Source organism: Salvelinus alpinus, chromosome 2, assembly GCF_045679555.1.
Source record: "Salvelinus alpinus chromosome 2, SLU_Salpinus.1, whole genome shotgun sequence".
NCBI lineage: Eukaryota > Metazoa > Chordata > Actinopteri > Salmoniformes > Salmonidae > Salvelinus > Salvelinus alpinus.
In genome coordinates this window covers 103,758,004-103,902,182 of record NC_092087.1, presented here as the reverse complement: position 1 = coordinate 103,902,182, position 144,179 = coordinate 103,758,004, and the positions used below count along the sequence as shown (strand labels likewise).

The window sequence follows — 144,179 nt, the reverse complement described above, 5'->3', positions numbered from 1 at the left end:
GAAAATTCAGGCAGAAACAGAAGCGTGGGTGGCTTGACCGCGTTTTGCGAATGACGGCTCACTTGACCGCAGTATTTAACACGACACATTAGTTCAATAGTTAAACAACTAGAGTTTGTTCCACTGTTTTTAAAATAGTACTTACTGGTGTTAATCAGATCCCCAGTCTTCCCTTCCTCCTCCAACGTGACAGTCATCTCTCCCTCCTCCTTCATTCCAAAAACTGCATCCTCCTCTTTCACTCTTAAAGCTTCTTCCTCTTCTTTCACTGTAACTTCTTCCTCTTTCACGTCTTTCTCCTCTTCTTTCACCGTAACAGCCTCACCCTCTACTTCTTGTTTAACTGTAACAGCCTCCTCTTCCTTCTCCTCTTTCACACGAACTTCTGTCTCTGTCCAGCAGACCTCCTCTTCTTTAGCACGGGGGAAGTAGCGGGAGCTCATGGTCGAGGATGTTAGCAAGCTAGTTAGCATTAGCCGAGGGTTACTTAGCCAGATAGCTAATAACGTAAATAGTCAATTAAATAGAGTAACTAGTAAATACGCATTAAGTGTGTTTAAAAACCGAGGTTAATATGAACAAAAATGGCATAAAGAGCTGCAACGTTGTGGTTTAATTTTGGCTAGAACGCTACCGAGGTGGCTGAAGTGTTGTTGTAGAAAAAACATCCCGTCCACTACATTATACGTCACGCAAGAAGCATCACCTGAAAGACTCACATGGCCTCCTGCTGACTGGAGTGGGTTTCACAATTTCAAAAAATATATTTTACTACATTGTTTATTCTGGCAAACAATGTCATAAAGAAAAATCTATTTCAAAATGTGCACTGTTATGTCTGACTTCTTAGAGCCAATACTTTCCTCTATGCAGACGTATACCTGAATGTGAATATGTACATTATTTTTAAATACTAGAATAGTAATTGTTAAGACAATTCTCTGTTCTTTTCCCATCTAGATCAGATCACATCACAATGTATTTTAACAAAGTCACAACACTTTACAGGCGTCGGACAGATCAAATCAAATCACAATGCATTTAATATTTAAATAAACTGTTTATTTACCTTTCGCAAAGTCACAAAACGCTTTACGGAGAAACAATAAGACAGAAAGCAATAGAAATAAACCCAATCAAAATACAGTGAATACAGAGAAATCAAAAACACAGTGACAGCAGACAGACAGTACATGGACATACTGTACTGAACTATACTGGACTGAACTATACTTTACTGTACTGAACTATACTGAACTATACTCTACTGAACTATACTGTACTCTACTGAACTATACTTTACTCTACTGAACTACACTCTACTGTATTCTACTGTACTGTACTATAGTTTACTTTACTCTACTGAACTATACTTTACTGCACTGAACTACACTTTACTGTACTCTACTGTACTGTACTATAGTTTACTTTACTGAACTATACTTTACTGAACTATACTTTACTGCACTGAACTACACTTTACTGTACTCTACTGTACTGTACTATAGTTTACTTTACTGTACTGAACTATACTGTACTGAACTACACTTTACTGTACTGAACTATACTTTACTCTACTGTACTATAGTTTACTATACTGAACTACACTTTACTGTACTCTACTGTACTGTACTATAGTTTACTTTACTGCACTGAACTACACTTTACTGTACTCTACTGTACTGAACTATAGTTTACTTTACTGTACTGAACTATACTTTACTGCACTGAACTACACTTTACTGTACTTTACTGTACTGAACTATACTTTACTGCACTGAACTACACTTTACTGTACTTTACTGTACTGAACTATACTTTACTGCACTGAACTACACTTTACTGTACTCTACTGTACTGTACTATAGTTTACTTTACTGCACTGAACTACACTTTACTGAACTACACTTTACTGTACTGAACTACACTTTACTGTACTGAACTACACTTTACTGAACTGTACTCTACTGTACTGAACTATAGTTTACTGTACTGAACTATACTGTACTATACTTTATTGTACTGAACTATACTGTACTGAACTATCTGTAACATCTAGTACTCTACTGTACTGAACTCTACTTTAGAGTACAAGCAGGTGGTTTGGTTGTTTAACTATCTGTAACATCTAGTACTATACTGTACTGAACTCTACTTTAGAGTAGAATCAGGTGGTTTGGTTGTTTAGCTATCTGTAACATCTAGTACTATACTGTACTGAACTCTACTTTAGAGTACAAGCAGGTGGTTTGGTTGTTTAGCTATCTGTAACATCTAGTACTATACTGTACTGAACTCTACTTTAGAGTACAAGCAGGTGGTTTGGTTGTTTAGCTATCTGTAACATCTAGCAATCCAAAGATAGCATGTATGAATCTCATCACGGACAACTTTAGCATTTTAACTAATTAGCAACTTTGCAACTACTTAGCATGCTAGCTAACCCTTTCCTCTAACCCTTTAACCTTAACCCCTAAACCTAACCTTAACCCCTAACCCTAACCCCTAGCCTAGCTAATGTTAGCCACAACAAATAGAAATTCGTAACATATCATACGAAATGGATGGACATCCACAAATTAATACCATACGATTGGTAACATATCATACGAAATGGAGTGTCTCGGATTTACACGTAATTTCAATGAAAACTACATAGAACCAAAGTGGAATAGAGGTTGAATTGACGTCTGTGCCCAGTGGGTTGCTAGTTATAGATATCTTTGATAGTCTAGTGTCAGGCTACCTCAGCAAGCCAGCTAGCTACTAGCAAAGTAAATATGACATTAAACGGGACAACCAGCCCAGTGGGTTGCTAGTTATAGATATCTTTGATAGTCTAGTGTCAGGCTACCTCAGCAAGCCAGCTAGCTACTAGGAAAGTAAATATGACATTAAACGAGACAGTGGGTTGCTAGTTATAGATATCTTTGATAGTCTAGTGTCATGCTACCTCAGCAAGCCAGCTAGCTACTAGCAAAGTAAATATGACATTAAACGGGACAACCAGCCCAGTGGGTTGCTAGTTATAGATATCTTTGATAGTCTAGTGTCAGGCTACCTCAGCAAGCCAGCTAGCTACTAGCAAAGTAAATATGCCATTAAACGGGACAACCAGCCCAGTGGGTTGCTAGTTATAGATATCTTTGATAGTCTAGTGTCAGGCTACCTCAGCAAGCCAGCTAGCTACTAGCAAAGTAAATATGACATTAAACGGGACAACCAGCCCAGTGGGTTGCTAGTTATAGATATCTTTGATAGTCTAGTGTCAGGCTACCTCAGCAAGCCAGCTAGCTACTAGCAAAGTAAATATGACATTAAACGGGACAACCAGCCATATCCGAGAGACGTGTGTTTAAAACACAGCGGCAAATATACACAGGAAGCGCTGTAGCCATTTCCTGCAGTCAATTACCAAAAGCGCCCTCTTTGGCCTCACGATTTCATTGTAATTATGAAATTGGCCTCATCTTTGGCCTCATGATTTCATTACAATTTCATTGTAAATAAAGCCTCATTCAAACATCCCGACAAGAAATCTGGTGTTTCTATGTCAAACAGTTTTGTTATATTTCTTCTGTGATGTATATAAAGTGTAACAAACAAACCCAAAACGTGTCTTCTTTTGTTGTTGTTGCCCATAAACCATGTATGTGAGATGTATACTTTTCTTTAAAAGTATATTTGTTTGAGACTACCAAGAATCACTCTGTGTGACCCTGATTTAGCCCCCTTTGCAGTAAAAGGTTAAGACCTTCAATGTTACGGCTTTGTTGGTTACCAAGGTAACTGACTAGCTGTTGTTGAAGAAGCGTCCCGTCCACTAGATTATACGTCACACTGGCCACACCATTTACTACCGACTGAAGTTGGTAATGCACTGAACTAGGAAACTCAAACATTTCTGACTTGCTGATTAGTTGAACGCAAGTTTCCTAGTTTCCTGACTAGCACGTAAACGTGGTAAAAATCTTTATTTTTTTATTTATTTTCAGACAAAACTTTTATTTTTCATGTATTTTTATTTAAAAAACTATATGGATACGTACAAAAGAGAATCATGTGTTGATCAGAACAGATAGGAAATCAATCAAACAGATCATCAATCAATATGCAGCTGGATCTATACTGCTCCTACATGGTAACAATACAATGTATATAATGAACAGACTAGGTCTATACTGCTCCTACATGATATAACAATACAATGAATATAATGAGCAGACTAGGTCTATACTGCTCCAACATGGTGTAACAATACATCATGTAGATGTATATAATGAACAGACTAGGTCTATACTGCTCCTACATGGTGTAACAATACATCATGTAGATGTATATAATGAACAGACTAGGTCTATACTGCTCCTTCATGGTGTAACAATACATCATGTAGATGTATATAATGAACAGACTAGGTCATTTCTGCTCCTACATGGTGTAACAATACATCATGTAGATGTATATAATGAACAGACTAGGTCTATACTGCTCCTACATGGTGTAACAATACATCATGTAGATGTATATAATGAACAGACTAGGTCTATACTGCTTCTACATGGTGTAACAATACATCATGTAGATGTATATAATGAACAGACTAGGTCTATACTGCTTCTACATGGTGTAACAATACATCATGTAGATGTATATAATGAACAGACTAGGTCTATACTGCTCCTACATGATGTAACAATACAATGTATATAATGAACAGACTAGGTCTATACTGCTCCTACATGATGTAACAATACAATGAATATAATGAACAGACTAGGTCTATACTGCTCCTACATGGTGTAACAATACAATGTATATAATGAACAGACTAGGTCTATACTGCTCCTACGTGGTGTAACAATACATCATGTAGATGTATATAATGAACAGACTAGGTCATTACTGCTCCTACATGGTGTAACAATACATCATGTAGATGTATATAATGAACAGACTAGGTCTATACTGCTCCTACATGATGTAACAATACAATGTATATAATGAACAGACTAGGTCTATACTGCTCCTACATGATGTAACAATACAATGTATATAATGAACAGACTAGGTCTATACTGCTCCTACATGATGTAACAATACAATGTATATAATGAACAGACTAGGTCTATACTGCTCCTACATGTTTGCCACAGATTGCGTGCAAGGATTCGACATCATCACAGCCAGCTACATCATTCCATACATCAGAGGACTGACTAAACATCTCACCAGGTAGAATGGAAAGCTTGTCAAAAACCTGAAAGAAGCAGTTGGCAAGCGCCTGACTGTTTCTGAGCAGAAGCAGCCATAGCAGACGGGACACCAATGTAAAGTATGGGCTGTATATTGTGATTAAACAGTGAAATAAGACCTGGACATGTGAAGTTGTTTGTTACTTTTTTTTAAACTACTAAGTACATTCACAAACTATTTTAAATACATCCAAATAATTCTAATATTTATTATACTGTCTTTCAAATTCTTAATATGATATGTAGTTGAAGAATGCCAATTCTTAATATATGTAGTTGAAGAATGCCAATACTTAATATATGTAGTTGAAGAATGCCAATTCTTAATATGATATGTAGTTGAAGAATGCCAATACTTAATATGATATGTAGTTGAAGAATGCCAATTCTTAATATGATATGTAGTTGAAGAATGCCAATTCTTAATATGATATGTAGTTGAAGAATGCCAATACTTAATATGATATGTAGTTGAAGAATGCCAATTCTTAATATGATATGTAGTTGAAGAATGCCAATTCTTAATATGATATGTAGTTGAAGAATGCCAATACTTAATATGATATGTAGTTGAAGAATGCCAATACTTAATATGATATGTAGTTGAAGAATGCCAATACTTAATATATGTAGTTGAAGAATGCCAATACTTAATATATGTAGTTGAAGAATGCCAATACTTAATATGATATGTAGTTGAAGAATGCCAATACTTAATATGATATGTAGTTGAAGAATGCCAATACTTAATATATGTAGTTGAAGAATGCCAATACTTAATATGATATGTAGTTGAAGAATGCCAATTCTTAATATGATATGTAGTTGAAGAATGCCAATACTTAATATGATATGTAGTTGAAGAATGCCAATACTTAATATGATATGTAGTTGAAGAATGCCAATACTTAATATGATATGTAGTTGAAGAATGCCAATACTTAATATGATATGTAGTTGAAGAATGCCAATACTTAATATATGTAGTTGAAGAATGCCAATTCTTAATATGATATGTAGTTGAAGAATGCCAATACTTAATATGATATGTAGTTGAAGAATGCCAATACTTAATATGATATGTAGTTGAAGAATGCCAATTCTTAATATGATATGTAGTTGAAGAATGCCAATACTTAATATATGTAGTTGAAGAATGCCAATTCTTAATATGATATGTAGTTGAAGAATGCCAATACTTAATATATGTAGTTGAAGAATGCCAATTCTTAATATGATATGTAGTTGAAGAATGCCAATACTTAATATGATATGTAGTTGAAGAATGCCAATACTTAATATATGTAGTTGAAGAATGCCAATTCTTAATATGATATGTAGTTGAAGAATGCCAATACTTTCCAAATGGTATTTTCAAATACATTCCAATATTCAAATGGTTGTTTTTTCATATCTAGGTAATGTAAATACTGGTTTTGAAATGAATGAAGCCCTGCTCCTATGGCGTCTTCTACCGTGTGTGTCTCTCATTTTCTTTCAGGCCCCTTAACTGAAGAAAACCCTTTCTAAACTGGGAGCAAAGGTGAGGCTTCTCTCATGTGTGTGTCCTCTCGTGTGTTTTTAGGTGCACTAACTGAACAAAACCCTTTCCACACTGGGAACAAAGGTGAGGCTTCTCTCCTGAGTGTGTCATTTTATGCGTTTTTAAGTTCCCTAACTGGGTAAAACTTTTTCCGTATTTGAGAGCATTGGAAAGGCTCTTCTCTCTTGTGTGTGTCATCTCATGTGTTTTCAGGCTCACTACCCAGTTAAACCCCTTTCCACACAGAGCACTGGAATGGTTGTTCTCGTGTGTATTCTCTTATGCTCTTTCAGATGCCATGAGTGAATAAATCCCTTTCCACACTGAGAGCATTGGAAAGGCCTCTCTACTAAGTGTGTCCTTTCATGTGATTTCAGGTCCCCTGATGAGAAAAATTTCTTTTCACACTGGGAGCATTGATACGGCTTCTCTCCAGTGTGTGTTCTTTCATGCACTTTTAGATGCCCTGACTGTCCAAAACCCTTTCCACACTGGGAACAGTGATGAGGCTTCTCCCCTGTATGTGTTCTTTCATGATCTTTCAGCTTCCCTCTCTGGGTAAAACTCTTTCCACACTGGGAGCATTGGAATGGCTTCTCCCCTGTGTGTAATCTTTCATGCTCTTTCAGATGCGATGACTGGATAAATCCCTTTCCACACTGAGAGCATTGGAAAGGCCTCTCTACTAAGTGTGTTTTCTCATGTGATTTCAGGTACCCTGATGATAAAAATATATTTTCACACTGGGAGCATTGATACGGTTTCTCTCCAGTGTGTGTTCTTTCATGCACTTTTAGATGCCTTGACTGTCCAAAACCCTTTCCACACTGAGAGCAGTGATGAGGCTTCTCCCCTGTATGTGTTCTTTCATGATAGTTCAGCTTCCCTCTCTGGGTAAAACTCTTTCCACACTGGGAGCATTGGAATGGCTTCTCTCCTGTGTGTATTCTTTCATGCTCTTTCAGATGCGATGACTGGCTAAATCTCTTTCCACACTGAGAGCATTGGTAAGGCCTCTCTACTAAGTGTGTTCTCTCATGTGATTTCAGGTCCCCTGATGAGAAAAATTTCTTTCCACACTGGGAGCATTGATACGGCTTCTCTCCAGTGTGTGTTCTTTCATGCACTTTTAGAGAACCTGACTGTCCAAAACCCTTTCCACACTGAGAGCATTGGTAAGGCTTCTCTCCTGTGTGTATTCTTTCATGTTGTTTCAGGTGCCCTAATCGGATAAATCTCTTTCCACACTGGGAACACTGGTGGGGTCTTGCTGGTTTGGATGTCACTGGGTCTGATTCCCCTGTAGGACTCTTCCTAGTGTCAGAGTGAGAGTCTGGCCTCTCTCCTGTCAAAGACAAAACATAGTATTTTGTTAAAACAGAGACCTGAATGAAACCTACACATGATAAAAAAAAATATTCTTATGGAGGTTTAATCAAGTCTAGAACCCTCATTATAAAATGGGTAGTTTGGATCCTGAATGCTGATTGGTTGATACCCATTTGCAATAATCCACTGGTAATACCTGTTAACAGTTCCATTTGAATGATCCCAAAAGATCCACTGTCCCACAGCCCAGCCAGGCCATTTATAAACTAATCTCCACTGGCTCAGCCAGGCCATTTATAAACTAATCTCCACTGGCCCAGCCAGGCCATTTATAAACTAATCTCCACTGTCCCACAGCCCAGCCAGGCCATTTATAAACTAATCTCCACTGTCCCACAGCCCAGCCAGGCCATTTATAAACTAATCTCCACTGTCCCACAGCCCAGCCAGGCAATTTATAAACTAATCTGCACTGTCCCACAGCCCTGCCAGGCCAGTACAGAGGGACATCATTAACCCATGGCTTCTAGCCTAACATTTGGTTTGGAACAGAGGGACATCATTAACCCATGGCTACTAGTCTAACATTTGGTTTGGAACAGAGGGACATCACTAACCCATGGCTTCTAGCCTAACATTTGGTTTGGAACAGAGGGACATCACTAACCCATGGCTTCTAGCCTAACATTTGGTTTGGAACAGAGGGACATCATTAACCCATGGCTACTAGCCTAACATTATTATCAGCACACTATAAAGGACTGTTTCAACCCTGTGGATTATTAAGGACTGTTTCAACCCTGTGGATTATTATCAACACACTATAAAGGACTGTTTCAACCCTGTGGATTATTATCAACACACTATAAAGGACTGTTTCAACCCTGTGGATTATTATCAACACATTATAAAGGACTGTTTCAACCCTGTGGATTATTATCAACACACTATAAAGGACTGTTTCAACCCTGTGGATTATTATCAACAACACTATAAAGGACTGTTTCAACCCTGTGGATTATCATCAACACACTATAAAGGACTGTTTCAACCCTGTGGATTATCATCAACACACTATAAAGGACTGTTTCAACCCTGTGGATTATTATCAACACACTATAAAGGACTGTTTCAACCCTGTGGATTATTATCAACACACTATAAAGGACTGTTTCAACCCTGTGGATTATTATCAACGCACTATAAAGGACTGTTTCAACCCTGTGGATTATTATCAACACACTATAAAGGACTGTTTCAACCCTGTGGATTATCAACACACTATAAAGGACTGTTTCAACCCTGTGGATTATTATCAACACACTGTAAAGGACTGTTTCAACCCTGTGGATTATTATCAACACACTATAAAGGACTGTTTCAACCCTGTGGATTATTATCAACACACTATAAAGGACTGTTTCAACCCTGTGGATTATTATCAACACACTATAAAGGACTGTTTCAACCCTGTGGATTATCATCAACACACTATAAAGGACTGTTTCAACCCTGTGGATTATTATCAACACACTATTAAGGACTGTTTCAACCCTGTGGATTATTATCAACAACACACTATAAAGGACTGTTTCAACCCTGTGGATTATTATCAACACACTATAAAGGACTGTTTCAACCCTGTGGATTATCAACACACTATAAAGGACTGTTTCAACCCTGTGGATTATTATCAACACACTGTAAAGGACTGTTTCAACCCTGTGGATTATTATCAACACACTATAAAGGACTGTTTCAACCCTGTGGATTATTATCAACACACTATAAAGGACTGTTTCAACCCTGTGGATTATTATCAACACACTATAAAGGACTGTTTCAACCCTGTGGATTATCATCAACACACTATAAAGGACTGTTTCAACCCTGTGGATTATTATCAACACACTATTAAGGACTGTTTCAACCCTGTGGATTATTATCAACAACACACTATAAAGGACTGTTTCAACCCTGTGGATTATCATCAACACACTATTAAAGACTGTTTCAACCCTGTGGATTATAAAGGACTGTTTCAACCCTGTGGATTATTATCAACACACTATAAAGGACTGTTTCAACCCTGTGGATTATCATCAACACACTATTAAGGACTGTTTCAACCCTGTGGATTATTAAGGACTGTTTCAACCCTGTGGATTATTATCAACACACTATAAAGGACTGTTTCAACCCTGTGGATTATCATCAACACACTATAAAGGACTGTTTCAACCCTGTGGATTATTATCAACACACTATAAAGGACTGTTTCAACCCTGTGGATTATTATCAACACACTATAAAGAACTGTTTCAACTCTGTGGATTATTATCAACAACACACTATTAAGGACTGTGTCACGTTCCTGACCTGTTTTCTGTTGTTTTTGTCTTTGTTTAGTTACACACTATTAACTTCTTGGGATAGGGGGCAGCATTGGGAAGTTTAAACTGCCTGTTTCTCACGCCCAGAAGCTAGATTATGCATATAATTAGTAGATTTGGATAGAAAACATAGAGTTTCCAAAACTGTTAAAATAATATCTGTGAGTATAACAGAACACATATGGCAGGCAAAAACCTGAGAAAAATCCAACCAGGAAGTGGGAAATCTGAGGTTCGTAGTTTTTTTTAAAGTGATTGCCTAACCAATATCCTGTGTCTATGGGGTCAGATTGCACTTCCTAAGGCTTCCACTAGATGTCATCAGTCTTTAGAAAGTTGTTTCAGGCTTCTATTGTGAGAGAGGATAAGAGAGACTAAGAGGGAAGAGAGAGGGGAGAGAATAAGACCACTCAAAGCAGGTGGCTAAAGCCTTTAGTTGTTTATCGCGCGCGGCCATGAGCTCCGTTCCCTTTCCTTTCTAATGACAACAGAATTGTCTGGTTGTAATATTATTGAAGATTTATGATAAAAACATCCTAAAGATTGATTATATACATCGTTTGACATGTTTCTACGAACTGTAATTGAACTCTGGACTTTGTGCTCGCGCTTTGTGCATTTGGATTACTGGACTACACGCACGAACAAAAAGGAGGTATTTGGACATAAAGATGAACTTTATCGAACAAAACTAACATTTATTGTCTAACATGGAGTTCTGGGAGTGCCATCAGATGAAGATAATCAAAGGTAATTGATTAATTTTAACGCTATTTCTGACTTTTGTGACACCTCTCCTTGGTTGGAAAATGGTTGTATGGTTTTCTGTGGCTAGGCGCTGTCCTAACATAATCGCATGGTGTGCTTTCGCCGTAAAGCCTTTTTTTTTTAATCGGTCACAGTGGCTGGATTAACAAGAAGTGTATCTTTAATCCTATGTATAACACTTGTATCTTTCATCAATGTTTATGATGAGTATTTCTGTAATTTGATGTGACTCTCTGCATTTTCACCGGATGTTTTGTTTTGAGACAATGCATTTCTGAACATAAAGCGCCAATTTCAAATGAGGTTTTTGGACATAAAGATGAACTTTATCGAACAAAACACACATTTATTGTCTAACATGGAGTTCTGGGAGTGCCATTCGGTGAAGATCATCAAAGGTTAGTGATTAATTTTAACGCTATTTCTGACTTTTTTGACACCTCTCCTACTTTGGAAAATGGCTGTATGTTTTTCTATGGCTAGGCGCTGATCTAACATAATCGCATGGTGTGCTTTCGCCGTAAAGCGTTTTTGAAATCGGACACTGTGGCTGGATTTACAACAAGTGTATCTTTAAAATGGTGTAAAATACATGTATGTTTGAGGAATTTTAATTATGGGATTTCTGTTGTTTTGAAATTGGCGCCCTGCAGTTTCACTGGCTGTTGAAGAGGTGGGACGCTACCGTCTCACGTACCCTAGAGAGGTTAAACATAAAATAAGTAAATAAGTAATTTTAAGTGTTAGTCCAAAACTTGATTTTACGCCGAAGACACAAAGCACATCAGTAACATCTCCCCGTTGTTGAAAGGGTTCGACACATGCTGTTTAAATGGACCAATTTCTTATTTAGACGTTCACAGGTTTTCAACATTTTGACTATCGCCGATGTCATATTTTGTGTAAAGTAAAAAATAAGGTGAAATATTTTGGGTAGATGTTCCTAAAACTGATAGTAACTACAATAAACAAAAATATAAATGCAACATGTAAAGTGTTGGATGTTTCATGAGCTGAAAAAAAAGATGGCAGAATTTTTAACATCCCAGTTAGTGAACATTTATTCTTTGCCAAGATAATCCATCCACCTCACAGGTGTGGCATATCAAGAAGCTGATTGAACAGCTTGATTATTACACAGGTGCACCTTGTGCTGGGGATAATAAAAGGCCACTCTAAAATGTGCAGTTGTGTCACACAACAATGCCACAGATGTCTCAGAGGGAGCGTGCAATTGGCATGCTGACTGCAGGAATGTCCACCGGAGCTGTTGCCATGGAATTGAATGTACAACACTAGTCAAAAGTTTGGACTCACCTAGTAAAGGGTTATTCTTTATTTTTACTATTTTCTGCATTGTAGAATAGTGAAGACATCAAAACTATTAAATAACACATTAAATCATGTAGTAACCACAAGTGTTAAAACCTCTTTGGGCTAGGTTGCGGTATTTTGACGTCCGGATGAAAAGCGTTCCCAAAGTAAACCGCCTGCTACTCAGGCCCAGAAGCTAGGATATGCATATAATTGGTAGATTTGGATAGAAAACACTCTAAAGTTTCCAAAACCGTTAGATTAATGTCTGTGAGTATAACAGAACTGAAATGGCAGGCGAAACCCCGAGGACAAACCACCCCCCCCCAAAAAAAAAAAAATCAGCATAACACTGATTTCAATGGCTGGCACTTTTATTATAGGGCGAAATCCTCCCTGATTGCAGTTCCTTGGGCTTCCACTAGATGTCAACAGTCTTTAGAAAGAGTTTCAGGCTGTTTTTTTGGAAAATGAGGGAGAAGTTGTAGTTTTTCTAAGTGGCTCCCATATTGGCTCTAGTGTTTCCAAGCGTATGGCCGAGAGAACGCGTTATTTTTGTTTGTCTCCGGTAAAGACAATAACTGTTCTTTGTCTTAAATTTGATCTAATATTTACGTATCAGGGTACCTAAAGTTTAATTATAAACGTTGTTTGACTTGTTTGGATAAGTTTATTAGTAACGTTTGGGGTTCATTCATTTGTATGCATTTTGATGAAGGGAAATCGGTGGATTATTGACTGAAAGGTGCCAGCTAAACTGAGTTTTTATGGATATAAAGAAGGACTTTATCGAACAAAAGGACAATTTGTAATATAACTAGGACCTTTTGGAGAGCCAACAGAAGAAGATCTTCAAAGGTAAGGCATATATTATATCGCTATTTCTGACTATCGTGTCGCAACTGCCTGGTTGAAATCTGGGTTTCATGTTTTTGTATGCGGGGCACTATCCTCAGATAATCGCATGGTTTGCTTTCGCCGTAAAGCCTTTTTGTAAGCTGACACCGGGGCTGGATTAACAAGAAGTTAAGCTTTATTTTGATGTATTACACTTGTATTTATATGACTTAAATATTTATATTTCTGTTGTTTGAATTCCATGTGTTTTTTAATAGTTTTGATGTCTTCACTATTATTCTACAATAGAAAATCATCAAAATAAAGAAAAACCCTTGAATGAGTAGGTGTTCTAAAGCTTTTGACCTGTAGTGTAGAATAATATTATATATATTAATATTAATGAAGCAATACATACAAATTTGTGTCTTGAGTTTTGTTTGCCTGTTCTACAGTCTGGTAAAGATAGGGGGGTTGACTGGGACAGACAATGTAACATCCATAACGTTTTAAGGAAAGGTTTTTGTAAAACATTCAACTTACATCGGATCATCTTGAAACTGTCTCTCTAAATCTAACTTTCATCAAGGTTTTAGATGGTCTATTGGTTTCTCTCTTTTCATTGGCAGAATCCTTTTTCAGTGTTATGATATTCATAACATCCATATCCACCAGTCCATCTTCCTGTCAACTAACAGAACTCTGCTGGTTGTCCTGGTAACAGATACCAGTCTATCTTCATATCAACTAATAGAACTCTGCTGGTTGTCCTGGTAACAGATACCAGTCTATCTTCCTGTCAACTAACAGAACTCTGCTGGTTGTCCTGGTAACAGATACCAGTGGGCAGATCTATTTATTTGTTCAAACTAAACTACAGCACTTACTTTGATGTGTCAAATCTGATCCTTTCTTCTCTTCTCCTCCTCTCACAGTTCCACTCAGCCCCGTTGTTTTCCTGCAGTCCACCAGCAGCACAGACAACCTCTTCATACCCAGCAGTAAGGTGCTACCGGGAGAGGCACGACACGGGGACTCCGGGAGGGAGGAAGGGCTAGCGTTGTCCTGGTAACGATAAAGAGGGGACACAGACACATATCATTATGGATGCTGATGTCACTGTTGTCATGAAGTGCTTTACAGAAACCCAGCCCAGACCCAGATAGAGCAGGCTGTATGCTAGACCAGACCAAGCTGTACCATCTGGTGTTCTGATCTGGAAAGACTCTTCTCTTCCTTGTCAGCATCAGGATGTTGTTGAGGCTCCCCAGAGGATCCACCATAGTCGTGTCTCTCTCCTGTGTGAACAATCATAGGGTCTTACAAGAGGCATTAATATCTCTAAACAGAGCCTAAAATTTAACGAGAAGATTAACGAGAAGTGTATCTTTAAAATGGTGGATAATACTTGTATGTTTGAGGAATTTTAATAATGAGATTTCTGTTGTTTGAATTTGGCGCCCTGCAATTTCACTGGCTGTTAGCGAGGTGGGACGCTAGCGTCCAGAACGATCCCAGAGAGGTTAATGACAGTTTCAACCCTGTGGATTATTATCAACACACTATAAAGGACTGTTTCAACCCTGTGGATTATTATCAACAACACACTATAAAGGACTGTTTCAACCCTGTGGATTATTATCAACACACTATAAAGGACTGTTTCAACCCTGTGGATTATTATCAACACACTATAAAGGACTGTTTCAACCCTGTGGATTATTATCAACACACTATAAAGGACTGTTTCAACCCTGTGGATTATTATCAACACACTATAAAGGACTGTTTCAACCCTGTGGATTATCAACACACTATAAAGGACTGTTTCAACCCTGTGGATTATTATCAACACACTATAAAGGACTGTTTCAACCCTGTGGATTATTATCAACACACTATAAATGACTGTTTCAACCCTGTGGATTATTATCAACACACTATAAAGGACTGTTTCAACCCTGTGGATTATTATCAACACACTATAAATGACTGTTTCAACCCTGTGGATTATTAAGGACTGTTTCAACCCTGTGGATTATAAAGGACTGTTTCAACCCTGTGGATTATTAAGGACTGTTTCAACCCTGTGGATTATTATCAACACACTATAAAGGACTGTTTCAACCCTGTGGATTATTATCAACACACTATAAAGGACTGTTTCAACCCTGTGGATTATTATCAACGCACTATAAAGGACTGTTTCAACCCTGTGGATTATTATCAACACACTATAAAGGACTGTTTCAACCCTGTGGATTATTATCAACACACTATTAAGGACTGTTTCAACCCTGTGGATTATTATCAACACACTATAAAGGACTGTTTCAACCCTGTGGATTATTATCAACACACTATAAAGGACTGGCTCCCGGCGCTCCTCTTCACGTCATGTTAAAGAACAGTCTTCAGTTGTTCACAATAATCCACAGGGTTGAGCTCCTTGTTGTTTCAATTCAGTCTGTAAACGCCATGGAGATTTCAATCGGATCGGCCTGTCTTACCTTATAGGCCTAACTCAAATACTACGGACCTAATAATCGGATCGGCCTGTTCTTACCTTATAGGCCTAACTCAAATACTACGGCCCTAAGGCCTTTTCTCCAATCTGGGCGTTTCCTTCTCTCTCTATAGCGATGCTGTTTTTCAATGTTAACGTTTTGTTGATGGCCCTCAGGCTTTGTAGCTTTAACAATTCCTACAATACAGAATAAATTATTCAAGTGTAGAACTTCAGTACAATGCCCCTTAAAAAACACGTTTTTTTAACAACTGCAGAGTTTGTGCTGCTGTTTTTAAGACAGTACTCACTGGTGTTAATCAGATCTCCAGTCTCCTCCTCTTCACCCTCCTCCCCCTCTTTCACCGTGACAGTCATATCTTCCTTTTCTTCCTCCTCTTTCACTCTAAAAACATCCTCTTCCTCCTTCACTAACACAGCTTCTTCCTCCCCTTTCACTGTGACAGTCATCTCCCCCTCCTCTTCCTCCTTCACTAACACAGCTTCTTCCTCCCCTTTCCCTGTGACAGTCATCTCCCCCTCTTCCTCCTTCACTAACACAGCTTCTTCCTCCCCCACTAACACAGCTTCTTCCTCCCCTTTCCCTGTGACAGTCATCTCCCCCTCCTCTTCCTCCTTCACTAACACAGCTTCTTCCTCCCCCACTAACACAGCTTCTTCCTCCCCTTTCACTGTGACAGTCATCTCCCCCTCTTCTTCCTCCTTCACTAACACAGCTTCTTCCTCCCCTTTCCCTGTGACAGTTATCTCCCCCTCCTCTTCATCCTTCACTAACACAGCTTCTTCCTCCCCTTTCACTGTGACAGTCATCTCCCCCTCCTCTTCCTCCTTCACTAACACAGCTTCTTCCTCCACTTTCCATGTGACAGTCATCTCCCCCTCCTCTTCCTCCTTCACTAACACAGCTTCTAACTCCCCTTTCCCTGTGACGGTCATCTCCGGATCCTCGCGTTTCACGGTGATATCATCCTCCTCTTCCTCTTTCACGACAATGTTCAGCCCCAGAGCTTCTTTTTCCGACCAGCAGACCTCTTCTTTAATAGGGGTCGAGTAGCTTATTGAGCTCATGGTGGTGGATGTTAGTTGGCTAGCTAGTTAATTAGCATTAGCGACTAGCGTCGTGCTAGGCTATCTTAACAGGTTAGCTGACTAACAACATATATATGACATTTAATAACTAGTAAGCAGACAGACTGTGTGCTTAAAACCCTGCGGTTAATATACACAAAATTGCGAAAAAAGCTCCGACGTTTTGGTTTGCATGTTTGCTAGCAAGCTAACTGTTCACCAGGCCGTCTTGCTGTTGAAAAAGCTTCCCGCTCCGTCCACTAGATTATACGTCACGCAAGAAAAATTACTTGAAAGACTCACATCGCCATCTGCTGACTGGAGTGGGTAACGCAACTTTAATATTCACTCCACCGTGTTTATTCTGCCAAACAATGTCATAACAAAATAACCAGATATTTGTTTCCTTACTTCTTACCGCTTTTGAGAGGCCTTTTGCCTCTTACCAGGCCGTCATTATAAACAACAATTTGTTCTTATTTGACCTGCCTTGTACATACATATATATTTTTTTAAATTAAAGTAACAGCTAATACTCTCTCCTCTACGCAGATTCTGTCCGTACAACCAGGGTTATAAAGTGCAAAGCAATATTTTTGCCGCAACACAATTCTCAAAACTGATCCAAACAAGACAGGCTGGAAGAAAAAAAAATCGCCTGGATAATAATGGTTGAAATGATTAGGCTTCTTCAAGCTATCCTAGTTTAGCCTGGTCGGGATAATCCTACATCCTCTTCGCTCAAGCCGAAACATAGCATTAGTAATTCTCTTCTAATTTCCCATCTATTATGTTCAGTTGGTCCTCGATTCCGTTGACAGCGGCAATATGGAACACTGCGGTTTGTTCGTGTCTGCTTCCTGGTCACATGACCACCATGCATGGAGAGAGAGCGAGCGCAGATCAATATATTTCCTGCTGGATGAAGCCTCAGGCATCTTCTTAAATAAAAAATATGTTTTTACTCTATAACCCAATGCAATTACTTCCTGTCCTTAGCCTTAGGGTTCCACAAAAACAGGAAGTTACCTTTCACAGTATACAGGTGAGTTAAGTGGAAGCCGCTTTTACTCCTCAGAATAATCAGTTATAAACAGTTATAACTTCTACTGACACGCCACTGTTCAGACTGGTAGTTTGGGTATCAACAGAGGCCTCGGACTTGGTCAGGTGTTCATCTGTCTGGAGCTGCTGAAGTGACTACTTCCTGTGATCAGGTGTTCATCTGTCCGGAGCTGCTGAAGTGACTACTTCCTGTGATCAGGTGTTCATCTGTCTGGAGCTACTGAAGTGACTACTTCCTGTGATCAGGCGTTCATCTGTCTGAAGCTACTGAAGTGACTACTTCCTGTGATCAGGTGTTCATCTGTCTGGAGCTGCTGAAGTGACTACTTCCTGTGATCAGGTGTTCATCTGTCTGAAGCTACTGAAGTGACTACTTCCTGTGATCAGGTGTTCATCTGTCTGAAGCTACTGCAGTGACTACTTCCTGTGGACACAGCCACTGTATAAAGGGCAGCTTGGAGGTTTCCTAGAGATCACCAGAGTTTCTGTCTGCTGTGTTAGATGGATGGACATGAAGGCCATGATACAGTCTCAACAGAATCGACTGAGAAACAGGTAAGGCTGAGAACTCCATTGACAGCTGTCCGTTTTATATTATTATCACATTTATATTTCAACATTATTTTTCTACATGTCTTTACCGTCATATTGTCAATATGTCTCATATCAAATGGAAGTGGTTTTTTTTATGTTTAAGGTAACTGGAAGAGTTAGAAAAATCAGCCAATGGCCAGAAATGTCAAACTACACAAACAATCTAGGATGACAGAAAAGGGAACAATCAAACATGATCACTTGTCTTAAAGGGATAGTTTTTCACTTGTCTTAAAGGGATAGTTTTATGGTTTTATCTTTTCATCCAAACCAAGTTTTACTAAACTGGTTGTTTAGCAACATCTCTAATCTCCTGGCTCAAAGCTTTATTTACTAAGCTGGTTGTTTAACGACATCTCTAATCTCCTGGCTCAAAGCTTTATTTACTAAACTGGTTGTTCAGCAACATCTCTAATCTCCTGGCTCAAAGCTTTATTTACTAAACTGGTTGTTTAGCAACATCTCTAATCTCCTGGCTCAAAGCTTTATTTACTAAGCTGGTTGCTTAGCAACATCTCTAATCTCCTGGCTCAAAGCTTTATTTACTAACCTGGTTGTTTAGCAACATCTCTAATCTCCTGGCTCAAAGCTTTATTTACTAAGCTGGTTGCTTAGTAACATCTCTAATCTCCTGGCTCAAAGCTTTATTTACTAAACTGGTTGCTTAGCAACATCTCTAATCTCCTGGCTCTCAGCTTTATTTACTAAACTGGTTGCTTAGCAACATCTCTAATCTCCTGGCTCAAAGCTTTATTTACTAAACTGGTTGCTTAGCAACATCTCTAATCTCCTGGCTCTTTGTTGCAATATAGTGGAGATGGATGGAACCAGTTAAAGATGCATTTACAATGAGGAAGGAGCGAGAAGGGCAGACCTCTTGTCCCATACTTTAAAACATTCAATTAACCTTCTTCTCACACACACGTGGTTATATCAAAGCTTTATTGTGATTGGCTAGGCTGTCTCATTGTTACCAGAATGATTGTCTCACTGTTCATAAACCACTTCAATTAAACTACTCAAGTCTGCAACCCAGAATGTGTAAGAATCTGGTTGAATGAAACAGACGGAGGCCCAGCTATGATAGTCAAAATGTTTATTCACGGGAGCGCTAGTCCGTTGTACAAAACCTTTCATTTTATACTGGCTCCTTACGCACTTACATTCACACACAAACAGTAGGTATCGTACGCACACACTGTATCACTAACCAGCAGACAAAGATTAGGGAGATTGTGGGAAGCACTCCCTGCCCTCCCTCAAGATTAGGGAGGACGTGAGAAGCACTCCCTGCCCTCCCTCAAGGTTATGGAGGATGTGAGAAGTACTCCCTGTCCTCTCCCAAATCTCTCAGAGGCCCCTAGCAAGGTCGGCACCAAATTTTGCTCAGACAGTCTGTGTTTAAGATACTGTAAAGATATAATGTACAGATATATTGTTTTACCCTAATTCTGACTAAAACTACACACATTAATAATAATTGTATGATTCTAATCAATTTCATACAATTATATGGTTTCAGGGTGGAATATCCTAATCATTACTTTAAACATATAAATTCCATTAACACTCATACACATGGCTATATCAAAGGCTATATCAAAGTCTCATTGACAGGTAAAATATGAACTGCAGTAAACAGACAAGAGAAGGAAAGAAGAAGAGAACATCTATTCTGATGGCAGCCAAGTTGGATGGTAGACAGGGTTGATGATGGTGAGTTGGATGGTAGACAGGGTTGACCATGGTGATGGTGAGTTGGATGGTAGACAGGGTTGACCATGGTGATGGTGAGTTGGATGGTAGACAGGGTTGATCATGGTGAGTTGGATGGTAGACAGGGTTGATCATGGTGAGTTGGATGGTAGACAGGGTTGATTATGGTGAGTTGGATGGTAGACAGGGTTGATCATGGTGAGTTGGATGGTAGACAGGGTTGATCATGGTGATGGTGAGTTGGATGGTAGACAGGGTTGACCATGGTGATGGTGAGTTGGATGGTAGACAGAGTTGACCATGGTGATGGTGAGTTGGATGGTAGACAGGGTTGATCATGGTGAGTTGGATGGTGGACAGGGTTGATCGTGGTGATGGTGAGTTGGATGGTGGACAGGGTTGAACATTTTAAAACGGACCCTTGCGTTATCCCTAAGGACAAACTTGCCTGAAACTTGCAGAGAGAGGGGGAGGAGCTACCTCCCTGCTTTCTTTGAGCTGACCAATCCACTGTTAACTTGTCATGGATCATTTTAATGACCGGTATACGCCTACACCATTCTGTTGTTGGGGTACGCCCACACCATTCTGTTGTTGGGGTACGCCCACACCATTCTGTTGTTGGGGTACGCCCACACCATTCTGTTGTTGGGGTACGCCCACACCATTCAAACACAGGCTATTTCACTCATATTGTAATGAATAGAAACGTGGAATTAAATGGACAGTTAAAGTTCCCTTGTTCCACCAATCATGGCCACATTAAGAAAGCTCACCCTGCACGGCTTCTCTCCGATAGTCTACCATTAACTGGAAAGGTTACCCACCATTGTGGTGTTTTCTCTTGTGTGCAGACAGGGTTCCTGACTGACTGAACTTCTTCCCACACTGATCACAGCCAAAAGGCTTCTCTCCAGTGTGTGTTCTCTTGTGTCCAGCCAGGCTTCCTGACTGAGCGAACCTCTTCCCACACTGATCACAGCCAAAAGGCTTCTCTCCAGTGTGTGTTCGCATGTGCACTTTTAAATCCCCTGAAGTAGTACAACGCAGCCCACAGTCTGAGCAGTGGTAAGGCTTTTCGCCAGTGTGTATTCGCTGGTGTAAAATCAACTGCCCAGACTGATTGAATCTTTTCCCACAGTCAGAGCAGTGGAATGGTTTCTCTCCTGTGTGTGTTCTCCGGTGTATTTTAAGTCCACCTGAAGAGGCTAAGCTCATTCCGCAGTCAGAGCAGTGGTAAGGTTTCTCCCCTGTGTGTGTTCTCTGGTGTGTTTTTAAACTGCCTGACTCAGGAAAGCTTTTCCCACAGTCGGCACAATGGTAAGGCTTCTCTCCGGTGTGTGTTCTCTGGTGTACTTTTAAATGGTCTGACTTGCCAAAGCTTCTCCCACAGTCAGTACAATGGTAAGGCCTCTCTCCCGTGTGGGTTCGAAGGTGTGACGCCAGACTTCCTGATGTAACACAACTTTTGCCACATACATCACAGTTATAAGGCTTCTCTCCTGTGTGTACTCTCTGATGTACCTTCAGGTGACTTGAATTTATAAAGCCTATTCCACAGTCTGAGCAGCGGTATGGTTTCTCTCCAGAGTGTATTCTCATGTGTACAGTCAAGTGTGCTGACTGAGCGAATCTCTTCCCACACTGATCACAGCTAAAAGGCTTCTCGCCTGTGTGTGTTCGTTGGTGCACTATCAGTCCGTCTGATCTAGCAAAACTCTTACTACAGCTGAAGCAGTAGTAAGGTTTCTCACCTGTGTGTGTTCGCTGGTGCAGCTCTAAATCCCTTGATGTTGAAAAGTTACTTCCACAATCTGAACAGTGGTGAAGCTTCTGGCCCAGGTGTCTGCGCTGGTGTGTTCTCAGGTTGCTTGCCTGAGTAAAACTCTTCCCGCAGTCCGAACAGTGGTAAGGTTTCTCTCCAGTGTGTGTTCTACGGTGTTGTATCAGGGAGTTCGAGCTAGGAAATCTCTTCCCACATTGATCACAGCTGTAAGGTTTCTCTCCTGTGTGTATGCGCCGGTGCTGTATCAGATTTCTTGAATGAGCAAAACTCTTCCCACAGTCAGAGCAGTGGTAAGGCTTCTCTCCGGTGTGTGTTCTCTGGTGCACCTTATTACCCTGTGATGATGAAAAGCTCTTCTCACAGACTAAGCAGTGGTAAGGCTTCTCTTGTGTGTGTGTCCGCCGATGAATTTTCAGGTTGCCTAATTGAACAAAACTCTTCCCACAGTCTGTGCAGTGAAACGGTTTTGCTCCTGTGTGTATTTGTTGGTGACTTGTCAGGGATCCCGACTTAGTAAATCTCCTCCCACATTGATCACAGCTAAAAGGTTTCTCTCCTTTGTGGGTCAGCTGGTGTTTTGTTAGGTTTCCTAGTTGCAAATTACTTATCCCGCAGTCTGAAGAGCTATAAGTTCTCTCCCCAGTATGAATTCTCTGGTGTGTTTCAAGTTTTGCTGAAGAGGTGAAACTCTTTCCACAGTCAGAGCAGCGGTGGGGTTTCTTCCCTGCAAGTCTCTGCTGGTGTTTGAGGTGTTCTGATCTGGAGAGACTGTTCTCTGCCTCGTCAGCGTCACGTTGGTTAGCCTCCCCAGATATACCTCTTCTACTGAGAGAGCGACGGCTACGGCTGCGCCCTGTGAAACAACGACAGACAGTTAAGGGTTCCTTCTTCATATCGAAGACAGACCAAGGCCCAGCTTTTCAAACTCATGTGATCGGATTTTTAGAATTTCGGATCGTTTAAAAATCGTCAATGTAAACCAATGGGGTAGGAGTGCTTCTAAATTTTAAGAAGGTTAGTGATCGTATTGAATGGTAATTAAGAACATCGAAGGGAGTGTCCCAAAATAAATGGTTTATATTCTTATACATACCACTCAGCCCCGTTGTTTTCCTGCAGTCCACCAGCAGCACAGACAACCTCTTCATACCCTGCAGTAAGGCGCTACCGGGAGAGCGTTGTCCTGGTAACCATAAAGAGGGGACACAGACACATATCATTATGGATGCTGATGTCACTGCTGTCATGACGGGTAAAACACAATGATGATCTGATCTCATGTTAGAACACTGAAGGGTAAAACACAATGATCTGATCTGAGATCTGAGTCTAGATTACATTGGTTGCGGCGCCAAAGTATTTATACAATAACACATTTATTGCATATATACTTTCCTAATAAAAGTGCTTTTATAATAATACTTGATTAGTACAAACACTTATTACAGATACATGGCTTTTTAATTTAACTAAAAAGGTAAACATTTTCTGCTTTCATTCTGTTTTTACATGTCCAATGGTTAACTCCATGTTGACCCAGCTCTGTACACTCCCATGGATTCTGCTTTTACATGTCCAATGGTTAACTCCATGTTGACCCAGCTCTGTACACTCCCATGGATTCTGCTTTTACATGTCCAATGGTTTACTCCATGTTGACCCAGCTCTGTACACTCCCATGGATTCTGTTTTTACATGTTCAATGGTTAACTCTATGTTGATCCAGCTCTGTTCATTCACCAGAGCTCAGCCTTTATTCTGCGTATATAGGTCTATTAAAACTTCTTATGGCTGCAATCCCGTTAACGGGATCGATATGACAACAGCCAGTGAAAATGCAGGGCGCCAAATTAAAACAGAAATCTCATAATTAAAATTCCTCAAACATACATGTATCTTATACAATTTTAAATGTAATCTTGTTGTTAATCCCATCAAAGTGTCCGATTTCAAATAGGCTTTTCAGCGAAAGCACCACAAACGATTATGTTAGATCACCGCAAATCACAGACAAACACAGTCATTTTTCCAGCCAAAGACCAGTCACAAAAAGCAGAAATAGAGATAAAATGAATCACTAACCTTTGATGGTCATCAGATGACACTCATAGGACTTCATGTTACACAATACATATGTTTTGTTCGATTAAGTTCATATTTATATCCAAAAACCTCAGTTTACATTGGCGCCATGTTCAGAAATGCCTCCAAAATATCCGGAGAAAATGCAGAGAGCCACGTCAAATAACAGAAATACTCATCATAAACTTTGATGAAAGATACATGTTTTACATAGAATTAAAGATACTTGTTCTTAATGCAACCGCTGTGTCAGATTTCAAAAAGCTTTACGGCAAAACACAATATTCAATCATCTGAAAACAGCATTCAGCCACAAAAGCAAGCCATACTGTTACCCGCCATATTGTGCAGTCAACAAAACTCATAAAAAGCATTATAAATCTTCACTTACCTTTGCTGATCTTCGTCGGAATGCACTCCCAGGACTCCCATAAGAAATGTTTGTTTTGTTCAGTAATGTCCATCATTTATGTCCAAATAGCTATTTTTGTTAGGGTGTTTGGTAAACAAATCCAACGTCAGGAAGCGCGTTCACTAAAAGCTGACGAAATGTCCAAAAGTTCCATAACAGTCAGTAGAAACATGTCAAACGATGTTTTGAATCAATCTTTAGAATGTTGTTAACATAAATCTTGAATAACGTTCCAACAGGAGAATTACATTGACATCAGATAAGCGATGGAACATAGCTCCTTCTCATGTGAACGCGGATGGTTAGAGCATGGTCAGGTCATGACAGACCTGACTAATTCCCCTCTCATTCGGGCCCCCCTTCACAGTAGAGGCATCAGACAAGGTTCTACAGACTGTTGACATCTAGTGGAAGCCGTAGGAAGTGCAAACTCATCCATATCTCGCTGTGAATTCAATAGGATATTGGTTGAATATCGACCAGCCTCAGAATTCCCACTTCCTGTTTGGATTTTTTCTCTGGTTTTTGCCTGCCATAGGAGTTCTGTTATACTCACAGATATCATTCAAACAGTTTTAGAAACTTCAGGGTGTTTCCTATCCAATATGAATAATAATATGCATATATTAGCAACTGGATTTGAGGAGCAGGCAGTTTACTATGGGCACCTCTGTGCACCTTTCATCCAAGCTACTCAATACTGCCCCTGCAGCCATAAGAAGTTAATTAACCCTATGTTGATTCTGCTCACTACTTCTGGGAGAACAGTCTAGATACTGGAAAATCCCCATATTACTGGAAATTCTCCAAAACTGTTACCCTAGGTCAGGGATGCCAGAGACCAATTATAATATGCTTTACCCAGACCATGTGCTGTTCCCCTAGTTCAGGGATGCCAGAGACCAATTATAATATGATTTACCCAGACCACGTGCTGTTACCCTAGGTCAGGGATGCCAGAGACCAATTATAATATGCTACAGTAGGCGTCTGCAACAAGTACCAAAATAAAATAGATTTTAAGCAAATGTCTGGTTCCAACAACTTGAGCAATCTGTTATAAAAACCCATTTGTCAGTCATGAATATAAGGAATCCATAATGTGTTTGTTTACATTGATAATCATGCGTAAAACGAATCATCATTTTTATAAAAACATCACGACTAGTCATGTGATTATAAACCAATGAATCCATCGATGGTGTAGTCTAGACTTTGCTTCTCTCGCTCCGGGGTAAAGCCTCCCCTCACTAGTGTGAAGGGTGGTTTTGTTCTCTTTTTAACAAAAATATATGCCTTATAGAAATAAGACATGTTAATCACAAAACATAGCGTGACTGCAGAAAAGCTGTTGTTAATCTAGGGTGTCGACTGTGCAGAAGGTTGAGACAAAATGGAAAAATGCTGAATAACAAGAAAACAGGAACTGAGCAGTGTAGCCACCGACAACTCAGCTCAAACTTCACAACAAACACTTCTGGATATCTGGATCCTGTGTGCTGTGAGGCTGGGACCAGCCTGGGCACCACCGATAGGCTAGCAAGTTTAAACCACGCTAAGCCTCTACTGTGATAGGCCAGCTCAGAAGTTGGAACTACATCTGTCACAGTATAAAAGAAGATGTCTGTACTATTTCAGTCAGTTCTCTGCTTTACCCTGCGTGGTGATACAGTGAACCCGTATATACGAAAATTGCATTTACCATTTATCGCTTATGTTAAATAAAAACACTTAAAAGTATATTCGGTGACTCAATCACATTTTATCCTGATACCAGATTCGATTGACGCAACCCTTTACCTACAGATCTAGGATCAGCATGCGCTCTCCCAATCCTAACTTTAACTATTAGGGTGAAAAATGCAAAAACTTCACCCTACACCTACTTCCTCAGACATCAAGAACTAGGTTGACTTCAAGTTAAACTTTGTTTGGTGGCCAGTACATTCTGTTCTTTCCGAAAGAATAAAACAAAGTATGGCAGCCTTTACATTGTGGGCTCAAAGGAAGGCTACAAGTAACCAGCTAAACTACACAAATAATTTCCCAAAAGTCAAGGACCGTTAAAACAGGTAAAAGCAGGAAGTAGACTACTTTGACAGGATATAACAGAGTACTGGGGGGGGGGGGGGGGTTGATAGGATATAACAGAGTGCTGTGGGGGGGGGTTGATAGGATATAACAGAGTACTGGGGGGGGTTGATAGGATATAACAGAGTGCTGTGGGGGGGGGGGGGTGATAGGATATAACAGAGTACTGGGGGGGGGGGGTTGATAGGATATAACAGAGTACTGGGGGGGGGTTGATAGGATATAACAGAGTACTGGGGGGGGGGGGGTTGATAGGATATAACAGAGTGCTGTGGGGGGGGGGGGTTGATAGGATATAACAGAGTGCTGTGGGGGGGGGGGGGGTTGATAGGATATAACAGAGTGCTGTGGGGGGGGGGGGGGGTTGATAGGATATAACAGAGTGCTGTGGGGGGGGGGGGGTTGATAGGATATAACAGAGTGCTGTGGGGGGGGGGGGTTGATAGGATATAACAGAGTGCTGTGGGGGGGGGGGGGGGGGGTTGATAGGATATAACAGAGTGCTGTGGGGGGGGGGGGGGGGTTGATAGGATATAACAGAGTGCTGTGGGGGGGGGGGGTTGATAGGATATAACAGAGTGCTGTGGGGGGGGGGGGGGGGTTGATAGGATATAACAGAGTGCTGTGGGGGGGGGGGGGGTTGATAGGATATAACAGAGTGCTGTGGGGGGGGGGGGTTGATAGGATATAACAGAGTGCTGTGGGGGGGGGGGGGTTGATAGGATATAACAGAGTGCTGTGGGGGGGGGGGGTTGATAGGATATAACAGAGTGCTGTGGGGGGGGGGGTGATAGGATATAACAGAGTGCTGTGGGGGGGGGGTTGATAGGATATAACAGAGTGCTGTGGGGGGGGGGGGGGTTGATAGGATATAACAGAGTGCTGTGGGGGGGGGGGGGTTGATAGGATATAACAGGGTGCTGTGTGGGGGGGGGTTGATAGGATATAACAGAGTGCTGTGGGGGGGGGTTGATAGGATATAACAGAGTGCTGTGGGGGGGGGGGTTGATAGGATATAACAGAGTGCTGTGGGGGGGGGGGGTTGATAGGATATAAGAGTGCTGTGGGGGGGGGGGTTGATAGGATATAACAGAGTGCTGTGGGGGGGGGGGGGGTTGATAGGATATAACAGAGTGTTGTGGGGGGGTTGATAGGATATAACAGAGTGCTGTGGGGGGGGGGGGGGTTGATAGGATATAAGAGAGTGCTGTGGGGGGGGGGGGGTTGATAGGATATAACAGAGTGCTGTGGGGGGGGGGGGGTTGATAGGATATAACAGAGTGTTGTGGGGGGGTTGATAGGATATAACAGAGTGTTGTGGGGGGGTTGATAGGATATAACAGAGTGCTGTGGGGGGGGGGGGGTTGATAGGATATAACAGAGTGTTGTGGGGGGGTTGATAGGATATAACAGAGTGCTGGGGGGGGGGGGTTGATAGGATATAACAGAGTGCTGTTGGGGGGGGGGGGTTGATAGGATATAACAGAGTGCTGTGGGGGGGGGGGTTGATAGGATATAACAGAGTGCTGTGGGGGGGGGGGGGGGGTGATAGGATATAACAGAGTGCTGTGGGGGGGGGGGTTGATAGGATATAACAGAGTGCTGTGGGGGGGGGTTGATAGGATATAACAGAGTGCTGTGGGGGGGGTTGATAGGATATAACAGAGTGCTGTGGGGGGGGGGGGGGTTGATAGGATATAACAGAGTGCTGTGGGGGGGGGGTTGATAGGATATAACAGGGTGCTGTGGGGGGGGGGGGGTTGATAGGATATAACAGAGTGCTGTGGGGGGGGGGGTTGATAGGATATAACAGAGTGCTGTGGGGGGGGGGTTGATAGGATATAACAGAGTGCTGTGGGGGGGGGGGTTGATAGGATATAACAGAGTGCTGTGGGGGGGGGGGGGTTGATAGGATATAACAGGGTGCTGTGGGGGGGGGGGTTGATAGGATATAACAGAGTGCTATGGGGTTGATAGGATATAACAGAGTGCTGTGGGGGGGGGGGGGGGTGATAGGATATAACAGAGTGCTGTGGGGGGGTTAATAGGATATAACAGGGTGCTGTGGGGGGGGGGTTGATAGGATATAACAGAGTGCTGTGGGGGGGGTTAATAGGATATAACAGGGTGCTGTGGGGGGGGGGGTTGATAGGATATAACAGAGTGCTGTGGGGGGGGGGGGGGTTGATAGGATATAACAGAGTGCTGTGGGGGGGGGGGGTGATAGGATATAACAGAGTGCTGTGGGGGGGGGTTGATAGGATATAACAGGGTGCTGTGGGGGGGGGGGTTGATAGGATATAACAGAGTGCTGTGGGGGGGGGGGGTTGATAGGATATAACAGAGTGCTGTGGGGGGGGGGGGGTTGATAGGATATAACAGAGTGCTGTGGGGGGGGGGGGGGGTTGATAGGATATATCAGAGTGCTGTGGGGGGGGGGGTTGATAGGATATAACAGAGTGCTGTGGGGGGGGGGTTGATAGGATATAACAGAGTGCTGTGGGGGGGGGGGGGGTTGATAGGATATAACAGAGTACTGGGGGGGGGGGGGTTGATAGGATATAACAGAGCGCTGTGGGGGGGGGGGGGGTGATAGGATATAACAGAGTGCTGTGGGGGGGGGGGGGTTGATAGGATATAACAGAGTGCTGTGGGGGGGGGTTGATAGGATATAACAGAGTGCTGTGGGGGGGGGGTTGATAGGATATAACAGAGTGCTGTGGGGGGGGGGGGGTTGATAGGATATAACAGAGTGCTGTGGGGGGGGGGGTTGATAGGATATAACAGAGTGCTGTGGGGGGGGGGGGTTGATAGGATATAACAGAGTGCTGTGGGGGGGGGGGGTTGATAGGGTATAACAGAGTGCTGTGGGGGGGGGGGGGTGATAGGATATAACAGAGTGCTGTGGGGGGGGGGGGTTGATAGGATATAACAGAGTGCTGTGGGGGGGGGGGGTTGATAGGATATAACAGAGTGCTGTGGGGGGGGGGGGTTGATAGGATATAACAGAGTGCTGTGGGTGGGGGGGTTGATAGGATATAACAGAGTGTTGTGGGTGGGGGGGGTTGATAGGATATAACAGAGTGTTGTGGGTGGGGGGGGTTGATAGGATATAACAGAGTGCTGTGGGGGGGGGTTGATAGGATATAACAGAGTGCTGTGGGGGGGGGGGGGTTGATAGGATATAACAGAGTGTTGTGGGTGGGGGGGGGTTGATAGGATATAACAGAGTGCTGTGGGGGGGGGGGGGGGTTGATAGGATATAACAGAGTGCTGTGGGGGGGGGGGTTGATAGGATATAACAGAGTGCTGTGGGGGGGGTTGATAGGATATAACAGAGTGTTGTGGGGGGGGTTGATAGGATATAACAGAGTGCTGTGGGGGGGGGGGGGTTGATAGGATATAACAGAGTGCTGTGGGGGGGGTTGATAGGATATAACAGAGTGCTGTGGGGGGGGGGTTGATAGGATATAACAGAGTGCTGTGGGGGGGGGTTGATAGGATATAACAGAGTGCTGTGGGGGGGGGTTGATAGGATATAACAGAGTGCTGTGGGGGGGGGGGGTTGATAGGATATAACAGAGTGTTGTGGGGGGGGGGGGTTGATAGGATATAACAGAGTGCTGTGGGGGGGGGGGTTGATAGGATATAACAGAGTGCTGTGGGGGGGGGGGGTTGATAGGATATAACAGAGTGCTGTGGGGGGGGGGGGTTGATAGGATATAACAGAGTGCTGTGGGGGGGGTTGATAGGATATAACAGAGTGCTGTGGGGGGGGGGGTTGATAGGATATAACAGAGTGCTGTGGGGGGGGGGTTGATAGGATATAACAGAGTGCTGTGGGGGGGGGGGGTTGATAGAATATAACAGAGTGCTGTGGGGGGGGTTGATAGGATATAACAGGGTGCTGTGGGGGGGGGGGTTGATAGGATATAACAGAGTGCTGTGGGGGGGGGGGTTGATAGGATATAACAGAGTGCTGTGGGGGGGGGGGGGTTGATAGGATATAACAGAGTGCTGTGGGGGGGGGGGGGGTTGATAGGATATATCAGAGTGCTGTGGGGGGGGGGGTTGATAGGATATAACAGAGTGCTGTGGGGGGGGGTTGATAGGATATAACAGAGTGCTGTGGGGGGGGGGGGGTTGATAGGATATAACAGAGTACTGGGGGGGGGGGGGTTGATAGGATATAACAGAGCGCTGTGGGGGGGGGGGGGGTGATAGGATATAACAGAGTGCTGTGGGGGGGGGGGGGTTGATAGGATATAACAGAGTGCTGTGGGGGGGGGTTGATAGGATATAACAGAGTGCTGTGGGGGGGGGGTTGATAGGATATAACAGAGTGCTGTGGGGGGGGGGGGTTGATAGGATATAACAGAGTGCTGTGGGGGGGGGGTTGATAGGATATAACAGAGTGCTGTGGGGGGGGGGGGGTTGATAGGGTATAACAGAGTGCTGTGGGGGGGGGGGGGTGATAGGATATAACAGAGTGCTGTGGGGGGGGGGGGTTGATAGGATATAACAGAGTGCTGTGGGGGGGGGGGGGTTGATAGGATATAACAGAGTGCTGTGGGTGGGGGGGTTGATAGGATATAACAGAGTGTTGTGGGTGGGGGGGGTTGATAGGATATAACAGAGTGTTGTGGGTGGGGGGGGTTGATAGGATATAACAGAGTGCTGTGGGGGGGGGGGTTGATAGGATATAACAGAGTGCTGTGGGGGGGGGGGGGGTTGATAGGATATAACAGAGTGTTGTGGGTGGGGGGGGGTTGATAGGATATAACAGAGTGCTGTGGGGGGGGGGGGGGGTTGATAGGATATAACAGAGTGCTGTGGGGGGGGGGGTTGATAGGATATAACAGAGTGCTGTGGGGGGGGTTGATAGGATATAACAGAGTGTTGTGGGGGGGGTTGATAGGATATAACAGAGTGCTGTGGGGGGGGGGGGTTGATAGGATATAACAGAGTGCTGTGGGGGGGGTTGATAGGATATAACAGAGTGCTGTGGGGGGGGGGTTGATAGGATATAACAGAGTGCTGTGGGGGGGGGTTGATAGGATATAACAGAGTGCTGTGGGGGGGGGTTGATAGGATATAACAGAGTGCTGTGGGGGGGGGTTGATAGGATATAACAGAGTGCTGTGGGGGGGGGGGGGTTGATAGGATATAACAGAGTGTTGTGGGGGGGGGGGTTGATAGGATATAACAGAGTGCTGTGGGGGGGGGGGTTGATAGGATATAACAGAGTGCTGTGGGGGGGGGGGTTGATAGGATATAACAGAGTGCTGTGGGGGGGGGGGTTGATAGGATATAACAGAGTGCTGTGGGGGGGGTTGATAGGATATAACAGAGTGCTGTGGGGGGGGGGGTTGATAGGATATAACAGAGTGCTGTGGGGGGGGGGTTGATAGGATATAACAGAGTGCTGTGGGGGGGGGGGGTTGATAGAATATAACAGAGTGCTGTGGGGGGGGTTGATAGGATAACAGAGTGATGGGGGGGGGGGTATACTCCTTATGTCCTATTGAAAATATATTTAAGTGGTTTAGATGGTACAATGATTCTCTACACTATGCGTGCTTCTTTTGTCACACACTGAAATGAGGTAAACTATTTTTTTTTTAAACTGCAACGAGGAAATGGCGGAGCGATTTATGCATATGGCCACTAACTTTCAGCATGCGACTTCACAGTGAAATGGTTGCTAACAAACCTTCCCAACGAGTTTTAAAATAATAAATACATTATTTTCATGTACAAAAACAGCACAAAGGTCAATAGCATTTCGCTACACCCGCAATAATAGTTTATGTTACCCATAGCATTTGTTTTGACCGTTAAACGGGTGTGGTGTAAAAGCAGGAAGTTGGCTACAAAGACCCCTCGTCTTAAATGTTTACTTGTATAAAAACTCACCTGATTCATTGTAGATTCTTCCGTTATTGTCGATTGCAGAGTTCAGGCGAAGTTAACCAGATGGGAATGTTTATGTCTAGTCTACTGATATTGTAGATTAGGGAGGTAGATATCCGAGACGTTATATTTCAACATGTGGCTCTCTGCCCAAAATCACAAGACAAAAGAGCCGAGGCTCCGCCTTCACTTCCGGTGTTGTGCAGAAAAGCCCCGCCTACTCAATTCTTCATTGCTGCAACTTGCTTGCTAGTTGAGGTTTCTGCTCTTCACTCCGTTGTCAGTTCAGCCTCCATTTCACTGATCTTAGTAGCATAAAGTATTTGATATGTTTGTTCTTCAAGGCAGCTGTCGGTGATCACGATAGGCTGCGTTTCATTTGATTTCTTTTGGCGGTTTGTTCGCTGGGGAGGCACTAGTAATGTCTGCAGTTTTCGGTTTGGCTATTTGTTTCAAGTTTATTAGTCTATTAATGCATCTCTTCGCCACAATCCGTCATCTCTCCCATGTCTTATTCGACTAGTAGTTGTTCTGAAATGTTTATTGCTTGGCTACATTTGACTCCCTCCTCTGTTTAATATAACACACATATATTAATTATTAATTTCGGTTGCCTATCCTGACGTGAAGTTTGTTCTATAGAAAGTATTTGACTCTTGTGACAAAATTAAGGAAATTAGAAGGGGGCATTTTCTTACCTGCCGAAATTCATGTATTTTAGTGGCCATCTCGTCAGAATTTGGATCAAAGATAAACATTTATATGGGTCTTTCAAGTTTTTTTTATATACAATTATATTAAATTAGAGATTGAACATACCATGTCAGGAATTGTGAAAAACTGAGTTTAATGTATTTGGCTAAGGTGTATGTAAACTTCTGTGTTCCATACTCTCCCAGCTGTGCGTAAAACCAGTCTATTAATGTAAAATAATACTGTCAGTATGCCCTCAAAACATTAACTTACTAGGGATTGTTTCATTATTTAGTTATCATTTCATTGTCATAATTTATCTGTAGCTACGGTGCCTTCAGTATGTATTCATACCCCTTGACTTATTCCACATGTTGTTGTGATACAGGCCTGAATTCAGAATGTATTCATACCCCTTGACTTATTCCACATGTTGTTGTGATACAGGCCTGAATTCAGTATGTATTCATACCCCTTGACTTATTCCACATGTTGTTGTGATACAGGCCTGAATTCAGTATGTATTCATACCCCTTGACTTATTCCACATGTTGTTGTGATACAGGCCTGAATTCAGAATGTATTCATACCCCTTGACTTATTCCACATGTTGTTGTGATACAGGCCTGAATTCAGTATGTATTCATACCCCTTGACTTATTCCACATGTTGTTGTGATACAGGCCTGAATTCAGAATGTATTCATACCCCTTGACTTATTCCACATGTTGTTGTGATACAGGCCTGAATTCAGAATGTATTCATACCCCTTGACTTATTCCACATGTTGTTGTGATACAGGCCTGAATTCAGAATGTATTCATACCCCTTGACTTATTCCACATGTTGTTGTGATACATGAGGTAGTCATTTAAAAAATCATGTTAAACACTATCATTGCACACAGAGTGAGTCCATGCAACTCACTATGTGACTTGTTAAAAAGCAAATTTTTACTCCTGAACTTATGTAGGACATAACAAAGGGGTTGAATACTAATTGACTGAAGACAGTTCAGCTTTTCATTTTTCATTAATTTGTTTTAAAAAACTTAGAAAACATGATTCCACTTTGACATTTTGTGGTATTGTGTGTATGCGGTGGTGTAATGTACTTAAGTAAAAATTAAGTAGTTGTTTGGGGATATCTGTACTTTACTATTTATATTTTTGCCAACTTTTAATTTTACTTCACTACATTCCTAAAGACAACAATGTACTTTTTACTCCATACATTTTCCCTGACACCCAAAAGTACTCGTTACATTTTGACAGGAAAATTGTCCAATTCACACACTTATCAAGAGAACATCCCTGGTGATCCGTACTGCCTCTGCTCTGGCGAACTCACTGAATTAACACAAATGCTTCACTTGTAAATTATGTCTGAGTGTTGGAGTGTGCCCCTGGCTAACCGTCAATAAAAAAAAGAACATTGTGCCGTCTGGTTTGCTTACTATATTAATTTGAAATGGTTTACACTTTTACTTCTGATACTTAAGTACATTTGAGCAATTCCATTTACTTTTGATACTTAAGTACATTTAAACCCAAATACTTTTAGACTTTTACTCAAGTAGTATATTACTGGGTGTCTTTCACTTTTACTTGAGTCATTTTCTATTAAGGTATCTTTACTTTTACTCAAGTATGACATTTGAGTACTTTTTCCACCACTGTGTGTACGCCAGTGACAAAAAAATCTAAATGTAATCAATTTGAATTTCAGTTATTTTTTTACCTTTATATAACTAGTCAAGCCAAATTCTTATTTACAACAAACCCTTGCCAAACCAGGACGACGCTGGATCAATTGTGCGCCACTCTATGGGAATCGCACTGAGATGCATTGTGACGCTCGGGAGCCAAAATATCTGGCAGCGGCGGGATTCGAACCCGCGCCTCCGAAGAGACTGGAGCCTTAATCCAGCGCCTTAGACCGCTCGGCCACGCTACCGTTAAATACCATTAGGTTGAAGATAATCTATATCCATGAAAACCGGATGTTTCCGTTTTTTTACCAACACCATAGAGGGTGATATTGTATCAGTAAGAAGTGTGGTAAAAAACGTACTGAAATGATTTGTTATGATATTGTTTGACAGAATCCTCTTTGCGTTACCCAATGCAGCCAGCAGATGGCGATGTGAGGAGGTCTGCTGTACGGAGCAAGAAGCTCTGGGGCTGAACATTGTCGTAAAAGAGGAGGTTATTTACAGTGAAAGGAGAGGAAGAAGCTTTCCGAATGAAAAAGGAGGAAGAGGAGGCTATCACATTGAAATAAGAGGAGGATGTTATAGTGAAAGAAGAGAATGAAACTTTAGGAGTGAAAGAGGAAGAGGGGATACAGGCTGTCACAGTGGAAGAGGAGGTAGAAGCTTTCAGAATGAAAAAGGAGGAAGAGGCGGCTGTTTCAGTGAAACACAAACCTTTTTGGGAGGAAGACGAGGCTGTCTCAATAAAATAAAAGGTAGAAGACGTTCTGGGAGTGAAAGAGGAGGAGACAGAATATCTGATTAACACCAGTGAGTACTTTCTAAAAACAACTCTGCAGTTGTTGAACTAATGTGTGGTTTTAAAGGGGCATTCTACTGAAGTTCTACACTTGAATATGTTGTTCAGTACTGGAGGAAATGTTAAAGGGGCAATCTGTAATTGGTACATGCATTTTTTTACTTTTAAATGATTGATACTTTATTATCCATTTACATCTAAATGAATTTAGTTTAGTCAGCGGGTGAACATCTTTCCACACTGGGTGCTGTCTCCCAAGCTGGGCTCACTTTCTCAGAGGAAGAGAACATTTATAATTTTTCTGGATAGGCCAGAAAATGTGACACGTTACTCCCTATGTAAACGTGGGGTGTGAAACCTGCCAGTTGAAGTCAGCTCCGCTGAGAGAGTGGAAACAGAGAGCAGAGAAATGGGGCTTTCTGCCAAAATAAGGTACGGGAACTTATGAAATTCACCCAGCGCTTTGTACACCACAAATGTCACCCGGAACCAGTCCACAACTTCACGTTTAAAAGCAGAGGAGAAGTCCAAGAAACTGATGGCACATAAGAGTTGTAACCATTGATTCTTGAAGAATATAACTTCTAAATGCCCAACGACCTTAGTTCAACGGTCATACCCCATCTGAACCCAATATATACTGAGTGTACAAAACATTATGAACACCTGCTCAACTTTCATTTCCCATCAGAACCCAACAGCCTGTTTAACTCCACTACTATGTAGTGGGATAGAGGAGTTAGTGAGCTCACTTTGGTCCATTCTGAATTCGACTCACTGAATTCAACTCAGGATAAATGTTGAAGGTTATTTGTCACATGCGCCAAATACAACAGATGTAGACCTTACCATGAAATGCTTACTTACAAGCCCTTAACCAACAATGCAATTCAAGAAATGGAGTTAAGAAAATATTTACAAAATAAACTAAAGTAAAAAATAAAACACAAAAGTTACACAATAAAATAAAAACAAGGCTATATACAGGGGGTACTGGTACCGAGTCAATGTGCAGGGTACAGGTTAGTCAGTAATTTGTACATGGAGGTGTATTTTAGTCAATGCCACTCCGACATTGCTCATCCCAATATTTATATATTTCTTAATTCCCTTCTTTTACTTTTAGATTTGTGTGTATTGTTGTGAATTGTTAGACACTACTGCACTGTTGGAGCTAGGAACACAAGCATTTTCTCTACACCGGCAATAACATCTGCTAAATACGTGTACGTGACCAATAACATTTGAAGGAGTGCAATGTTCGAAGTGCAAAGTTTGTGTACATGCGCACTTCACAGAGGAGGCGTTCCCTAACGGAAAATATGCAAATGCACCAAATGGGATCTCGCTAACTCCTGCTTGACTTTGTCCACCTCCTTTTTTTGTTCTGCCCAATATGCTTCATTTACTCCCACTGTAAACGACACCGATTAGCTATTTTGGGTTGGTTCTATATACAGTATCTTTGGTTATACCATAGATACAGTACTAGCCAGATGAGAGCTAACGCTGGCTAGCTAGCTAACCAACCAACTAGCTCGCTAATCAACTAGCTAGCTAACCAACCAACTAGCTAGCTAATCAACTAGCTAACCAACCAACTAGCTAGCTAATCAACTAGCTAGCTAACCAACTAGCTAGCTAATCAACTAGCTAGCTAACCAACCAACTAGCTCGCTAATCAACTAGCTAGCTAACCAACCAACTAGCTCGCTAATCAACTAGCTAGCTAACCAACCAACTAGCTAGCTAATCAACTAGCTAGCTAACCAACCAACTAGCTAGCTAATCAACTAGCTAGCTAACCAACTAGCTCGCTAACCAACTAACCAACCAACTAGCTAGCTAATCAACTAGCTAGCTAACCAACTAGCTAGCTAATCAACTAGCTAGCTAACCAACTAGCTCGCTAACCAACTAGCTAGCTAATCAACTAGCTAGCTAACCAACCAACTAGCTCGCTAATCAACTAGCTAGCTAACCAACCAACTAGCTCGCTAATCAACTAGCTAGCTAACCAACCAACTAGCTAGCTAATCAACTAGCTAGCTAACCAACTAGCTAGCTAACCAACCAACTAGCTAGCTAATCAACTAGCTAGCTAACCAACCAACTAGCTAGCTAATCAACTAGCTAGCTAACCAACCAACTAGCTAGCTAATCAACTAGCTAGCTAACCAACTAGCTAGCTATATTTAGCCAAGGAAGTTAAAAAAAAAATGATAAGGCTGAAGTCATCTGTGTAAACAAACAAATAAAGTTAATCACAAATAAGATAGCGTACGTCATTGCCTGTTATATCCAGTTAGCTAGCCAACTAGCTAGCTAGCCAGTAACAACTGAATGTTGACAATATCCTTGGCTATGTTCTGTTATAATCTCCACCCGGCACAGCCAGAAGAGGACTGGCCACCCCTCATAGCCTGGTTCCTCTAGGATTCTTCATAGGTTCTGGCCTTTCTAGGGAGTTTTTCGTAGCCACCGTGCTTCTACACCTGCATTGCTTGCTGTTTGGGGTTTTAGGTTGGGTTTCTGTAAGCACTTTGTGACATCGGCTGATGTAAGAAGGGCTTTATAAATAAATTTGATTGATTCATTTCCCACATTCTTCCACAAAGCACAGCAAATAAGATAGCGAACGTCATTGCCTGTTACATGCGAAGTCCTCCTGAGGATCTGCCTTTTTACTGAAGTTGCTGGGAAATGACCGACAACATAGCTCTTAGCTCCCTCTCTACTGGACAACTTTTATTTGTATTGCTTTTAAATCTTTTTAATAAAAAAAATAAATCTTATTAACACTTTGTTCTAGCTAGCTATTTGTGTAGGTAGCTATCAAGTAAACACAATGGTTATCTATCCAACTAGCCAGTAACAACTCAATGTTGACAATAACTTATATCCCACCATTCTTCCACAAAGCACAGCTAGCTCGCTAAGTAAAGTTCATAGTCAACACCAAACTTTGGGAAACTGACACACTGTTCGTGTATAATACCTGCAACGGGAATTGTATAAAAATAACCTTAGATATTAATTTAGAATCCTTTAAATTAGATCTACAAGGACATCTTTATTGATATTCCAGTATTTTCATTTAGAGATTCCGGTCAACTCTTTGACCTTTCCTTTCATGGGTCCTACCAATTATTTTGGGATTATTCACCATGGCAACCACTTGTTAATATAACAAAAACGAAACTTATTTCTCAGTTCGGTTGGCTTTTGTGGAGATCAGATTGTTTTCATTTGCAGGGATATTTGTGGGTTTTTGACCAAATACTGGCCTTCTGTGTCTGTCATCACTCTTTGACCAGAGTGCAGTCTGGTATCCCAGACCCCATTTAAGACATGGCTTATCTAATGTTAGCTACTCCATACAGTCAAACGGGCTCCTCTTATGAAAAAGCACTATAGCATTCCTATAAGATTCCTATAAAAAAACAACGTTTTTTATAAAAAAATATATTTTTTATTTTTATTTAACCTTTATTTAACCAGGTGGCCAGTTGAGAACAAGTTCTCATCTACAACTGTGACCTGGCCAAGATAAAGCAAAGCAGTGCGACATAAACAACACAGAGTTACACATGGAATAAACAAACGTACAGTCAATAACACAATATAAGAAAAAAAATAAAGTCTATATACAGTGTGTGCAAATGGCGTGAGGAGGTAAGGCAATAAATAGGCCATAGTAGCGAAGTAATTACAATTTAGCAAATTAACACTGGAGTGATAGATGAGCAGATGGTGATGTGCAAGTAGAAATACTGGTGTGCAAAAGATCAGAAAAGTAAATAAAAACAATATGGGGATGAGGTAGGTAGATTGGGTGGGCTATTCACAGATGGACTGTGTACAGCTGCAACGATTGGTTAGCTGCTCAGATAGCTGATGTTTAAAGTTAATAAGGGAAATATAAGCCTCCAGCTTCAGCGATTATTGCAATTCTTTCCAGTCATTTATTTACTGATAAGAATACAGTGATTGACAGAGTCGAAAGCCTTGGCCTGTTCGATGAAGACGGCTGCACAGTACTGTCTTTTATCGATGGCGGTTATGGTATTGTTTAGTACCTTGAGCGTGGCTGAGGTGCACCCGTGACCAGCTTGGAAACCAGATTGCACAGCGGAGAAGGTACGGTGGGATTCGAAATGGTCAGTGATCTGTGTATTAATTAACTTGGCTTTCGAAGACTTTAGAAAGGCAGGGCAGGATGGATATAGGTCTATAACAGTTTGGATCTAGAGTGTCTCCCCCTTTGAAGAGGGGGATGAACGGGGCAGCTTTCCAATCTTTAGGGATCTCGGCCGATACGAAAGAGAGGTTGAACAGACTGGTAATAGGGGTTGCAACAATGGCGGCGGATCATTTTAGAAAGAGAGGGTCCAGATTGTCTAGCCCTGCTGATGTGTACGGGTCCAGGTTTTGCAGCTCTTTCAGAACATCTGCTATCTGGATTTGGGTGAAGGAGAAGCTGGGGAGGCTTGGGCAAGTAGCTGCGGGGGGTGCGGAGCTGTTGGCCGGGGTTGGGGTAGCCAGGTGGAAAGCATGGCCAGCCGTAGAGAAATGCTTATTGAAATGATCGATTATCATGGATTTATCGGTGGTGACAGTGTTTCCTACCCTCAGTGCAGTGGGCAGTTCTCCATGGACTTTACAGTGTCCCAGAACTTTTTGGAGTTTGTGCTACAGGATGCAAATTTCTGTTTGAAAAAGCTAGCCTTTGCTTTCCTGACTGACTGCGTGTATTGGTTCCTGACTTCCCTGAAAAGTTGCATATCGCTGGGACTATTCAATGCTAGTTCAGTCAGGATGTTTTTGTGCTGGTCGAGGGCAGTCAGGTCTGGAGTGAACCAACGTCTATATCTGTTCTTAGTTCTAAATTTTTTGAATGGGGTATGCTTATTTAAGATGGCGAGGAAAGCATGTTTATAGAATAACCAGGCCTCCTCTACTGATGGAATGGGGTCAATATCCTTCCAGGATACCCGGGCCAGGTCGATTAGGAAGGCCTGCTCGCTGAAGTGTTTTAAGGAGCGTTTGACAGTGATGAGGGGTGGTCGTTTGACCGCAGAACCATTACTGACACAGGCAATGAGGCAGTGATCGCTGATATCCTGGTTGAAGACAGCAGAGGTGTATTTAGAGGACAGGTTGGTCAGGATGATATCTATGAGGGTGCCCATGTTTACAGATTTGGGCTTGTACCTGGTAGGTTCCTTGATAATTTGTGTGAGATTGAGAGCATCTAGCTTAGATTGTAGGACTGCCGGGGTGTTAAGCATATCCCAGTTCAGGTCACCTAACAGAACGAACTCTGAAGATAGACAGGGGATAATCAATTCACATATGGTGTCCAAGGCACAGCTGGGAGCTGAGGGGGGTCTATAACAGGCGGCAACAGTGAGAGACTTATTTCTGGAGATTCATTTTTTAAATTAGAAGCTCGAACTGTTTGGGCATAGACCTGGAAAGTATGACAGCACTCTGCAGACTAACTCCACCCCCTTTGGCAGTTCTATCTTGATGGAAAATGTTGTAGCTGGGTATGGAAATCTCAGCCACCCTCGAAGCATCGTGCCACAAAAGCCACGGCCCTTGCAGAGCAAGGGGAACAACTATTTCAAGGTCTCAGAGCGAGTGACGTCACCAATTGAAAAGCTATCAGTGAGCACCACCGCTAACTAGCCATTTCACATCGGTTACACACGCGACGTGTCCGGTCTGGTCATTTAGTTTGCTAGCCGGGAGATGCGCCTGGCTTGCGGCTAACTGGTGCTAGCTTCGGGGCAGGGGCGTTAGCCACTATAGCCAATCGGTAGCAGCTAGCTAGCAGCGATGATCCGATGCAAAGGTCCAGAGCTTACGGTAAGGATCCGGTGGAGTAGTGGATTCTAGCCGTGTTGGGGTAGAGTCCGGGAGGCAATGACTGAGTAGCCGGGTGATCACAGAGTCGGGCCGGGAGGTGGGCCTGGCACAGGGCTAGCTTCGGGGCTGGGTCACTCGGTGGCAGCTAGCTAGCTGTGATGATCAGGAGTAATGGTCCAGGGTTTACGGCAGGAATACGGCGTTGTAGTGGAGAAAACAGTCCGATACTGGCAGGCTGGCAAGTATTATCCAGGCAAAAAAAAGGGTTGTTGTCTGTGCAGAAGGTAAAGACCGCTAGCAGTGGTTAACAATGACTAAATAGCTAGTAACTAATTAGCTGGTTAGCTTCTGATGGCTAGGTTCTGATGGGGGTTCTAGCTATAAGGTCTAAAAAAATAGTGAATCCGTATCACATTGGGTGAGGCGGGTTACCGGAAGGTATATTTACGGAAGGTATATTAAATTTAAAAATGGAAAACAGATTGAAAATACATTTAAATATATACAAAAAAGACAAAATACAAAAGTAAACGAGAGGACGACAAACCACGTCGGCACTGCTACGCCATCTTGGAATTACAAGAATTGTTATTAATGAAAATAAAATGCACATTAGAACATTTTAAAACAAAAGTAGCCATTTTTTTGTATTTTTGTATGATTTCATTCACACAATTTGATTTCATGTGGCATAAACAAAAACACAAATTCTCAGTCAAAAAACAAGAGACAGAACAGAGCTTCGTTATTCTCTCGTGTGCAACGACGAACCTTGGCAAGACCCCTGTCATTCTCTGCAAACATCAAAGCAGTGACTCAATTCTGCAGGCTCATGCTCATGCAACATCCGTAGATTACAAACCGACCTCACACAGGAATCAGTGCAGGTCCTAATCCAGGCACTTGTCTCTCTGTTGACTGGGCTCCCATGCAACTTATCCAGAAGGCCGCAGCCCGCCAGGTGTTCAACCTCCCCAAGTTCTCCCATATCACCCCGCTCCTCCACACACTCCACTGGCTTCCTGTCAAAGCTCACATCCACTTCAAGACCCTGGTGCATACAAGGGAACTGCCCCTCCCTACCTACAACCCATCCAACCCGAGCACTCCGTTATGCCAACTCTGGTCTCTTGGCCCTCTCGCCAGCTCCCAATCAGCCCAGTCAAAGTTATTCTCTGTCCTGGCACACCAATAACGGAACCCTAATGTCAGGACAGCAGAGTCCCAGCCCATATTCCCCAAAACCACGATGACCCTACCTCTTCAAAGAGTATCTTCAATAAATCTGACCTGAACTTGTCTTTTGCTACTAGCACTGACTTTGCTGAGAACTACTTTATGAAGGGAAAATGTACTTACGATGCCTGTGATATGTGGTTGTCTCACCTAGCTACCTTAAGGTGAATGCACCAATTGTTATTCTCTCTGGATAAGAGTGTGTGAAATGTAATGGGATTTCAGTTCCCTTAATCGGGAAAATGTCTTTCCACAATGAGAGCAGTGGTAGGGCTTCTCTCCTGTGTGTATCCTCTCGTGCTCTTTTAGGTTCCATAACCGGGCAAAACTCTTCCCACACTGGGAACATTGGAAGGGCTTTTCTCCTGTGTGTGTTTTCTCATGCTCTTTGAGATGGCATGACCGGATAAAGCTCTTTCCACACTGAGAGCAGTGGTAAGGCTTATCTCCGGAGTGAATTATCTTATGTAAATTCAGGTTCCCTAACTGGGTAAAACGCTTTCCACATTGGGAGCATTGGAAAGGCCTTTCTCCTCTGTGTGTAGAGTGAATTCTCTCATGTATTTTCACGCCCCATAACTCAGTAAAACTCTTTCCACACTGAGAGCAATGGAAGGTCTTCCTTCCTTCTTTGTGTATTCCTTGATGCCTATTTAGGGTCCTTAACCGGGTAAAACTCTTTCCACACTGGGAACATTGGAAAGGCTTTTCTCCTGTGTGTGTCCTCTCATGTGATTTCAGGTGTGCCAACAGGGTAAAACTATTTCCACACTGGGAGCATTGAAAAGGCTTTTCTCCTGTGTGTGTCCTCTCATGCCTTTTGAGGGCCTGTGATCGTGAAAAACTCATTACACAATAGGAGCATTGGTAGGGCTTCTCTCCAGAGTGAATTCGCTCATGCATTTTCAGGCTGTCTAACCGGCTAAAACTCTTTCCACACTGGGAACATTGGAAAGGCTTTTCTCCTGTGTGTGTCCTCTCATGCTCTTTTAGATTGTGTAACTTGGTAAATCTCCTTCCACAGTGGGAGCAGCAGTGTCGTCCTACTGGTTTGGCCATCTCTAGGTCTGATTCCCCCGAAGGACTCTTCCCTAAGTCTGGTTCCACTGAAGGACTCTTCCCTGGGTCTGGTTCGCCCGAAGGACTCTTCCCTAAGTCTGGTTCCCCCGAAGGACTCTTGTCAGAGTGCGAGTCTGGTCTCTCTCCTGTCAAAGACAGAGTATTGCGTTAAACAGAGAGACCTGAATGAAACTGCTACATGATAAAACAGTTCTCAGAACATTTCCATAATAAAACATTTTTTAAAAACACTTATGAGCAGGCTGAAAGAGACCGTTGCATGGAAGCATTATACATCCTTCTTTGTGTACACTTGGCAGTTGAAAAGGCTTCATGTGTGTTAGTGGAATTAAATAATTCCTCTAATGTACTCATTAATTAAAATCAATCTGTCTATTTATAAGAATTTGTAAGATACTTATTAATATAAAATAGACAGGATACAGTCTTATTAAAATTATATAATAGTATTTATTCTCGGAGAACGCTACCATTTGACCATAAACAACAGTTTATATACAAGATATGACGTCATAGGTTACAGAATAAATCTCCTCGTCCTGACCAATATAAAACAGGTTCAAAAGTTCATTCCAACTTCCCAGCGCACACACATGACACACAATATAATCTATTCTCCTGAAGGCTCAGTATAATTTATTACCACTTTAGCAGACAACTCAAGATAATAGAAGACCTAAAAAGTTACTCACTGCCTTATCTAAACATCTCAGGACTAAGTTGGGTCGGTTCAACCATAGTTTAACGACCCTTTCTGCTTACTTTATAACCCACAGCACAAATCTCTTTTCACTAGGCGTGCAGAGTTCAATTAGTTATAGTTTTATCTAAATCTTGAAATTGTTTTAGTTATTATTAACAAAATTCCTAACAATGTGCTATTCATGTTGATAGAGCGAAGACAAGTGGAGTTACTAGGGTTTAAAACATCAGTCCCAGTTGATAGAGCGAAGACAAGTGGAGTTACTAGGGTTTAAAACATCGGTCCCAGTTGATAGAGCGAAGACAAGTGGAGTTACTAGGGTTTAAAACATCAGTCCCAGTTGATAGAGTGAAGACAAGTGGAGTTACTAGGGTTTAAAACATCAATCCCAGAGTTCTGTGTTTTTTCACTACTTTCATTTAATCGGCATGTCCAGTCCTCACAATTAAAGTATTTTACCATTTTCTTTTCAGGACACATGGAGTCTGTTTGAGCAGACACATGCACATTTGTGGCCTGCTGGAGGTCATTTTGCAGGGCTCTGGCAGTGCTCCTCCTGGTCCACCTTGCACAAAGGCGGAGGTAGCGGTCCTGCTGCTGGGTTGTTGCCCTCCTATGGCCTCCTCCACGTCTCCTGATGTACTGGCCTGTCTCCTGGTAGCGCCTCCATGCTCTGGACACTACGCTGACAGACACAGCAAACCTTCTTGCCACAGCTCGCATTGATGTGCCATCCTGGATGAGCTGCACTACCTGAGCCACTTGTGTGGGTTGTATACTCCGTCTCATGCTACCACTAGAGTGAAAGCACCGCCAGCATTCAAAAGTGACCAAAACATCAGCCAGGAAGCATAGGAACTGAGAACTGGTCTGTGGTCACCACCTGCAGAACCACTCCTTTATTGGGGGTGTCTTGCTAATTGCCTATAATTTCCACCTTTTGTCTATTCCATTTGCACAACAGCATGTGAAATTTATTGTCAATCAGTGTTGCTTCCTAAGTGGACAGTTTGATTTCACAGAAGTGTGATTGACTTGGAGTTACATTGTGTTGTTTAAGTGTTCCCTTTATTTTTTTGAGCAGTGTATATATATATATGATACATATTTTTTTATATATAAAATCAAATATGTAAATACACAGTATCATTCAAGGGCTTTTATTTATAAAATGTTCTACATTGTAGAATAATAGTGAAGACATCAAAACTATGAAATAACACATGGAATCATGTAGTAACCCAAAAAGTATTAAACAAATCAAAATATATTTTAAATTGAGATTCTTCAAAGTAGCCACCCTTTGCCTTGATGAGAGCTTTGCACACTCTTGGCATTCTCTCAACCAGCTTCATGAGGCAGTCACCTGGAATGCATTTCAATTAACTGGTGTGCCTTTTAAAAGTTCATTTGTGGAATTTCTTTCCTTCTTAATGCATTTGAGTCAATCAGTTGTGTTGTGACAAGGTATGGGTGGTACACAGAAGATAGCCCTATTTTGTAAAAGACCAAGTCCATATTATGGCAAGAATAGCTCAAATAAGCAAAGAGAAACGACAGTTCATCATTACTTTAAGACATGAAGGTCAGTCAATGCGGAAAATTTCAAGAACTTCTTCAAGTGCAGTCGCTAAAAATATCAAGCGCTATGATGAAACTGGCTCTCATGAGCACCGCCACAGGAAAGGAAGACCCAGAGTTCAGTCTGCTGCAGGAGATAAGTTAATTAGAGTTACCAGCCTCAGATTGCAGCCCAAATACATGTTTCACAGAGTTCAAGTAACAGACACATCTCAACATCAACTGTTCAGAGGAGACATGCATGAATCACTGCAAATAAACCACTACTAAAGGAAACCAATAATAAGACGAGACTTGCTTGGGCCAAGAAACACGAGCAGTGGAAATCTGTCCTTTGGTCTGATGAGTCCAAATGTAAGATTTTTGGTTGCAACCACCGTGTCTTTGTGAGGCGTAGAATAGGTGAACAGATGAATTCCGCATATGTGGTTCCCACCGTGAAGCATGGAGGTGTGATGGTGTTGGGGTGCTTCGCTGGTGACACTGTGATTTATTTACAATTCAAGGCACACTTAAACAGCATGGCTACCACTGTATTCTGCAGTGACACGCCATCCCATCTGGTTTGTGCTTAGCGGAACTAGATGACCTGGCCTCCACAATCACCCAACCTCGACCCAATTGAGATGGTTTGGACCGCAGAGTGAAGGAAAAGCAGCCAACAAGTGCTCAGTATATGTGGGAACTCCTTCACGACTGTTGGAAAAGCATTCCAGGTGACTACCTCATGAAGCTGGTTGAGAGAATGCAAAACTGTCATCAAGGCAAAGGCTGGCTACTTTGAAGAATCTCAAATATATTTTCATTTGATTAACACTTTTTAGATTACTACATGATTCCATGTGTTATTTCATAGTTTTGATGTCTTTACTATTATTCTACAATGTAGAATAACTAACAGAACTCTGTGTAGTGTGGTGGAAATATACCAGTCTATCTTCCTGTCAACTAACAGAACTCTGCTGGTTGTCCTGGTAACAGATACCAGTGGGCAGATATTTTATTTGTTCAAACTGAACTACAGCACTTACTTTGATGAGTCAAATCTGATCCTTTCTTCTCTTTACTTTTATAAGTTATATTCTCCAAGAATCAATGTCTAGTTATGTGCACATTCTCTTCATAGACTTGTCCTCTGCTTTTAACTGCATGCAGCCTCACCTTGTCTGTGACTTAACCCCCCCCACCTACAGGTGATCCCAGCAGTACCTTGTGGGTGCTGGACTTCCTGTATGTCAAGTTCAACAACACAACATCCCTTCTTCTGTGTCGGGGGCTTCAGGGCCTCTATGATACATGGGACAAAGGCCAAGCGCATCAGAGGACACAGAACCGTTTCCTAGGTTTTGAGCTGCTGACCTCCTGAAGGAGATATAAGGTCCCGCTGTTCAGCAAGGATAGGAGCAGGGCAAGTTTCAGTCTGGCAGCCATTAGGCTGCTGAACAGTAGGACAGATAGAGGCCCGTCAGGCTGCTGAACAGTGGGACAGATAGAGGCCCGTCAGGCTGCTGAACAGTGGTACAGATGGAGGCCCATCAGGCTGCTGAACAGTGGTACAGATGGAGGCCCATCAGGCTGCTGAACAGTGGGACAGATGGAGGCCCATCAGGTTGCTGAACAGTGGTACAGATGGAGGCCCATCAGGTTGCTGAACAGTGGGACAGATAGAGGCCCATCAGGCTGCTGAACAGTGGGACAGAAGCAGGCCCATCAGGCTGCTGAACAGTGGGACAGATGCAGGCCCATCAGGCTGCTGAACAGTGGGACAGATAGAGGCCCATCAGGCTGCTGAACAGTGGGACAGATAGAGGCCCATCAGGCTGCTGAACAGTAGGACAGATAAAGGCCCATCAGGCTGCTGAACAGTAGGACAGAGAGAGGCCCATCAGGCTGCTGAACAGTAGGACAGAGAGAGGCCCATCAGGCTGCTGAACAGTAGGACAGATGCAGGCCCATCAGGCCGCTGAACAGTGGGACAGATAAAGGCCCATCAGGCCGCTGAACAGTAGGACAGATGGAGGCCCATCAGGCTGCTGAACAGTGGGACAGATGCAGGCCCATCAGGCTGCTGAACAGTGGTACAGATGAAGGCCCAATGCACGGTCAGACAGTAGGCCAAAGAGATGTGTGACTTGTGTACTAACTTTCCAGTTTCCCATACTGAATGTTTTCTAGTGTATTGTAAAATTGACAATAAAGTATATAATATCATATCATTAATTTAAAAGTAAAAAATGCATGTACCAATCACAGATAATCCTTCAATATTTCCTCCAGTACTGAACAACATATTCATGTGTAGAACTTCAGTAGAATGTCCCTTTAAAAACCACACATTGGTCCAACAACTGCCTGAGGTTGTGGCCCTGTTTTAAAGACCATACTCACTGGTGTTAATCAGGTCTTCAGTCTCCTCCCCCATTTCTTCCTTTTCTTTCACTCCCAAAATGTCCTCCTTTTTTATTGAGGGAGCCTCCTCTTCCACTCCAAACGGTTCTTTCTCTTCTTTCACTGTAACAGCCTCCTCCTCTTTCACTGTAACTTCCTCCTCTTCCATTTTTAAAGCTTCTACCTCCTCCTCTTCCACTGTGACAGCCTCTACCCCCTCTTCCACTCCAAACGGTTCTTTCTCTTTCTTCACCGTAACATCCTCCTCTTCCACTCCAAACGGTTCTTTCTCTTCTTTCACTGTAACATCCTCCCTTTCCTCCTTTTTAATTCTGAAAGCTTCTACCTCCTCCTCTTCCATTCCAAACGGTTCTTTCTCTTCTTTCACTGTAACATCCTCCTCTTCTTCTTCTTTCACGGCAATGTTCAGCCCCAGAGCTTCTTTCTCTGTCCAGCAGACCTCGTCTTCTTTAGCAGAGGAGGAGTAGTTTAGCGAGCTCATAGTCAGGGATGTTAGCTAGCTAGCATTAGTGACTAGCCTAGTCTAAGCTCAGTACCAATCTTAACAATGTAGTACATTTAACAAGTAAATTACGTTAAAGTTAACTAAGAGACAAGTTGTTTTACAAACACAGATTAATATACAAATTATCAAAGGAGCTTCAATGCATCAGTTTAATGTTGGCTAGTAAGCTACCGAGGTGGCTGAAGTAGTTGCCATTTTGTTTTTAGGAAGAGTCCTGTCTACTAGATTATACGTCACGTAAAAAAAATAAACTGAAAGACTCACATCGCCATCTGCTGACTGGAGTTGGTAAAGCAGTTATTCACGACATTGTTTATTCTGGCAAAAAAAAAAATATATATTTCAAAATGAGCAAGTACATTTCAAATGAGAAAAGACATTTTCTCTAAGCCCTTAGACACTACTTTCCTCATCACAAGATAAGATAATTACTGTTTTCATGCCCATGGGGAAATGTATTGTGTACGCACATATCAAACATACAAAAGGACATCAAGACAACTGCAAACAATAAATATGACAATAAAAGATGAGCTTCTACTTTAGTCAAATTTACTGTAAAAAGCCTTTACATTTCTTACAAAATAATACGTCGTTTTATTGTCAGATTAATCATTTGTTGAATTAGATTAAACAAAGATGTAGGCCTACTCAATAACAAAAATAACTATTTTAGTGGTGACTCACATCTGTAGCCTATAGTACGGTGACTAGTCTAGATAGCTAATTTAGGAACATGTGATATTACTTTTCTTCCCCTTTTTAACATTACAAGTAACAATAGAAATCGACATCTCTGTCTGATTCCATCTCCATCTGTTTCTTTCTTGTAAAGCCTTTCCCATCCTGGATTCTGAGACTCTATGGGAATCTGTGGTAGGGAAGAAAAATTATGACAATTTTGCATTGACACTATACATCACCCCTAGTTATCATCATCATGATTTATATCGTTTAGGCATATAGCTAGTTACCTAGCTAGTGTTTGTGTTATCCAGTTAGCAATAACAGTGCTTGGTAACATTAATACGCTTGCTAGCGTTAACTTACATCGAAAAGGGGCAAACGTTACTCATAGTGTGTTGACCTTTAAGTCTTTACTGAAGACTCATCTCTTCAGTAGGTCCTATGATTGAGTGTAGTCTGGCCCAGGAGTGTGAAGGTGAACGGAAAGGCTCTGGAGCAACGAACTGCCCTTGCTGTCTCTGCCTGGCCGGTTCCCCTCTCCACTGGGATTCTCTGCCTCTAACCCTATTACAGGGGCTGAGTCACTGGCTTACTGGTGCTCTTTCATGCCGTCCCTAGGAGGGGTGCGTCACTTGAGTGGGTTGAGTCACTGACGTGATCTTCCTGTCTGGGTTGGCGCCCCCCCCCCCTTGGGTTGTGACGTGGCGGAGATCTTTGTGGGCTATACTCGGCCTTGTCTCAGGATGGTAAGTTGGTGTTTGAAGATATCCCTCTAGTGGTGTGGGGGCTGTGCTTTGGCAAAGTGGGTGGGGTTATATCCTTCCTGTTTGGCCCTGTCCGGGGTATCATCGGATGGTGCCACAGTGTCTCCTGACCCCTCCTGTCTCAGCCTCCAGTATTTATGCTGTAGTAGTTTATGTGTCGGGGGGCTAGGGTCAGTTTGTTATATCTGGAGTACTTCTCCTGTCTTATCCGGTGTCCTGTGTGAATTTAAGTATGCTCTCTCTAATTCTCTCCTTCTCTCTTTCTTTCTCTCTCTCGGAGGACCTGAGCCCTAGGACCATGCGTCAGGACTACCGGGCATGATGACTCCTTGCTGTCCCCAGTCCACCTGGACTTGCTGCTGTTCCAGTTTCAACTGTTCTGCCTGCGGCTATGGAACCCTGACCTGTCCACCGGACGTGCTACCTGTCCCAGACCTGCTGTAGAGATACTCTTAATGATCGGCTATGAAAAGCCAACTGACATTTACTCCTGATTATTATTTGACCATGCTGGTCATTTATGAACATTTGAACATCTTGGCCATGTTCTGTTATAATCTCCACCCGGCACAGCCAGAAGAGGACTGGCCACCCCTCATAGCCTGGTTCCTCTCTAGGTTTCTTCCTAGGTTTTGGCCTTTCTAGGGAGTTTTTCCTAGCCGCCGTGCTTCTACACCTGCATTGCTTGCCGTTTGGGGTTTTAGGCTGGGTTTCTGTACAGCACTTCGAGATATTAGCTGATGTACGAAGGGCTATATAAAATAAACTTGATTTGATCCTGCCTTGCAGTCCATCATCAATATGAATATGTACATTACGGATAAATACTGTTGGAATAGGGATTGTTGTTTCGTTTCACATGTAGATGTGAACCATATATTCCCTTAAAGCTACACTCTGTAAGATACATAGATGCAACTGAAATGTAAACGATAGATGATGTGTAGAGGAATGAGGTACACTCAGTCACACAGACAAACACATAGAAGACCCAGAGGCAGAGTTTGGAAAGGACCATTTAATCACAGAGAGCGTACAAATTGAAACTGTCATGCTTGCTATTAAAACTGACATACTTAATGGAATAATACTGTGAAAATTATGATCATGCCTTTTTAGTGTCAGAGCCATTTGAAAAGACCGCCTGAAATTTCAGCCTGTTTTGGCAGGATGGCGTTTTGGCGTTCTTCATATCATCAATAGGCAGTAAATTAGTTATCAGATCAATAAGAAAGAGAGTTCAAAAACCTCTCTGCCCGTAACAGCCAGTTCAGTTGTTCCCTCCCCACTCAGTCCTATCAAAACCTCTCTGCCAGTAACAGCTAGTTCAGTTGTTCCCTCCCCACTCAGTCCTATCAAAACCTCTCTGCCAGTAACAGCTAGTTCAGTTGTTCCCTCCCCACTCAGTCCTATCAAAACCTCTCTGCCAGTAACAGCTAGTTCAGTTGTTCCCTCCCCACTCAGTCCTATCAAAATTCTTGCTTGAGAAATTGCTATTTGCTAAGAAGTAATTTTTTGTTTTGACCATTTTAATTGAAAACAATCACAGTAAGGTACCTAATTATTACCCAGAAATGACTTGATATTTTTTTTTTACAACGGCTGCATTTGACGTTTTAAAGTTAGAATTCTTAGTTGAAACAATAACTAAACGGGCTCTCTGCCTCTGTTTTGGTAAAAGGCTGAGGGATGGGCCTGGAGAAATGTAACCACTATCAAATTAATAGACGGAGCTATGGATGCAAGTACTGACCTTCCATAATATGAAAATTATAGTTTTAACTATGTTTTGAGGCTTATACAATGTTTGTTTCAATTTACATTGTTTACATTTACATCGTTTACAAACATTGGAGCAAATCAAGCATGTATTTTGAAATCGGAGTATGACAGTTGAACGAAGCTCTTGAGGCATTTAATAAGTTATATTCATCAAGAATCAATGAGTATATTTATAAGTTTTAAAAAAGTAGGCAGCAACTAAGGATTCTAGCATCGAACCAAGTTGATGTTATGTGACATGAACAAAAACACATTCTCAGTCAAAAACATAAGTCAGAACATAGCTTCTTCATTCTCTCATGTGCTTTCAGGCACCACAACCGGGTAAAACTCTTTCCACACCGAGAACAGTGGTATGGCTTCTCTCCCGTGTGTGTCCTCTCATGCTCCTTTAGGCTCCCTAACTGGGTAAAACTCTTTCCACAATGAGAGCACATTGGTTTTTCACCTGTGTGTATTTTTTCATGCGCTTTCAAATGACACCGTTGGATAAATCTCTTTCCACACTGAGAGCATTTAAAAGGCCTCTCTACAGAGTGTGTTCTCTCATGTTTTGTCAGGTCCCATGGTGATAAAAACACATTTTCACATTGGGAGCATTGATACGGCTTCTCTACAGTGTGTGATCTTTTATGCCTTTTTAAGTTCCCTAAATGGGTAAAACTCTTTCCACACAGGGAGCAATAGTAAGGCTTCACTCCTGTGTGTGTCCTCTCATGCTCTTTCAGTTGCCCTGGCCAGCTAAAATTCTTTCCACACTGGGAACAGAGGTATGGCTTCTCCCCTGTGTGTGTTCTCTTATGTGATTTCAGGGCTCCTGATGAAACATATCTATTTTCACACTGGGAGCAGTGGTAGGGCTTCTCCCCTGTATGTGTCATTTCATGCATTTTCAGTTTCCTTAACTGGATAAAACCTTTTCCACACTGGGAGCAGTAATAACACTTCTCCCCTGTGTGCGTTCTCTTGTGTTCTTTCAGGTGGCTTAACCGGATAAAACTCTTTCCACACTGGGAGCAGTGATGAGGCTTTTCCCCTGTGTGTGTCCTCGCATGTTCTTTTAGGTTCCATAACCTTGTAAAACTCTTTCCACACTGCGAACATTCGTAGGGCTTTTCTCCTGTGTGTGTAGTCTCATGCTTTTTAAGGCTCCCATACTTGGTAAAACTCTTTCCACATTGGGAAGAGTTGCGTCGTCTTGCTGGTTTGGATGTCTCTGGTTCTTCTGAAAGACACTTTTCGCTGTCAGCGTGAGAGTCTTGTCTCTCTCCTGCCAAAGACAAAGAGTATTTAGTTAAATACTAAACTGAAGACCTGAAACAAACCTGAATGATCCCTAGGGTTTAATCCAGACTAGGTCTCTCAAAATCCTGAGTTCAGTTTGTAGAACATTTTAAAACATCCTGGTTGGGTTCTGGAATGCGTGGCTATATTTGAAATGAACGGACATCTTTTCTAATAATTGTCAACACATAGCCCAATGTTAAGGTGTGAGAGGTTCACTGTAGCGTAATCTGTCCGTTCACACTTCACCTGTGAGGAAGGAACATGGCTGCTCTCAACACCAGACAACAGAAGGAGTTGGTCACTACTCTCCAAGAGACTGGGAAGGAACATGGCTGCTCTCACCACCAGACAACAGAAGGAGTTGGCCACTACTCTCCAAGAGACTGGGAAGGAACATGGCTGCTCTCACCACCAGACAACAGAAGGAGTTGGTCACTACTCTCCAAGAGACTGGGAAGGAACATGGCTGCTCTCACCAACAGACAACAGAAGGAGTTGGCCACTACTCTCCAAGAGACTGTGAGGAAGGGACATGGTTGCTCTCACCACCAGACAACAGAAGGAGTTGGCCACTACTCTCCAAGAGACTGGGAAGGAACATGGCTGCTCTCACCACCAGACAACAGAAGGAGTTGGTCACTACTCTCCAAGAGACTGTGAGGAAGGAACATGGCTGCTCTCAACACCAGACAACAGAAGGAGTTGGCCACTACTCTCCAAGAGACTGGGAAGGAACATGGCTGCTCTCACCACCAGACAACAGAAGGAGTTGGTCACTACTCTCCAAGAGACTGTGAGGAAGGAACATGGCTGCTCTCAACACCAGACAACAAAAGGAGTTGGTCACTACTCTCCAAGAGACTGTGAGGAAGGAACATGGCTGCTCTCAACACCAGACAACAGAAGGAGTTGGCCACTACTCTCCAAGAGACTGTGAAGGAACATGGCTGCTCTCACCACCACCAGACAACAGAAGGAGTTGGCCACTACTCTCCAAGAGACTGGGAAGGAGCATCGCTGCTCTCACCACCAGACAACAGAAGGAGTTGGTCACTACTCTCCAAGAGACTGTGAAGGAACATGGCTGCTCAACACCAGACAACAGAAGGAGTTGGTCACTACTCTCCAAGAGACTGGGAGGAAGGAACATGGCTGCTCAACACCAGACAACAGAAGGAGTTGGTCACTACTCTCCAAGAGACTGTGAGGAAGGAACATGGCTGCTCAACACCAGACAACAGAAGGAGTTGGCCACTACTCTCCAAGAGACTGGGAAGGAACATGGCGGCTCTCAACACCAGACAACAGAAGGAGTTGGCCACTACTCTCCAAGAGACTGTGAGGAAGGAACATGGCTGCTCAACACCAGACAACAGAAGGAGTTGGTCACTACTCTCCAAGAGACTGTGGGGAAGGAACATGGCTGCTCTCAACACCAGACAACAGAAGGAGTTGGCTACTACTCTCCAAGAGACTGTGAGGAAGGAACATGGCTGCTCTCAACACCAGACAACAGAAGGAGTTGGCCACTACTATCCAAGAGACTGTGAGGAAGGAACATGGCTGCTATCAACACCAGACGACAGAAGGAGTTGGTCACTACTCTCCAAGAGACTGTGAGGAAGGAACATGGCTGCTCTCAACACCAGACAACAGAAGGAGTTGGCCACTACTCTCCAAGAGACTGGGAAGGAACATGGCTGCTCAACACCAGACAACAGAAGGAGTTGGTCACTACTCTCCAAGAGACTGGGAAGGAACATGGCTGCTCAACACCAGACAACAGAAGGAGTTGACCACTACTCTCCAAGAGACTGTGAGGAAGGAACATGGCGGCTCTCACCACCAGACAACAGAAGGAGTTGGTCACTACTCTCCAAGAGACTGTGAGGAAAGAACATGGCTGCGCTTAACACCAGACAACAGAAGGAGTTGGCCACTACTCTCCAAGAGACTGTGAGGAAGGAACATGGCTGCTCTCAACACCAGACAACAGAAGGAGTTGGTCACTACTCTCCAAGAGACTGTGAGGAAGGAACATGGCTGCTCTCAACACCAGACAACAGAAGGAGTTGGTCACTACTCTCCAAGAGACTGGGAAGGAACATGGCTGCTCTCACCACCAGACAACAGAAGGAGTTGGCCACTACTCTCCAAGAGACTGTGAGGAAGGAACATGGCTGCTCTCACCACCAGACAACAGAAGGAGTTGGCCACTACTCTCCAAGAGACTGGGAAGGAACATGGCTGCTCTCACCACCAGACAACAGAAGGAGTTGGTCACTACTCTCCAAGAGACTGTGAGGAAGGAACATGGCTGCTCTCAACACCAGACAACAGAAGGTGTTGGCCACTACTCTCCAAGAGACTGTGAGGAAGGAACATGGCTGCTCTCAACACCAGACAACAGAAGGAGTTGGCCACTACTCTCCAAGAGACTGGGAAGGAACATGGCTGCTCTCACCACCAGACAACAGAAGGAGTTGGTCACTACTCTCCAAGAGACTGTGAGGAAGGAACATGGCTGCTCTCAACACCAGACAACAAAAGGAGTTGGTCACTACTCTCCAAGAGACTGTGAGGAAGGAACATGGCTGCTCTCAACACCAGACAACAGAAGGAGTTGGCCACTACTCTCCAAGAGACTGTGAAGGAACATGGCTGCTCTCACCACCACCAGACAACAGAAGGAGTTGGCCACTACTCTCCAAGAGACTGGGAAGGAGCATCGCTGCTCTCACCACCAGACAACAGAAGGAGTTGGTCACTACTCTCCAAGAGACTGTGAGGAAGGAACATGGCTGCTCTCACCACCACCAGACAACAGAAGGAGTTGGCCACTACTCTCCAAGAGACTGGGAAGGAGCATCGCTGCTCTCACCACCAGACAACAGAAGGAGTTGGTCACTACTCTCCAAGAGACTGTGAAGGAACATGGCTGCTCAACACCAGACAACAGAAGGAGTTGGTCACTACTCTCCAAGAGACTGGGAGGAAGGAACATGGCTGCTCAACACCAGACAACAGAAGGAGTTGGTCACTACTCTCCAAGAGACTGTGAGGAAGGAACATGGCTGCTCAACACCAGACAACAGAAGGAGTTGGCCACTACTCTCCAAGAGACTGTGAGGAAGGAACATGGCTGCTCAACACCAGACAACAGAAGGAGTTGGTCACTACTCTCCAAGAGACTGGGAAGGAACATGGCTGCTCTCACCACCAGACAACAGAAGGAGTTGGTCACTACTCTCCAAGAGACTGTGAGGAAGGAACATGGCTGCTCTCAACACCAGACAACAGAAGGAGTTGGTCACTACTCTCCAAGAGACTGTGGGGAAGGAACATGGCTGCTCTCAACACCAGACAACAGAAGGAGTTGGCCACTACTCTCCAAGAGACTGTGAGGAAGGAACTTGGCTGCTCTCAACACCAGACAACAGAAGGAGTTGGCCACTACTATCCAAGAGACTGTGAGGAAGGAACATGGCTGCTATCAACACCAGACGACAGAAGGAGTTGGTCACTACTCTCCAAGAGACTGTGAGGAAGGAACATGGCGGCTCTCACCACCAGACAACAGAAGGAGTTGGCCATTACTCTCCAAGAGACTGGGAAGGAACATGGCTGCTCTCAACACCAGACAACAGAAGGAGTTGGTCACTACTCTCCACGAGACTGTGAGGAAGGAACATGGCTGCTCTCAACACCAGACAACAGAAGGAGTTGGCCACTACTCTCCAAGAGACTGGGAAGGAACATGGCTGTTCAACACCAGACAACAGAAGGAGTTGGTCACTACTCTCCAAGAGACTGGGAAGGAACATGGCTGCTCAACACCAGACAACAGAAGGAGTTGACCACTACTCTCCAAGAGACTGTGAGGAAGGAACATGGCGGCTCTCACCACCAGACAACAGAAGGAGTTGGTCACTACTCTCCAAGAGACTGTGAGGAAAGAACATGGCTGCTCTCAACACCAGACAACAGAAGGAGTTGGCCACTACTCTCCAAGAGACGGTGAGGAAGGAACATGGCTGCTCTCACCACCAGACAACATAAGGAGTTGGTCACTACTCTCCAAGAGACTGGGAAGGAACATGGCTGCTCTCACCACCAGACAACAGAAGGAGTTGGCCACTACTCTCCAAGAGACTGGGAAGGAACATGGCTGCTCTCAACACCAGACAACAGAAGGAGTTGGTCACTACTCTCCAAGAGACTGTGAGGAAGGAACATGGCTGCTCTCAACACCAGACAACAGAAGGAGTTGGCCACTACTCTCCAAGAGACTGTGAGGAAGGAACATGGCTGCTCTCAACACCAGACAAAAGAAGGAGTTGGTCACTACTCTCCAAGAGACTGTGAGGAAGGAACATGGCTGCTCTCACCACCAGACAACAGAAGGAGTTGGCCACTACTCTCCAAGAGACTGTGAGGAAGGAACATGGCTGCTCTCAACACCAGACAACAGAAGGAGTTGGTCACTACTCTCCAAGAGACTGTGAGGAAGGAACATGGCTGCTCTCAACACCAGACAACAGAAGGAGTTGGCCACTACTCTCCAAGAGACTGTGAGGAAGGAACATGGATGCTCTCACCACCAGACAACAGAAGGAGTTGGCCACTACTCTCCAAGAGACTGTGAGGAAGGAACATGGCTGCTCTCAACACCAGACAACAGAAGGAGTTGGTCACTACTCTCCAAGAGACTGTGCGTGAGGAAATGACCTCTGCCCTCGACTTGCAATTAAAACCTGATTAATTAATCTCTTGCAGTGCTCCCTTCTAAAGTGGATACCTACTCAACTAAGGTCTCGCAATGAACTCAAAATGGAATTGGTACTCAAGGGTATTGGATAACACGAATAAAGGCAAATCAACTGGATGGGACGGTATTCCTCCTGAGGTCTATTTAAAAAATGTTGGTATCAATTAGGTCCACTGTTGCCCAAAATACAACGTTGACATCAGCAAACCCGCTCGCCCACACTACGACATACACGTGGGTCTGCGGTTGTGAGGCCGGTTGGACATATTGCCAAATTCTCTAAAACGACATTGAGGCGGCTTATGTTAGAGAAATTAACATTAAATTCTCTGACAACAGCTCTGGTGGACATTCCTGCAGTCAGCATGCCAATTGCACACTCCCTAAAAACTTGAGACATCTATAGTATTGTGATGTGTGACAAAACTGCACATTTTAGAGGGGCCTTTTATTGTCCCCAGCACAAGGTGCAGCGGTGTAAATATCATGCTGTTTAATCAGCTTCTTAATATGCCACACCTGTCAGGTGGATGGATTATCTTGGCAAAGGAGAAATTCTCACTAACAGGGATATAAATCAATTTGTGCACAAAATTTAAGATAAATCATATTTTTGTGCGTATGGAACATTTCTGGGAACTTTTATTTCAGCTCATGAAACCAACACTTTACATGTTGCGTTTATATTTTTGATCAGTATAAAAAAAGGCAAGGATGCTGCCCAGTCTCACTATCGCCCCCAAACTTTGATAAACACAGATATTAAACTGTTTTCCAAAATGTTGTCATCTCATCTCGAGACCTACCCAAATTGGTCCATACCAACCAAAGTGGGTTTGTTTAAAAAGCGTTTATCCTCCGTGGATTATTCCATATCTTAGATGCTTCATCAGAAACAACAGCTCCTCTGGCTGTATTTTCTTCTTCATGCATAAAAAAGCTTTTGATAGACTAAAGATATGTCCATTATAGTCTGTCTTGGAACATATGGGAATGGGCTAACATGTAATTAATATGATTAAAATACTATATGACAATCCCTCGGCCATAGTTATAACAGGAAATATCTGCTCTGTTCATTTCAGAATCACTTGAAGCAGCAGACAAGGTGATCTAATTTCGCAATATTTATTCTTATTATCCATGGAACCGCTGGCCCACTCAATTCGTAAATCGAAGGAAATAACACCAATTTCCCTCAAATATACTGATCACTTCATCGCATATTATACGCAGACAATATTTTACTATATCTAGACAATGTATCTCTCAAATCGATCCCAAACGCATTGAAGATCGTAGATAAATTCAGCTTCATCTCAAGTTATAAAATGAATCTAATCGAATCAGCCCTACAGCCTCAAGACCCGGATGAAAGACTCTACTTATGGAATCCCCATCGTTTCATATCAGCCCTACAGCCTCAAGAGACCCTGATGAAAGACTCTACTTATGGAATCCCCACCGTTTCATATCAGCCCTACAGCCTCAAGAGACCCAGATGAAAGACTCTACTTATGAAATCCCCACCGTTTCATATCAGCCCTACAGCCTCAAGAGACCCTGATGAAAGACTCTACTTATGAAATCCCCATCGTTTCCCATTTTAAAGTATATGGGAGTAGATATATTGCCTTCCTGAGATTAAAACCAGATTGACAGAAACTTTTCTTCTCTTCTAGGCAACTAGCATTTCATCCCCCATCCTAGATTGGTTTAGACATGATTATTCTGCCCTTTGGTGATTGAAACATGGTGTCTCCTATTGCCCTGGGGGAGGTGGTCTCCACTGATATACCCCTTAATGTAATATGGTGTCTCCTATTGTCCTGGAAGAGGTGGTCTCCACTGATATATCCCTTAAACAATGTAATATGGTGTCTCCTATTGCCCTGGAAGAGGTGGTCTCCACTGATATATCCCTTAAACAATGTAATATGGTGTCTCCTATTGTCCTGGAAGATGTGGTCTCCACTGATATATCACTTAAACAATGTAACATGGTGTCTCCTATTGCCCTGGGAGAGGTGGTCTCCACTGATATATCCCTTAAACAATGTAATATGGTGTCTCCTATTGTCCTGGAAGAGGTGGTCTCCACTGATATATCCCTTAAACAATGTAATATGGTGTCTCCTATTGCACTGGATGAGGTGGTCTCCACTGATATATCCCTTAAACAATGTAACATGGTGTCTCCTATTGCCCTGGGAGAGGTGGTCTCCACTGATATATCCCTTAAACAATGTAATATGGTGTCTCCTATTGTCCTGGAAGAGGTGGTCTCCACTGATATATCCCTTAAACAATGTAATATGGTGTCTCCTATTGTCCTGGAAGATGTGGTCTCCACTGATATATCACTTAAACAATGTAACATGGTGTCTCCTATTGCCCTGGGAGAGGTGGTCTCCACTGATATATCCCTTAAACAATGTAATATGGTGTCTCCTATTGTCCTGGAAGAGGTGGTCTCCACTGATATATCCCTTAAACAATGTAATATGGTGTCTCCTATTGCACTGGATGAGGTGGTCTCCACTGATATATCCCTTAAACAATGTAACATGGTGTCTCCTATTGCCCTGGGAGAGGTGGTCTCCACTGATATACCCCTTAAACAATGTAATATGGTGTCTCCTATTGTCCTGGAAGAGGTGGTCTCCACTGATATATCCCTTAATGTAATATGGTGTCTCCTATTGCCCTGGGAGAGGTGGTCTCCACTGATATATCCCTTAAACAATGTAATATGGTGTCTCCTATTGCCCTGGGAGAGGTGGTCTCCACTGATATATCCCTTAATGTAATATGGTGTCTCCTATTGTCCTGGAAGAGGTGGTCTCCACTGATATACCCCTTAAACAATGTAATATGGTGACTCCTATTGTCCTGGGAGAGATGGTCTCCACTGATATATCCCTTAAACAATGTAACATGGTGTCTCCTATTGTCCTGGGAGAGGTGGTCTCCACTGATATATCCCTTAAACAATGTAATATGGTGTCTCCTATTGTCCTGGAAGAGGTGGTCTCCACTGATATATCCCTTAAACAATGTAATATGGTGTCTCCTATTACCCTGGATGAGGTGGTCTCCACTGATATATCCCTTAAACAATGTAATATGGTGTCTCCTATTACCCTGGATGAGGTGGTCTCCACTGATATATCCCTTAAACAATGTAAACTACTCGTTGGTCCTATTATTGCTCACACTATTTCTATTTTGACGCAAAATCCAAATGTGGAATCCGTATCCTTACCGATATCATGGACAGTAATGGTTTGAGAACATTCCAAGATCTGAAAGATACACGTTACCAGGCAATTCTTGTTTTCTATATATATATTTACAATTTAGGGCAGAATATGGAGTCCTTTGGGAAACCCAACTACCGAACTATCCAATGATGAGATTTAATAAGTCATTTCGGGAGCCCAGATAATTTATCTCTATAATACATAAACAACTTTTGGAAAGCTCATATTCAGCCATTAAAAAAGTATTGTCCACAGATCTAATTTAATCCGATCAACCCTTTAACTGGAACAGAATATAGAAAAATAGGACCTTAGCATCCCGTAATGCGAACCATTAATTTATACATTTTACATTGGTTCAGAGTGTATCTAACAACAAGGAAACGTTTTACGTTGAAATCGTTCACTGTGCCTCCTAAATCAGGTAAGCACATTCCTTCATATGATGTGAGAGTACCCTGCAGTTAAATGCTTCTGAGGCAAAGTTACAAATGTATTTCAAAGTGCATGAATATAAATATTCAGCGCTTTGCATCTATTATGTTACTTAACGATGATAGCGCCTTGAATCTCTCAATCACTCCGAAACGATTACTGCTGGCAGGCAGGACTGCTGTGAAAAATGTTTAGGTCTCTAAGATGGCGACCACCTCAGTCTCTCCCCATTTAACCAATGGATACAGTTCCTGATTGAAGTTATACCATTAGAAATATCTACAGCGAGAATGAATGGTGCTCCTCAACTGAGGCCTGGACAAATATACTTGACTCTGTAAAGAACAATCTCAGCTAAAGCCCCACACATACAATCCAGTTATTTAGACTTTGGTACTTTCTTTGCTTTCAGGCCCATGGGGAAGGGGTGTTACAGGGGGGGGGGGGGGGCATGGGGAAGGGGTGTTACAGGGGGGGGGCGTGGGGAAGGGGTGTTACAGGGGGGGGCAGGCCCATGGTGAAGGGGTGTTACGGGGGGGGGGGGGGGGCCCATGGTGAAGGGGTGTTACAGGAGGGGCAGGCCCATGGTGAAGGGGTGTTACGGGGGGGGGGGGGGCAGGCCCATGGGGAAGGGGTGTTACAGGGGGGGGGGGGGAAGGCCCATGGTGAAGGGGTGTTACAGGGGGGGGGGGGGTCTCTGGTAGTTTTGGAGGGATGTAAGGGGACTGATAAGCTGGGGGGGCTAGGTGGGGAGGGAAACATGGTTTCTGGCTGTGAAGGGAGGATGTGGGCGGGTGGGTGGGGACTGGGTAACGGGTTGGTTATCTTTTCATGCAACTCTTTGATTGTTTTGTATCTGTAACCCTGTCAGATTTTTTGTTTGTTTGTAACAAAATAAAAGTTTGGTCACAAAAATAAGAAACAGTCATAATAATATTAATAATGTGGAGTTTCAACTCTAATCTTGTTCTCATGGAATGTCATGGTTACAGGCTGAGCAGAGCTCTATAATAATAGATAATGTCATGTTTACAGGCTGAACAGAGCTCTATAATAATAGAGAATGTCATGTTTATAGGCTGAGCAGAGCTCTATAATAATAGATAATGTCATGGTTACAGGCTGAGCAGAGCTCTATAATAATAGATAATGTCATGGTTACAGGCTGAGCAAAGCTCTATAATAATAGATAATGTCATGTCTTTAGGCTGAACAGAGCTCTATAATAATAGATAATGTCATGTCTTTAGGCTGAGCAGAGCTCTATAATACTAGATAATGTCATGTCTTTAGATAATGTCATGTCTTTAGGCTGAACAGAGCTCTATAATAATAGATAATGTCATGTCTTTAGGCTGAACAGAGCTCTATAATAATAAATAATGTCATGTTTTAGTCATGTTTTAGGCTGAGCAGAGCTCTATAATACTAGATAATGTCATGTCTTTAGGCTGAACAGAGCTCTATAATAATAGATAATGTCATGTCTAGGCTGAACAGAGCTCTATAATAATAGATAATGTCATGTCTAGGCTGAACAGAGCTCTATAATAATAGATAATGTCATGTCTTCAGGCTGAGCAGAGCTCTATAATAATAGATAATGTCATGTTTATAGGCTGAGCAGAGCTCTATAATAATAGATAATGTCATGTCTTTAGGCTGAGCTAAGCTCTATAATAATATATAATGTCATGTTTTAGGCTGGACAGAGCTCTATAACAATATATATTGATGACTACAGTATTTCAATCAATGTCATTGGATGCATTCGATCCATTGTTTGTGTTTTGTTAGTGGCCCACTGTTTAATGGCATACACATCTTACATTGTAGCTTTAATAATTCCCACAGTAGAGTACACATTGAAGTATAGAACTTCAGTGGAATGCCCCTTTATAACCACACATTGATTTGTGTTTTTAAGATAGTACTCACGTGTGTTAATCAGATGTCCATTCTCACTGGTGTTAATCAGATGTCTATTCTCACTGGTGTTAATCAGATCTTCATTCTTACTGGTGTTAATCAGATCTTCATTCTTCTCGTCTTCCTCCTCTTTCACTGTGACAGTAATCTCATTCTCCTCCTCTTTCACTTTTTCAACTGCAGCCTCTTCTTTGACTGTAACATCCTCCTCTTTCACTCTGAACGCGTCTTCCTCTTCTTCGACAGTAACATCCACCTCTTCTTCCACTGAAACGTCTTCCTCTTTCACCGTAACAGCCTCACCCTCTACTTCCTTTTTAACTGTGACAGCCTCCTCTTCCTTCTCTTTCACGGGAGCTTCTTTCTCTGTCCAGCAGACCTCCTCTTCTTTAGCAGGTGGGGAGTAGGGTAGTGAACTCATGGTCGGGAACGTTAGACTAGCCTAGTGCAAGGCTAACTAAAACTGCTAGCTAGCTGACAACGTAAATATTAAAGTAAATAGAGTAACTAGTAAATTCGCAGACAGTGTGTTTAAAACACTGAGGTTAATATACACACAAATTGTCTAAATTTTACCTGTTTTATGTTTGCTAGCAAACAACCGAGGTGGTTTAATCAGTAGCCTGTTGTCCTTGTTGAAGAAGTGTCCCGTCCCGTCCCGTCCACTAGATTATACGTCACGCAAGGAGCCGTCACCTGAAAGACTCACATCCCCATCTGTTGACTGGAGTGGGTACCGCAGTTAAGGAAAATATTAACTACATTGTTTATATTGGCTAAAATATATAATGAACTGATATGTTTTCTCTTACTTCTTACAGGTAATACTTTCCTACACACATATATAGAAGCTGAATATAAATACATATAAACTGAATAAAAATATAAACACAACGTGTAAAGTGTTGGTTCCGTGTTTCATGAGCTGAAATAAAAGATATCAGAAATGTTCCATATGCACAAAAAAGCTGATTTATTGCACATTAGTTTCCATCCCTGTTAGTGAGCATTTCTCCTTTGTTAACAAAACGAAGGAGCTGATTGTGGACTTCAGGAGACAGCAGAGGGAGCACCCCCCCATCCACATCAATGGGACCACAGTGGAGAAGGCGGAAAGCTTCAAGTTCCTCGGCGTACACATCACTGACAATCTGAAATGGTGGGGCTGAAAAAGTTTGGCTTGGCCCCCAAGAACATCACAAACTTTAACAAAAGCACAATTGAGAACATTCCGTTGCGTGGTATCACCGCCTGGTACGGCAACAGCACCGTCCGCAACCGCAGGGCTCTCCAGAGGGTGGTGCGGTCTGCCCAACGCATCACCGGGGGCACACTGCCTGCCCTGCAGGACACCCACAGCACCCGATGTCACAGGAAGGCCAAAAAGACCAAGGCCATCAACCACCCGAACCACAGCCTGTTCACCCCCGTTATCATCCAGAAAGCAAAGTCAGTACAGGTGCATCAAAGCTGAGACCGAGAGACTGAAAAACAGCTTCTATCTCAAGGCCATCAGACTGTTAAATAGCCATCACTAGCCAGCCTCCACCCAGTACACTGCCCTGGACTTAGTCACTGTCACTAGCCAGTGACCACCCGGTTACTCATCCCTGCACCTTAGAGGCTGGTGCCCTATGTACATAAACATGGAATCACTGATCACATTAATAATGGAACACTGGTCACTTTAATAATGTTTACACACTGTTTTATTAATTTCATATGTATATACTGTATTCTACTCAATGCCACTCTGACATTGCTTGTCCTAATATTTAAACATTTCTTAATTCCATTATTTTACTTAAAAATGTGAGTGTATTGTTGTGAATTGTTAGATACTACTGCACTGTTGGAGCTAGGAACACAAGCGTTTCGCTACACCCGCAATAACAGCTGCTAAATATGTGTATCTGACCAATCAAATTAGATTTAATTTGAAGATAATCCATCCGGAGAGTTCCTACCTGATTCAGGTAATTAAAATGACATCGCACACATACTTATGTGTGCAGAGGCACTAAGTCATTTAGGTCCGTGTATAGCAGAGGCACTAAGTCATTTAGGTCCGTGTATAGCAGAGGCACTAAGTCATTTAGGTCCGTGTATAGCAGAGGCACTAAGTCATTTAGGTCCGTGTATAGCAGAGGCACTAAGTCATTTAGGTCCGTGTATAGCACAGGCACTAAGTCATTTAGGTCCGTGTATAGCAGAGGCACTAAGTCATTTAGGTCCGTGTATAGCAGAGGCACTAAGTCATTTAGGTCCGTGTATAGCAGAGGCACTAAGTCATTTAGGTCCGTGTATAGCAGAGGCACTAAGTCATTTAGGTCCGTGTATAGCAGAGGCACTAAGTCATTTAGGTCCGTGTATAGCAGAGGCACTAAGTCATTTAGGTCCGTGTATAGCAGAGGCACTAAGTCATTTAGGTCCGTGTATAGCAGAGGCACTAAGTCATTTAGGTCCGTGTATAGCAGAGGCACTAAGTCATTTAGGTCCGTGTATAGCAGAGGCACTAAGTCATTTAGGTCCGTGTATAGCAGAGGCACTAAGTCATTTAGGTCCGTGTATAGCAGAGGCACTAAGTCATTTAGGTCCGTGTATAGCAGGGGCACTAAGTCATTTAGGTCCGTGTATAGCAGAGGCACTAAGTCATTTAGGTCCGTGTATAGCAGAGGCACTAAGTCATTTAGGTCCGTGTATAGCAGAGGCACTAAGTCATTTAGGTCCGTGTATAGCAGAGGCACTAAGTCATTTAGGTCCGTGTATAGCAGAGGCACTAAGTCATTTAGGTCCGTGTATAGCAGAGGCACTAAGTCATTTAGGTCCGTGTATAGCAGAGGCACTAAGTCATTTATGTCCGTGTATAGCAGAGGCACTAAGTCATTTAGGTCCGTGTATAGCAGAGGCACTAAGTCATTTAGGTCCGTGTATAGCAGAGGCACTAAGTCATTTAGGTCCGTGTATAGCAGAGGCACTAAGTCATTTAGGTCCGTGTATAGCAGGGTTCCTCAACTGGCGGACAGCGGACCTGGTTTTATTTGACCCCCCATGTTTTCAGAGCAACATTTTTTATATATATATATATTTATATTTTTTTTATTACTGTAAAAACACCAGGAAATCAGCTCCAAGTGATTTTAATGTGAGACAATCTGTTCCCAAGTATTCCAATGGATAATAGAGAGACATGTGATTGTATATCAAATGTAAGCAAGGTTTTAAATTATACATTTTTGGTCAAACATATCCGTTTGGGCCTCTTGGGTCATTTTGCAGTCTACAAATTATTTGTAATTATGCTCCGGCCCCGCGACCATCCATTCCAGAAACAAATCGTCCCGCAGCTGAATCCAGTTGAAGTTCCCTGGTGTATAGGTAAGACTTTGTCGTGAAAATAATATTTCAGATTTGCTGAGCACACCTCTGCCAGCCACACCACCACTGCCCTTGACAAGCTTCTCCACTGAGCCCATCAAGAGATGAGGTTCCCGTCTTCATCTTGGACCACGGCCAATGGACAGAGCCCATTAGAGATGAGGTTCCCGTCTTCATCTTGGACCACGGGCCAATGGACAGAGCCCATTAGAGCTGACAGTGATGTCCTACTGGTCAAGCACCACGGGGAGGAAGAGATCCTGAACTGGGTGGATCTGCTCTGATCTTAACACCAGCCCAGAGAAGCTCCTAGAGACACACAGCTGTGGTATTATATTACTGTGTGAAACGGTCAGTGTCCCAGTCACGCCCCCCCTGCCACAGCAGAAGGCATCACTAATTCAACAAAACCATTTGAGGATTTTACTGCCACTGCCAACTTTCAATGGGAGCTGGAGGCCTTGAAGCAGAGGGAGGCCGTGAGGAAGAAGCCAACAGAGGAAAGAGAACATCCTCAGAGCAGCATCCCTCCGGCCGTCTGTACATGTTCTGCCACCAGCCGCTGAAACAAGGCCCCAACAGCCATCTGTACAGTTTCTGCCACCAGTCGCTGAAACAAGGCCCCAACAGCCATCTGTACAGGTTCTGCCACCAGCCGCTGAAACAAGGCCCCAACAGCCATCTGTACAGGTTCTGCCACCAGCCGCTGAAACAAGGCCCCAACAGCCATCTGTACAGTTTCTGCCACCAGCCACTGAAACAAGGCCCCAACAGCCATCTGTACAGTTTCTGCCACCAGCCGCTGAAACAAGGCCCCAACAGCCATCTGTACATGTTCTGCCACCAGCCGCTGAAACAAAGCTATCTGTACAGTTTCTGCCACCAGCCGCTGAAACAAGGCCCCAACAGCCGCTGAAACAAGGCCCCAACAGCCATCTGTACATGTTCTACCACCAGCCGCTGAAACAAAGCCATCTGTACAGTTTCTGCCACCAGCCGCTGAAACAAGGCCCCGACAGCCATCTGTACAGGTTTTGCCACCAGCCGCTGAAACAAGGCCCCGACAGCCATCTGTACAGTTTCTGCCACCAGCCGCTGAAACAAGGCCCCAACAGCCATCTGTACAGTTTCTGCCACCAGCCGCTGAAACAAGGCCCCAACAGCCATCTGTACATGTTCTGCCACCAGCCGCTGAAACAAGGCCCCAACAGCCATCTGTACAGGAGTGGCAGGAAAATACCTACCTCCTAGCCAACGTGTTTTCCCTGTACCTGGCACAGGGCATTGGAGGGAGCTCCAACAGTCTGCCTTTTATGAGACTGAAAAAGGTAGAGGTGGATGGTGGAGAAGGGGGAGTGACTCTACAGGGACACACACAGAAATAAATAGGAGCTGACAATCTATTTCCATTGATGGAAGGTGTTTGGACTGTTGCTGAGTCTGCATGTATTCCCCCGGGTACTGTCCATTCTGTTACATGACTGAACGTACAAGGCTGTATATCACTGTATATATTATCGTTCATTGCCATTTTGTGTAAATGTTGCACAAAGACCAAACATTTTATTCTAATCGCGGTGAATAAATCTTGTATTATAAACCCATTTCTATAGTTAGTGTGTGAATGTATTTTTTGTTCTACAAAGGATTGCGCTACAACAGTAATGTGCTGAAAACTCAATCCAAAGATTAAGACAGAGAATATTTAAGATATAATACAAAAAAATATTGGATCTCCCAGAGTAAATGGTTCCATGTCTCTTATATAGCGAGGTAGATCCCTCTCTGATCTCAGTCAGGGAAGGAGATCCCAGAGTAAATGGATCCATGTCTCTTATATAGCGAGGTAGATCCCTCTCTGATCTCAGTCAGGGAAGGATCTCCCAGAGTAAATGGTTCCATGTCTCTTATATAGCGAGGTAGATCCCTCTCTGATCTCAGTCAGGGAAGGATCTCCCAGAGTAAATGGTTCCATGTCTCTTATATAGCGAGGTAGATCCCTCTCGGATCTCAGTCAGGGAAGGAGCTCCCACAGAGTAAATGGTTCCATGTCTCTTATATAGCGAGGTAGATCCCTCTCTGATCTCAGTCAGGGAAGGAGATCCCAGAGTAAATGGATCCATGTCTCTTATATAGCGAGGTAGATCCCTCTCTGATCTCAGTCAGGGAAGGATCTCCCAGAGTAAATGGTTCCATGTCTCTTATATAGCGAGGTAGATCCCTCTCGGATCTCAGTCAGGGAAGGAGCTCCCACAGAGTAAATGGTTCCATGTCTCTTATATAGCGAGGTAGATCCCTCTCTGATCTCTGTCAGGGAAGGAGATCACAGAGTAAATGGATCCATGTCTCTTATATAGCGAGGTAGATCCCTCTCGGATCTCAGTCAGGGAAGGATCTCCCAGAGTAAATGGTTCCATGTCTCTTATATAGCGAGGTAGATCCCTCGCCACTGCACCAAAACCGCCATAAAAAAAGCCAGACTACGGTTTGCAAATGGACATGGGGACAAAGATCGTACTTTTTGGAGAAATGTCCTCTGGTCTGATGAAACAAAAATAGAACTGTTTGGCCATAATGACCCCCTTTGATGCCATGGAAACCATAAGCATTACCATACATCTGAGGAGTTCTCAGACAGAATTTAAAACCCTCTGGTTTCTGGGAAGTTGGCATTTTACACAGAAAGGGGTGGTCTGAATGTAACTCCTGAAAGGTAATGTAATAATAATAATAATCTGGGGAAAGGGGAGGTTGATCTGAATGTAACTCCTGAAAGGTAATGTAATAATAATAATAATCTGGGGAAAGGGGAGGTTGATCTGAATGGAACTCCTGAAAGGTAATGTAATAATAATAATAATCTGGGGAAAGGGGAGGTTGATCTGAATGGAACTCCTGAAAGGTAATGTAATAATAATAATAATCTGGGGAAAGGGGAGGTTGATCTGAATGGAACTCCTGAAAGGTAATGTAATAATAATAATCTGGGGAAAGGGGAGGTTGATCTGAATGGAACTCCTGAAAGGTAATGTAATAATAATAATAATCTGGGGAAAGGGGAGGTTGATCTGAATGGAACTCCTGAAAGGTAATGTAATAATAATAATCTGGGGAAAGGGGAGGTTGAGCTGAATGTAACTCCTGAAAGGTAATGTAATAATAATAATAATCTGGGGAAAGGGGAGGTTGATCTGAATGGAACTCCTGAAATGTAATGTAATAATAATAATAATCTGGGGAAAGGGGAGGTTGATCTGAATGGAACTCCTGAAAGGTAATGTAATAATAATAATAATCTGAGGAAAGGGGAGGTTGATCTGAATGTAACTCCTGAAAGGTAATGTAATAATAATAATAATCTGGGGAAAGGGGAGGTTGATCTGAATGTAACTCCTGAAAGGTAATGTAATAATAATAATAATCTGGGGAAAGGGGAGGTTGATCTGAATGTAACTCCTCCTGAAAGGTAATGTAATAATAATCTGGGGAAAGGGGAGGTTGATCCGAATGGAACTCCTGGAAGGTAATGTAATAATAATAATAATCTGGGGAAAGGGGAGATTGATCTGAATGGAACTCCTGAAAGGTAATGTAATAATAATAATAATCTGGGGAAAGGGGAGGTTGATCTGAATGGGGAAAGGGGAGGTTGATCTGAATGAGGAAAGAGGAGGTTGATCTGAATGGAACTCCTGAAAGGTAATGTAATAATAATAATAATCTGGGGAAAGGGGAGGTTGATCTGAATGGAACTCCTCCTGAAAGGTAATGTAATAATAATAATAATCTGGGGAAAGGGGAGGTTGATCTGAATGGAACTCCTGAAAGGTAATGTAATAATAATAATAATCTGGGGAAAGGGGAGGTTGATCTGAATGGAACTCCTCCTGAAAGGTAATGTAATAATAATAATAATCTGGGGAAAGGGGAGGTTGGTCTGAATGGAACTCCTGAAAGGTAATGTAATAATAATAATCTGGGGAAAGGGGAGGTTGGTCTGAATGGAACTCCTGAAAGGTAATGTAATAATACTAATCTGGGGAAAGGGGAGGTTGATCTGAATGGAACTCCAAGGCAGTCAGACATGAGAACGGAACACAATCCCCTCACCAAGGCCATCAGGCATGAGAACAGAACACAATCCCCTCACCAAGGCCATCAGGCATGAGAAGGGAACACAATCTCCTCACCAAGGCCATCAGGCATGAGAACGGAACACAATCTCCTCACCAAGGCCATCAGGCATGAGAACGGAACACAATCTCCTCACCAAGGCCGTCAGACATGAGAACAGAACACAATCTCCTCACCAAGGCCATCAGGCATGAGAACAGAACACAATCTCCTCACCAAGGTCATCAGGCATGAGAACAGAACACAATCTCCTCACCAAGGCCGTCAGACATGAGAACAGAACACAATCTCCTCACCAAGGCCGTCAGACATGAGAACGGACCACAATCTCCTCACCAAGGTCATCAGACATGAGAACGGACCACAATCTCCTCACCAAGGCCATCAGACATGAGAACAGAGCTATACAGTACTTCATCATAGTGTCATCCAACAGATGCAGATCAGGGACTGCAGCTGGTGGTGATGCGGGGGTCCTTGTGGGACGGGCCATCACTGCATTATTATGGGAACTAGAACATGCAACAGATGCAGATAGAGGAATCATTGCAATATTTGGTCCAGATAATACTGAACTTTGGAATTGTGTTATATTAATTCAACAAAAGACAATGAGTTAATTTGACAAAAAAAAGGCCAAATCAGTTGAAATCACACTGTGAATGTATTAGACTTTTAGAATTGCATTGTGGGCATTCTTATATTTCACGGGATTGTGGATCAATGAAATGGGGTATCAGCCTACGCAGTAACAACCACAGAACACAACTATGTATAGTTTACACAACTATTAGCCTCGTAGGTCTTATTGCAGGACTTTGACTGTGGGAAATCAACTCAGTTGTGAACATTTCATGGACCTCAGATCCATAGACAAGGCTGTACAATGTTCTATGAAGTCTAATACATCCACAGTGCGATTTCAACTGATTACATTTTTGGGGGGGGGGGAGTAAATTAACAAATGATTGTCTTTTGTTGTATTTATACAACATTCCAAACATGATCTGGTCCAAATATGGTTTGATTACACCATATGAATCTGTTTGCTTCAGTTTCAAAAATGTGGGACTTTTATTTTGAAGGCAAACCACAAACTCTACTATTGTGCAAAAGCAAGCAATCGAGCAAAGAGCTGTGACATTGATCAACCAATGGTGTGTTAGATACCACACACAGACAGACATTGGCTTGACACCCCCTCATTATCATATTGGAGGAAGAAAGACAGAAATAAGATGAATAACATTTATTGGAGATTGAAGAATTAGATAATAGATCATTACGGCAGGTTTTGTCCTCGTGATTCACAAATGGATTATTTTGATTCACATGATTCGATTCACCAGAATCCTAACTAATACAATGGCGAAGTGAATCATTTGTTTGCTACAACAACAAAAAAAACAGTTTAAATGAATCGTCCCAAAAAAAGTTTATAAACTTTGCATGGCCTTAACTCGCAAGTGTCGGTGGAACGTTTTTGGGACATGACGAAACCATGAATAAATGCTAACAGCTAAACAGTTAACGAGCATGAATAAATGCTAACAGCTAAACAGTTAACTAGCATGAATAAATGCTAACAGCTAAACAGTTAACTAGCATGAATAAATGCTAACAGCTAAACAGTTAACCAGATAGATAACTAGCATGAATAAATGCTAACAGCTAAACAGTTAACTAGCATGAATAAATGCTAACAGCTAAACTGTTAACTAGCATGAATAAATGCTAACAGCTAAAGAGTTAACCAGATAGCATTCATTCATGCTAGTTATCTAAAAGCTAAATTGATAACTAGCCAGGTTACAATATATGTTTTAAATTGGCTACCTGTTCTCTCATATTCTATAGGCCAACCTGCTGCTGCAACGTGCTACTGTCTCTCTCCCCTTGAGGGCCACTCCACAGTGCACGTGCAGGTGATGCGGTCACACGGCATTAAAGCATTCTGATCCTGGTTGATATGGTGATTTGTATGTGATTAATAAAATATTTACAAACTATGCCTAAATAAATGGCTAACAGAAGTTATTAAATTAACTTCCATTGACTTTTTGAAAACTTTTCAGATTTGATCCTTTTCCAAAACTTTCCCAGGCCTAGAAAACACAACAACAAAATCCATGACTTTTCCCCAGATTTTCATGACCGAACGAACCCAGAAAAACACCTTCCCAGTCCCCCCCCAAAAAAGTGTGGGAGCACTGTGTGTGTTATGAGATGTGAAAAATCTCTTTCCACACTGGGAGCAGTGGTAAGGCATCTCCCCGGTGTTTGTTCCCTCGTGGTCTTACAGGTTCCCTAACTAGGTAAATACCTTTCCACACTGGGAGGAAAATATATTTATCTTGTGTATTGTCTGTATTGAGTTTATTTCATCGAGGACCACGTTGGAAACAAGTCATTTTCCCTTTAACGCGTTATCCCCTGGGTTGTACTCGTACTCAGTGCATCCCCCCCCCCCAATAAATTAATCAATAGTTGTTAATGGATATATTTTCAGGTGTACAAACCGTTTTTTTTCACACTGGGAGCATTGGAAATGCTGATCTCCTGTGTGTACTCTTATGTGTTTTTAGTGTGCTTAACCTGGTAAAACCCTTTTCACACTGAGAGCATTGGAACGGTTTTTCTCCTGTGTGTGTTGTCGTGTGATCTTTCAGATGTGATGACTGGATGAATCTCTTTCCACACTGAGAGCATTGGAACGGCCTCTGCCTCTCTACTAAGTGGGTTCTTTCATGTGATTTCAGGTCCCTTAATGTGGAAAAAGTATTTTGACACTGGGAGCAGTGATATAGCTTCTCTCCAGTGTGTGTCCTCTCATGCGTTTTCATGGACCCTAACTGGGTAAAAGTCTTTTCACACAGGGAGCAGTGGAAATGCTTCTCTCTTGTATGTGTCCTCTCGTGTTTTTTCAGGGCCCCTAACTGGGTAAAACTCTTTCTACACAGGGAGCAGTGGAAATTCTTCTCTCCAGTGTGTGTTCTCTCATGTGTTTTCAGGGCCCCTAATTGGGTAAAACTCTTTCCACACAGGGAGCAGTGAAAAGGCTTCTCTCCTGTGTGTATTCGCTCATGTGTTTTCAGGGACCCTATCCGGGTAAAACTCTTTCCACACAGGGTGCAGTGGAAATGCTTCTCTCCTGTGTGTGTCCTCTCATGTGTTTTCACGGCAACTAACTGGGTAAAACTCTTTCCACACAGGGAGCAGTGGAAAGGCTTCTCTCCTGTGTGTATTCTCTCATGCATTTTCAGATTCCCTAACTGAGTAAAACTCTTTCCACACTGTGAGCAGTGGAAAGGCTTTTCTCCTGTGTGTACTCTTTCATGAACTTTTAGGCTCCTTAAATTAATAAAACTCTTTCCACAATGGGAGCAGTGGTGTGGTCTCGCTGGTTTGGCCATCTTTGGGTCTGGGTGCCCTGAAGTACTCTGTCCGCTGTCCGAGTGGGAGTCTGGTCTCGCTCCTGCCAAAGACAAAAAAAGTATTTCGATTAATACTAAACATGGATGTTTTGTGACTATACAGTGTTTGTTTAAAATTACAAGCTTATATTTGAGGTTCTGAGATGTATACTACGACACTAGAGAGATCTCATCAGGGTGTTAGCTTCACATTCCAGCTCAGGCTTCATCCCATATTACAAAAGGTGAATATTGATCCTGCAGCTGCCATGAGCACAAAGAGCATAAACACAAACAGCTTTAAATGAATTATCTGACAGCTGGTTAACATTTGCTGTACTCTTATTGCTGTTAATTAGCTCAACTTGTCTTTCTAAAGCCTGTTTCCAATCTCCCTCATCTACTCTTGTATTAGAGATGTACAGGTGGTGAAACCCCCCAATGAACAGAATCACCTGGATGAAGGAAGGACGACAACCTAACAACTAACTGCCACGAGTAGTCGGCCAGTAGTCATCTTCTTGTCCTTCATTTGTTTGCCCACCACTTGTAGATCTTCTATCCCCCCCCCCCCCCTGATATCCTTCAACCCTGATCTTCTTCTTCTCTCTCTGCATCAACAACTACCCCTCTACTCCAAACGGGTTGCAGAGAATACAGAGGTTTCTAGTTGTTCTTAATGATTTAATATAAAGGATCACTATGAATAATATGCATAACTGTAGTTTGAGTACTTTAATCAACTTAAATCTGAAGGAAAAATAATAATTGATGCTCAGGTTGATTGAATATTAGGTGATAAAACAGTTATCTCCATGTGTTTCAATGCATACTGGGCTTAATAGGAGCATACTGGGCTTAATAGGAGCATACTGGGCTTAATAGGAGCATACTGGGCTTAATAGGAGCATACTGGGCTTAATAGGAGCATACTGGGCTTAATAGGAGCATACTGGGCTTAATGGGAGCATACTGGGCTTAATAGGAGCATACTGGGCTTAATGGGAGCATACTGGGCTTAATAGGAGCATACTGGGCTTAATAGGAGCATACTGGGCTTAATAGGAGCATACTGGGCTTAATAGGAGCATACTGGGCTTAATAGGAGCATACTGGGCTTAATAGGAGCATACTGGGCTTAATAGGAGCATACTGGGCTTAATAGGAGCATACTGGGCTTAATAGGAGCATACTGGGCTTAATGGGAGCATACTGGGCTTAATAGGAGCATACTGGGCTTAATGGGAGCATACTGGGCTTAATAGGAGCATACTGGGCTTAATAGGAGCATACTGGGCTTAATGGGAGCATACTGGGCTTAATAGGAGCATACTGGGCTTAATAGGAGCATACTGGGCTTAATAGGAGCATACTGGGCTTAATAGGAGCATACTGGGCTTAATAGGAGCATACTGGGTTTAATAGGAGCATACTGGGCTTAATAGGAGAACAGCAATGATTTATGGCATTAAAAGAAATACAGAATATCAAAATGTACTTAAAATATTTGAAAACCATTGGTCTGGGGTATAAATATACACTATATATTACAACATTACGCAAAGTTAGTATTGATCGTATTGAACATTATTTATTTATTTTTAATTTCCATTTTGTATAGTGTGCTTTTGTGCTACTGTACCCTTTAAGCCCACCTGAGATACATGTCTAATCTACACACAATACCCCACAATGACAAAGCAAAAACAGGTTTTTAGAAATTATTGTAAATGTATTTTTAAAAATACAAAAAAATACAGAAATACCGTATTTATATAAGTATTCAGACCCTTTGCTATGAGACTTGATATTGAGCTCAGGAGCATCCTGTTTACATTGATCATCCTTGAGATGTTTCTACAACTTGATTGGAGTCCACCTGTGGTAAATTCAATTGATTGGACGTGATTTGGAAAGACACACACCTGTCTGTATAAGGTCCCACAGTTGACAGTGCATGTCAGAGCAAAAGCTGATGCATGAGGTCGAAGGAATTGTCCGTAGAGCTCAGAGACAAGATTGTGTCAAAGCACAGATCTATGGAAGGGTACCAAAACATTTCTTCATTCTAAAATGGAAGAGGTTTAGAACCACAAAGACTCTTCCTAGAGCTGGCCACACTGAGGAATCAGGGGAGAAGGGCCTTGATCAGGGAGGTGACCAAGAACCCAATGGTTATTCTGGCATGGGATGGGAGAACCTTCCAGAAGGACAACCATCTCTGCAGCACTCCACCGATGAGGCCTTTATGGTAGAGTGGCCAGATGGAAGCCACTCCTCAGTAAAAGGCACATGACAGCCCGCTAGGAGTTTGCCAAAAGGTACCCAAAGACTCTCAGACCATGAGAAACAAGATTATCTGGTATGATGAAACCAAGATTGAACTCTTTGGCCTGAATGCCAAGCATCACATCTGGAGGAAACCTGGCACCATCCCTATGGTGAAGCATGGTGGTGGAAGCATCATGCTGTGGGGATGTTTTTCAGTAGCAGGGACTGGGAGACTGGTCAGCATCAAGGTAAAGATGAACGGAGCAAAGTACAGAGAGATCCTTGATGAAAACCTGCTCCAGAGCTCTCAGGATCTCAGACTAGGGATGAAGGTTCACCTTCCAATAGGACAATGACCCTAAGCACACAGCCAATACAACGCAGGAGTGGCTTCGGAACAAGTCTCTGAACTTGAGCCCGATCTCTGAAGAGACCTGAAAATAGCTGTGCAGCAACGCTCCCCATCCAACCTGACAGAGCTTGAGAGGATCTGCAGAGAAGAATGGGAGAAACTCCCCAAATACAGGTGTGCCAAGCTTGTAGCGTCATACCCAAGAAGACTCGAGGCTGTAATCGCTGCCAAAGGTGCTTCAACAAAGTACTGAGTAAAGGGTCTGAATACTTATGTAAATGTGATATTTCCTGTTCTATTTATTTTTATATACATTACCTAAAATTAAAATAACAGTTTTTTGCTTTGTCATTATTGGGTATTGTGTGTAGATTGATGAAGGACAAAAAATCATTTAAATCAATTTTATAACAAGGCTGTAATAGTTAGTTGAACTAAGCTCATTGGGCATTTATCAGTTATATTCTCCAATAATCAATAGCTAGGCCAATATATTATTCATTAAAAAGTCAAAAAAATGCATGTACCAATGGCAGATTGCCCTTAAACAATTTCTACAGCACTGAATAACCTATTCAAGTATAGCACTTCAGAAGAACACCTATTTAAAACGACATATTACTTCACAAGTGCTAAGTTTGTGCCCCTGTTTTTAAGACAATACTCACTGGTGCTAATCCGATCTTCAGTCTCCTCTTCCTCTTCCTCCTCCTCCTCCTCCTCTTTCACTCCCAAACCGTTTTCCTCCTCTTTTACTGAGATAGCCTCCTCTTCCTCTTTCACTCTAAAAGGTTCTTCCTCTTCTTTCATTATAATATCCTCTTCTTCTTTCAATGTGAAAGCCCCTTCCTCCTTTTTCATTATCGAAGCATCTACCTCCTCTTCCACTGTGACAGCCTCTATCCCCTCCTCCTCTTCCACTGTGACAGCCTCTATCCCCTCCTCCTCTTCCACTGTGACAGCCTCTATCTCCTCTTCCTCTTCCACTGTGACAGCCTCTATCCCCTCCTCCTCTTCCACTGTGACAGCCTCTATCCCCTCCTCCTCTTCCACTATGACAGCCTCTATCATTTCTTCCTCCTTCACTACAATGGGTTCTTTCTCTTCTTTCACTGTAACATCATCCTCATCTTTTAATATAACAGCCTCTTCTTCCACTCCAAAAGGTTCTTTCTCTTCTTTCACTATAACATCTTCCTCTTTCAATGTGATGCTGATAGACTCCTCTTCCTCCTTTTTAATTCTGGAAGCTTCTTCCTCTACTTTCACTGAGATATCTTCCTCTTCTTCTTTTATGACAACGTTCAGCCCGAGAGATTCTTTCTCCGTCCAACATATCGCCTCTTCTTTAGCTGGGGACGAGTAGCTTAGAGAGCTCATGGTTGTGGATGCTAGCTAGCTAGCTAGCATTAGCGACTAGCCTAGTGCTAGGCTCAGTATCAATCTGAACAAGTTTGCAAATGTAACAAGTACATTACGTTAAAGTTAACCAGTAGATACCTCAACAGAATAGTTTTTAAAACAACGAGATTAATATTCACAAAAATGGTCTAAAGAGCTTCAATGTTTCGGTTGCATGTTGGCTAGCAAGCTACCGAGGTGTTTTAAACAGTAGCCGTGTTGTGGTTCTTGAGCGTCCTGTCCACTAGATTATACGTCACGCAAGAAGCATTACCTGAAAGACTCACGTCGCCATCTGCTGCCTGGAGTTTAATTAAGCAATTTGACAGCAATTATGGCTGTGAGTCTTTGGGAAAATCTCTAAGAGCTCATTGTCCATTGTTTTGTTTTTTATTCTTCAAGCTCTGTCAAATTGGTTGTTAATCATTGCTAATGAACCGTTACCAGGTCTTGCCATAGATTTTAAAGTAGATTTAAGTCAAAACTGTAATCGGTCAATCAGGAACACTCACTGTCTTCTTAGTAAGCAACCCCAGCGTAGATTTGGCCTAGTGTTTTAGGTTGTTGTCCTGTTGAAATGTGAATTAATCTCCCAGTATCAGGTGGAAAGCAGACTGAACCAGGTTTTCCTCTAGGATTTTGCGTGTGTTTAGCTCCATTCAGTTAATTTTTTTATTCTGAAAAACTCCCCAGTCCTTAACGCTTACAAGCATACCCATAACATGATGCAGCCACCACTATGCTTGAAAATATGGAGAGTGGTACTCAGATTTGCCTCAAACATAACACTTTGTATTCAGGACAAAAAGTGAATTGCTTTGCAACATGTTTTGCAGTATTACTTTTGTGGCTTGTTGCAAATAGGATGCGTATTTTGGAATATTTATAAACATTTCAAATATTTGTATTCTGTACAGACTTCCTTCTTTTCACTCTGCCAATTAGGTGGGTATTGTAGAGCAACTACAATGTTGTTGATCATCCCTGTCCCCAGCTCTCCTGTCACAGCTATAAAACAGTTACAAAGTTTAAAAGTCACCATCCCTGTCCCCAGCTCTCCTGTCACAGTTATAAAACAGTTACAGAGTTTAAAAGTCACCATCCCTGTCCCCAGCTCTCCTGTCACAGCTATAAAACAGTTACAAAGTTTAAAAGTCACCATCCCTGTCCCCAGCTCTCCTGTCACAGTTATAAAACAGTTACAGAGTTTAAAAGTCACCATCCCTGTCCCCAGCTCTCCTGTCACAGCTATAAAACAGTTACAAAGTTTAAAAGTCACCATCCCTGTCCCCAGCTCTCCTGTCACAGCTATAAAACAGTTACAGAGTTTAAAAGTCACCATCCCTGAGCAGTTTCCTTCCTCTCCGGCAACGGAATTAGGTATCCTGTATCCTAATTAATATGCTCTATGCTCAAAGGGATATTTAATCTCAGATGTTAGATTTTCTTTTTCTACCAATAGGTGTCCTTCTTTGTGAGGCATTGGTTGAATCTGTGTTTGAAATTCACTCCTTGACTGAAGGATCTTACAGATAATTGTATGTGTGGGGTACAGAGATGAGGAAGTCATTCAAAAATCATGTTAAACACTATTATTGCACACAGTGAGTCCATGCAACTTCTTATGTGACTTGTTAAGCACATCTTTACTCCTGAACGTATTTAGGCCATAACAAAGGGGTTGAATATTTATTGACTCTAGACATTTCAGATGTATTATTTTTTAATTTTATTAGATTTTTTAAATTATTGAATATCCGAAACATACAATATACTTGCAGTGAAGCCGATCAACAACTACACCATACCAGTCATCCAACAGACTCCCATTCAGAGCGACACACAGAAGCATCCAGGGTCAATGCCCTGCTCAAGGGCACGTTGACCGATCTACCACCAGGCCAAAAAACGTGAACCCAAACCCTCCAAGATCCCCCCACAGTTCCCCAATAGCTGTCCCTCAACCATTCGAGACCCCTCCCATAGTCCCCCCCAAAAGAATAAAAAAATATATACAATTAATTCAATTTCCCATCCCCAAGAACCCCCCCAATGCACCAACAACCAAGAGAAAGAGAAAACAGAAAAAGACAGAAGAAAACAGCAAACAATGCAAAAAAATTATATATATTAAAAACAAAAGATATCAAGGACAACTAAAACCATAACAGCAATGCCAACTGTGTATGTTTGTGTGCATGTCTGGCACTATTACATGTATGTGTGTGTTCTTGTATGCGTTTAATAGATCAATGCTGTGCATTTTCAGCCATTCCTGAACCTGAGACCAGAAATAGGCTACCTGAGGGAAATGCCAAAAGAAATGGTCTATTGACTCTGTGAACTAATAGTACAGGTAGATAGCAATAAAAACAATACTACAGAGATACAAAATAAGTTAGACGACCCCCGCTGTGGGCGGTACTTGAACTTTTATGTAATGTAAACAACTTGAACCTGACATGACCCTCCCTTGTGCTTTCATGTCATCATGTCAGAAGTCAAAACGGCAGAAAAAGGGAGAAATCATTTACAAGAAAGTGACTACTTAGCTTCGTTTGACGGCAGGTAGTTTAGTGGTTAGAGCTGACAAGGTAAAAATCTGTCGTTCTGCCCCTGAACAAGGCAACAGTTAACCCACTGTTCATAGGCCGTCAATGAAAATAAGAATTTGTTCTTAACTGACTTGCCTAGTTTAATAAAGGTCTAATAAATAAAAATAGGTGGGGAAATACTGACCAAGTTCTCGCCACCAGAGGGGTTTCTCTTCGAAAAGTCGAGTGAATGAATGGAAACAGCGTTTCATGCCATCGTTGGCTACTAAGCTAACACAAGAGGATGGTGACGTGCAGATCAGCACGTTGATATACGTCATGGGCAAAGAGGCAAAAAAATATATCGTATTTCGGGACGAGGATGATGAACCAACGATATGGTGAGTCCATTGAAGCTTTTATAAGGGGACTCTACGAACTGTCTAAGCACATATTTTGAGTAAACTAAGCAAGAATACATCCGTGACAAAATTGTCATAGCACAGATATAAAATCAGTAAGAAAATAGGGAATCTAACACTGACCAGAGCAATTGAAATGGCCCGTAACCACCAGCTAATTTAGAGTCTAACACAGAGCAGTCATGTGACAAGCAAGTGAAAGAGGTGACGTTTTCTCACAGGGAAAAAGGAAAGAGGTAAGGGACATTCAAAAGAAAAACAGGCACGGGGCAATGATGATTAGAAGAGATGTAGTGAAGAGCAGTCAGAAGAAATACTGTCCAGCTAAAAACTATGAATGTCGGAAATACAAAAGAAATGGGTCATTTTGCTGCTGTTTGCATACAAAAGTGAAGCAATAAGTGACAGCTGTCCAGACAGCTAAGAACATTTTAAAGCAACAAGATTCCTTTGTGTGGTGTGCTTCCAATGGTTCCAGTTGTCAATAAAAATGGCTGCATCCGCATCGGTGTGGGCCTACAGCGGCTAAATGAGGCAGCGGTGTGTGAGGAAATACGTACTGATAACGTTGGATGACGTCATTCCATTACAGGAGCCAAAGTGTTTTCTGGCTGGGTTCTGTGGGTTCTGGCTGGGTTCTGTGGGTTCTGGCTGGGTTCTGTGGGTTCTGGCTGGGTTCTGTGGGTTCTGGCTGGGTTCTGTGGGTTCTGGCTGGGTTCCGTGGGTTCTGGCTGGGTTCCGTGGGTTCTGCCTGGGTTCCGTGGGTTCTGGCTGGGTTCTGTGGGTTCTGTGGGTTCCGGCTTCCCCCTGGATGAAACTAGCAAGAAGCTAACAACCTCCATTAAACCATTTTAAGGAGATACTGTTTTCACATACTTCTCTTTTGGAATAAATCGGTGCACCTGCATTATTCCAACAGAAGATAACGGGAGCTGTTGATTGGCCTGGACGGAGTGAAATGCTACATGGACGACATTTTAGTTTATGGACGCTCAAAGGGAGGAGCACAACCGATAGACTAGCAGAAGCCTTCAGACTGATAAAAGCTTCAGGACTGAAGTTGAACAAGGAGAAATGACATCTAAAACCAAAGTGGGCACCCGGATCAGCAAGGTTTGTTTTGTCAGCCCTGACCCAGAGACAGTAAGGGCAGTGCAAGAACTGGTAAAACCACAGAACGTTACAGAGCTGAAAACAGATACTAGGCATGGTTAACTACCTAATGCAGATACTTACCAAAAACAGTTGCACTGAGCTGCAGCCACTCAACAAACTTCTGAAGCAAGATGTCGTCTTGTCCTGGGGAAGAAGCCAAGATCTTTAGAACAGTAAAAGGGCATGCTAGTATCAGCACTAGGGCTGCAACATTCCAGGACCTTCCCCCAAAATTCTCTGGTTTTCCAGAAATCCTGGTTGGAGATTCCCCGGATTTCCTGCTTATTCTGGGAAATCTCCAACCGGGACTTTGGGAAAACCAGGGAATTTATTGTCATTTTGCAACCTTAGTCATCACCAATACTAGGATGCTAAGATGTTGAGACCCACAGTGGCGAGCGTTGATGCCAGCAGTTATGGCATTGGAAGAGTACTGTTACAAGAGCATGAAAGGAAAATGCTGCCTGTGGCCTTCTGCTCACGTACCATCTCTTCTGCTGAGAGAAGGTGTGCCTGGATAGAGAAGGTGTGCCTAGATAGAGAAGGTGTGCCTAGATAGAGAAGGTGTGCCTAGATAGAGAAGGTGTGCCTAGATAGAGAAGGTGTGCCTAGATAGAGAAGGTGTGCCTAGATAGAGAAGGTGTGCTTGGCGTCTGTTTGGGCTTGTGAGAAGTTCTCACGTTACCTGTGCGGCCTGGAGACTTTTAAAACAAACCGTTTGGTGCCGTTGTTTAACTACAAAAACCCGGGTGAGGTCCCCCGTTGTTTAACTACAAAAACCCGGGTGAGGTCCCTGTGCGCTGCCAGCGATCGCTTATCAGAATGATGAGGTTCAGCCCCCAAAGCTGAATATACCGCAGGCAAAACGCTGCTCATTGCCAACACACTCTCAAGACAACCGTTGGTCCGCATAAAGAGCTCAGACCTGGAAGAAGTCGCAGCCTTCGTTGACGCAGTGAACGAGCACAGACCAGTTTCATCACATACCCTTCACCAGATTTCACACGCAAGTGGTGAAGAGAAGGGAATACAGACAGCACTGAAGTACACAAGGCACGGGTGGCCAAAACACATCAAAACAACGAGACAGTCAAGACCTACTTTAGCGAATCAGATGGACTACTGCTCACGGAGAGAGAATTGTGATTCCAGCGAGCTTCTCAGCAAGATCCACGAGGGTTTACCAAGGGGCCTCAAAGGGCAGAGAACGTGCTCAACGCTCAGTGTGGTGGCCCGGGACTCAGTATGCACTTAGAGGACAAAGTGAGTCAGTGAAAGCCGTGTCAGGTTACCAAGCCAACACAACGCAAACAACCGTTGATGACCACCAAGTTGCCAGACAGAGATCTTGGTCAACGCGTCGCGGCCGACCTATGTGAGGTTGACAGACAGCAGTACCTGGTTGTCGTCGGTTACTTCTCAAGATTCATAGAAGCGGTACACATGCCAGATGATTAAGCAGGTTGGCGATGGTGTGGCCGGGAGAGGAGGCATGTAGCCTTCTTCTACAGCTGGGGGAATCCGGCAGCTCCTAGTGAGTGAGTGGAACATGAAGAGCATGTTGTTTTTGCATGTCGGGAAATAGCTGAGGTCTCGGTGTCCGATAACACAAGGGCAGTTCACATCTTCCCGAATTACAGTCCTTCAAGGAAGAGTATGGGTTTGATCACATGACCTCACAAGCCAATGGAGAAGCTGAGAGACCTGTCCAGACGGCTAAGAAATTGTTTTTAAAGCAAGAAGCTCTTCTTACCTACAGAGCGACACCGATTGTAGCCCATCACAGCTACTCATGGGGCATCAGTTACAGACAAAGCTTCCAACCTTTGCAAAAAAAACTAGAACCTAGGTGGCCAGACTTGAAGAAGGTTGCCAAGCAAGACTCTGATGGCAGGCGCCAGACCACCTGCCACCGTTACAGGTGTCTCCGTGCACGTGAAGCTCGACCAAGACAAAAGGCTGCACGACTACGGCAACAGTGAAAGGGTCAAGCTGAACAGCCCAGATCATACATTGTGGATACTGAGCGTGGCGAGTTCAGGAGAAACCCGGGGACACCTCCAAAGCTACTCCTGAGGACCGACACAATGGAAACCCTACAGGGAGAATCTGATGTTCTAGTGGGCCGTCTGCAGAGACAGAGTTTTGAAGCGAACCACACTGGTGATCCTCCAAACAAACACCCCCAAAAACGATCTACAGAGTCACCAAAAGTTACCACCTGGTATGGATGACCTGTGAAGAGACCCATCGGATAGCGGTAACAAAAATAAAAATAAATAAAAAAGTAACATTGACAATTAAATGGACAATTGAAGAAAAGTTGAATGTTGGGACTTTAATTTTAGTTTGAAACGAATGCTCAGAAAGTTACTGTTGTTGTTATTGAAACTATGAAGAGACTCACAGTTTTAGTTCAGCATCCTGACAAGTTAATACGTTTCATTTGATGTAATGAATGTCATTCATTGCCATGAGTGTGCAAAGCTGTCATCAAGGCAAAAGGGCGGCTACTTTGAAGAATCTAAAATATATTTTGATTTGTTTACCACTTTTTTTGGTTACTACATGATAGTTTTGATGTCTTCACTATTATTCTACCATGTAGAAGATAGTAAAAAAAACTTGAATGAGTAGGTGTGTCCAAACTTTTGACTGGTACTATATATAATGAACAGACTAGGTCTATACTGCTCCTACGTGGTGTAACAATACATCATGTAGATGTATATAATGAACAGACTAGGTCTATACTGCTCCTACACGGTGTAACAATACATCATGTAGATGTATATAATGAACAGACTAGGTCTATACTGCTCCTACGTGGTGTAACAATACATCATGTAGATGTATATAATGAACAGACTAGGTCTATACTGCTCCTACATGGTGTAACAATACATCATGTAGATGTATATAATGAACAGACTAGGTCTATACTGCTCCTACACGGTGTAACAATACATCATGTAGATGTATATAATGAACAGACTAGGTCTAAACTGCTCCTACATGGTGTAACAATACATCATGTAGATGTATATAATGAACAGACTAGGTCTATACTGCTCCTACATGGTGTAACAATACATCATGTAGATGTATATAATGAACAGACTAGGTCTATACTGCTCCTACATGGTGTAACAATACATCATGTAGATGTATATAATGAACAGACTAGGTCTATACTGCTCCTACATGGTGTAACAATACATCATGTAGATGTATATAATGAACAGACTAGGTCTATACTGCTCCTACGTGGTGTAACAATACATCACGTAGATGTATATAATGAACAGACTAGGTCTATACTGCTCCTACGTGGTGTAACAATACATCATGTAGATGTATATAATGAACAGACTAGGTCTATACTGCTCCTACGTGGTGTAACAATACATCATGTAGATGTATATAATGAACAGACCAGGTCTATACTGCTCCTACGTGGTGTAACAATACATCATGTAGATGTATATAATGAATGTCCACTAGTGACTAACACAGTTAAAACATATTCATTATATGACATTAGCGACTAAAGGTTCTAACAGAAGGGGTTTTAGCACTATGTTCCACCATACTGGCCAACTGACCCCCCCCCCCCCCCCCCTGCCCCCAAAGTTCACCTTGCCCTCAAATGTTCGATCCGCTGCAGCTGATCCGGGTTCAAAGTTCACCTTGCCCTCAAATGTTCGATCCGCTGCAGCTGATCCGGGTTCAAAGTTCACCTTGCCCTCAAATGTTCGATCCGCTGCAGCTGATCCGGGTCACGGCACCAATATGTTGCTGTCTTTAGCTGTACCACAGAAGAACCACCCAGAAACGAAGAACGACTCCACTGCTGTCTTTTAGGGGTTTATTTAGTGTAGAGCTGCAAAACTACATCTCCCATAATGCATCAGTCTCCAATTATGATATATGAAGACACTGGAACACATCAGTCTCCAATGATGATATATGAAGACACTGGAACACACCAGTCTCCAATGATGATATATGAAGACACTGGAACACATCAGTCTCCAATGATGATATATGAAGAGACTGGAACACATCAGTCTCCAATGATGATATATGAAGAGACTGGAACACACCAGTCTCCAATGATGATATATGAAGAGACTGGAACACACCAGTCTCCAATGATGATATATGAAGACACTGGAACACATCAGTCTCCAATGATGATATATGAAGAGACTGGAACACACCAGTCTCCAATGATGATATATGAACAGACTGCGATGCACCATCTGACAAGTTGTTCTATAGAGGAGCTTGAAGGTATCACACATCCTGTCTCTCATCTCCAATACATTGCTAGGTGCTTTCAGTGTTGACAGTATTAAAATACAACAACTCACGTACAGAAACACTAATACAACCAAGCTACAACGTGAAACCGCATTTATCCCCATTCAGACCTACGAAAGCTGAAAACTACATCTTCTATAATGCAACGCTAGCATACCAGCCCGGCTAGCCATCGGCAACACGAAAGTCAAGCTAAGCTAAAAACAGCAAGCTAGGCTAGCAATACATTTTAGCACTCTGTTAAACTCTGAAAGTTACATTGTTCTAGTCTCACAAACGTGTCTGACGATGCCCATAGCATTAACCTTGAGATGCTTTAATTACTAACTTTATGGACTTATAACAGGAGCGATTTACAACACATACACTACATGGCCAAAAGTATGTGGACACCTGCTAGTCGAACATCTCATTCCAAAACAACGGGTATTAATATGGAGTTGATCCCGCATTTGCTGCTACAACAGCCTCCACTCTTCTGGGAAGGCTTTCCACCAGATGTTGGAACATTGCTGCAGGGGACTTGCTTCCATTCAGCTACAAGAGCATTAGTGAGGTCGGGCACTGATGTTGGGCAATTAGGCCTGGCTCGCAGTCGGCGTTCCAATCCATCTCAAATTTGTTCGATGGGGTTGAGGTCAGGGCTCTGTGCAGGCCAGTCAAGTTCTTCCACACACCGATCTAGACAAACCATTTATGTATGGACCTTGCTTTCTGCACAGGGGCATTGTCATGCTGTGAAACAGGAAAGGGCCTTTCTCAAATTGTTGCTACAAAGTTGGAAGCACAGAATCGTCTAGAATGTCATTGTATGCAGTAGCGTTAAGATTTCCCTTCACTGGAACTAAGGGGCCTAGTCTGAACCATGAAAAACAGCCCCAGACCATTAATCCTCCTCCCCTAAAGTTTACAGTTGGCACTATTCATTCAGGCAGGGAGTGTTCTCCTGGCATACGCCAAACCCAGATTCGTCCGTCGGACTGACAGATTCATCAGTAAGGAAGTGCGATTCATCCCTCCAGAGAACGCGTCTCCAAAGTCCAATGGCGGTGACCTTTACACCATTCCAGCCGAAGCTTGACATTGCGCATGGTGATCTTAGGCTTGTGTGTGGCGGCTCGGCCATGGAAACCCATTTCATGAAGCTCACGACGAACAGTTATTGTGCTGACGTTGCCTCCAGAGGCAGTGTTGCAACCAAGGACAGACGATTTTTACACGCTTCAGCACTCGGAGGTCCCGTTCTATGAATTTGTGTGGCCTACCACTTTGCAGCTGAGCCATAGTTGCGCCTATACGTTTCCACTTCACAATAACAACACTTACAGTTGACCGGGGCAACACTAGCAGGGCAGAAATCTGACGAACTGACTTGATGGAAAGCTGGCATCCTATGACGGTGCCACGTTGAAAGTCACTGAGCTCTTCAGTAAGGCCATTCTACTGCCAATGTTTGTCTATGGAGATGGCTGTGTGCTTGATGGCTGTGTGCTTGATTTGATACACCGGTCAGCAATGGGTGAGGCTGCCTCTTAAACATCATCAGGCAGTACCAGAAGATCAACAAATACAAATAGAAACCAGAAGTAAAGTTCCTGGTGATCACAGTGATCTGGTTCCACCTTCGGTCTGAACTGGGAATATTCCTGTTTGTGGGCCACTGACCCTTGACCTGGGTGTTCTATGGTTCTAAATAGGAATAACATGACATTTGATAAAATAACAATTTTAACTCTCCTACACATACACAGAAACGCAAAACACACACACACACAGTTAAGATTATATTTATATTTTTAACAAAGCTTGCTAATAGGGTAAACCTCTGTCCACACTTACAGCATTATTGGTGTGTGATTTGTATTTAGTCTCTCATATGTTTCCAGTTCACCTGACAAGTTAAAACTATTTTCACACTGAGAACAGTCTTAAGGTTTCTCTCCGGTGTGTATTGTCTCATGCATTTTCAGGTTCCCTAACTGGGTAAAACTCTTTCCACACTGGGAACAGTGGTAAGGCTTCACTCCAGAATGTATTCTCTCATGTTGTTTCAGGGAATTTAATGAGAAACATTTCTTTTCACACTGGAAGCATTGGAATGGCCGCTCTACTGAGTGTATTCTCTCGTGGATATTCAGCTTCCATAACTCTGTAAAACTCTTTCCACAATGAGAGCAGTGGAAAGGCCTCTCTACAGAGTGTGTTTTTTCATGCTTTTTCAGTGCCCCTGATGAGAAAAAACTCCTTTCACACTGGGAACAGTGGTAAGGTTTATCTCCAGTGTGTGTTGTCTCATGCATTTTCAGGTTCCCTGACTGGGTAAAACTCTTTCCACACTGGGAACAGTGGTAGGGCTTCACTCCAGAATGTATTCTCTCATGTAATTTCAGGTTCCCTAACTGGATAAAACTCTTTCCACACTGGGAACAGTGGTAGGGCTTCACTCCAGAATGTATTCTCTCATGGATTTTCAGCTGCGCTAATTGGGTAAAACTCTTTTCACACTGGGAGCATTGGAAAGGCCTCTCTACAGAGTGTGTTTCCTCATGCTTTTTTAAGCCCCCTGTTGAGAAAAAACTATTTTCATATTGGGCACAGTGGTATGGGTTCTTCCTCTTGTGTTTCTTCTCATGCCTTTTCAGGTTTCCTAACCGACTAAAAGTATTTCCACATTCAGAGCATTGATGAGGCTTTTCTCCAGACTGTGGCTTCTTTCTTGTGTGTATTCTCTCATGCATGCTCAGGTTCCCTAACCGGGCAAAACTCTTTCCACAGTGGGAGCAGTGGTGTCGTCTCACTGGTTTGGACGTCGCTGGCTCTGGTTCCCCTGAAGGCCTCTTCCCGCTATCAGAATGAGAGTCTGGTCTCTCTCCTGCCAAAGAGAAAACAGAGACCTGAATGAAACCCCCCACATGATAAAAAATGTATTTGTAGTGTCTTAGGATGCTTCTTAGATTGATGACACCGGACAAGTAAGTTTAGTATTCAAGTAATAGAAAGTGAGAGTGCAGACGCAGAGCAAGCGTTCTCAATGTACAGTGGCGAATATGAAAAAGGTGTATCCTTTCATTGTGGAAATGGGACTAAATGGACTTAAGGAACCGTTTTGAAATAAGACACAGGATGTAGCATCACACTGATTAACAGGTCCCAATTCAATGACAAGTGGAAAAAAGTTTAAGTGCCTAAACTGAGAGACACCCCTATTTAAACAAAAAAACATTACACAGGGGAGAAGATCACTGTGACTGGAGTTGCTGATGTTCAAGTGGAAAATCAAGGACAAAAGAAAAAAAAGTCTGCCTCTCTTAGTAGTGGAAGGTACTGGCCCCGGCTTACTAGGGAGAGGGTGGTTGAAGGAAATAAAGTTGAACCGGGATTAAAATCAAACAGGTCACCAACAGAGATATTGACACTACAGCAGGTGCTTTTCAAAGCATGAGAGTGTTTTCAAAGAACAGCTAGGGACATTAAAAAAGGGGTCCAAGCTACCATTCATGTTGCTGCAGATGCTACTCCCAGATTCTATAGGGCAAGATCAGTTCCATATGCCATGAAGCCTAAAGTGGATGTGGAAATTGACAGACTCTTAGCAGAGGATTCAATGTCTCTGATTGGGCAGGACCAGTTGATCCCATCCTCGTCGGCAAATATGTAGTATCTTAGGATGCTTCTTAGATTGATCTCCCGGGTGGCGCAGTGGTCTAGGGCACTGCATCGCAGTGCTAGCTGCGCCACCAGAGTCTCTGGGTTCGCGCCCAGGCTGGGCTGGGTTCGCGCCCAGGCTCTGTCGCAGCCGGCCGCAACCGGGAGAGCCGTGGGGCGACGCACAATTGGCATAGCGTCGTCCGGGTTAGGGAGGGTTTGGCCGGTAGGGATATCCTTGTCTCAGTATGTAAAAATGTAATAAAAATGTATGCACTCTACTGTAAGTCGCTCTGGATAAGAGCGTTTGCTAAATGACTCACTACTGTAAGTCTCTCTGGATAAGAGTGTTTGCTAAATGACTCACTACTGTAAGTCTCTCTGGATAAGAGCGTTTGCTAAATGACTCACTACTGTAAGTCTCTCTGGATAAGAGCGTTTGCTAAATGACTTCCTCTCCTTTCACTGTAATATCCTCCTGCTCTTCTTTCACGATAATGTTGAGCCCCAGAGCTTCTTTCTCCGTCCAGCAGACCTCCTCTACTTTAGCAAGGGGGGAGTAGCTTAGTGAGCTCATGGTGATGTTAGCTAACTAGCTAGCATTAGCCTAGTGCTAGACTCAGTATCAATTGAACACATTTGCAAAATGTCATTTAACAATTAAATTACGTTTAAATTAACAAGTAGATACGTAAACAGAATTATGTTCAAAACACTAAGATTAATATACACAAGATTGGTCTAAAGAGCTTCAATGTTTCGTTTTTATTTTTTTTTTACTGTAAGTCTCTCTGGATAAGAGCGTTTGCTAAATGACTCACTACTGTAAGTCTCTCTGGATAAGAGCGTTTGCTAAATGACTCACTACTGTAAGTCTCTCTGGATAAGAGCGTTTGCTAAATGACTCACTACTGTAAGTCTCTCTGGATAAGAGCGTTTGCTAAATGACTCACTACTGTAAGTCTCTCTGGATAAGAGCGTTTGCTAAATGACTCACTACTGTAAGTCTCTCTGGATAAGAGCGTTTGCTAAATGACTCACTACTGTAAGTCTCTCTGGATAAGAGCGTTTGCTAAATGACTCGATGTAAATGTGCATAGTGTAGGTCTAAGCTCATTGGGCATTTCTGAGTTGTATTCTCCAAGAACAAAAAGCCTAGGCTATATCATTCATTTAAAAGTAAATCAATGCATGTACCAATCGCAGATTGCCCCTTTATAAATGAATACAGTACTGAACAACATATTCAAGTGTAGAACGTCAGTAGAACGCCCCTTTAAAAAAAGCACAGCCTAGTTCAACAACTGCATAGTTTGTGTTCCCTGTTTTTATGACAATACTCACTGGTGTTAACAGGATCTGCAGTCTCCTCTTCCACTCCCAAAACGTCTTCCTCCTCTTTTATTGAGATAACATTTTGGAGTAAAAGAGGCTCTTCCTCTTCTTTCACTGTATTCTCTTCTTCTTCCAATGTGATATCTTCCTCTTCCTCCTTTTTAATTCTGAAAGCTTCTACCTCCTCTTTCACTCTAAAATGTTCTTCCTCTTCTTTCACATTAACATCATCCTCGTATTCTTTCAATGTGATATCTTCCTCTTCCTCCTTTTTAATTCTGAAAGCTTCTACCTCCTCTTTCACTCTAAAATGTTCTTCCTTTTCTTTCACATTAACATCACCCTCGTATTCTTCCAATGTGATATCCTCCTCTTCCTCCTGTTTTATTCTGAAAACGTCTTCCTCTCCTTTCACTGTAATATCCTCCTGCTCTTCTTTCACGATAATGTTGAGCCCCAGAGCTTCTTTCTCCGTCCAGCAGACCTCCTCTACTTTAGCAAGGGGGGAGTAGCTTAGTGAGCTCATGGTGATGTTAGCTAACTAGCTAGCATTAGCCTAGTGCTAGACTCAGTATCAATTGAACACATTTGCAAAATGTCATTTAACAATTAAATTACGTTTAAATTAACAAGTAGATACGTAAACAGAATTATGTTCAAAACACTAAGATTAATATACACAAGATTGGTCTAAAGAGCTTCAATGTTTCGTTTTTATTTTTGCTAGCAAGCTACCGAGGTGGTTGAATCACTAGCCTTTTGACGCTGTTGAAGAAGCCTCCCGTCTCGTCCATCAGATTACACGCAATACGCACATCGCCATCTGCTGACTGGAGTGGGTAACGCAGATTGGAAAAAATACGTATTACACTGTTTAATCTGGCAAACAATGTCATAAGGAGTAATTTAGAAACAACCAGATGTTATGTTTTCTCTTCCTTCTTACAGCCAATACTTTCCTCCAGGGCTGACCTGCCTATTAGGCAGGATTAGGTGACAGATTGACGAGGGTGTCATTTTCCGAGCTAAATTGACCAAGACGCACCGCCAACAACACCTGCACAAAAACAATGAAAGCTTCTCTCACGGAGGGGCATGTTCCCGCCACACGAAGCAGTGCCCACGTTGCCATAGTTTGTGTAACGTGTATATGTTTTTTATCGGAGTTGTTCTGAACCCAGTGCCCCAGTCGTCGTTAAATTCGCCTGAGTGATTTGTATTTTCCTTCAACTTTCTGAAGAGGAAACCGAGCGGAAATGCACCTGTCTGTGTGTGCGCGTTTATCTACCACCGTGTGTAGCTGTTAGCAATGATGCTGATTGTCTACCACTATGTAGCTGTTAGCAATGATGCCGATTGTCTACCACTGTGTGTAGCTGTTAGCATTAATGCTGATTGTCTACCACTATGTAGCTGTTAGCGATGATGCTGATTGTCTACCACTGTGTAGCTGTTAGCAATGATGCTGATTGTCTACCATTATGTAGCTGTTAGCAATGATGCTAATTGTCTACCACTGTGTGTAGCTGTTAGTGATGATGCTGATTGTCTACCACTGTGTAGCTGTTAGTGATGATGCTGATTGTCTACCACTGTGTGTAGCTGTTAGTGATGATGCTGATTGTCTACCACTGTGTGTAGCTGTTAGCAATGATGCTGATTGTCTACCACTGTGTGTAGCTGTTAGCAATGATGCTAATTGTCTACCACTGTGTGTAGCTGTTAGCAATGATGCTGATTGTCTACCACTGTGTAGCTGTTAGCGATGATGCTGATTGTCTACCACCGTGTGTAGCTGTTAGCAATGATGCTAATTGTCTACCACTGTGTGTAGCTGTTAGCAATGATGCTGATTGTCTACCACTGTGTGTAGCTGTTAGCAATGATGCTGATTGTCTACCACTGTGTGTAGCTGTTAGCAATGATGCTGATTGTCTACCACTGTGTGTAGCTGTTAGCAATGATGCTGATTGTCTACCACTGTGTAGCTGTTAGCGATGATGCTGATTGTCTACCACCGTGTGTAGCTGTTAGCGATGATGCTAATTGTCTACCACTGTGTGTAGCTGTTAGCAATGATGCTGATTGTCTACCACTGTGTGTAGCTGTTAGCAATGATGCTGATTGTCTACCACTGTGTGTAGCTGTTAGCAATGATGCTGATTGTCTACCACTGTGTGTAGCTGTTAGCAATGATGCTGATTGTCTACCACTGTGTAGCTGTTAGCGATGATGCTGATTGTCTACCACCGTGTGTAGCTGTTAGCAATGATGCTAATTGTCTACCACTGTGTGTAGCTGTTAGCAATGATGCTGATTGTCTACCACTGTGTGTAGCTGTTAGCAATGATGCTGATTGTCTACCACTGTGTGTAGCTGTTAGCAATGATGCTAATTGTCTACCACTGTGTGTAGCTGTTAGCAATGATGCTGATTGTCTACCACTGTGTAGCTGTTAGCGATGATGCTGATTGTCTACCACCGTGTGTAGCTGTTAGCAATGATGCTAATTGTCTACCACTGTGTGTAGCTGTTAGCAATGATGCTGATTGTCTACCACTGTGTGTAGCTGTTAGCAATGATGCTAATTGTCTACCACTATGTAACTGTTAGCGATGAAGCTAATGACAACCATCTTCTGGTGGATGGAAAGGCTTCTCAAAGGCTTCCCCGATCAAACATCTCTGGAGAGCCCTGCAAATGCAGTGCAGCAACGTTCCCCATCCAACCTGACAGAGCTTGAGAGGATCTGCAGAGAAGAATGGGAGAAACTCCCCAAATACAGGTGTGCCAAGCTTGTAGCGTCATACCCAAGAAGACTCGATGCTGTAATCGCTGCCAAATATGCTTCAAAACAGTACTGAGTAAAGGGTCTGAATACTTACAATATCACTCAAAAGATTGGACACACTTACTCATTACAGGACTTTCGAAATACTTAAATGAATGTCATATTTCAGTTGTTTATTTTTAATACATTTGCAAAACATTTTAAAAACTAGTTTTTGCTTTGTCATTATGGGGTATTGTGTGTAGATTGAGGGGGGGAAACTATTTAATACATTTTCGAATAAGGCTGTAACGTAACAAAATGTGGAAAAAGTCAATATGTCTGAATACTTTCCAAATGCAATGTATATAATGAACAGACTAGGTCTATACTGCTTCTACATGGTGTAACAATACATCATGTAGATGTATATAATGAACAGACTAGGTCTATACTGCTCCTACGTGGTGTAACAATACATCATGTAGATGTATAAAATGAACAGACTAGGTCTATACTGCTCCTACATGGTGTAACGATACATAGATAAGGTGTATATAATGAACAGACCAGGTCTATACTGCTCCTACATGGTGTAACAATACATAGATAAGGTGTATATAATGAACAGACCAGGTCTATACTGCTCCTACATGGTGTAACGATACATAGATAAGGTGTATATAATGAACAGACCAGGTCTATACTGCTCCTACATGGTGTAACGATACATAGATAAGGTGTATATAATGAACAGACCAGGTCTATACTGCTCCTACATGGTGTAACGATACATAGATAAGGTGTATATAATGAACAGACCAGGTCTATACTGCTCCTACATGGTGTAATGATACATAGATAAGGTGTATAAAATTAACATCCACACAGCTAAAACAAAATATCCCTTTTATTTTTACTTTTATTCAGATAAATGTTTAAATAATCAAATCATTTTTACAAATCAGCACCTGTGTTGTATCTGATGGAACAGTACTGAAGGCCCACTACATTGAGGTAGTAAATATTTAATCAATGTCAACAATTTTATCAATGTTATCAGAACAATGTCATCTCATTATCACACACGTTTAGCTTGATAACTAAACTACACAAATGAACTCGATGAAAAACACAACGACTAAATTCAAGAGGTTTAAGGTCAGAATCAAGACATTAATGATTAATGAGCACATTAATGATTAATTACATTTATTTAAATAACAATATCCAAATCATATAATATAATGAACACTAAGGGTTTATATTTATCAATAAAAATTCATATTCAAAATCAAATACATGCAAAATATATTCTAATTTTAGATGTGAACATGTTTTGAGAAAAAATGAACTAAGAACAAAAGTAAGCCTATTTTTTTTTCTTACATACAATTTTATTTAATGTGGCATAAACCAAAGCACAAAAAGTTTGTCAAAACTATAAGTCAGAACACAGCCTCTATTCTCTTATGTGATTTCATGTCCTCTGACCGGGAAAATGTCTTTCCCCACTGAGGACACTGGAAAGGATTCTATCCTGTGTGTGTTGCTTCATGCCTTTTCAGGTTCACTAACTGGGTAAAACTCTTTCCACATTGGGAGCATTGGAAAGGCTTCTCTCCTGTGTGTGTCATCTCATGCTTTTTCAGTGTCCCTAAAAAGGTAAAACTCTTTCCACACAAGGAGCAGTGGAAAGGCTTCTCTCCTGTGTGTATTCTCTCATGCATTTTCAAGTTCCCTAACCAGGCAAAACTTTTTCCACACTGAGAGCATTGGAAAGGCTTATCTCCTGTGTGTGTCCGCTCATGTGATTTCAGGTCCCCTAGCTGGATAAATCTCTTTCCACAGTCTGAGCAGGGGTATGGCTTCTCCCCTGTGTGTGTTCTCAAATGCATATTCAGATTCCCTAACCGGGTAAAACTCTTTCCACACTGAGAGCATTGGAAAGGCCTCTCTACAGTGTGTGTTCTCTCATGTGATTTCAGGTCCCCTGATGAGAAAAATTTACTTTCACATTGGGAGCATTGATATGGCTTCTCTCCAGTGTGTGTTCTTTCGTGCACTTTTAGATGCCCTGAGTGTCCAAAACCCTTTCCACACTGGGAACAGTGAAAAGGCTTATTTCCTGTGTGTGTCATCTCATGCATTTTCAGGTTCCCTAAATGGGTAAAACGTTTTCCACAGAAGGAGCAGTGGAAAGGCTTCTCTCCTGTGTGTGTCATCTCATGCGTTTTCAAGTTCCCTAAACGGGTAAAACTTTTTCCACAATGAGAGCATTGGAATGGTTGTTCGCCTGTGTGTATTCTCTTGTGTTTTTTCAGATGTGATGACTGCATAAATCTCTTTCCACACTGAGAGCATTGGAAAGGCCTCTCTACTAAATGTGTTCTCTCATGTTTTCTCAGGTCCCCTGGTGAGAAAAAACCCTTTTGACACTGGGAGCATTGATACGGCTTCTCTCCAGTGTGTGTTCTTTCATGCACTTTTAAATGCCCTGAGTATCTAAACCCCTTTCCACACTGAGAGCATTGGTAAGGCTTCTCTCCTGTGTGTATTCTTTCATGCTCTTTCAGATGCGATGACTGGATAAATTTCTTTCCACACTGAGAGCATTGGAAAGGCCTCTCTAAAGACTGTGTGTGTGTTCTCTCATGTGACTTCAGGTCCCCTGGTGAGAAACATTTCTTTTCACACTGGGAGCATTGATATGGCTTCTCTCCAGTGTGTCTTCTTTCATGCACTTTTAGATGCCCTGACTGTCCAAAACCCTTTCCACACTGGGAGCAGTGAAAAGGCTTCTCCCCTGTATGTGTTTTCATATGTTCTTTCAGGTGCCCTAACCGGATAAATCTCTTTCCACACTGGGAGCAGTGGTGTGCTCTTGCTGGTTTGGATGTCTCTGGGTCTGGTTCTTCTGAAGGACTCTTCCCGCTTTCAGAATGATTATCTGGTCTCTCTCCTGTCAAATAGAGTATTTGGTTAAACAGAGAGACAGTTCAAACAACACCCTGCCACAAAGTGGGCACCCTGCCACAGTTTTGGTATAAAACAACATCCTGCCACAAAGTGGGCACCCTGCCACAGTTTTGGTATAAAGCAACATCCTGCCACAAATTGGGCACCCTGCCACAGTTTTGGTATAAAACAACATCCTGCCACAAAGTGGGCACCCTGCCACAGTTTTGGTATAAAACTGCATCCTGCCACAAAGTGGGCACCCTGACAGTTTTGGTATAAAACAACATCCTGCCACAAAGTGGGCACCCTGCCACAGTTTTGGTATAAAGCTGAGGGATGGGGGTTAGAGAAATGTAACCACTCAAATTCATTGACAGTGCTATGGATGCAAAATTATAGTTGTAACCATGTTGAGTGAATAAGTCTTTGTTTACAATTAGGCCTACATTATTTACAAATAATGGAGTAAAACAAGCTTAGGGTAAGTGTACCTATTAAGACCACTTCCAACCTTGGATTCAAATAAATAAATAAAAATTTACATTTTCTTCTATTTCATGTTTCAACCAGTTAATGTGGTTGTTGTATCCATACCAGTTTTTAATTCTAAGCCAATCAGATGTTTTATTGACAGTTAAGTTTCTACTCGTTGACAATTTCAAAGCTGAAAAAAAAACTTGTGTTGAGGTGACACTCAAGATAAACACATTTTCCAGATATTTTTAGTACCTTGTCAGAAGAGTGATAACACTTAATGTAAAATGAAGATATGAATGTGTTGATATATATGCACATGATGACATACTACTTCCTTCCCCTTTCACTTGGGTAATGACTATTTCCTGCTCATTGAACAGATGGGTTTTTCATGCTAGCAGTCGTACCACGTGTCAGTCAATACAGTAGCAACATAACTTGATGAGCCACAACAAGATAATAGATCTACTTCCTTCCCCTTCCATTTTTTTTGTGGTAATCCTGAGAAAGCTTTTGCCTTGCTTGGACCAATTCGTTTCAACATTTACAATAATTATAGAGTTTTGCTCTTCTCACTAACAGCTAAATGATTGCATCTTGTTATTATATCGATCTATTATGGCTCTAGCCATTAGTTTGGCGTTTTCTGATTTATTCTACAATTCAAACATGGCGATGATCCCAAACTGCCGTTCCCCCAACACCGGAAGACGTGGATGGAAATCTTCCCTTTCATATTGTGCCGGACACAAGCAGGGATGATGAGTGTAATCTATATGAGATAGTCGATGTATCAGTAGGGGGCACAGAAAATGACACGTTTGACTTGTTTCAATTGGAGAGGACTTCCTTTGTGTCCATGTGAACGCACGGAGCCTGCTGCCGAAATTAGAGGAATTAAAACTCTTTGCTTCTAACACCCGGGCTGAAGTAGTTGCTGTGACTGAGACATGACTCGATGGGTCAACTGAGGACGATGAGGTTGAGCTACCGGGTTGTAGCGTTCGTAGACCCGAAACCGAAACAGTGGCGGCGTGTGTTTTTTTAACTAGGAAGGATGTGCATTTTAACCCTCGTTCAGATCTGGAAACGGATGGTCTAGAGGTTGCATGGGTAGAAATACTTCTTCCTAAAGGTCGTCCTATACTTGTTGGTGTTTGCTATCGGCCTTCTAAGCAGAATCATTTCTATGATTTACTTGAATCGAATTGCTGTGATCACAATGTATTGGCTGATAGGGAATGTATTCTGCTTGGCGATTTCAATTCAAATGTGCAGTTACCACCTAGGAAAAGTACACTAGTAAATGCCCTGTATAACTTTAAATCTGTTATTTGGACTAAAACAACTGATTGTTGAGCCAACCCGGGTGTGTATTGACAGTAAATCAACTGGATTTGATTATTGTATCATCAAGAGAACGTCTGTCAGTCAGGAGTCTTAAATATTGGTTTTAGTGATCGTATGGTAACCTACTGTACCTGTAAGACATCCAAAATACTACTAGAGGCAGGTAATAAATACATGAAGGTCTATGAAACAATACTCAAAAGAACGTTTTCTAGAGGTCCTTGGAATTTTGGATTGGTCTCATTGTACTAAACTGTGACGATGTCGATTAAGCTTGGTATCTTTTTAAAGATCTGTTTTTGTCTGCACTCGACTCTCTGGCTCCGATGAAACGAATTCGAATCAAACAGCGGTCAGGGAAATGGATCACTTCCGAGACCTCAGACCTCATAAGGAAAAGGGATCGCTACCTGGCCAGATTCAGAAGGACAACATACTATGCTGAATGTCCCTCCTAGGACCACATAATGTTATCTGGTATATGCTGAATGTCCCCCCTAGGACCCACATAATGTTATCTGGTATATGCTGAATGTCCCCCCTAGGACCACATAATGTTATCTGGTATATGCTGAATGTCCCCCCTAGGACCCACATAATGTTATCTGGTATATGCTGAATGTCCCCCCTAGGACCCACATAATGTTATCTGGTATATGCTGAATGTCCCCCCTAGGACCCACATAATGTTATCTGGTATATGCTGAATGTCCCTCCCAGGACCCACATAATGTTATCTGGTATATGCTGAATGTCCCTCCCAGGACCCACATAATGTTATCTGGTATATGCTGAATGTCCCCCCTAGGACCCACATAATGTTATCTGGTATATGCTGAATGTCCCTCCCAGGACCCACATAATGTTATCTGGTATATGCTGAATGTCCCTCCCAGGACCCACATAATGTTATCTGGTATATGCTGAATGTCCCCCCTAGGACCCACATAATGTTATCTGGTATATGCTGAATGTCCCTCCCAGGACCCACATAATGTTATCTGGTATATGCTGAATGTCCCCCCTAGGACCCACATAATGTTATCTGGTATATGCTGAATGTCCCCCACAGGACCCACATAATGTTATCTGGTATATGCTGAATGTCCCCCACAGGACCCACATAATGTTATCTGGTATATGCTGAATGTCCCCCCTAGGACCCACATAATGTCAATGGTAGGCAATAACAAATTCTTATTTACAATGACGGTCTACACCGGCCAAAACCCGGACGACGCTGGGCCAATCGTGCGCCGCCCATTGGAACTCCCGATCACGGCCCGTTGTGATACAGCCTGGATATAGATAAACAGTAGCAACGTAACTTATTATACGTAAACCACAACAAGATAATAGCTCTCAGGCTTAAATGGTTGTATGCATTTTGACTTATTTCACGGTTAAATAAGCCTTGCATTGTTATACATAGATGCCTTTTATTTGTAAATTTGACAATTATCTCAGGTGGGCTTAAAGGGTACAGGAGCACAAAACCCTCTATACAGAATGTAAATTACAATAAATAAATCATTGCCGCTCCTATTAAGCCCAGTATGCTCCTATTAAGCCCAGTATGCTCCTATTAAGACCAGTATGCTCCTATTAAGCCCAGTATGCTCCTATTAAGCCCAGTATACTCCTATTAAGCCCAGTATTGTCTTATTAAGTCCAGTATGCTCCTATTAAGCCCAGTATTGTCTTATTAAGCCCAGTATACTCCTATTAAGCCCAGTATACTCCTCTTAAGCCCAGTATACTCCTATTAAGCCCAGTATGCTCCTATTAAGCTCAGTATACTCCTATTAAGCCCAGTATGCTCCTATTAAGCCCAGTATGCTCCTATTAAGCCCAGTATGCTCCTATTAAGCCCAGTATGCTCCTATTAAGCCCAGTAATCTCCTATTAAGCCCCGTTTGCATTGAAACACATGGAGATTGTGTGTTGATATAAACCTGAGCATGAATGTCTTTACTTCAGATGTAAGTTGTTTAAAATACACAAACTACAGTAATGATTACTATGGATAGACTCATAATGACCATTACCAAGATTAAAAACAATTAGAAACCTCTGTACTCTCTCCAAGACGTTTGGAGTAGACAGCTCGGGACGCCTGAAACAGGATGAGATTAGGAATGGTAGCTCGGAACAACAAACAGGATGACATTAGGAACGGTAGCTCGGGACGCCTGAAACAGGATGAGATTAGGAATGGTAGCTCGGGACGCCTGAAACAGGATGAGATTAGGAATGGTAGCTCGGGACGCCTGAAACAGGATGAGATTAGGAATGGTAGCAAGGAACGACTGAAACAGGATGACATTAGGAAACGTAGCTCGGAACGGCTGAAACAGGATGACATTGGGAACGGTAGCTGGGATTAAAGCTCCCTCTAATGTCCCATGTACATAAACACAGTCTGTTACCTGCCATTGTACTTTGACCAACCAATATGCAGACTGAAACCTAGTGTAAACATAGGGTGGTATCTTTCCCCATGTGTTGAACTCTCCTCATTCTCACCGAGCCTTAACAAACTATATAAACCCTGAACACCAACTATACGACACCAGAAAAATAAACAAGGTTCCAAAAGGGGGGGTTTCCCGCCAGCTAACATGCAGGGGATTTCAACTCTCCAAAGTAGCCTCTTAAGTCTGCATAACCACTCTATAGCCTCGTCGTTTATACATATGATAAACCAATGGGGCGGCAGGCAGCCTAGTGGTTAGAGCGTTGGACTAGTAACCGAAAGGTCGCAAGATTGAATCCCCGAGCTGACAAGATAAAAATATGTCGTTCTGCCCCTGAACAAGGCAGTTAACCCACTGTTCCTAGGCCGTCATTGTAAATAAGAATTTGTTCTCAACTGACTTGAATAAAGGTTCAAAATATTTAAATAAAAAAAATAAAAAGAAGATTGGGGCTCCTCCACCAAGCCTGGGCACCAATATAGATTGGCACAGATCTCAGTCTGAGCTATGGTGGCAGTTACTGTAGCAAGACAAATACCAAGCCTGGGCACCAATATAGATTAGCACAGATCTCAGTCTGAGCTATGGTGGCAGTTACTGTAGCAAGACAAATACCAAGCCTGGGCACCAATATAGATTAGCACAGATCTCAGTCTGAGCTATGGTGGCAGTTACTGTAGCAAGACAAATACCAAGCCTGGGCACCAATATAGATTAGCAGAGATCTCAGTCTGAGCTATGGTGGCAGTTACTGTAGCAAGACAAATACCAAGCCTGGGCACCAATATAGATTGACACAGATCTCAGTCTGAGCTATGGTGGCAGTTACTGTAGCAAGACAAATACCAAGCCTGGGCACCAATATAGATTGACACAGATCTCAGTCTGAGCTATGGTGGCAGTTACTGTAGCAAGACAAATACCAAGCCTGGGCACCAATATAGATTAGCACAGATCTCAGTCTGAGCTATGGTGGCAGTTACTGTAGCAAGACAAATACCAAGCCCGGGCACCAATATAGATTGACACAGATCTCAGTCTGAGCTATGGTGGCAGTTACTGTAGCAAGACAAATACCAAGCCTGGGCACCAATATAGATTGACACAGATCTCAGTCTGAGCTATGGTGGCAGTTACTGTAGCAAGACAAATACCAAGCCTGGGCACCAATATAGATTGACACAGATCTCAGTCTGAGCTATGGTGGCAGTTACTGTAGCAAGACAAATACCAAGCCTGGGCACCAATATAGATTGACACAGATCTCAGTCTGAGCTATGGTGGCAGTTACTGTAGCAAGACAAATACCAAGCCTGGGCACCAATATAGATTGACACAGATCTCAGTCTGAGCTATGGTGGCAGTTACTGTAGCAAGACAAATACCAAGCCTGGGCACCAATATAGATTGACACAGATCTCAGTCTGAGCTATGGTGGCAGTTACTGTAGCAAGACAAATACCAAGCCTGGGCACCAATATAGATTGACACAGATCTCAGTCTGAGCTATGGTGGCAGTTACTGTAGCAAGACAAATACCAAGCCTGGGCACCAATATAGATTGACACAGATCTCAGTCTGAGCTATGGTGGCAGTTACTGTAGCAAGACAAATACCAAGCCTGGGCACCAATATAGATTGACACAGATCTCAGTCTGAGCTATGGTGGCAGTTACTGTAGCAAGACAAATACCAAGCCTGGGCACCAATATAGATTGACACAGATCTCAGTCTGAGCTATGGTGGCAGTTACTGTAGCAAGACAAATACCAAGCCTGGGCACCAATATAGATTGACACAGATCTCAGTCTGAGCTATGGTGGCAGTTACTGTAGCAAGACAAATACCAAGCCTGGGCACCAATATAGATTGACACAGATCTCAGTCTGAGCTATGGTGGCAGTTACTGTAGCAAGACAAATACCAAGCCTGGGCACCAATATAGATTGACACAGATCTCAGTCTGAGCTATGGTGGCAGTTACTGTAGCAAGACAAATACCAAGCCTGGGCACCAATATAGATTGACACAGATCTCAGTCTGAGCTATGGTGGCAGTTACTGTAGCAAGACAAATACCAAGCCTGGGCACCAATATAGATTGACACAGATCTCAGTCTGAGCTATGGTGGCAGTTACTGTAGCAAGACAAATACCAAGCCTGGGCACCAATATAGATTGGCACAGATCTCAGTCTGAGCTATGGTGGCAGTTACTGTAGCAAGACAAATACCAAGCCTGGGCACCAATATAGATTGACACAGATCTCAGTCTGAGCTATGGTGGCAGTTACTGTAGCAAGACAAATACCAAGCCTGGGCACCAATATAGATTGACACAGATCTCAGTCTGAGCTATGGTGGCAGTTACTGTAGCAAGACAAATACCAAGCCTGGGCACCAATATAGATTAGCACAGATCTCAGTCTGAGCTATGGTGGCAGTTACTGTAGCAAGACAAATACCAAGCCCGGGCACCAATATAGATTGACACAGATCTCAGTCTGAGCTATGGTGGCAGTTACTGTAGCAAGACAAATACCAAGCCTGGGCACCAATATAGATTGACACAGATCTCAGTCTGAGCTATGGTGGCAGTTACTGTAGCAAGACAAATACCAAGCCTGGGCACCAATATAGATTGACACAGATCTCAGTCTGAGCTATGGTGGCAGTTACTGTAGCAAGACAAATACCAAGCCTGGGCACCAATATAGATTGACACAGATCTCAGTCTGAGCTATGGTGGCAGTTACTGTAGCAAGACAAATACCAAGCCTGGGCACCAATATAGATTGACACAGATCTCAGTCTGAGCTATGGTGGCAGTTACTGTAGCAAGACAAATACCAAGCCTGGGCACCAATATAGATTGACACAGATCTCAGTCTGAGCTATGGTGGCAGTTACTGTAGCAAGACAAATACCAAGCCTGGGCACCAATATAGATTGACACAGATCTCAGTCTGAGCTATGGTGGCAGTTACTGTAGCAAGACAAATACCAAGCCTGGGCACCAATATAGATTGACACAGATCTCAGTCTGAGCTATGGTGGCAGTTACTGTAGCAAGACAAATACCAAGCCTGGGCACCAATATAGATTGACACAGATCTCAGTCTGAGCTATGGTGGCAGTTACTGTAGCAAGACAAATACCAAGCCTGGGCACCAATATAGATTGACACAGATCTCAGTCTGAGCTATGGTGGCAGTTACTGTAGCAAGACAAATACCAAGCCTGGGCACCAATATAGATTGACACAGATCTCAGTCTGAGCTATGGTGGCAGTTACTGTAGCAAGACAAATACCAAGCCTGGGCACCAATATAGATTGACACAGATCTCAGTCTGAGCTATGGTGGCAGTTACTGTAGCAAGACAAATACCAAGCCTGGGCACCAATATAGATTGACACAGATCTCAGTCTGAGCTATGGTGGCAGTTACTGTAGCAAGACAAATACCAAGCCTGGGCACCAATATAGATTGACACAGATCTCAGTCTGAGCTATGGTGGCAGTTACTGTAGCAAGACAAATACCAAGCCTGGGCACCAATATAGATTGACACAGATCTCAGTCTGAGCTATGGTGGCAGTTACTGTAGCAAGACAAATACCAAGCCTGGGCACCAATATAGATTGACACAGATCTCAGTCTGAGCTATGGTGGCAGTTACTGTAGCAAGACAAATACCAAGCCTGGGCACCAATATAGATTGACACAGATCTCAGTCTGAGCTATGGTGGCAGTTACTGTAGCAAGACAAATACCAAGCCTGGGCACCAATATAGATTGACACAGATCTCAGTCTGAGCTATGGTGGCAGTTACTGTAGCAAGACAAATACCAAGCCTGGGCACCAATATAGATTGGCACAGATCTCAGTCTGAGCTATGGTGGCAGTTACTGTAGCAAGACAAATACCAAGCCTGGGCACCAATATAGATTGACACAGATCTCAGTCTGAGCTATGGTGGCAGTTACTGTAGCAAGACAAATACCAAGCCTGGGCACCAATATAGATTGGCACAGATCTCAGTCTGAGCTATGGTGGCAGTTACTGTAGCAAGACAAATACCAAGCCTGGGCACCAATATAGATTGACACAGATCTCAGTCTGAGCTATGGTGGCAGTTACTGTAGCAAGACAAATACCAAGCCTGGGCACCAATATAGATTGACACAGATCTCAGTCTGAGCTATGGTGGCAGTTACTGTAGCAAGACAAATACCAAGCCTGGGCACCAATATAGATTGACACAGATCTCAGTCTGAGCTATGGTGGCAGTTACTGTAGCAAGACAAATACCAAGCCTGGGCACCAATATAGATTGACACAGATCTCAGTCTGAGCTATGGTGGCAGTTACTGTAGCAAGACAAATACCAAGCCTGGGCACCAATATAGATTAGCACAGATCTCAGTCTGAGCTATGGTGGCAGTTACTGTAGCAAGACAAATACCAAGCCTGGGCACCAATATAGATTGACACAGATCTCAGTCTGAGCTATGGTGGCAGTTACTGTAGCAAGACAAATACCAAGCCTGGGCACCAATATAGATTAACACAGATCTCAGTCTGAGCTATGGTGGCAGTTACTGTAGCAAGACAAATACCAAGCCTGGGCACCAATATAGATTAACACAGATCTCAGTCTGAGCTATGGTGGCAGTTACTGTAGCAAGACAAATACCAAGCCTGGGCACCAATATAGATTAACACAGATCTCAGTCTGAGCTATGGTGGCAGTTACTGTAGCAAGACAAATACCAAGCCTGGGCACCAATATAGATTAACACAGATCTCAGTCTGAGCTATGGTGGCAGTTACTATAGCAAGACAAATACCAAGCCTGGGCACCAATATAGATTAACACAGATCTCAGTCTGAGCTATGGTGGCAGTTACTGTAGCAAGACAAATACCAAGCCTGGGCACCAATATAGATTGACACAGATCTCAGTCTGAGCTATGGTGGCAGTTACTGTAGCAAGACAAATACCAAGCCTGGGCACCAATATAGATTGACACAGATCTCAGTCTGAGCTATGGTGGCAGTTACTGTAGCAAGACAAATACCAAGCCTGGGCACCAATATAGATTAACACAGATCTCAGTCTGAGCTATGGTGGCAGTTACTGTAGCAAGACAAATACCAAGCCTGGGCACCAATATAGATTGACACAGATCTCAGTCTGAGCTATGGTGGCAGTTACTGTAGCAAGACAAATACCAAGCCTGGGCACCAATATAGATTAACACAGATCTCAGTCTGAGCTATGGTGGCAGTTACTGTAGCAAGACAAATACCAAGCCTGGGCACCAATATAGATTGACACAGATCTCAGTCTGAGCTATGGTGGCAGTTACTGTAGCAAGACAAATACCAAGCCTGGGCACCAATATAGATTAACACAGATCTTAGTCTGAGCTATGGTGGCAGTTACTGTAGCAAGACAAATACCAAGCCTGGGCACCAATATAGATTAACACAGATCTCAGTCTGAGCTATGGTGGCAGTTACTGTAGCAAGACAAATACCAAGCCTGGGCACCAATATAGATTGGCACAGATCTCAGTCTGAGCTATGGTGGCAGTTACTGTAGCAAGACAAATACCAAGCCTGGGCACCAATATAGATTGACACAGATCTCAGTCTGAGCTATGGTGGCAGTTACTGTAGCAAGACAAATACCAAGCCTGGGCACCAATATAGATTAACACAGATCTCAGTCTGAGCTATGGTGGCAGTTACTGTAGCAAGACAAATACCAAGCCCGGGCACCAATATAGATTGGCACAGATCTCAGTCTGAGCTATGGTGGCAGTTACTGTAGCAAGACAAATACCAAGCCTGGGCACCAATATAGATTAACACAGATCTCAGTCTGAGCTATGGTGGCAGTTACTGTAGCAAGACAAATACCAAGCCTGGGCACCAATATAGATTGGCACAGATCTCAGTCTGAGCTATGGTGGCAGTTACTGTAGCAAGACAAATACCAAGCCTGGGCACCAATATAGATTGGCACAGATCTCAGTCTGAGCTATGGTGGCAGTTACTGTAGCAAGACAAATACCAAGCCTGGGCACCAATATAGATTGGCACAGATCTCAGTCTGAGCTATGGTGGCAGTTACTGTAGCAAGACAAATACCAAGCCTGGGCACCAATATAGATTAACACAGATCTCAGTCTGAGCTATGGTGGCAGTTACTGTAGCAAGACAAATACCAAGCCTGGGCACCAATATAGATTGGCACAGATCTCAGTCTGAGCTATGGTGGCAGTTACTGTAGCAAGACAAATACCAAGCCTGGGCACCAATATAGATTAACACAGATCTCAGTCTGAGCTATGGTGGCAGTTACTGTAGCAAGACAAATACCAAGCCTGGGCACCAATATAGATTGACACAGATCTCAGTCTGAGCTATGGTGGCAGTTACTGTAGCAAGACAAATGATACAAATGTTCCTGAACAAGAGCACTTGAGAACTCACATCACTGCTTCATTTTTTATTTATTTATTTATTTAACCTTTATTTAACCAGGTAGGCAAATTGAGAACACGTTCTCATTTACAATTGCGACCTGGCCAAGATAAAGCAAAGCAGTTCGACACATACCACAACACATAGTTACACATGGAGTAAAACAAACATACAGTCAATAATACAGTGAAAAAAAATAAGTCTATATACAATGTGAGCAAGTGAGGTGAGATAAGGGAGGTGAAGGCAAACAAAATATATATATAAATAAATAAAAATATAAAAAGGCCATGGTGGCGAAGTAAATACAATATAGCAAGTAAAATAAAAAATAAAAACACTGGAATGGTTGGTTTGCAGTGGAAGAAAGTGTAAAGTAGAGATAGGAATAATGGGGTGCAAAGGAGCAAAATAAATAAATAAATACAGTAGGTAAAGAGGTAGTTGTTTGGGCTAAATTATAGATGGGCTATGTACAGGTGCAGTAATCTATGAGCTGCTCTGACAGCTGGTGCTTAAAGCTAGTGAGGGAGATAAGTGTTTCCAGTTTCAGAGATTTTTGTAGTTCGTTCCAGTCATTGGCAGCAGAGAACTGGAAGGAGAGGCGGCCAAAGGAAGAATTGGTTTTGGGGGTGACCAGAGAGATATACCTGCTGGAGCGCGTGCTACAGGTAGGTGCTGCTATGGTGACCAGCGAGCTGAGATAAGGGGGGACTTTACCTAGCAGGGTCTTGTAGATGACCTGGAGCCAGTGGGTTTGGCGACGAGTATGAAGCGAGGGCCAGCCAACGAGAGTGTACAGGTCGCAGTGGTGGGTAGTATATGGGGCTTTGGTGACAAAACGGATGGCACTGTGATAGACTGCATCCAATTTATTGAGTAGGGTTTTGGAGGCTATTTTGTAAATGACATCACCGAAGTCGAGGATTGGTAGGATGGTCAGTTTTACAAGGGTATGTTTGGCAGCATGAGTGAAGGATGCTTTGTTGCGGAATAGGAAGCCAATTCTAGATTTAACTTTGGATTGGAGATGTTTGATGTGAGTCTGGAAGGAGAGTTTACAGTCTAATCAGACACCTAGGTATTTGTAGTTGTCCACATATTCTAAGTCAGAGCCGTCCAGAGTAGTGATGTTGGACAGGCGGGCAGGTGCAGGCAGCGATCGGTTGAAGAGCATGCATTTAGTTTTACTTGTATTTAAGAGCAATTGGAGGCCACGGAAGGAGAGTTGTATGGCATTGAAGCTCGCCTGGAGGGTTGTTAACACAGTGTCAAAAGAAGGGCCAGAAGTATACAGAATAGTGTCGTCTGCGTAGAGGTGGATCAGAGAATCACCAGCAGCAAGAGCGACATCATTGATGTATACAGAGAAGAGAGTCGGTCCAAGAATTGAACCCTGTGGCACCCCCATAGAGACTGCCAGAGGCCCGGACAACAGACCCTCCGATTTGACACACTGAACTCGATCAGAGAAGTAGTTGGTGAACCAGGCGAGGCAATCATTAGAGAAACCAAGGCTGTCGAGTCTGCCGATGAGGATGTGGTAATTGACAGAGTCAAAAGCCTTGGCCAGGTCAATGAATACGGCTGCACAGTATTGTTTCCTATCGATGGCGGTTAAGATATAGTTTATGACCTTGAGCGTGGCTGAGGTGCACCCATGACCAGCTCTGAAACCAGATTGCATAGCGGAGAAGGTATGGTGGGATTCGAAATGGTCGGTAATCTGTAATTCATGACCCACTTAAACTCACATCACTGCCTCATGACCCACTTGAACTCGCATCACTGCTTCATGACCTACTTGAACTCACATCACTGCTACATGACCCACTTGAACTCACATCACTGCTTCATGACCCACTTGAACTCACATCACTGCTTCATGACCCACTTGAACTCACAGCACTGCTTCATGACCCACCTGAACTCACATCACTGCTTCATGACCCACTTGAGAACTCGCATCACTGCTTCATGACCCACTTGAACTCATATCACTGCTTCATGACCCACTTTAACTCACATCACTGCTTCATGACCCACTTTAACTCACATCACTGCTTCATGACCCACTTGAGAACTCGCATCACTGCTTCATGACCCACTTGAACTCGCATCACTGCTTCATGACCCACTTGAGAACTCACATCACTGCTTCATGACCCACTTGAACTCACATCGCTGCTTCATGACCCACTTGAACTCACATCACTGCTTCATGACCCACTTGAACTCACATCACTACTTCACGACCCACTTGAGAACTCACATCACTGCTTCATGACCCACTTGAACTCACATCACTGCTTCATGACCCACTAACTCACATCACTGCTTCATGACCCACTTTAACTCACATCGCTGCTTCATGACCCACTTGAGAACTCGCATCAGTGCTTCATGACCCACTTGAACTCGCATCACTGCTTCATGACCCACTTGAGAACTCACATCACTGCTTCATGACCCACTTGAACTCACATCGCTGCTTCATGACCCACTTGAACTCACATCACTGCTTCATGACCCACTTGAACTCACATCACTACTTCATGACCCACTTGAGAACTCACATCACTGCTTCATGACCCACTTGAACTCACATCACTGCTTCATAACCCACTTGAACCTCACATCACTGCTTCATGACCAGGTTTGAATAAAAAAGTTATCCAATGCTGCAAAGGTGCAGAGTTATTTACCCGAGAGAGTCAATAAACGCAGCAGCCTCTTCAGGTGTGTAGAGTTTCTAAACACAGAGAGAGTCAATAAACACAGCAGCCTCTTCAGGTGTGTAGAGTTTCTAAACACAGAGAGAGTCAATAAACGCAGCAGCCTCTTTAGGTGTGTTGAGTTATTTACCCGAGAGAGTCAATAAACGCAGCAGCCTCTTCAGGTGTGTAGAGCTTCTTAGGCGTTCCGTTGACCATAATCTTCAATGTGGCCGGGTACAGCAGTGCGTAGTCCATCTTCATTCTCTGGAGTTGAGCCTTTACCTCATCAAATGCCTTGCGTCTTCGTACAACCGCTGCAGAGTAATCATTGAAGAATGAGACCCTTGGATCTTGGACCTTGAATATCGTCAGAACCGATGCATCTGGCCGCGTCCATGATGCGCTGCTTGTCGGTGAAGTTGTGGAACTTTCTAACCACTGGTCGTGGGCGCTGGTTGGGACCGGGGTATCGATGTTTCAGAGCGATGGGCTCTGTCCAGCTTCACACGTCCAGCCTTAGTATCCATTTGTAGGTAGCCAGGAATCCATTCCTCAAAATCATCCGGGAGTCCCACCACACGGATATTGCATCTGTGTCCTCAGTTATCCGAGAAGTCTTCAATGTGCACGGGCCATTTTGCACACCTGTTTCTCAAGTGCCTTTATCTTAGTGTCCGTTGATGTAGTTGAAGTTTCCACAGTAGCAACTCTTCCGCCTCGTCAACTCGCTTGACAACTTCCTGTAGTTCGGTTGAATGGCCTGCTATTGCTTCCAAGACCGTTCCTGTCTTGATATCGATCACTTTAGTAATGTTATCAGTCATCTTTTGAATCACCAGGTCCACTGTGCCTGGATCCGCAATGGTATTAGCTTCGCTAACGTTAGTTAGACCCTCCTGCACATCTACAGGGGTGGTGGTATTAGCTTCGCTAACGTTAGTTAGCTCCTCCTGCATATCTACAGGGGTGGTGGTATTAGCTTGGCTAACGTTAGTTAGCTCCTCCTGCATATCTACAGGGGTGGTGGTATTAGCTTCGCTAACGTTAGTTATCCCCTCCTGCACATCTACAGGGGTGGTGGTATTAGCTTCGCTAACGTTAGTTATCCCCTCCTGCACATCTACAGGGGTGGTGGTATTAGCTTCGCTAACGTTAGTTAGCTCCTCCTACACATCTACAGGGGTGGTGGTATTAGCTTTGCAAATGTTAGCGAAGCTAATACCACCAACCCTGTATGCAGGAGGAGCTAACTAACGTTAGCGAAGCTAATACCACCACTCCACCCTGATCTGGAACCAGATCAGGAATTGAGTTTAAACTGAGTTTAAATGAAAGACAGATGAAAGTGAGAAGAGAGTGGAAGACAGAGAGAGGGGGGAGAAAGACAGCAGTGCAAATGTACTTAGACTTGAGTATTTCAACGACTCTTCTCTTCCAACTTGTTAGGCAATCACATCTACCTACCAGGGAAAGGATGGCCAGCCACACAGGAGGGTGATATTTACTAAGGAGGAGGAGTAGGCCGTGCTGACCGACATGCATGCTGGTCATTTCGGAGTGAAGCGCATGAATGCCAAAATCAACCTACGCTTCCTTCTGACGGGGAATTACCAAGGAGGTGGACAGCTGGGCAAGTGAAATAACCTTTTTGTTTATCAATCACATTCTATTATATCTGAAATTATTATAATTTCAATTCATGTCATATCAGAGAGCACACAATGTTTCAATTTGTCACTTTTTTTTTGCTTAAAAAGGTCAGTATTCTGTCTAGCCTGCCAGAAGTTTGAGAGGGCGAAGACTGTGGCGCCGGGGGTTGAAGCTTGTTTCACCACGGCACATGATCGGTAAGTGTCCCAATTCAAATGTTGCCCTGATAAGTTGTTTTGTAATGGTTGCTTTTTATTTGACCACAGCAGAGTTCAATATTATAGAATGTCTGTCTGTCTGTGTGTGTGTGTGTATGTGTGTGTGTGTCAGTATCCTTACAAATATGAACACCTGCATACTGTGTGACACAGATTCGGGTCAGAATAAAGTAATCTTCTCTCTAACACTTTAAATGTTATGAGTGGACCTCATCGGACCCTTCACTTAATCCAGGAATGGCAACCGCTGGTGTCCGACGGCAACCAATCACTTTACCAAGTGGGTGGGGGCAATACCCATTAAAAAGGTCAGTACAGGAAGAGTATGTGGTGAACTCTAAAGTCCCTTCTGTAACCCATTGAAAAGGTGCTGCTTGGAACCAAAAATAGATGTGTTTTGTATGATACCCATCGAGGACGAGACTGGCGAGCCCTCCTCCAAGGAGATGGGGGACATCTTCAACACCCACGGGTCTCCTGAGGTCATCTTGAGTGACCGAGGTCATGGAACGTGGATGTTATAGGATATATTCTGTCACCAATGGTTTGTTTTATGATTTTTTTTACAATTTGTTTTTTCATGGTATATAATCAGACATATTTCAATATCTTACATTGTCAATAGATATCCCTTTCCTACCATGTTTCCAGGTTTGGTGAATGGACCAACCAGACCCTGAAGACTGCCATGGGCAAGTCCTTTGATTGGTACCAGGAACGGTGGGAGAATAACCTGAAGGTAATTCTCTCTGAACACAACAGCAGCTTCCAGGCCGAGTACGGACGGGAGCCGCAGCTGTTGACTGAGGTAAACAATGCAATTGTACATACACTTATTACATATACTGTAGTCTTTCAAATGTGTGATTGACTTAGTGGTTGTTGTTTGTCTATTGCTATTTTTGTATAACGTACTTTCAGATCACTGAAACCCCACCGGATGTGGTGGAAGTAGTGGAACCAGATCAGAACACCTTCGAGTACGTCCTTCAGGCACGGGCTGAGAAGGATGTGGAGGTTTTTGTGGAACCAGATCAGAACACCTTCGAGTACGTCCTTCAGGCACGTGCTGAGAAGGATGTGGAGGTTTTTGTGGAACCAGATCAGAACACCTTCGCGTACGTCCTTCAGGCACGGGCTGAGAAGGATGTGGAGGTTTTTGACCAGGTAAAAATGATTGCCCGCTGTTCATTTATTTTTAGAACACTGCACTAATCCATTACATTTTCTCACCAGTAAAATGTAACCGATGTGTTTGCTTGTTTACGTCTCTGTCTCCTACCCTGTTCCCTTTAACTCTGCTCCTGTTCTCCAGGACCTATAGGGGTTCTGCCCAACATCCAGACGTGGATCCACCTGATGTCCTCCACTACCTGTTCTCCAGGACCTATAGGGGTTCTGCCCAACACCCAGACCCACCTGATGTCCTCCACTACCTGTTCTCCAGGACCTATAGGGGTTCTGCCCAAAACCCAGACGTGGATCCACCTGATGTCCTCCACTACCTGTTCTCCAGGACCTATAGGGGTTCTGCCCAACACCCAGACCCACCTGATGTCCTCCACTACCTGTTCTCCAGGACCTATAGGGGTTCTGCCCAACACCCAGACGTGGATCCACCTGATGTCCGACACTACCTGTTCTCCAGGACCTATAGGGGTTCTGCCCAAAACCCAGACGTGGATCCACCTGATGTCCTCCTTTACCAACCACCCTCCGACTTCTTATGACATCATCTACAGCTACTGTTATTGTCATTATCTGTTGAGAAAGTTTTCTTGCTCTATCATACTGAGCACATACTATGTGAGATACACAGATGAACTAAAAACTACTAGCACTACAAACACTCAGAACAAAGAGAGCAGCAATGTCTGGACTTTTCTGTCTCCCTCTTCAAACCCCCCTTCTGAGAACAAGTGACAGGCAGAATTCCACACTCCAGAATTCAGTATTTTAGTCTGATTGCCATGTGAGTGCACCAAAAAAATCTGTGAAAATAAATTAATGACACAATACCAAAAACGATCAAAGTTTATATATTAAAATCTTATATATTGCTAGGTTGGTTTTCACAGCTGTTTCACAAGGTGTTCATTACTGTAAGTTGTAAGGTATCCTTATATGTTCCACATTATTCATTGTTTTATCCTGGGACCTACAATAGATACCATATATGAGCTATGCTTTATCCTGGGACCTACAATAGATACCATATATGAGCTATGCTTTATCCTGGGACCTACAATAGATACCATATATGAGCTATGCTTTATCCTGGGACCTACAATAGATACCATATATGAGCTATGCTTTATCCTGGGACCTACAATAGATACCATATATGAGCTATGCTTTATCCTGGGACCTACAATAGATACCATATATGAGCTATGCTTTATCCTGGGACCTACAATAGATACCATATATGAGCTATGCTTTATCCTGGGACCTACAATAGATACATATATGAGCTATGCTTTATCCTGGGACCTACAATAGATACATATATGAGCTATGCTTTATCCTGGGACCTACAATAGATACCATATATGAGCTATGCTTTATCCTGGGACCTACAATAGATACCATATATGAGCTATGCTTTATCCTGGGACCTACAATAGATACATATATGAGCTATGTTTTATCCTGGGACCTACAATAGATACATATATGAGCTATGCGAGATCAATTTTTTTTCTATCATATTAGAGGACTAGTGAAATGATATTACTTCAGTGTAGATAAGGGAAGAGCAGGTTAAAATGAAAACATGACAGCCAGACAAGCCCGTGTATGAATGAAATGGATTTGCATATGAATGGAGTGGAAATTAGCTGACTTCCTGGTCTGTAAGGTAAGTCACTTTAATGTGTCAACCGGAGTACACGGTTTCTTTGCTATTTACAAAACGGAGCAACGTTTAAGACATGGACTTCATGTTGAAATGTTAACAACGTACCAAAAAATAGTCTGAATTCATGTTTTCATTTTATTAGCTAAACTAAACTTGTTTAAATCAGCAAAATTGTAGCGGAAATCAGCCTTGTTTGCATAGCGATGATGAAAAGAACGTCATTTAGGCTGTAATGATCTCCAAAATTCTAATCATTAGGTCATCACACCGTTGATATAGCAACGGACGCTAATAGTTTATCGAATCCAATTGTGACGTAGAGGGGGACACTATTTGGCACGACAGGCCCTTTATTATTGCTGATGGTTCTAGAACTCACCATTGGGCCCTCAGGTTTATTACTGCTGATGGTTCTAGAACTCACCATTGGGCCCTTAGGTTTATTACTGCTGATGGTTCTAGAACTCACCATTGGGCCCTTAGGTTTATTACTGCTGATGGTTCTAGAACTCACCATTGGGCCCTTAGGTTTATTACTGCTGATGGTTCTAGAACTCACCATTGGGCCCTCAGGTTTATTACTGCTGATGGTTCTAGAACTCACCATTGGGCCCTTAGGTTTATTACTGCTGATGGTTCTAGAACTCACCATTGGGCCCTCAGGTTTATTACTGCTGATGGTTCTAGAACTCACCATTGGGCCCTTAGGTTTATTACTGCTGATGGTTCTAGAACTCACCATTGGGCCCTTAGGTTTATTACTGCTGATGGTTCTAGAACTCACCATTGGGCCCTCAGGTTTATTACTGCTGATGGTTCTAGAACTCACCATTGGGCCCTTAGGTTTATTACTGCTGATGGTTCTAGAACTCACCATTGTGTTTCGTGTTAAAAAGTGGGCTGGGCCTCTTTGTATGTAAGGAGAGTGCAGCATTTTTTTGTGTTTATCTACAAAGCACTCATGTAGAAACTTCCTATGTATCTATCATCATTAATTCAATTTAGACTAACAAAATTACCAAACCTGGTTGGGTAAAGCTGATTTTTGTTGTTTTGCACCCTTCATGTGGAACAACTTCCAGAGCTCTCTGAAATGAGATGCTCTTATCCACAGAGGGCCGGTGGTCCTTATCCACAGAGGGCCGGTGGTTCTTATCCACAGAGGGCCGGTGGTTCTTATCCACAGAGGGCCGGTGGTCCTTATCCACAGAGGGCCGGTGGTCCTTATCCACAGAGGGCCGGTGGTTCTTATCCACAGAGGGCCGGTGCGGTGGTTCTTATCCACAGAGGGCCGGTGGTTCTTATCCACAGAGGGCCGGTGGTTCTTATCCACAGAGGGCCGGTGGTCCTTATCCACAGAGGGCCGGTGGTTCTTATCCACAGAGGGCCGGTGGTTCTTATCCACAGAGGGCCGGTGGTTCTTATCCACAGAGGGCCGGTGGTCCTTATCCACAGAGGGCCGGTGGTCCTTATCCACAGAGGGCCGGTGGTTCTTATCCACAGAGGGCCGGTGGTTCTTATCCACAGAGGGCCGGTGGTTCTTATCCACAGAGGGCCGGTGGTTCTTATCCACAGAGGGCCGGTGGTTCTTATCCACAGAGGGCCGGTGGTTCTTATCCACAGAGGGCCGGTGGTCCTTATCCACAGAGGGCCGGTGGTCCTTATCCACAGAGGGCCGGTGGTTCTTATCCACAGAGGGCCGGTGGTCCTTATCCACAGAGGGCCGGTGGTTCTTATCCACAGAGGGCCGGTGGTTCTTATCCACAGAGGGCCGGTGGTTCTTATCCACAGAGGGCCGGTGGTTCTTATCCACAGAGGGCCGGTGGTCCTTATCCACAGAGGGCCGGTGGTTCTTATCCACAGAGGGCCGGTGGTTCTTATCCACAGAGGGCCGGTACGGTTGCAGATTTTTGTTCTAACCAATCAGTATCAACTAATCAAGTCTTGATTGAAGTCTATGATTGGTTTATAAGTTGAATCGCGTGTGTACTGGTTGGCAAGAACAAAAGCCTGGTCTCAAATTGATCTCTGCGGATATGATTGGACACCCCTTGTTATGAGTGCTACTTCCATGATGAATAGTAATAAATAAATTATTTCAATAACTTCAGGGGTGGTGATTATCATTCAAGATCACAAACCAAAATGTCTGTTTTTAACAATTGGGAATTATTTAAAATGTATTATTTAATGGGTACATTCTGTACCTATTAAGCCCAGTCTGGACATTTCACATATTTTATTTATAAAACTAAACATGAATGATTCATCTTAAATTTTAGCTCCACTTTCTTTTAGGAACATTAGGGCTGTATACGTTAGAAATGTCTACATTTAGATTTGTGTGGGCCTAATGTACACTTAACCTATATTTTGGGTTCTGAGGGGGTGTGGTGTATGGCCAATATACCACGGCTATGGGCTGTTCTTAAGCACGACGCAACGCGGAGTGCCTGGATACAGCCCTTAGCCATGGTGTATGGCCATGTACCACAAACCCCCGAGGTGCCTTGTTGCCATTATAAACTGGTTACTAACGTAATTAGAGCAGTAAAATGTATGTTTTGTCATACCCGTGGTATACCACGGCTTTCAGCAAATCAGCATTCAGGGCTCCAACCACCCAGTTTATAATCCCCAAGAAAGAATGGCTAGGCCTATATATCACTAATTTAAAAGTTTTAAAAAAGGACCAATCGCAGAATCCTTCAGTAAAGAACAACATTCATGTGTAGAACGTCAATAGAATGCCCCTTAAAAAACAACACAGTTTAACAACTGCAGAGTTCGTGCCCCTGTTTTTAAGACAATACTCACTGGTGTTAATCTGATCTTCTGTCTCCTCCTCCTCCCTCCTCCTCCTCTCCTTCTTCCTCCTCATCATCCTCTTTCACTCCTAAAACGTCTTCCTCCTCCTCTTTTATTGAGATAGCCTCCTCTTCCTCCTTCACTCCAAAAGGTTCTTTCTCTTCTTTCACTGTAACATCCTCCTCCTCTTCTTTCAATGTGATATCTTCCTCTTCCTCCTTTTTGATTCGGCAAGCTTCTAACTCCTCTTCTTCCACTGTGACAGCCTCTATCCCCTCTTCCTCTTTCATTCCAAAGGGTTCTTTCTCTTCTTTCACTGTAACATCCTTCTCCTCTTCTTTCAATGTGATATCTTCCTCTTCCTCATTTTTGATTCTGAAAGCTTCTACCTCCTCCTCTTCCACTATGACAGCCTCTATCCCCTCTTCTGGTCCAAAATGTTCTTTCTCTTCTTTCACTGTAACGTTCTCTTCTTCTTTCACTGTAACACCCTCCTCGTCTTCCTCCTTTTTAATTATGAAAGGTTCTTTCTCTCCTTTCATTGTAACACCCTCATCTTCTTCTTTCACGACAATGTTCAGCCCCAGAGCTTCGGTCTCCGTGCAACAGACCACCTCTTCTTTAGCACGGGGGGAGTAATTTAATGAGCTCATGGTCGGGGATATTAGCTAGCTAGTTAGCATTAGCGACTATCTTAGTGCTAGGCTCAGTATCAATCTTAACAGGTTTGCAAATGTATTAAGCAAATTGGGTTAAACTTAACCAGTAGATAAGGTAAACAGACGTGTGTTTAAAACACTAAGATTAGCTTATGTTCACAAAAATGGCCTAAAACCGTCAATGTTTCGGTTTAATGTTGGCTAGCAAGCTACTGAGGTGGTTGAAAGAATAGCTTTGTTGACCGCTGTGAGGCAGGCAAGAAAACCTAAGTACGTCCGGGTCACAGATTTTTGGATTCCTTTAGGATAAGAGTCCCATCCTGTTTACTTTGAAAATTAATAATTTGGGCGAAAATTATGTAAAATGTGCACAATTGTGGATATATTTTGTACTATCTGTCATTAAAAGACTAATCAGTGTTGAGTTCGAGACCGACTCAAGACCAAGGCCGGAGGGGGGGCGAGACAGAGTCAAGACCGAGACTGGGAGGGGGGCGAGTGATCCGAGACCGAGTCGAGACCAGAAAAATGTGAGTCCAATTCAGGACCATGATTGTAATTTTGTAAAATCGCCACCATAATAAAGAGTTCAAAATGTCCAGTGTTTCTGTGTTCATATTTCAGAAGAACGTGAATTCTTTCGATGTTCAGAATGTTGAAAAAAAAGGCAAATAGAGCCGCTCTACAAATTATTACTAACCGAAACACAGTGGCGAACAATGAGGGACTTTTCCGCTTTCAGAGAAAGGCTAAGGATTTATAAAATACAATTAAAAATAATAATTATATTATTATTTTCAATGATGTTCTGATTCTTCCGTTTTTTGTTAGAAAGGAAATGGTTAACACTGAAGAGAAAAAATATCCAATCAGGATTTTTCTTTGGTGGTCTCTGGGGAGATAAATCTAGCTAGCTAAGTCAGCCATTGGCTAGGCCTGTGGATCCCAAACTTTTTATAGTCCCGTACCCTTTCAAACATTCCACCTCCAGCTGCGTACCCCCTCCAGCACCAGGGTCAGCGCACTATCAAATGTTGTATTTTACCATCATTGTAAGCCACACACACACTCTATGATACATTTATTAAACATAAGAGTGAGTGTGAGTTTTTATTTCAACCCGGCTCGTGGGAAGTGACAAAGAGCAGGACCAGGGCACAAATAATAATATAATAATAATCAATAATTTAGCTCTTTATTTAACCATCTTACATATAAAACCTTATTTGTTCATCTAAAATAGTGAATAACTCACCACAGGTTAATTAGAAGGGTGTGCTTGAAAGGACGCACATAACTCTGCAATGTTGGGTTGTATTGGAGAGAGTCTCAGTCTTAAATCATTTAAAATCAAATGTTATTAGTCACATGCGCCAAATACAAATAGGTGTAGACCTCACAGTGAAATTCTTACTTACGAGCCCCTAACCGACAATTCAGTTTAAAAAAAAATATTGATAAGAATAAGAGATAAATTAACAAGTAATTAAAAAGTAGCAGTAAAATAACAATAGTGAGACCATATACAGGGGGTGCCGGTACAGAGTCAGTGTGTGGTGGCACCGGTTAGTTGAGGTAGTATGTACATGTAGGTAGAGTTATTAAAGTGACTATGCATAGATGACAACAGAGAGTAGCAACGGTGTAAAGAGGGGGAGGGGGGGGGGCGCAATGCAAATAGTCTGGGTAGCCATTTGACTAGATATTCAGGAGTCTTATGGCTTGGGGGTAGAAGCTGTTTAGAAGCCTCTTGGACCTAGACTTGGCACTCCGGTACCGCTTGCCGTGCGGTAGCAGAGAGAACAGTCTATGACTAGGGTGGCTGGAGTCTTTGACCATTTTTAGGGCCTTTCTCTGACATCGCCTGGTATAGAGGTCCTGGATGGCAGGAAGCTTGGCCCCAGTCATGTACTGGGCCGTTCACACTACCCTCTGTAGTGCCTTGCAGCTGTAGAACTTTTTGAGAATCTGAGGACCCATGCCAAATATTTTCAGTCTCCTGAGGGGGAATAGGTTTTGTCGTGCCCTCTTCACGACTGTCTTGGTGTGCTTGGACCATGTTAGTTTGTTGGTGATGTGGACACCAAGGAACTTGAAGCTCTCAACCTGCTCCACTGCAGCCCCGTCGATGAGAATGGGGGCGTGCTCTGTCCTCTTTTTCCTGTAGTCCACAATCATCTCCTTTGTCTTGATCACTTTGAGGGAGAGGTTGTTGTCCTGGCACCACATGGCCAGGTCTCTGACCCCCTCCCTATAGGCTGTCTCGTCGTTGTCGGTGATCAGGCCTACCACTGTTGTGTCATCGGCAAATTGAATGATGGTGTTGGAGTCGTGCCTGGCCGTGCAGTCATGAGTGAACAGGGAGTACAGGAGGGGACTGAGCACGCACCCCTGAGGGGCTTCTGTGTTGAGGATCAGCGTAGCGGATGTGTTGTTACCTACCCTTACCACCTGGGGGCGGCCCGTCAGGAAGTCCAGGATCCAGTTGCAGAGGGAGGTGTTTAGTCCCAGGGTCCTTAGCTTATTGATGAGCTTTGATGGCACTATGGTGTGGAACGCTAAGCTGTAGTCGTCAAATCAAATCAAATCAAATGTATTTATATAGCCCTTCGTACATCAGCTGATATCTCAAAGTGCTGTACAGAAACCCAGCCTAAAACCCCAAACAGCAAGCAATGCAGGTGTAGAAGCACGGTGGCTAGGAAAAACTCCCCAGAAAGGCCAAAACCTAGGAAGAAACCTAGAGAGGAACCAGGCTATGAGGGGTGGCCAGTCCTCTTCTGGCTGTGCCGGGTGGAGATTATAACAGAACATGGCCAAGATGTTCAAATGTTCATAAATGACCAGCATGGTCAAATAATAATAATCACAGTAGTTGTCGAGAGTGCAGCAAGTCAGCACCTCAGGAGTAAATGTCAGTTGGCTTTTCATAGCCGATCATTCAGAGTATCTCTACCGCTCCTGCTGTCTCTAGAGAGTTGAAAACAGCAGGTCTGGGACAGGTAGCATGTCCAGTGAACAGGTCAGGGTTCCATAGCCGCAGGCAGAACAGTTGAAACTGGAGCAGCAGCACGGCCAGGTGGACTGGGGACAGCAAGTAGTCAATGAATAGCATTTTCACATAGGTGTTCCTTTAGTCCAGGTGGGAAAGGGCAGTGTGGAGTGCAATAGAGATTGCATCATCTGTGGATTTTTTAATACATTTTTATTTCACCTTTATTTAACCAGGTAGGCCAGTTGAGAACAAGTTCTCATTTACAACTGCGACCTGGCCAAGATAAAGCAAAGCAGTGCAACAAAAAACAACAACACAGAGTTACACATAAACAAACGTACAGTGAATAACACAACAGAAAAATCTATATACAGTGTGTGCAAATGGAGTAAGGAGGTAAGGCAATAAATAGGCCATAGTAGCAAAGTAATTACAATTTAACAAATTAACACTGGAGTGATAGATGTGCAGATGATGATGTGCAAGTAGAGATACTGGTGTGCAAAAGAGCAAAATAAGTAAATAAAAACAATATGGGGATAAGGTAGGTACATTGGATGGGCTATTTACAGATGGGGTGTGTACAGCTGCAGCGATCGGTGAGCTGCTCAGATAGCTGATGCTTAAAGTTAGTGAGGGAGATATAAGTCTCCAACTTCAGCGATTTTTGCAATTCGTTTCAGTCATTGGCAGCAGAGAACTGGAAGGAAAGGTGGCCAAAGTAGGTGTTGGCTTTGGGGATGACCAGTGAGATATACCTGCTGGAGCGCGTGCTACGGGTGGGTGTTGCTATGGTGACCAGTGAGATATACCTGCTGGAGCGCGTGCTACGGGTGGGTGTTGTTATGGTGACCAGTGAAATGAGATAAGGCAGAGCTTTACCTAGCAAAGACTTAGAGATGACCTGGAGCCAGTGGGTCTGGCGACGAATATGTAGCGAGGGCCAGCCGACGAGAGCATACAGGTCGCAATGGTGGGTGGTATATGGGGCTTTGGTGACAAAACGGATGGCACTGTGATAGACTGCATCCAGTTTGCTGACTAGAGTGTTGGAGGCTATTTTGTAAATGACATCGCCGAAGTCGAGGATCGGTAGGCTAGTCAGTTTTACCAGGGTATGTTTGGCAGCGTGAGTGAAGGAGGCTTTGTTGCGAAATAGATTTAATTTTGGATTGGAGATGCTTAATATGAGGAAGGAGAGTTTACAGTCTAACCAGACACCTAGGTATTTGTAGTTGTCCACATATTCTAAGTCACAACTGTCCAGAGTAGTGATGCTAGTCCGGCGGGCGGGTGCGGGGAGTGATCGGTTGAAGGGTATGCATTTAGTTTTACTTGTATTTAAGAGCAGTTGGAGACCACGGAAGGAGAGTTGTATGGCATTGAAACTAATGTACCACTATCAGAGGGGTGTATTATGACATCAGATAGAACTACTCAGACATCCCAAATATCACTTGATTATCAGAGGGGTGTATTATGACATCAGATAGAACTACTCAGACATTACTAGCGTTTAAGAGCAGTTGGAAGCCACGGAAGGAGTGTCCAAAGAAGGGATCTGTTGCGGCCGTATGTAATAGTAGTTAGTTGTAGTCTGTAATAGTTTGCCCTGCCACATCCGACGAGCATCAGAGCCAGTGTAGTACGATTCGATCTTAATCCTGTATTGACGCTTTGCCTGTTTGATGGTTCGTCGGAGGGCATAGCGGGATTTCTTATAAGCTTCCAGGTTAGAGTCCCGCTCCTTGAAAGCGGCAGCTCTAGCCTTTAGCTCAGTGCGGATGCTGCCTGTAATCCATGGCTTCTGGTTGGGGTATGTACGTACGGTCACTGTGGGGGCGACGTCATCGATGCACTTATTGATGAAGCCAATGACTGGTGGTGTACTCCTCAATGCCATCAGATGATTCCCGGAACATATTCCAGTCTGTGTTAGCAAAACAGTCCTGTAGTTTAGCATCTGCTTCATCTGACCACTTTCTTATTGATCTAGTCACTGGTGCTTCCTGCTTTAATTTTTGCTTGTAAGCAGGAATCAGGAGGATAGAATTATGGTCAGATTTGCCAAATGGAGGGCGAGGGAAAGCTTTGTATGCGTCTCTGTGTGTGGAGTAAAGGTGGTCCAGAGTTCTTTTTCCCTCTGGTTGCACATTTAACATGCTGATAGAAATTTGGTAAAACGGATGTAAGTTTCCCTGCACACACAGTCTGTGCCTGTATTTAGTTTTCATGCTAGTGAGGGCCGAGAAACACTCTCACATAGTGGTTGCAAAGGGCATCAGTGTCTTAACTGCCAAGGCAGGATACTCAGGATACCCTAATCCAGTGGCCTATGCAGGGGTGTAGTGGTGATTTAACATCATGCTGTGTGACTGCTGTCTTCCCTGCAGTGGTGTAGTGGTGCCTGAAGAAGTGTGTCCTGTGTGAAGGGAAGGGACCATGTGGGAACAATCCTATGTTTTCCGACAGATTTCCTATACAATTTTCCCCCTAAAATAAATTGAAATTTACCAAAGTATTTGGTCTCCATAGAACCTTTGTTTTTGATTCAGAACTTAATATATCAATTTAAATCAGAAAATAAACAGACATTTTGACAAAATTATTGACACCTTTGATGTAATATTTGGTAGCACAGCCTAACTGCAATCAAGCGCTTCCTTTAACCATCGATGAGCTTCCTGTACCTCTGTACTGGCAGTTTGGCCCACTCCTCTTCCTGCACCTCTGTACTGGCAGTTTGGCTCCTCCTCTTCCTGCACCTCTGTACTGGCAGTTTGGCCCACTCCTCTTCCTGCACCTCTGTACTGGCAGTTTGGCCCACTCCTCTTCCTGCACCTCTGTACTGGTGGTTTGGCCCCTCCTCTTCCTGCACCTCTGTACTGGCAGTTTGGCCCACTCCTCTTCCTGCACCTCTGTACTGGTGGTTTGGCCCACTCCTCTTCTTGCACCTCTGTACTGGCAGTTTGGCCCACTCCTCTTCCTGTACCTCTGTACTGGCAGTTTGGCTCCTCCTCTTCCTGCACCTCTGTACTGGCAGTTTGGCCCACACCTCTTGTGACAACTGCTCCAGTTCTCCCAGATTTTAAGTGCGCCTTCTACCAACTGCTGTTTTCAGATCTCTCCACAAGTTTTCAATGTGATTTACATCTGGACTCACTGCTGGCCACTTCAGAACAGTCCCAGCGTTTTGTCTTGAACCGTTCCTGGGTGTTTTTTGAAGTGTGTTTGGGGTCATTGTCCTGCTGGAAGACCCATGACCTTTGACGAAGTAAAGAAACTCCAAAACATCACTGAACCTCCTCTGTGTTTGACTGTATTTCCTGTAAACACAGAGATGGTATGCTTTACCAAAAAGCTCTAATTTGCTCTCATCTGTCCACAGGACATTCTCACAGGTAAATAAAATCGAGCACACAGCTATGCAATCTCCATAGACAAACATGGGCGGCAGAATGCCCTTCCTGAAGAGCTCAGTGAGTTTCAACGTGACGCCGTCATACGATGCCACCTTTCCAACAAGTCAGTTCGTCAAATTTCTGCCCTGCTAGAGCTGCCCCAGGTCAACTGTAAGTGCTGTTATTGTGAAGTGGAAAAGTCAAGGAGCAAAAACGGCTCAGCTAAGAAAGTGGTAGGACACACAAGCTCACAGAACGGGACCGCCGAGTGCTGAATCGCGTAGTCCTTAAAAATCCTCTGTCCTCGGGTTGTAACACTCACTACCGAGTTCCAAACTGCCTCTGGAAGCAACATCAGCACGATAACTATTCGTCGGGAGCTTCATGAAATGGATTTTCATGGCCCGAGCAGTTGTCGTGGAAATTCTAATCAAGTTCGAGAGCATTTGTAATTTCTTCAAACAATTCATCTTTATTTGATATCGATTAACTATTTCAATAATGGAGCTGGTCAACGACCCACCGTGAGGCAAAGTTTATCACTACGACAAAGATAAACTGTGAAACCCAAGTCTAGTTTAATGTACATAATAAAACTATTACATCACAGCTGAAGAGGAGCTCAGATAACATATCAAGGACCTGTATCTCTGTTCCACTCCATCCACAGCGACTGATGGACAAGACTCTGTCCAGGACTCTATATTTAATGTTCCAGTCCATCCACAGCGACTGATGGACAAGACTCTGTCCAGGACTCTATATTTAATGTTCCACTCCATCCACAGCGACTGATGGACAAGACTCTGTCCAGGACTCTATATTTAATGTTCCACTCCATCCACAGCTATTGATGGAGAAGACTCTGTCCAGGACTCTATATTTAATGTTCCACTCCATCCACAGAGAACGTATACATAAAAACGGAGGTACTCTGTATTCAATTCAAGTATTGAAATTGTAAAAAAAAAAAAAAAAACATACAAAGATATTTTTATTAGGTTTTTATTGAAGTTGTCATTAACAAAAACACATTCTCACATCACTCAAGAACATAAAGAACATAGCTTCTTCTTTATCTCGTGTTTTTTCAGGCCCCCTGATTGGGTAAAACTCTTTCCACAATGGGAGCATTTGAAAGGCTTCTCTCCAGTGTGCATTCTCTTATGTCTTTTCAGTTTTGCTGATTGGGAAAAACTCTTTCCACAATGGGAGCATTGGTAGGGCATTTCTCCTGTGTGCATTCTCTCATGTCTTTTCAGGCTCACTAGATGGGTAAAACTCTTTCCACAATGTGAGCATTGGAAAGGCTTTTCTCCTGTGTGTGTCCTCTCATGCTCCTTCATGTTTGCAGACGACCTAAAACTCCTTTGACAATGGGAACAGTGATAAGGCTTCTCTCCAGAGTGTACTCTCTCATGCCTTTTCAGGGACCTTAACTGGGTAAAACTCTTGCCACACTGAGAACATTGGTAAGGCTTTTCTCCTGTGTGTGTTCTCTCATGTCTTTTCAGGTTAACTAACACAGTAAAACTCTTTTCACATTGGGAACATTGGTAAGGCTTTTCTCCAGTGTGTATTCTCTCATGCCTTTTCAGGTTAGTTAACACGGTAAAACTCTTTCCACACTGGGAACATTGGAACGGCTTTTCTCCTGTGTGTGTCCTCTCATGCTCTTTTAGATTCCGTAACTTAGTAAAACTCTTTCCACACTGGGAGCAGTGGTGTCGTCTCGCTGGTTTGGACGTCTCTGGGTCTGGTTCCCCTAAAGGACTCTTCCTGCTGTCAGAGTGAGTGTCTGGTCTTGCTCCTGCTAAAGACAAAAAATAGGATTTCATTAACTACTAATCAGAGACCAGAATGAAACCAGCACATGATAAAACGGTCTACCTATGAGGTTTAATCCAGAAATGTATCCTCATTTAAAGAAAAACTTGGTGGCTGCTATAATAATAATAATAATAATGTAGAACTTCGAATCTAATCTGCTTTCATGGAATGTCATGTTCATAGGCTGAACAGAGCTCTAATAGATAATGTCATGGTTACAGGCTGAGCAGAGCTCTATAATAATAGATAATGTCATGATTATAGGCTGAGCAGAGCTCTATAATAATAGATAATGTCATGTTTTTAGGCTGAACAGAGCTCTATAATAATAGATAATGTACTGTTTACAGGCTGAGCAGAGCTCTATAATAATAGATAATGTCATGTTTTATGGCTGAGCAGAGCTCTATAAAAATAGATAATGTAATGGTTACAGGCTGAGCAGAGCTCTATAATAATAGATAATGTCATGTTTTAAGGCTGAGCACTATAATAATAGATAATGTCATGTTTTGGGCTGAGCAGAGCTATATAATAGTAGATAATGTCATGTTTATAGACTGAGCAGAGCTCTATAATAATAGATAATGTCATGTTTATAGGCTGAGCAGAGCTCTATAATAGATAATGTCATGTTTTAGGCTGAGCAGAGCTCTATAATAATAGAAAATGTCAAGGTTACAGGCTGAACAGAGCTCTATAATAATAGATAATGTCATGTTTTTAGGCTGAGCAGAGCTCTATAATAATAGATAATGTTATGTTTATAGGCTGAGCAGAGCTCTATAATAATAGATAATGTCATGTTTATAGGCTGAGCAGAGCTCTATAATAATAGATAATGTCATGTTTATAGGCTGAGCAGAGCTCTATAATAATAGATAATGTCATGTTTGGCTGAGCAGAGCTCTATAATAATAGATAATGCCATGTTTATAGGCTGAGCAGAGCTCTATAATAATAGATAATGTCATGTTTGGCTGAGCAGAGCTCTATAATAATAGATAATGCCATGTTTATAGGCTGAACAGAGCTCTCTAATAGATAATGTCATGTTTTAGGCTGAGCAGAGCTCTGTAATAATAGAAAATGTCAAGGTTACAGGCTGGACAGAGCTCTATAATAATAGATAATGTCATGTTTTTAGGCTGAGCAGAGCTCTATAATAATATAAAATGTCAAGGTTACAGGCTGAACAGAGCTCTATAATAATAGATAATGTCATGTCTTTAGGCTGAGCAGAGCTCTATAATAATAGATAATGTCATGTCTTTAGGCTGAGCAGAGCTCTATAATAGTAGATAATGTCATGTTTTTAGGCTGAGCAGAGCTCTATAATAATAGATAATGTCATGTCTTTAGGCTGAGCAGAGCTCTATAATAGTAGATAATGTCATGTTTATAGGCTGAGCAGAGCTCTATAATAATAGATAATGTCATGTTTTTAGGCTGAGCAGAGCTCTATAATAATAGATAATGTCATGGTTACAGGCTGAGCAGAGCTCTATAATAATAGATAATGTCATGTTTATAGGCTGAGCAGAGCTCTATAATAATAGATAATGTCATGTTTATAGGCTGAGCAGAGCTCTATAATAATAGATAATGTCATGTTTGGCTGAGCAGAGCTCTATAATAATAGATAATGCCATGTTTATAGGCTGAGCAGAGCTCTATAATAATAGATAATGTCATGTTTATAGGCTGAGCAGAGCTCTATAATAATAGATAATGTCATGTTTGGCTGAGCAGAGCTCTATAATAATAGATAATGCCATGTTTATAGGCTGAGCAGAGCTCTATAATAATAGATAATGTCATGTTTACAGGCTGAGCAGAGCTCTATAATAATAGATAATGTCATGTCTTTTGGCTGAGCAGAGCTCTATAATAATAGATGATGAGGACTACAGTATTTTGATCAATGTCATAGGCTGCATTGTTAACGGTCCTCTGTTTGATTGTGTTCCCTATCTGACAGTGTAGCTGTAACCATTTCCACAGTACAGAACAACACATTCAAGTATATAACTTCAGTAAAACAATACTTTAACAGCTGCATAGTCTTTACTTCTGTTTTTGAGACGGTACTCACTGGTGTTAATTATATCTCCGATCTCCTCTTCTTCTTCCTCCTCCTCCTCCTCCTCCCATGTGACAGTAATCTCCCCCTCCTCCTTCACTCCAAAGACGGCATCCTCCTCTTTCACTCTGAAAATATCTTCTTCTTTCACTGTGACAGTCAATTCCTCCTCTTTCACTCTGAAAATATCTTCTTCTTTCACTGTGACAGTCAATTCCTCCTCTTTCACTCTGAAAATATCTTCTTCTTTCACTGTGACAGTCAATTCCTCCTCTTTCACTCCCAAAGCGGCACCGTCTTGTTTCTCTTCCTCCACAGTAACATCCACCTCCTCTTTTACTATGAAAGCTTCTTCCTCTTGTTTAACTGTAACAGCCTCCTCTTCCTCCTCCTCTTTCACGGGGGCTTCTTTCTCCGTCCAGCAGCTCTCCTCTTCTTTAGCAGGTGGGGAGTAGCTTGGTGAGCTCATGGTCGAGGATGTTAGCGAGGTAACGTTAGCTAACTATTATTCATTAGCTTCTAGGCTACTGCTAATTTAACCACCCGTCTAGATGGCTAACAAAAACATAAATATAGAAATTAAGGGTAACTAGATACGACATAAATGTGTTTTAAACTAACTGAAACGTCTAAAACGCTTTAATGTATCGCTTTTATGCAGGCTGCCGAGGTGGTTGAATCAGTAGCCATGTTGTTGAAGAAGCGTCCCGTCCACTAGATTATACGTCACATTAGCGACATCTCATTAAAGGCGCATATCACCATCCGCTAACTGGAGTTGGTTACGCAGTTGATGAAAATGTTTATTTGAATTGTATTCATTAAATAATATTTAAAATAAAGACATACAAAGGAAACTGTGTTGAATGATTAGTTCAGAATTTTCACGAGTGATAATTTAAAATATACTTTAAGGCAATTTCTTATAGATTCATTTTTTTTATAACTCAGATAAAAATAGCAAAGTCATCACATTTTCATACACCTTTAGCTTGATGACCACAAATTAAGCAATTGAAACAACTTAAATTCAAAAGTTCTCAAGGTATATATATATAAACACACACACATATATATATATATTTATATCAAATCCAATTCATTTTGCAAAATCCAAATCATATATCATATCAAATTCATTTGCAAAATCAAATTCAAGAGATTTGAATGTTAGAATCAACAAAATGCAAATTCTATTCAGCTGTTTTTTCATTTTACATTTTTGAAAATAACATTGACAACATTGAAGGGTTTATACTCAAAGTATTGGCTAAAGGTTGCTTCCTAAATTCTAAGACACTTCATGGAACGCCAAATACAGGTTTAGTTCCATACACCTTTTCCATTGATAAGATGAGAGGCTGTTGTTGCTCCTAATTAGTGTTGCGGTGTCAATCTTACCCACAACCCTCAATGCTATTCTCATAGAGATAGATAGAGGACTCTAGTGGCCAAAAGTCTGTTTTAGCATGGGCTATTCCCATAGAGATAGATAGAGGACTCTAGTGGCCAAAAGTCTGTTTTAGCATGGGCTATTCTCATAGAGATAGATAGAGGACTCTAGTGGCCAAAATGTCTGTTTTAGCATGAGCTATTCTTGTAGTCTGTTTTAACATGGGCAGCGCCATTGTCATTGAGGACTTTCACCATTTTGAAGTAGTCAACAGGATGGGACTTCCTATTGGTTAAGGAAGGATCACATGATTCCATCCAGGTCATCAAGAGGGATCAGCCAATGAATTATACTTACTTACTGCCAGTGTACCTGTTCAAACCCTCTAGGGGGCAGTATGTACCCTTTCAGTTTGTTTACCAACTCATAGAAGACGTGGAAGACCAACTAATTCAAAATGGAGATGGACTCAATGGCTCTGCCCATATGCTCTCACAGACGCCTTTATGAGACAGATACAATGATGCCCTGTCTATCTATACGGTACAAAAATATAAATGCAATATGCAACAATTTCAACTATTTTACTTAGTTACAGTTCAGATAAGGAACTCAGTCAGTTGAAATACATTTATTAGGGCCTAATCTATGGGCAGGGGTGCAGCCATGGGTGGGCAGGGGAAGGCATAGGCCCACCCACTGTGGTGCCAGGCCCAGCCAATCAGAATTAGTTTTCCCCCACAAAAGTGCTTTATTACAGACAGAAATACTCCTCAGTTTCATCAGCTGTCCAGGTGGCCGGTCTCAGACAATCCCGCAGGTGACGAAGTTGGATGTGGAGGTCCTGGGCTGGCACATGGTCTGCGGTTGTTTGGCCAGTTGGACGTACTGACAAATTCTCTAAAACAACATTGGAGGCGGCTTATGGTAGAGAAATGAACATTAAATTCTCTGGCAACAGCTCTGGTGGACATTCCTGCAGTCCGCATGCCAATTGCACGCTCCCTCAAAACTTGAGACATCTGTGGCATTGTGTTGTGTTGCAAAACTGCACATGTTAGAGTGGCCCTGTATTGTCCCCAGCACAAGGTGCACCTGTGTAATGATCATGCTGTTTAATCAGCTTCTTGATATGACACACTTGTCAGGTGGATGGATTATCTTGGCAAAGAAAAAATGCTCACTAACAAGGATGTAAACAAAATTTGTGCACAAAATGTGAGAGAAATAAGCTTTTTGTGCGTATGGAACATTCTGGGATCTTTTATTTCTGCTCATGAAACATGGGACCAACACTTTACATGTTGCATTTATATTCTGGTTCAGTACAAGTCTACAGCTATTATAAATGTAAACCAGGTGCCCATCGGTGTTACCATAAAAGCATTTCCATACAGTTTCCATACGCATCTCTAAATAATTCTATATATTTTTCTCTCTAATCATAAATCAACCAAAGAAATTTTCTATACATTTCCATGACAAGTTCTTTTTCACATGGGGAATGTGTGAAACTCACTTTTCAGCCTGAAGTGTCCCCACTAGCGTGGAAGAATTGATAGCTTTACTGTAGTAAGACGCTTTGGGAGAGCGATCATGAGATCATGTGTTCTGTGTTATTAAGGTCAGAGTTTATACTTGTATCACAGTCAAAACAAAATACACTTTTTTTAATGTTAATCTTAAACGTTTGCACAACAAAGAGATGTTGCAGAGGTCCTGGATTACTCAAATCAAATCGTATTTGTCACATGCGCCGAATACAACAGGTGTAAACCTTACAGTGAAATGCTTACTTACAAGCCCAAGGGACCAACCAGACTGCTAATTAACCAATAATCTGATAAATCATATTTTACCAAAGGACACACAGAGTGACAGAGTATTTCGGATATCGAATGTAACAAATGAATGATTGTGTAGTGATGCCTTTCACTATGTTCTGTGTAATGATTTTCAGATACTCCCCAGCAATGATAAATATGAGGTTATTACCATGTTAAATATGGTACCTATGGAACCCCAAGGAAATTACATGAACATTGAAATAGGTTTTATGACTGCACAAAGAAGGTACAGACAGTTTATGGATATAATTATTTATGAACAGAATCTTACTCAATGGCTGCATTTACAGAGAATTCTAAATTTAAAAAAATCCACTAAATTTTGATTATTTTGACCACTTAGATCAGCTCTGAAAAAAAGATCTGATGTGATTGGTCATAAGACCAATTAGCGGAAAATAGATCAGGGCCTTTGTAAAATGCAACCAACCACACCTTCTTTCACACTTGGACTGAAGTGGGAATGACTGACATGAAGCTCGACGAATCAGAGGTCAAGTACACTGACAGTTACCGCCTCCTCTGGAAGAACTATAAAATACTTTTGACTGACATTCATTTGTCTTTCAGAAAACTGTCTACGTCCCAACGGGAACAAGGTCCACGAGCGTTCTTCTATTATCAGTCAGCAAATCAAATCAAATCAAATAATTTATATAGCCTTTCGTACATCAGCTGATATCTCAAAGTGCTGTCCAGAAACCCAGCCTAAAACCCCAAACAGCAAGCAATGCAGGTGTAGAAGCACGGTGGCTAGGGAAAAAAGCAGGCGGTTTTAGGCTGGCGGCAGGCGGCAAATGTGATGAACAGCGTCTAGCATGAACAAAGACATAAATTCTCAGGTCAAAAACATAAGTCGGAACACAGCCTCGCTATTCTCTCATGTGATTTCAGGTCCTCTGACTGGGAAAATGTCTTTCCACAATGAGAACAGTGGTAGGTCTTCTCCTGTGTCTTTGTGTGTTTTAATTCATGCTCTTTCAGGGTACCTAACTGGGTAAATCTCTTTTCACATTGGGAGCATTGGTAGGGCTTTTCTCCTGTGTGTATTCTCTCATGCGTTTTTAGGGCCCCTAACTGGTTAAAACTCTTTCCGCACTGGGAGCATTGGTAGGGCTTCTCACCAGTGTGTGTTCTCTTATGTTCTTTCAGGTGCCCTAGCTGGGTAAATCTCTTTCCACAGTCTGAGCAGTGGTAAGGCTTCACTCCAGAGTGTATTCTCTCATGTATTTTCCGGTCCCATAACCGGGTAAAACTCTTTCCACACTGGGAGCAGTGGTGTGGTCTTGCTGGTTTGGGCGTCTCTGGATCTGGTTCCCCCAAAGGACTCTTCCTGCCATCAGAGTGAGAGTCTGGTCTCTCTTCTGCCAAAGACAGAGTATTTGGTTAAACAGAGACATGAATAAAACCTCCACTTGATCAAACTGTATTCCGATGAGGTTTAATCCCCACTAGGCTTTGGCGGTGTACCACATACAGTGCCTTGCAAAAGTATTCATCCCCCTTGGCGTTTTTTCCTATTTTGTTGCATTACAACCTGTAATTTAAATGGATATTTATTTGGATTTCATGTAATGGACATACACAAAATAGTTCAAATTGGTGAAGTGAAATGAAAAAAAATATTTATTTCAAAAAATTATAAAAAAATCTAAAACGGAAAAGTATTGCGTGCATATATATTCACCCCCTTTGCTATGAAGCCGCTAAATAAGATTTGGTGCAACCAACTACCTTCAGAAGTCACATAATTAGTTAAATAAAGTTCACCTGTGTGCAATCTAAGTGTCACATGATCTCAGTATATATATATATATATATATACCTGTTCTGAAAAGCCCCAGAGTCTACAACACCACTAAGCAAGCGGCACCATGAAGACCAAGGAGCTCTCCAAACAGGTCAGGGACAAAGTTGTGAAGAAGTACAGATCAGGGTTGGGTTATAAAAAAATATCAGAAACTTTGAAAATCCCACGGAGCAGACATTAAATCCATTATTAAAAATGGAATGTATATGGCACCAGAACAAACCTGCCAAGAGAGGGCCGCCCACCAAAACTCACAGACCAGGCAAGGAGGGAATTAATCAGAGAGGCAACAAAGAGGCCAAAGATAACCCTGAAGGAGCTGCAAAGCCTCACAGCGGAGATTGGAATATCTGTCCATAGGACCACTTTAAGCCATACACTCCACAGAGCTGGGCTTTACGGAAGAGTGGGCAGAAAAAAGCCATTGCTTAAAGAAAAAAATAAGCAAACATGTTTGGCATGTGGGAGACGCCTCAAACATATGGAAGAAAGTATTCTGGTCAGATGAGACTAAAATTTAGCTTTTTGGCCATCAAGGAAAACACTATGTCTGGCGCAAACCCAACACCTCTCATCACCCCGAGAACACCACCCCACAGTGAAGCATGGGGGGGAGGTGAATTTTGATTTTGGGGTGGTGAATAGTTATGCACGCTCAAGTTTTTAGCTTTTTTGTCTTATTTCTTGTTTGTTTCACAAGAAAAAATATTTTGCATCTTCAAAGTGGTAGGCATGTTGTGTAAATCAAATGATACAAACCCCCCAAAAATCTATTTTAATTCCAGGTTGTAAGGCAACAAAATGAGAAAAATGCCAAGGGGGGTGAATACTTTCACAAACCACTGTACCAAGAGAGAGAGAGGCAGACAGAGAGAGAGGGAGGGGTTGTCCAGACTGTTTTAACAGAGAGAAAGGGACAGAGAGGGAGAGGTTGTCCAGACTCCATCTGTTTTAACAGAGAGAAAGGGAGAGAGGGAGAGGGGCAGACAGAGAGAAAGGGAGGGAGAGGCAGAGAGAGAGAAAGGGAGAGAGAGGGAGGGGTTGTCTAGATTCAGACTGTTTTAACAGAGCGAAAGGGAGAGAGAGGGAGAGGCAAAAAGAGAGAAAGTGAGAGAGAGAGGCAGACAGAGAGCAAGGGAGAGAGAGGGAGGGGTTGTCTAGATTCAGACTGTTTTAACAGAGAGGAAGGGAGAGAGGGGGAGGGGCAGACAGAGAGAAGAGAGGGAGGGGTTGTCTAGATTCAGACTGCTTTAACAGAGAGAAAGGGAGAGAGAGGGAGAGGTTGTCCAGACTCCATCTGTTTTAACAGAGAGAAAGGGAGAAAGGGGGGGGGGGGGCAGACAGCGAGAAAGAGAGAGGGGAGAGAGAGGGAGAGGCAGACAAAGAGAAATGGAGAGAGAGAGGTTGTCTAGACTAAGACTGTTTAAACAATCTTGTTTTGACAACCAGACAACAGAAAGACTAAGAAAACAGCTATGAGCTGAACATAACAGTCAGTGGAAGGGAGGACAGTAACAGGAGACACTATGAGCTGAACATAACAGTCAGTGGAAGAGAGGACAGTAACAGGAGACACTATGAGCTGAACATAACAGTATGTCAGTGGAAGAGAGGACAGTAACAGGAGACACTATGAGCTGAACATAACAGTCAGTGGAAGAGAGGACAGTAACAGGAGACACTATGAGCTGAACATAACAGTCAGTGGAAGAGAGGACAGTAACAGGAGACACTATGAGCTGAACGTAACAGTCAGTGGTAGAGAGGACAGTAACAGGAGACACTATGAGCTGAACATAACAGTCAGTGGAAGAGAGGACAGTAACAGGAGACACTATGAGCTGAACATAACAGTCAGAGGAAGAGAGGACAGTAACAGGAGACACTATGAGCTGAACATAACAGTCAGAGGAAGAGAGGACAGTAACAGGAGACACTATGAGCTGAACATAACAGTCAGTGGAAGAGAGGACAGTAACAGGAGACACTATGAGCTGAACATAACAGTATGTCAGTGGAAGAGAGGACAGTAACAGGAGACACTATGAGCTGAACATAACAGTATGTCAGTAGAAGAGAGGACAGTAACAGGAGACACTATGAGCTGAACATAACAGTCAGTGGAAGAGAGGACAGTAACAGGAGACACTATGAGCTGAACATAACAGTCAGTGGAAGGGAGGACAGTAACAGGAGACACTATGAGCTGAACATAACAGTATGTCAGTGGAAGAGAGGACAGTAACAGGAGACACTATGAGCTGAACATAACAGTCAGTAGAAGAGAGGACAGTAACAGGAGACACTATGAGCTGAACATAACAGTCAGTGGAAGGGAGGACAGTAACAGGAGACACTATGAGCTGAACATAACAGTCAGTGGAAGGGAGGACAGTAACAGGAGACACTATGAGCTGAACATAACAGTCAGTGGAAGGGAGGACAGTAACAGGAGACACTATGAGCTGAACATAACAGTCAGTAGAAGAGAGGACAGTAACAGGAGACACTATGAGCTGAACATAACAGTCAGTGGAAGAGAGGACAGTAACAGGAGACACTATGAGCTGAACATAACAGTCAGTGGAAGGGAGGACAGTAACAGGAGACACTATGAGCTGAACATAACAGTCAGTGGAAGAGAGGACAGTAACAGGAGACACTATGAGCTGAACATAACAGTCAGTGGAAGAGAGGACAGTAACAGGAGACACTATGAGCTGAACATAACAGTCAGTGGAAGAGAGGACAGTAACAGGAGACACTATGAGCTGAACATAACAGTCAGTGGTAGAGAGGACAGTAAACAGGAGACACTATGAGCTGAACATAACAGTATGTCAGTAGAAGAGAGGACAGTAACAGGAGACACTATGAGCTGAACATAACAGTCAGTGGAAGAGAGGACAGTAACAGGAGACACTATGAGCTGAACATAACAGTCAGTGGAAGGGAGGACAGTAACAGGAGACACTATGAGCTGAACATAACAGTATGTCAGTGGAAGAGAGGACAGTAACAGGAGACACTATGAGCTGAACATAACAGTCAGTGGAAGAGAGGACAGTAACAGGAGACACTATGAGCTGAACATAACAGTATGTCAGTGGAAGGGAGGACAGTAACAGGAGACACTATGAGCTGAACATAACAGTCAGTGGAAGGGAGGACAGTAACAGGAGACACTATGAGCTGAACATAACAGTATGTCAGTAGAAGGGAGGACAGTAACAGGAGACACTATGAGCTGAACATAACAGTCAGTGGAAGGGAGGACAGTAACAGGAGACACTATGACCTGAACATAACAGTATGTCAGTAGAAGGGAGGACAGTAACAGGAGACACTATGAGCTGAACATAACAGTCAGTGGAAGAGAGGACAGTAACAGGAGACACTATGAGCTGAACATAACAGTCAGTGGAAGAGAGGACAGTAACAGGAGACACTATGAGCTGAACATAACAGTATGTCAGTGGAAGGGAGGACAGTAACAGGAGACACTATGAGCTGAACATAACAGTCAGTGGAAGAGAGGACAGTAACAGGAGACACTATGAGCTGAACATAACAGTCAGTGGAAGAGAGGACAGTAACAGGAGACACTATGAGCTGAACATAACAGTCAGTGGAAGAGAGGACAGTAACAGGAGACACTATGAGCTGAACATAACAGTCAGTGGAAGGGAGGACAGTAACAGGAGACACTATGAGCTGAACATAACAGTCAGTGGAAGAGAGGACAGTAACAGGAGACACTATGAGCTGAACATAACAGTCAGTGGAAGAGAGGACAGTAACAGGAGACACTATGAGCTGAACATAACAGTATGTCAGTGGAAGGGAGGACAGTAACAGGAGACACTATGAGCTGAACATAACAGTCAGTGGAAGAGAGGACAGTAACAGGAGACACTATGAGCTGAACATAACAGTATGTCAGTGGAAGGGAGGACAGTAACAGGAGACACTATGAGCTGAACATAACAGTCAGTGGAAGAGAGGACAGTAACAGGAGACACTATGAGCTGAACATAACAGTCAGTGGAAGAGAGGACAGTAACAGGAGACACTATGAGCTGAACATAACAGTCAGTGGAAGAGAGGACAGTAACAGGAGACACTATGAGCTGAACATAACAGTATGTCAGTAGAAGGGAGGACAGTAACAGGAGACACTATGAGCTGAACATAACAGTCAGTGGAAGAGAGGACAGTAACAGGAGACACTATGAGCTGAACATAACAGTATGTCAGTGGAAGGGAGGACAGTAACAGGAGACACTATGAGCTGAACATAACAGTCAGTGGAAGAGAGGACAGTAACAGGAGACACTATGAGCTGAACATAACAGTCAGTGGAAGAGAGGACAGTAACAGGAGACACTATGAGCTGAACATAACAGTCAGTGGAAGAGAGGACAGTAACAGGAGACACTATGAGCTGAACATAACAGTCAGTGGAAGAGAGGACAGTAACAGGAGACACTATGAGCTGAACATAACAGTCAGTGGAAGAGAGGACAGTAACAGGAGACACTATGAGCTGAACATAACAGTCAGTGGTAGAGAGGACAGTAACAGGAGACACTATGAGCTGAACATAACAGTCAGTGGAAGAGAGGACAGTAACAGGAGACACTATGAGCTGAACATAACAGTCAGTGGAAGGGAGGACAGTAACAGGAGACACTATGAGCTGAACATAACAGTCAGTGGAAGAGAGGACAGTAACAGGAGACACTATGAGCTGAACATAACAGTCAGTGGAAGAGAGGACAGTAACAGGAGACACTATGAGCTGAACATAACAGTATGTCAGTGGAAGAGAGGACAGTAACAGGAGACACTATGAGCTGAACATAACAGTCAGTGGAAGAGAGGACAGTAACAGGAGACACTATGAGCTGAACATAACAGTCAGTGGAAGAGAGGACAGTAACAGGAGACACTATGAGCTGAACATAACAGTCAGTGGAAGAGAGGACAGTAACAGGAGACACTATGAGCTGAACATAACAGTCAGTGGAAGAGAGGACAGTAACAGGAGACACTATGAGCTGAACATAACAGTCAGTGGAAGAGAGGACAGTAACAGGAGACACTATGAGCTGAACATAACAGTATGTCAGTGGAAGGGAGGACAGTAACAGGAGACACTATGAGCTGAACATAACAGTCAGTGGAAGAGAGGACAGTAACAGGAGACACTATGAGCTGAACATAACAGTCAGTGGAAGAGAGGACAGTAACAGGAGACACTATGAGCTGAACATAACAGTCAGTGGAAGAGAGGACAGTAACAGGAGACACTATGAGCTGAACATAACAGTCAGTGGAAGAGAGGACAGTAACAGGAGACACTATGAGCTGAACATAACAGTCAGTGGAAGAGAGGACAGTAACAGGAGACACTATGAGCTGAACATAACAGTCAGTGGAAGAGAGGACAGTAACAGGAGACACTATGAGCTGAACATAACAGTCAGTGGAAGAGAGGACAGTAACAGGAGACACTATGAGCTGAACATAACAGTCAGTGGAAGGGAGGACAGTAACAGGAGACACTATGAGCTGAACATAACAGTCAGTGGAAGAGAGGACAGTAACAGGAGACACTATGAGCTGAACATAACAGTCAGTGGAAGGGAGGACAGTAACAGGAGACACTATGAGCTGAACATAACAGTCAGTGGAAGAGAGGACAGTAACAGGAGACACTATGAGCTGAACATAACAGTCAGTGGAAGAGAGGACAGTAACAGGAGACACTATGAGCTGAACATAACAGTCAGTGGAAGAGAGGACAGTAACAGGAGACACTATGAGCTGAACATAACAGTCAGTGGAAGAGAGGACAGTAACAGGAGACACTATGAGCTGAACATAACAGTCAGTGGAAGGGAGGACAGTAACAGGAGACACTATGAGCTGAACATAACAGTCAGTGGAAGAGAGGACAGTAACAGGAGACACTATGAGCTGAACATAACAGTCAGTGGAAGGGAGGACAGTAACAGGAGACACTATGAGCTGAACATAACAGTCAGTGGAAGAGAGGACAGTAACAGGAGACACTATGAGCTGAACATAACAGTCAGTGGAAGAGAGGACAGTAACAGGAGACACTATGAGCTGAACATAACAGTCAGTGGAAGGGAGGACAGTAACAGGAGACACTATGAGCTGAACATAACAGTCAGTGGAAGGGAGGACAGTAACAGGAGACACTATGAGCTGAACATAACAGTCAGTGGAAGAGAGGACAGTAACAGGAGACACTATGAGCTGAACATAACAGTCAGTGGAAGGGAGGACAGTAACAGGAGACACTATGAGCTGAACATAACAGTCAGTGGAAGAGAGGACAGTAACAGGAGACACTATGAGCTGAACATAACAGTCAGTAGAAGAGAGGACAGTAACAGGAGACACTATGAGCTGAACATAACAGTATGTCAGTGGAAGAGAGGACAGTAACAGGAGACACTATGAGCTGAACATAACAGTCAGTAGAAGAGAGGACAGTAACAGGAGACACTATGAGCTGAACATAACAGTATGTCAGTGGAAGAGAGGACAGTAACAGGAGACACTATGAGCTGAACATAACAGTATGTCAGTGGAAGAGAGGACAGTAACAGGAGACACTATGAGCTGAACATAACAGTCAGTAGAAGAGAGGACAGTAACAGGAGACACTATGAGCTGAACATAACAGTATGTCAGTGGAAGAGAGGACAGTAACAGGAGACACTATGAGCTGAACATAACAGTCAGTGGAAGAGAGGACAGTAACAGGAGACACTATGAGCTGAACATAACAGTCAGTGGAAGGGAGGACAGTAACAGGAGACACTATGAGCTGAACATAACAGTATGTCAGTGGAAGAGAGGACAGTAACAGGAGACACTATGAGCTGAACATAACAGTCAGTGGAAGAGAGGACAGTAACAGGAGACACTATGAGCTGAACATAACAGTCAGTGGAAGAGAGGACAGTAACAGGAGACACTATGAGCTGAACATAACAGTCAGTGGAAGAGAGGACAGTAACAGGAGACACTATGAGCTGAACATAACAGTCAGTGGAAGAGAGGACAGTAACAGGAGACACTATGAGCTGAACATAACAGTCAGTGGAAGAGAGGACAGTAACAGGAGACACTATGAGCTGAACATAACAGTCAGTGGAAGAGAGGACAGTAACAGGAGACACTATGAGCTGAACATAACAGTCAGTGGAAGGGAGGACAGTAACAGGAGACACTATGAGCTGAACATAACAGTCAGTGGAAGAGAGGACAGTAACAGGAGACACTATGAGCTGAACATAACAGTCAGTGGAAGGGAGGACAGTAACAGGAGACACTATGAGCTGAACATAACAGTCAGTGGAAGAGAGGACAGTAACAGGAGACACTATGAGCTGAACATAACAGTCAGTGGAAGAGAGGACAGTAACAGGAGACACTATGAGCTGAACATAACAGTCAGTGGAAGGGAGGACAGTAACAGGAGACACTATGAGCTGAACATAACAGTCAGTAGAAGAGAGGACAGTAACAGGAGACACTATGAGCTGAACATAACAGTCAGTGGAAGGGAGGACAGTAACAGGAGACACTATGAGCTGAACATAACAGTCAGTGGAAGGGAGGACAGTAACAGGAGACACTATGAGCTGAACATAACAGTCAGTGGAAGAGAGGACAGTAACAGGAGACACTATGAGCTGAACATAACAGTCAGTGGAAGGGAGGACAGTAACAGGAGACACTATGAGCTGAACATAACAGTCAGTGGAAGAGAGGACAGTAACAGGAGACACTATGAGCTGAACATAACAGTCAGTGGAAGAGAGGACAGTAACAGGAGACACTATGAGCTGAACATAACAGTCAGTGGAAGAGAGGACAGTAACAGGAGACACTATGAGCTGAACATAACAGTCAGTGGAAGAGAGGACAGTAACAGGAGACACTATGAGCTGAACATAACAGTCAGTGGAAGAGAGGACAGTAACAGGAGACACTATGAGCTGAACATAACAGTCAGTGGAAGAGAGGACAGTAACAGGAGACACTATGAGCTGAACATAACAGTCAGTGGAAGAGAGGACAGTAACAGGAGACACTATGAGCTGAACATAACAGTCAGTGGAAGAGAGGACAGTAACAGGAGACACTATGAGCTGAACATAACAGTCAGTGGAAGGGAGGACAGTAACAGGAGACACTATGAGCTGAACATAACAGTCAGTGGAAGAGAGGACAGTAACAGGAGACACTATGAGCTGAACATAACAGTATGTCAGTGGAAGAGAGGACAGTAACAGGAGACACTATGAGCTGAACATAACAGTCAGTGGAAGAGAGGACAGTAACAGGAGACACTATGAGCTGAACATAACAGTCAGTGGAAGAGAGGACAGTAACAGGAGACACTATGAGCTGAACATAACAGTCAGTGGAAGAGAGGACAGTAACAGGAGACACTATGAGCTGAACATAACAGTATGTCAGTGGAAGAGAGGACAGTAACAGGAGACACTATGAGCTGAACATAACAGTCAGTGGAAGAGAGGACAGTAACAGGAGACACTATGAGCTGAACATAACAGTCAGTGGAAGAGAGGACAGTAACAGGAGACACTATGAGCTGAACATAACAGTCAGTGGAAGAGAGGACAGTAACAGGAGACACTATGAGCTGAACATAACAGTCAGTGGAAGGGAGGACAGTAACAGGAGACACTATGAGCTGAACATAACAGTCAGTGGAAGAGAGGACAGTAACAGGAGACACT

At 42.9% G+C, this 144,179-nt stretch overlaps 8 protein-coding genes and 1 non-coding gene across 10 annotated transcripts in view; all 9 read right to left on the bottom strand.

The window, feature by feature from the left end:
- Positions 1 to 658, bottom strand: part of LOC139546851 (zinc finger protein ZFP2-like) — a 9,538-nt gene extending 8,880 nt beyond the window's left edge. Inside the window, exon 1 of the mRNA XM_071355725.1 lies at positions 146 to 658. Within this exon, the coding sequence (XP_071211826.1) occupies positions 146 to 473 (328 nt within the window). The 5' untranslated portion in view covers positions 474 to 658. The remainder of the gene's footprint in view (positions 1 to 145) is intronic.
- The window catches only part of LOC139546584 (endothelial zinc finger protein induced by tumor necrosis factor alpha-like), a 76,774-nt gene extending 59,478 nt beyond the window's left edge, over positions 1 to 17,296 (bottom strand). The window contains exons 1-4 of one of the 2 annotated variants that reach the window (XM_071355137.1): positions 16,257 to 17,296; positions 14,640 to 14,737; positions 14,327 to 14,504; positions 6,497 to 8,143 (exon numbers count right to left, since the gene is read on the bottom strand). In XM_071355137.1, the coding sequence (XP_071211238.1) occupies positions 7,017 to 8,143; positions 14,327 to 14,504; positions 14,640 to 14,737; positions 16,257 to 17,034 (2,181 nt within the window). In that variant the 5' untranslated portion in view covers positions 17,035 to 17,296 and the 3' untranslated portion in view covers positions 6,497 to 7,016. Of the gene's footprint in view, positions 1 to 6,496; positions 8,144 to 14,326; positions 14,505 to 14,639; positions 14,738 to 16,256 lie in introns of those variants that run through there. The other variant, XM_071355143.1, reaches the window with a different exon arrangement.
- Positions 17,297 to 19,772: 2,476 nt separating this feature from the next.
- On the bottom strand, positions 19,773 to 32,936 carry LOC139546659 (zinc finger protein 658B-like). The gene is made up of 3 exons (XM_071355296.1): positions 32,697 to 32,936; positions 23,289 to 23,378; positions 19,773 to 23,048 (listed from the first exon to the last, which is right to left on the bottom strand). Exons 2-3 carry the CDS (start codon positions 23,341 to 23,343, stop codon positions 21,229 to 21,231), a joined length of 1,875 nt encoding a protein of 624 aa, XP_071211397.1. The 5' UTR covers positions 23,344 to 23,378; positions 32,697 to 32,936; the 3' UTR covers positions 19,773 to 21,228.
- Positions 32,937 to 35,260: 2,324 nt separating this feature from the next.
- On the bottom strand, positions 35,261 to 35,342 carry trnal-aag (transfer RNA leucine (anticodon AAG)). The gene has a single exon. It is a non-coding gene; the product is annotated as a tRNA-Leu (tRNA).
- Positions 35,343 to 39,363: 4,021 nt separating this feature from the next.
- Positions 39,364 to 49,484, bottom strand: LOC139546847 (zinc finger protein 883-like). The gene is made up of 2 exons (XM_071355710.1): positions 48,762 to 49,484; positions 39,364 to 44,214 (listed from the first exon to the last, which is right to left on the bottom strand). The coding sequence occupies exons 1-2, from the start codon at positions 49,261 to 49,263 to the stop codon at positions 43,190 to 43,192; spliced, it is 1,527 nt and encodes a 508-aa protein (XP_071211811.1). The 5' UTR covers positions 49,264 to 49,484; the 3' UTR covers positions 39,364 to 43,189.
- Positions 49,485 to 51,741: 2,257 nt separating this feature from the next.
- LOC139542069 (zinc finger protein 585A-like) lies at positions 51,742 to 79,388 on the bottom strand. The gene is made up of 7 exons (XM_071347080.1): positions 78,419 to 79,388; positions 74,249 to 75,189; positions 68,852 to 68,941; positions 68,452 to 68,723; positions 65,451 to 65,544; positions 64,212 to 64,644; positions 51,742 to 53,790 (listed from the first exon to the last, which is right to left on the bottom strand). Exons 1-7 carry the CDS (start codon positions 79,128 to 79,130, stop codon positions 52,781 to 52,783), a joined length of 3,552 nt encoding a protein of 1,183 aa, XP_071203181.1. The 5' UTR covers positions 79,131 to 79,388; the 3' UTR covers positions 51,742 to 52,780.
- A 9,972-nt stretch (positions 79,389 to 89,360) lies between these two features.
- LOC139546927 (zinc finger protein 431-like) lies at positions 89,361 to 93,823 on the bottom strand. Its single transcript, XM_071355898.1, has 2 exons — positions 92,578 to 93,823; positions 89,361 to 90,460 (listed from the first exon to the last, which is right to left on the bottom strand). Exons 1-2 carry the CDS (start codon positions 93,092 to 93,094, stop codon positions 89,517 to 89,519), a joined length of 1,461 nt encoding a protein of 486 aa, XP_071211999.1. The 5' UTR covers positions 93,095 to 93,823; the 3' UTR covers positions 89,361 to 89,516.
- Positions 93,824 to 96,350: 2,527 nt separating this feature from the next.
- LOC139546885 (zinc finger protein 709-like) lies at positions 96,351 to 120,288 on the bottom strand. Its single transcript, XM_071355806.1, has 2 exons — positions 119,361 to 120,288; positions 96,351 to 98,300 (listed from the first exon to the last, which is right to left on the bottom strand). Exons 1-2 carry the CDS (start codon positions 119,425 to 119,427, stop codon positions 96,874 to 96,876), a joined length of 1,494 nt encoding a protein of 497 aa, XP_071211907.1. The 5' UTR covers positions 119,428 to 120,288; the 3' UTR covers positions 96,351 to 96,873.
- Positions 120,289 to 127,397: 7,109 nt separating this feature from the next.
- LOC139542063 (zinc finger protein 431-like) overlaps positions 127,398 to 144,179 on the bottom strand; it is a 27,564-nt gene continuing 10,782 nt past the window's right edge. The window contains exons 2-4 of the mRNA XM_071347067.1: positions 134,409 to 134,923; positions 130,332 to 130,821; positions 127,398 to 128,219 (exon numbers count right to left, since the gene is read on the bottom strand). Coding sequence (XP_071203168.1) covers positions 127,453 to 128,219; positions 130,332 to 130,821; positions 134,409 to 134,923 — 1,772 coding nt within the window. The 3' untranslated portion in view covers positions 127,398 to 127,452. The remainder of the gene's footprint in view (positions 128,220 to 130,331; positions 130,822 to 134,408; positions 134,924 to 144,179) is intronic.

Excerpts from the sequence above, each read along its gene's own strand:
- LOC139546659 (XM_071355296.1), bottom strand. The coding sequence starts at position 23,343 with ATGAAGAGGTTGTCTGTGCTGCTGGTGGACTGCAGGAAAACAACGGGG. Across the intron at positions 23,049-23,288 it reads GAAAACAACGGGGCTGAGTG|GGCGCAGCCGTAGCCGTCGC; the intron begins GTATGTATAAGA and ends GTTGTTTCACAG.
- LOC139546847 (XM_071355710.1), bottom strand. The coding sequence starts at position 49,263 with ATGAGCTCGCTAAACTACTCCTCCTCTGCTAAAGAAGACGAGGTCTGC. Across the intron at positions 44,215-48,761 it reads TGAAGACCTGATTAACACCA|GAGAGAGACCAGACTCGCAC; the intron begins GTGAGTATGGTC and ends TGTCTTTGACAG.
- LOC139542069 (XM_071347080.1), bottom strand. The coding sequence starts at position 79,130 with ATGAGCTCTCTAAGCTACTCGTCCCCAGCTAAAGAAGAGGCGATATGT. Across the intron at positions 75,190-78,418 it reads TGAAGATCGGATTAGCACCA|GAGCGAGACCAGACTCCCAC; the intron begins GTGAGTATTGTC and ends TGTCTTTGGCAG. Across the intron at positions 65,545-68,451 it reads AGCGGCTGGTGGCAGAAACT|GGCAGGCAGTGTGCCCCCGG; the intron begins GTACAGATAGCT and ends GGTGTCCTGCAG.
- LOC139546927 (XM_071355898.1), bottom strand. The coding sequence starts at position 93,094 with ATGAGCTCACTAAGCTACTCCCCCCTTGCTAAAGTAGAGGAGGTCTGC. Across the intron at positions 90,461-92,577 it reads TGCAGATCCTGTTAACACCA|GAGAGAGACCAGACTCTCAT; the intron begins GTGAGTATTGTC and ends TCTCTTTGGCAG.
- LOC139546885 (XM_071355806.1), bottom strand. The coding sequence starts at position 119,427 with ATGATGAGGAGGAAGAAGGAGAGGAGGAGGAGGGAGGAGGAGGAGACA. Across the intron at positions 98,301-119,360 it reads AGAAGATCAGATTAACACCA|GAGAGAGACCAGATAATCAT; the intron begins GTGAGTATTGTC and ends TCTATTTGACAG.